The sequence below is a fragment of the Elgaria multicarinata genome, chromosome 2 (genome assembly GCF_023053635.1).
Source record: "Elgaria multicarinata webbii isolate HBS135686 ecotype San Diego chromosome 2, rElgMul1.1.pri, whole genome shotgun sequence".
Taxonomy (NCBI): Eukaryota; Metazoa; Chordata; class Lepidosauria; order Squamata; family Anguidae; genus Elgaria; species Elgaria multicarinata.
The window spans coordinates 176648135-176792313 of record NC_086172.1 but is presented as its reverse complement, the minus strand read 5'-3'; the positions used below and the strand labels follow the sequence as shown (position 1 = coordinate 176792313).

General features: G+C 46.1%; 2 protein-coding genes across 3 annotated transcripts; one reads left to right on the top strand and one right to left on the bottom strand.

Annotated features, from left to right (window-relative positions):
- Window positions 1-61862: 61862 nt before the first annotated feature.
- On the bottom strand, window positions 61863-78269 carry AP5M1 (adaptor related protein complex 5 subunit mu 1). Its single transcript, XM_063118165.1, has 8 exons — window positions 77895-78269; window positions 71321-71963; window positions 68284-68511; window positions 66229-66368; window positions 64743-64828; window positions 64202-64317; window positions 62304-62400; window positions 61863-61995 (listed from the first exon to the last, which is right to left on the bottom strand). Exons 1-8 carry the CDS (start codon window positions 77960-77962, stop codon window positions 61913-61915), a joined length of 1461 nt encoding a protein of 486 aa, XP_062974235.1. The 5' UTR covers window positions 77963-78269; the 3' UTR covers window positions 61863-61912.
- An 809-nt stretch (window positions 78270-79078) lies between these two features.
- Window positions 79079-122394, top strand: EXOC5 (exocyst complex component 5). Of its 2 annotated transcripts, XM_063118192.1 has the most exons (18): window positions 79079-79297; window positions 86290-86384; window positions 87671-87818; window positions 90025-90219; window positions 96841-96905; window positions 100145-100173; window positions 100279-100388; window positions 102423-102467; window positions 103222-103362; window positions 105760-105842; window positions 107743-107952; window positions 110592-110739; window positions 112707-112815; window positions 113327-113447; window positions 116517-116603; window positions 116927-117035; window positions 120379-120594; window positions 121982-122394. In XM_063118192.1, exons 1-18 carry the CDS (start codon window positions 79175-79177, stop codon window positions 122168-122170), a joined length of 2223 nt encoding a protein of 740 aa, XP_062974262.1. In that variant the 5' UTR covers window positions 79079-79174; the 3' UTR covers window positions 122171-122394. The 2 variants fall into 2 exon arrangements, with proteins under 2 accessions (XP_062974262.1, XP_062974263.1); XM_063118193.1 differs by lacking the exon at window positions 107743-107952.
- The last annotated feature ends 21785 nt before the right edge of the window (window positions 122395-144179 follow it).

Below are 144179 nucleotides of genomic sequence, written 5' to 3'. Positions count from 1 at the left end.
CCTTAGCTAATATTTGTAGAATCTTTTGTGTGTGTGGGGGGGGGTACGTAAGAAAATGGGGTTTGTGGATTTCATAATGGTCCCCCCCCTAGCTTTTGCCCCATAATTCAGTTATAGTTCCAGTTATAACCATGGTCATGTGTTCACCATTAAATAATGAGCTAGGAAACAGGTCACTGATATCAGTGACCATATCATAGAATCATAGAATCATAGAATAGCAGAGTTGGAAGGAGCCTACAAGGCCATCGAGTCCAACCCCCTGCTCAATGCAGGAATCCACCCTAAAGCATCCCTGACAGATGGTTGTCCAGCTGCCTCTTGAAGGCCTCTAGTGTGGGAGAGGCCACATCGGGTCCACATCAGACCCAGGCTTTGGAATGGTCGGTGCATATATTCTTTTCTTTTTGAAACACACTTGTTCTCACACTGTGTTTTTTTTTTTAGCCCCCAGAAGTCTCCCCTGCACTTCAGCCCCCCTCCCCTGGCCCGGCAAAATCACAATTGGCGAAAGTCACATAACTTTGCCCTCCCAACGACAACTGTAATGGCAAGTCCAAAAATCTTAGCACACCAGGCAAGAAAGGTTCTAGGACTGTAGAGGTTCTCTGATTTTTGTTTGTTTGTGTTTTAGTATTTCTGCTTCAAGGGAAGTTTTGGTTTAATGTTCTTCAATGTGGGGGGAAATGGACTGTGCCATGCTGCATTCTGAAATACTACATTTCATTTTATGATCTCAGGACTCTACCATCTCCTTCTCACCTTATTCTCCTGCATATGATAGAGCAGCCCTTATTTTCTACTATGTGAGTTCAGGTTGGAGGTATAAAGAAATATTATTCATTAAAGGTTAGTTATTGCATGGATGGTCGTGACAACCAAGAGCTGCATTCACACCTTACATGTTCTCTGTGCAGCTAAGATATTTCATAGAATCATACAATAGTTGAACTGGAAGGGGCCTACAAGGCCATCGAGTCCAACCCCCTGCTCAATGCAGGAATCCACCCTAAAGCATCCCTGACAGATGGTTGTCCAGCTGCCTCTTGAAGGCCTCTAGTGTGGGAGAGCCCACAACCTCCCTAGGTCATTGGTTCCATTGTCATACTGCTCTAACAGTCAGGATGTTTTTCCTGATGCCCAGCCAGAATCTGGCTCCCTGTAACTTGAGCCCATTAGTCCACGTCCTGCACTCTGGGATGATTGAGAAGAGATCGTGGCCCTTCTCTGTGTGACAACCCTTTAAGTCCTTGAAGAGTGCTATCATGTCTCCCCTCAGTCTTCTCTTCTCAAGGCTAAACATGTCCAGTTCTTTCAGTCTCTCCTCATAGGGCTTTGTTTTAAAGTGTTCATCTTCAAATGCAACATGGGATTAGAACAAACACATATTCCATGCATGTGTATCATACAAGTGTACCCACTGTGGGATTGCCTAAAGTTCTCTGTCAAACATATAAAGTGTCAAACCTTTAATGCATGTAATGTGTGAAACCTTAAGAGAAGCTAAACGAGTGTTGTAAAGCTAGTGGAGAATGCAGGTTTTGTCTGATTAATTAAGAATTTTGATATTCTGGAGGTGACAGACTTGACCTTGGGGAAGCTGGGGGTGGCGACAGCCGACAGAAAGCTCTGGCGTGGGCTGGTCCATGAAGTCACGAAGAGTCGGAAGCGACTGAACGAATAAACAACAACAAAATAATGTGGATGCCTGTGTATTATACTGACAAACACGTAAAAAAGAACATCCTTTAAATCTCTCTTACCTTACCTTACATCTCTGAGTTTCCTTTCAGCCACTTAAATTACATTGTATTACAATTACATTGTAGAAATGAATCAAGAATACAGAAAGGACCTGTTAGGTTTTTTTACTCCTGTATTGTTTCTATGGCAATGCAGTGCAAGAATACAGAATCTGCTGCTACTTAAAGAAAAACACCAACCCCCCGCCCACAAAACTATTTATTTACTTTTGAATGAGATCCAGACTTATTCCAGCTGTGCATAAACGGTTACGCTTTTGGTGAGCAAGAGAAACAGTGAGTCTACATTCCCATTCTGTGCTGGAACGGCAGGCTCATGTACCAATGCCAGTCTGTGTTCTAATGCATTTTTATTTTGATATAATACACCTCCTGGCCGACTGGAGCACTCCAAGAGCAAAGTCAAAAAGCACCATCCAACCGGGGCAAATCGCTGGTGTCGAATGAGCTACATATATTGCGCAAATCTGCCCTTAGTTGTAAAGTGTAGCAGAATTTCAGCTCCTCTAAACTGGGTTCAGGGGAGAAATTTGTTCAGTTCACATTTTAATGCAGACTTACTTACCTTCACGGTTTTCAACCAATACACATTTTAATGCAAAACTCAGTTACTATCCAAAACTCAGTTTCCCTTTGAAATTTGCACTTTTCTGAATTTTGCAGAGGAGTTCTCCATTTATTAAGGAAAAGCGCACACAAAAATGTGTATTTTAGTGAAAATACCATTCAAAGATGCCTTCTGTTAGGAGTTTTCTTTTGCAAAAAGTGTGTATATTAGGCAAAATTGCATACAATAAAAGGGGGAATTAGGAAAAATGCATACAAAAGCATGTACACATTTTTATGCAAACTTAAAGTAAAAATGATTCTCAAAGTTCAGGATGAACTGAACCTAAGATTGGAAAATCTGCCAGTTTCACTTTCTTTCACATTTGAATTTTTTAAAACTTCAAGTTCTTTTCATCCCATTTATGAAGAAATCTGCAAATTTTTGTAAGTTCCTATAAGAAAACTGAACTGCCCCAAATGCTCACCCATCCTGTATGGAAGAATATTCAGTCATGTGGAGCCCTTTGCCCAAAATCCCTAACATGAGTTTACCTTCTCGGTGAGGCAGGAGTTCTGTGATTAAAATCTCTGGGATCTGGAAGGTGGGATCTGGATCACAACATTGTGGAAGGATGGTTGGACTTTTTTTTTTTCTCATGCATTTTCCTGATTAAATTTAGCTCCATCTGTCACCAAAAAAAGGAAGAAAGAAAGTAAAGTAAATTCAGTTTGTAATAATTGAATACACTGTACTTTTAATATACCAAATGTAATAATGTTATGCCATACCAACTTGGACATAATTACATTTTATGTTCCTAAATTAACAAAGTGACTTTCAATCTGTAAAAAGTGCTAATATTGCATTATTTATTTTTTTCTGGAAAAAATGTCAAAGTTCATTGAGGCAACCAAAATAAGGTTTTAGCCAAAATTTATAATTACATCTTACAATACAAACTATACATAATAGAGCAGAACAGAAGACATATACATAACGAGAGTAATTTATGGGGTACCGGATTATAAACCCCCTTTCTAAGGTACCGTCCGAACCCTCTGAAAAAAATTGGGGGGAAAAGTTTTTTTCCACGGCTTCAAAATTTCTGGAAATTTTACATCTCTAATCTGGATAGGGAGAATTTCAAAAGCATCTCTAACTATTACCCACAGTTGAAGGTGTTTCTCTTTCTGACGGATTCTGTTTTTGTTGGCTCTGCAACAGTTTGTCATGTGCTTGGAGCTAAGGGTGCTCCAAGCTCCGTCTGTGTTTCACAGCTTGTCAGGCAGTTTTCATTCTGTTGTCGGCTCATTGATGGAAATTGGATTTTGTATGAGAATTCCGCTCCTGTTTGCTATTGCGCAGCTGCGCAGATGTGCACTTCTGCAAAGGCACATTTGGATACATGGACACCTGAGCAAATGCGCAATTGCACAAATCTCCCCCCCCCAAGTTTATTTTTTTAAAAAAACACCAGTCTACAAGTCCGTGGAATCTGCAATTAAGAACAAGAGGATCACCTGCAGAATCCACAAGTCAGATTCATAGAAATACTACAGACGAGAAGGATCTTGGAATTATTGTAGATCACAAGCTGAATATGAGCCAACGGTGTGATATGGCTACAAGAAAGACAAATGCTATTTTGGGCTATATTAATAGAAGTATAGCTTCCAAATCACGTGAGGTACTGGTTCGCCTCTATTCGGCCCTGGTTAGGCCTCATCTAGAGTCCACAGTTCAAGAAGGATGCAGACAAGCTGGAGCGTGTTCAGAGGAGGGCAACCAGGATGATCAGGGGTCTGGGGTCTGGAAACAAAGCCCTATGAAGAGAGACTGAAAGAACTGGGCATGTTTAGCCTGGAGAAGAGAAGATTGAGGGGAGACGTGATAGCACTCTTCAAATACTTAAAAGGTTGTCACACAGAGGAGGGCCAGGATCTCTTCTTGATCCTCCCAGAGTGCAGGACACGGAATAATGGGCTCAAGTTAAAGGAAGGCAGATTCCGGCTGGACAGCAGAAAAACTTCCTGACTGTTAGAGCAGTACGACAATGGAACCAGCTACCTAGGGAGGTTGTGGGCTCTCCCACACTAGAGGCATTGAGCAGGGGGTTGGACTTGATGGCCTTATAGGGCCCTTGTGATCTACAACAATTCCAAGATCCTTCTTGCTTGTAGCATTGCTGAGCCAAGCGTCCCCCATCTTGTAACTGTGCCTTTGGTTTCTATTTCCTAATGTCGAACTTGGCATTTATCCCTATTAAATTTTGTTCTTTTGTTTTCAGCCCAGGGCTCCAGCCTATCAAGATCACTTTGAAGTTTGTTTCTGTGGCTGCACTGAATGGGGTATTTTGCCTCCCCTCCTAGGTGATGACATGGAACTAGCTTCAGCAGAGTTACAAAAGCACAACACAAGTGTTAGAAAACATTTTCTTTCTCCTGTGGGCGAAGCCAATTGAAGCCCCAAGAAATCAGCGAGCATGAAAAAGAGGAAGTCAAAACAAATCGATTTATTGATTAACTGCTTGCAAGTCAGGGTACGGAAGCATATAGCAGACCGGACAAAAGGTGTAGGGTGCGGACATGTTCAACTTGAGGTGCAGGTGGGCCCACCTGTGACCCTGATTTGGCCACACCCATTTTCCCCAGTCCCCCTCCCCCCCATTCTAAAATATTGAAATGTCTCTCCTAAGGTTTAGTTTCCAGCCCACCACTGGAATATGGCTCCCGAGACCTCCTCTGAAACAGAATTCAGCCCCGAATTAGGATGCTACCAGGACGTTGTTCGAAGAGACGCAGAGCAGCAAATGGTAAAAGTCTCTCCTGGGACGGTGTCCATAGCGTGGTCTTATGAGAAGAGGAGATTGTGAAGCAGCCCAGGGTGGTATAGTCTGGAGGAGCCGCGCTCCGATTTCAACAAGGCTCGCATAGAAAAATGTCCCGGTGGATTGTGTCCCACGAAACTGCAAGCTTAAATCTTCACCCGACAGCAAGGACAGCTTTGCAAAACAGCTGTATTTAAGCTTTACCATTCTACACATCCCAGCAGCTCACAAAAGAGACACCACAGCAAAGAAAAACACAAGGCCTTCTGCATCTCCTGCTGCATATTATCATTTTATTTTCCTGCGAGTGGGAAACATGCCATATTTGCATTTTTGAGCCTGAATAGTTCTAATTTCCCGTTTTTTAATTGCAGAAGCTCAAGAGGAACATTTACTTTGTTTTCACTGAGCAGTTATACAATTATTCCTTTTCAGATACTATGTGAACCATGAACCCTAATAAGCTAGGCTTTGTTAATGCAATTTGGCAGAGGTATTTACATGAAAACAGAAATCTAATGAATTTTTCAAACGAGTACATTGGTAACATAAAGTAATTACTTTTGGGGTGTGTGCGTGTGTGTATGTGTGTGAAGAGACCCAAAATTCATTAAACTTTTTCACAATTAGTAAAGTGACTTGCTAAATAAGCTGGAGAAGAAAAGAGAACAGTTTTGTTATAAACATGTTGTATTATTATTTTTTGCAATTCCCCCCCCCCCACTTCAGCAGCAAATTTGGTTAGAGAGCAGGGTTGGTCTAAGAGAATTCGGAGCCAACAAACCACCCCAGTCCCAATTAAGATACATAGCATCCAAAGCCGGTCAAGTTATTTTGGCTCCTGAGAAAGAAAAGCCTCTCCCTGACATCAAAAATACAATAAGAATAATTAATTCGATATCTAACAATTTGCTGTGCTTTTGGGACACCCCAAATCGGCTGCTTTAGGCAGCTGTCTCACTCTACCTAACGTAGGGGTGACCCTATGGAAAGGAGAACAGGGCTCCTGTATCTTTAACAGTTGCATAGAAAAGGGAATTTCAGCAGGTGACATTGGTATGCATGCAGCACTTGGTGGAATTCCCTCTTCATCCCAAGAGTTAAAGCTGCAGGAGCCCTGCCCTCTTGACCAGATACAAAAGAGGGCAGGGCTCCTGCAGCTTTAACTCTTGGGATGAAGAGGGAATTTCACCAGGTGTATGCATACAAATGACACCTGCTGAAATTCCCTTTTCTATGCAACTTGAAGATACAGGAGCCCTTTCCTCCTTTTCAGATGGTCCCCCTACCTAACGGCAGGCCCGGTGCTGCCATAGAGGCAACTCAGGCGGTGGCCTAGAGTGCCAAGCAAACGAGAGCGCCGAACAGCGCACCCGGAAGCTGCTCTCCTAGAGTGGCTTCCGGGTGCGCTGTTCAAAAGCCGCCGCCTTGGCTGCTGCCCAACCCCAGCGTCCTGGCTCCTTCGAAGACAGGATGCTGGGGTTGGAGGCGGAGGCTTTAGTACAGCATGCCAGGAAGCCACTTCCGGGCGCGTTGCTTCAAAGCCTCCGCCCTGCTCCCCAACCCCAGCATCCTGGTTTCAAAGCTGGGAGCGGGAGGGAGCGGGCGAGCAAGCAGGCGGTGAGTGGGTGAGCGAGGGGGGAGCGGTGAGTGAGCGAACGGGCGAGTGAGGGGGGTGGTGAGCGGGGGAGCAGGCGAGTGGGCGAGCAGGCGAGCGAGGGGGGCGGTGCGGAGGCTTCAGAACACGCCTGCCTAGGGCGCAATATAGTCTGTAGCCGGCCCTGCCTAATGGTAGGGCCTGTCCTCAGTCTGAAGGAAGGCTTGCTGCGGAGTTTCAAGGCCAGGTGTAGTTGAGGCTTTGGAAGCATTCTCATCGATCTGGGAGTGGGGTTGTGATAGCTCAGTGGTAGAGCCCTGTTTTACATGCAGAAGGTCCCAGGTTCAATACCTTTCTCTAGGAAGGGATAGAAAAGTATCCATCTTGAAATCCCAGAGAGCCATGGCTTCCTGGCATTATGCAGGCAATACGGAATTTGATGGGCCAATGGCCTGACGCAGTAGAAGGCGGCTTCCTATGGGCAGAGCCCAATGGTAGTCCTACGTAAATTAGGCCCATTTACTTCAATGGGTCTACTTTAAGTAAGCGTACCACTGGATACTGCGCTATGTTCCCTAACATGTGTTATGGATTTGGGGACATGAACCAGCAACCGGACACGACAACAATGAGCATCTCTACGCCAGAGAGATATGGCACACTTGTGACTGGCCACTCATGGAAGTTTGTGGGTCTTTTAGATAACATCATCAACCTCCTGCATGTCTCATGTGCCTTCCCCTGGTTATCCTGTTCTAAAAAAACCCAACACCTTGGATATCCCAATTCTTCTGAAACATTGTGGGATTTCCTAATGTCTGCAGCCGAAGTTGTGCTACAAATCACCTGCTGGAGGGCATTGTCCCATTCAAGGCTATGAGCACCGAGAGGAGGGGAAGTTTTCAGTTACAGACCAAGTGGTCACCCCTCTCTGCCCATGTAATACAGCACATTACAACAGCACAAAAGAAGCAGGAAGGCAATACAATTTGCCTTTAATATAGATGCCCAATTCTCTCTCTCTTTCTCTCTCTCTCTCTCTGTCTCACACACACACACACACACACACACACACACACACACACACACACACATATATAATAAAGAATTCTAGATTTGGAAGGGCTCCTTGAGGCCATTGAGTACAACTCAGTGCAGGAAACCAGTTTAAAGCATTCCTTACAGATGGCTGTCCTGTCTCTGCCTTGCCCTCTTAATCTCTGATACCTCTGTGATACCTCTCTACTGAATCTTTTAAATCTTTGGGTCTGATTTTAAATAGGGAATGGCTCCCCAAGCCTCCTAAGGCAGTGGGCAGATTTGGAATTTTGAGAGAATGTCAGGTCTGTTCTCGCAAAATGGCTGCCCCAGAGGGAGGGTGGTGGACTTGCTATTCATAAAATGCCTTCCATGGTGGCTGTGGTCGGTCACAAAACGCTCATTTCCCAGAAGGCAAATGGTGAGACGAAGGCCGTTGCTAGACGAGGTTTTAGCCCGGTGCGAAGCCCGGGCTCCCTGCTGTGCGTGCAGATGACGCACAGGGGATCCCGGGGTCAGGCCGGGCTAAACCCTCCCTTGACCTGGGATAACTAGATCCACTTTTGGGCCGGTTTTCCCCGCGGTCCCGGCCTTAGGTCGGGCTGAGGCCAGAACCACGGGCGTGTAGACCGTTCCGCCTCTTTTCCTGGCTACTGCATTTACATGCGAGTAGCCGGGAAAAGCGGCGGATGGGCCACAGCGCTCTTGCCCCCCCGTCCCCCAATTCCCCCCACCTCCCCTGGCCTTCGGAAGCCAGGGGAGGTGGGGGGCTTTTTAAAAAAATACTTACCTGGCTGTTGGTGCGCTCCTGCGCACGGGGCAGCTTTAAGGTGGGGGAAATGGAGGACGCGGCAGGGCTTCCCTCGGCCCCGTCACGCCTCAGGTGTAGATGGGGCCAACAGGCTGCACTACTTCTAGCGCGGCCTGGCCCCTCCTCACCTCCAGATTCGGCGGTAGGTCTAGCAAGGCCCTAAAAGAAAAGGAACTTGCTCGAAACCAAATGAAGATCATGCCGGAGGACAGGACTTTGCTTTGCGGCAAGCCAACTTTCCAGTCAGAAAATAATTACTATTCTTGGCGAGCATCAAGAGAAGTAGCGGTGAACACAACGATGCCTGCTGGCACCGTGTTGGAGATCCCAAAACAAAATATATTTGTGTTAACGTAAAAATATAGGTTTTGCAAGAGATTCCGAAGAGAAAGAAAGAATGACCACTTCCCCTAGTTCAGCTTTAAAATTATTATTATCATTATTTATTTATTTATTTATTTACATTTATATACTGCCCCATAGCCAAAGCTCTCTGGGTGGTTTACAAAGATTAAAAACAGTGAACATTAAAAACAAATATACAAAATTTAAAACCATAAAAAGCTTAAAAACAGACTATCCATTTAAAAAATTCTATTCTGTGGTCAGTTAAGAAAAAAAACTCAGCATATGCTGTTAAATGCCTGGTGCTGAAAAGATAACAATGTTGGTGCCAGGTGAACCTCGTTGGGAAGATCGTTCCATAATTTGGGGGCCACCACTGAAAAGGCCCTCTCCCTTGTTTCCATCCTCCGAGCTTCCCTCGGGGTAAGCACCCGGAGGAGGACCTTAGATGTTACATCATGGGCTGTGCCCGTGGATTGTCCCGGGATCATCCCTGTATGTTCACATGATGCACAGGGAATTCTGGGAGCAGGGAGGGATAATCCCTCCATTTCCCCGGGATAGTGCCTTACTCTTTTTTGGGGCGGTTTTTCCCGCGGTCCCAGGATGATCTCAAGGACCACGGGTGGTGTGGCCACCCACCACGGCTTATTCTCTTCTCCCCACGAGTAGCAGGGGTCATCAGAGGCAACGAGCCAGGCTGGGGGGAATATAGGGCCATCAGGGCAGGGTGGGGAGTGGGGTTGGGGCTTTTTTAAAAAAACTTTTTCACTGGAGTGCAGGTACGCTCCAGTTCCTATCTTCTTTTTTTAAAAAAGGTGAGTGCAGCAACGTCTTCTTTCCTCCCTGGCCGTCATGCGTCATGTGTGAACCCAGAGGGAGGATCTCGTGATCAGCATATCATGAGATCCTCCCCCTTGCCCTCCCTGGTGTAGACATTGAATCATCGAATCATAGAATAGCAGAGTTGGAAGAGGCCTACAAGGCCATCGAGTCCAACCCCCTGCTCAACGCAGGAATCCACCCTAAAGCATCCCTGACAGGTGGTTGTCCAGCTGCCTCTTGAAGGCCTCTAGTGTGGGAGAGCCCACAACCTCCCTAGGTCACTGATTCCATTGTCGTACTGCTCTAACAGTCAGGAAGTTTTTCCTGATGTACAGCTGGAATCTGGCTTCCTGTAACTTGAGCCCATTATTCCTTGTCCTTCAGTCTGGGAGGATGGAGAAGAGATCCAGGCCCTCCTCTGTGTGACAACCTTTTAAGTAAAGAGTGCTATCATGTCTCCCCTCCATCTTCTCTTCTCCAGGCTAAACATGCCCAGTTGTTTTAGTCTCTCTCTCTCTCTCTCTCTCTCTCTCTGTGTTCATTCCAAAATACACAAAGCCTGTACGATGACCCTTGATGCACAGTGTTAAATATATAGGCTTCTGGGTGTCCCCTCGCTCTCTTCTGCCCCTGACCCCATTATTCCATATATCAGCAAATCATGTGCAAATGCATCTGGGACTTTTTCTTTCTTTCTCACTCTAATTCTCACGTTAGGTCGGAGGGGTGCACATCAGAAGGTCTAATTGCCAGAATCATTAATTGTTACCCTATGACCCCCGGCTTCCCTTGTGTGTGAGTGGTGCACCATCGGTGGCTAATGGTGAGAAAATTTGACTGTCGCTCTGGCTAATGGAACACTTTCCTCCCATTTTCTCCTTAGGGTGGCTGTAGGAGTACAACCTTATAATTGTTGCTCTTACGGTAATTGGAAGTAGTAGGTGTACGAATAATTCCATTGTCTTTCCTATAAGGGGGTAGGTTTATTTATGACCGATTTGATGACTCCTAGCCGGCGGCAGAAACACGGTGAGTGTTGCATTAGCTTTGCTTTCTGGCTGAGTGAGGGCGACCCAAAAGCTATGATTAATTCAGAGGGGAAACCACCCTGCTAAAGATGTAAGTCGGGAACAACTATTAACAATATTGGACCAACAGTATTTGGGGGCTGTGAAAAAATTGCTGGCAAGGCGTGCACCAAATGTCTTCCCATTTTGATTTCGGGGGCATTTTGAGGGCAGAAATATTTTATTCCTGTTTGCAGGCATTCTTTCACCTGTCTGCTGCTTCTTCAGCGCTATTTTTCTTTCTTTTCTTTTCATCCTGTGAGCAGGAGAGTGAGGCCACATGGGTTCATCTCAGCCAATCGAGGGTGATGTCGCAATGTTATGTAGCCAATCAGATTTGGTTACGTGATGACGCTACTACAGGCAAGCAAAGCCAATTAAGAGTGAAGGCAATGCCTCCTGAACCAATGAACGCCTTTGAGTCCTTTTGCAGCAGTCACCAAGCAATTGCTGAAAAGGGGGTGTTTTTTTCAATGTGATTGAAAATATTCCAAAAAAAAAACCCACCTCCCTTTTGGCTTAAACCTATGGTTTGACAGGCGGCTTTCTGTCTTTGATAAGCAAGGTGTCATGGCTGATCTCCTTGAGGGCTAAACAAAATGTGTAGCATGTAACTTTTTTAAAAAAAAACACCTTTGATGTAGGTGTACGAGGCCCTAATCTAGACCAGAATCACCATGTGTGGCTGTGGGCAGGGGTTAAAACTTGGGTGACCATATAAAAAGGAAGACAGGGCTCCTGCGTCTTTAACAGTGGTATTGAAAGGGGAATTTCAGCAGGTGTCATTGGTATGCAGGCAGCACCTGGTGAAATTCCCTCTTCATCACAACCATTAAAGCTGCAGGAGCCCTGCCCTCTTTTGTATGAGGCCCAGTATTGGGCAAAAGGTGGGATACACATAAATAATAGATTAGGGCATGGGGGGCACGGGTGGGGGGGCAGCGGGTGTTTGCAGGAGCAGTGGGGAATAGATCCATGTTTGCAAAATGTATTTTGCTAGTCGACTTCTATAAACCTCTGTCATGTTCCCTCTATGGCTTCCATCACAAATGTCTTCCTTCCTATCAGACTCGTGTTTGAGCCCCTGCGCTGGTTGAGCTAATCCAGACACTAAGGGGATTAAAACGGAAAACACGGACAATAACATAATGCGATGTGCTGATGACGCCCTTCTTATTGTGCCGTGTTTATTTATATAGTGTGTTTCCTAAGTGCTCCAAAAGTGCTTATTGTGGCTGGTTCAGCCAGAAATGAGAGGCACAAAATCTGCCCAGGGTGCGTTAGAATAACGTTTGACATTTCAAGCCAGCGGTGGAGGTTTCCTTCTAAGAGCTGAACTCGATTTTGGGAAGCGGCGGCCACAATTCCACTGGTGGGCAGGGCAGAAAGTAAAACGGGCGCAGTGAAAGTAAAAACGGCTGGGCCCAAAATACAAAATAGACCAACATATTGTTGCTCAAAGATCTTACTGCCAGGAACTACGGTTCCAGGCCTTATTTATTTATTTATTTATTTATTTATTTATTTATTACATTTCTATACCACCCAATAGCTGGAGCTCTCTGGGCGGTTCACAAAAATTAAAACCATTCAAAGTATAAAACAACAGTATAAAACTATACTATAAAATACAATAGAAAAGCTCAACCAGATAAAAACAGCAGCAATGCAAAATTACAAATTTAAAACACCGAGTTCAAATTTATTTATAGACTGTTAAAATGCTGGGAAAATAAAAGGTCTTCACCTGGCGTCTAAAAGCATATAATGTAGGTGCCAAGCGAACCTCCTTAGGGAGCTCATTCCACAGCCGGGGTGCCACAGCAGAGAAGGTCCTGCTCCTGGTAGCCACCTGCCTCACTTCCTTTGGCCCAGTAATCCAACTCACTATGGCCATGTCTAGACCTCCTGGCTTTCCAGGAGGGAGAGGGGAGGATCTCGCGATATGCTCAGTCCACACGCGGTGCGCAACGTCCCGGGAGGAAAGAGGACGTTGCGCCCGCCATTTTGTTTTTTGCTGTGTTTTTTTTAACTGAAAACGAGTGCACAAGCGCTCCATTGAAAAGTGAGTGTTTTTTTAATAATAATAATAATTCCCCTCCCGCCACCCCACCCCGATGGGCACAGAGCTCCTGAAGAGCTTCATGAACCGTGCCCGGTTCCTGGCTCCTCGTGTTTACTTGCGAGGAGCTGGGACACACCGGGATGGCCACCCACACGTCCAGTGGTCTCAAGATCATCCTTGGGGCTGCGGGAAAAACCGGGAAAAAGGTGAAGGGCAATATCCCAGGAAAATGCATGGACCTTCCCTCCCTGCTCCCGGGATCCTCTGAGCGTCATGTGAACGATCCTTGGACGATCCCCGGGATACAGCCCCGTGTAGACGTGCCTGTGGCGTGACACCCCACAAGTCATTTCCCAAATGTATGTCTGCAGTTTGTAAGTCTGTGGTGAGTTTAGAAAGTTGGCCTGAGTGGGAGGAGTTAGAATGTCTTGGGAGGGGGAGGAGTGATATATAAGGGAAGGACGGAGGGGATTGAGGGGGACTTTTTAGGTCCTCTTAGAGCAGCCTTCCTCAACCTGGGGCACTCCAGATGTGTTGGACTGCATCTCCCAGAATGCCCCAGCCACCTGGCTGGGGCATTCTGGGAGTTGTAGTCCAACACATCTGGAGCGCCCCAGGTTGAGGAAGGCTGTCTTAGAATCTTTAGTGCTCTCTGTGTTTAGAGTACTCAAGTTCTGGGGAATTTGAGGTTCAGAGAAGAGAGTGGTGTCTTTGGGGTGTGGTGTGCACCTAGTTGATGTATATTAATCAATACAGATAATAAAGAAAACTCAAGAGTGATTGTGTGAGAGAAAGGAAAGCGCGTATGTGAATGAGTGGAAGGATTGGATGAAAGGTTTCAAAAAGGTTTTGAAATGTTTTAATTTGAAACAAAGCTTGTGAACTTTTAAAAATAAATTTTAATTATTTTGTTTTTAACTACCACAAAAATCCAACGTGTCTGTTTGGCATTTATCATCGGAAGTTTACACATTTAGCACCCACTCTGACAATCATTCACCTCAGCACATATAACGCACAGTGTTTTATTTTATATCTTGAAATCCTTCTCCATTTAAACCCCTTTCTCCACATAGTTTGGAGGAAGGTGGTTTTTATACCTTGCCTCAGGTGTATCAAGCGGTGGTGTTTGGCTTGAGTAGGGAGTAGCCGCGGCCGGGTCTGGTGTTCAGAGCCTGTGTCGTGGCAACGTGCCCTATGTGACAGATGATCATTTTTGAGAGTGAAGAAGGCACAGCTGACATTTTTAGTAGGGTTGTGCTTTGCTGCAGTCCCAAAACCTGAATCTGAGTTGAAACGGGCCAGTTTGGACTGCCTCAGCCCAACTCTGCATCGTAGAATCATAGGCCAGGTCAGTGTTTAAGAACTGTACAATATGTGTTATGCATATAGTTTACTATACTATTGCCAGCCCAGGACATTTAAAACTGTAAAAATTTAAAACTGTAAAAAGTTTTGGAATTCAAAGGTTTTACAACGCAGGCTTTGCAAGAATTTTAGTGTGATAATGACTGTGGTTCATGTTTAATGCTCTAGTGAAAATTATTTGCTGCACTTTGTGAGAATGTTTTAAAAATGTTTTCATTTTTTTTAAAAAAATTCTTATAAAACTATGAATCAAATTACATACATACTGTATTTCTTCTATTGTAAGACGCCATCGATTGTAAGACGCACACTAATTTCAGTACCACCAACAGAAAAACCCCCAAAACCCTAAGACACACACGCGATTCTAAGGAGCACCCCATTTTTAGAGATGTTTATATGGGGAAAAAAAATGCATCTTAGAATTGAAGAAATAGGGTATATAACCTCTAAATTTGATTGTTTAGGCAATAAACTGCTATTGAAATGTTAAGAATACCATAGGTGTTGTATCCCATGTGAGTTTGGTTTTGTAAATAAGTTTTAAAACTGTGTTAATCTGATTGATTGTAGCTCCTGAAGAAGGATTACTTTTAATCTGAAACGTCGCGCATTCTGGACACAGACAAGAATTATTAAAGATTTTAATCACTTTTATTGGCACCAGAGCTAGTCTCTCAATCTGCGCCGTTTCTACACCTGCCGTTTTTCCTGGGATTGTCCTGGGATCATCCCTGTGCATCCAAATGACACACAGGGGATCCCGGGAGCAGGCAGGGATGACCCCTCCATTTGCCTGGGATAATTTTTAGGTGTAGAAAGGGCCATAGAATCATAGAATAGTAGAGTTGGAAGGGGCCTACAAGGCCATCGAGTCCAACCCCCTGTTCAATGCAGGAATCCACCTGAAAGCATCCCTGACAGATGGCTGTTGAGGTGCCTCTTGAAGGCCTCTAGTGTGGGAGAGCCCACGATACAGCGTTACCATGATGATGGGATCGTAATGATTTGAGACAAGGTGAAGCTTGTGAAGTACATTTGCAATGCAAATCCCTCTCCCTGTCCGCTGGCAGAAGAGACCGTTTTGGAACGACGTCTTCCTGGCTCACTGTCCGTCTTTTTGAAAATCCCAGCCTCCCCACACCCTACATCTCCTTCTCAAGGTGAAGCGAAAGCAAGACAATCCCGGCGCTTCCAAAATAGAAAGCATAAAATGGAGTAACGTAGAGAGGGAGGCAACCCTTCCCCCGCCCTCCTCTCTCCAAGGATTTAGAAGCAAACAAGAAAATGAAGAGAAGACGACAATGAGGGAGGGAGGGGGGAAAAGACAAGCTGACCCAGATTCTCCAGCTTGTGAAAAGAGTTAGATGAAAGCTGAAGGAAGACGGGAGGTTTGCATTTCACGTACATTCAAGCGATGCAGCAAAATTGGACAAGTTGTGCCTTCCGAGTTGAAGCTTGTGGCTTGACAGCCGCCCAGCCCTCTTTTGGGACCAGCCGATGCTGAGTTGATGAGCCAACACATTTGGCGAAGGTTACATTTTAGTAGGGGGTGTGCGTGCAAAGTTACCGTGACACTACGCAACGTGGCCTGCAATATTGCAACGACAGTTTTGGCTCAATCCATTAGCAGTAGGTCTGCGCACCGCTTCGGCTCCGGATCCGAATCTTGAGCCGAAGCAGGCCGATTCGGACCGACACTGAAGTGGGTCGGACCTGTCTGGACCCCGCTGCTCCTTACCTGGACCCGCTGTGAGCGCCGCTTTTAAAATGGTGACTTGCTTGAAGTGGCCCGCACAGCTGAGCATGCTCATGACGGGTCCAAGTAGGAGGCAGGGGTCTTGCATGGTTCAGTGCTGGCTGAGCAGCTGCCCCTGCTCCCGTGCCCCTGACGCGTGGGGTGGGGCTTGCACAGCAGGGGTGGAACACACAGTGGGTACCCAGGAAAGCGGGGTGCCATCTATCCACCTGGCCTGTCAGAAGTCCAAATAATTCAGACATCTGAAACTCGATCCAGAGTGGGTCGGATCTGGGCCGAGGTGAATCAGGGTCGATTTGGAAGCTCCGAAGTGAGTGGGGGGCTGTGCACAGCCCAGTCCTGTGTCAAAAGAGAGACTCCGTTTGATCAGAGGACGCAAGTTATGATTGCTGGAGGAAACCCTGGTGTTCCAGCCGTTAGTTTGTAAACACCCATGTGGCCCCTGACCAATCAGGTTTCCAGCAGTTTGACAACAGATATCTAAAGATAAACATAGGCAAGTGTTTTACTTCTACTCTTTACACAATGGCTACAGCCGTGCCGCATCATGTGGCCTTTAATGAATCAAAGAATCATAGAATAGCAGAGTTGGAAGGGGTCTACAAGGCCATCGAGTCCAACCCCCTGCTAAATGCAGAAATCCACCTTAAAGCATCCCTGACGGATGGTTGTCCAGCTGCCTCTTGAAGGCCTCTAGTGTGGGAGAGCCCACAACCTCCCTAAGTAACTGATTCCATTGTCGTACTGCTCTAACAGTCAGGAAGTTTTTCCTGATGTCCAGCCGGAATCTGGCTTCCTGTAACTTGAGCCCATTATTCCGTGTCCTGCACTCTGGGATGATTGAGAAGAGATCCTGGCCCTCCTCTGTGTGACAACCTTTCAAGTCCTTGAAGAGTGCTATCATGTCTCCCCTCAATCTTCTCTTCTGCAGGCTAAACATGCCCAGTTCTTTCAGTCTCTCTTCATAGGGCTTTGTTTCCTAACCCCCAATGACCTTGTCCTGGTGCAAAACTGCTTGTCTCCCCCCTGCACTGCTGCAGCCAGAGGTCCTGCCTGTCGCCCCAGAGGACACAGCAGCTCTCATGCCCTGGTGGGTGTGGAGAGGCCCAAAGTGACCGGCCCATGAAGCCGAGGGCGGGCATATTTTCTACCCCAACGGCCGGATTGTGCCCCTCAGACCAAACTGTAAGATGTCAAGGGTGGAGCTCCACCCTGAAGCTCCACCCCCTCCACTGACATCATTTCCCCCTCCCCATTTTACCTTTCTCCATGTGGAGAAAAGAATGGAGCTCCGTGCCTCTTCTCAGCATGGAGGAAGCTGCCATAGCCTGAGTCAGACCCTGGGTCCATCTAGCCCAGTATTGTCCACACTGACTGGCAGCAGTGTCTCTCTGGACTATCAGGCAGGATTCTTCCCCAGCCCTACTTGGAGATGCTGCCAGGGATCGAACCGGGGACCTCCTGCATGGGAAGCAGGGACTCTACTATTGCGCCACAGCTGTTCCCTGGGAAAGGTACTTAGTCAGTGCCTGGAGTAGGCGGCTCCTCCAGGCACCAGCTGGACTGGTCACCTCCTTCACTCACTGTCCTGATTGGGTGGACAAATTGTCACTTGGGTGGCGCCAGCTGAGTCATACTGAGTCCAAGACGGAGGTGGGACCTCTGAGAATGGGAGGGGCCTTTGAGAGGGGTGGAGCCTGTAGGCTCAAAGGGGAGCCCCTGTAAGTAGTTGGGCAGGTTCGCCAACCCCGTATGGCTAGACAGGGATTTGAATTGGGCTCTCCCTCGTCCACTACTCAGTCACTACACAATGCTAGTTTCCATAGGCCTCGTTCCAACTGAGTGGGTCAGGACTATACCACTTTAGACTTAGATCATAGAATCATAGAATTGTAGTGTTGGAAGGGGCCTCCAAGGCCACTGAGTCCAACTCCTTGCTCAATGCAGGAATCCACCCTAAAGCATCACTGACAGATGGCTGTCCAGCTGCCTCCTGAAGGCCTCTAGTGTGGGAGAGCCCACCACCTCCCTAGGTAACTGGTTCCATTGCCGTACCGCTCTAACAGTCAGGAAGTTTTTCCGGCTGTCCAGCCTGAATCTGGCTTCTTGTAACTTGAGCCCGTTATTCCGTGTCCTGCATTCTGGGAGGATCAAGAAGAGATCCCGGCCCTCCTCTGTGCGACAACCTTTCAAGTATTTGAAGAGTGGAAGCTCGCATGATCCTCCTGATCAAATCAATGCCCCCACATGTAGAAAACTAGCATGCCAAGGAGAAGGCTAGTTTCGTTCGTCCTGATGTGTCCAATTTCTAGCAGGCAGAGAATTTGGCAGCAGGGGAAGGAAGAGCATGCCTTTGTGTGAGCGGTCCATCCTCAAGTCTGAACTTGCACAGCCCAGACACGGGTTTACCACCACAGTGAGAAAATGAGTTCCAACTAATTCTAGGTTGGGCACCTGGAAACACAGAGGAGACACACACACACACACAGGGCTGCTGCCAGACTATTTTGCACCCTAGGCAGGCTCGCCATACTGAACCCCCCCCCCCCGCGCCCGCTCCTGGCTTGGAAGCTAGGACTCTGGGGTTGGGGGGTGGGAGCGGCGGCTTCAGAATGGCACGCCTGGGCGTGCTGTTCTGAAGCTGCAGCCCCGCCCCCCAACCCCAGCATCCTGGCTTCCAAGCCAGGAGCGGCTTCCGGCCGGGCACGGGCTTCGAAACCAGGATGCTGGGGTTGGGGGGGGGGGGCGGCGGCTTTGGAACAGCGCGCCCGGAAGCCGCTCTAGGAGAGCAACTTCTGGATGCGCCGTTTCGGCGCCCTCCTTTGCTTGGCGCTCTAGTCCGCCGCCTGAGCTGCCTCTATGGCAGCGCCTGCCCTGCACACACACACCGCTGTGACTTTCTTGATGGAGCGACATTGAGGAGGGTGGGTGGGTCTTGCTTAATGGCTTGGACCACGCTGCAAAAATACATGGATGGGTTTATTTTGGGAGTGTCATGCCTGGGTGGTTTGCCGTGATGCTCAGGAGGAGAGAACTAAAAATGAAGAGAGCTGATGGAAACTGGGCGGGGGCGGGGAGGAGGAACTAGCCAGACCTCACCTGGGCACCTGCCATGGCATTTTACATTTGCAAGCAGCAGCAGAGTTTTGGAGCTGGTTTCTTCTACTGACTCGTGAAATAATTTCTGTACTGGTGAGCACTACAGGCTAAATCTGCCATCTACTTTTAACCCCGTTAAGAGATAAGAAATGATTATTCTCCTAATTGCCGTGCCGTTACTTTATTGGTTAAATTAACATTCAATTGCAGGGGTTTTTACTGTGCAATATACAATATTATTTCACCTACTGTGTGCTCAGAGTCTCCTTGTCACAGCACCAGCAGGAGAAATCCTTTTAACAAATAGGTAAATATAAGCCTTTGGGGGGGAAAAATAAGGGGGAACAGAGAGGTAATTATTTCAGCTATGTTAGTGGGTGAAGGAGGGGAAAAAGGGGGCTAAAAGTAAGTCCCAAACGCTGAAAATTATTAAGCCATCTGTAGGGGGAAGTGGCAGTGATTCAAGAAGCGACACAGACGTTCGAACGTAAGAACGTGCAAAGAGACCTGCTGGTTCAAATGCAAAGCCCATCTCAACCAGTGTACTGTTTCCGAGAGTGGACAGCCTTAGGAAATCCACATGTAGGGTAAGGAAGGCAATAACCTATCCCTCAATGTTTGTTCCAACCCCATAAGTCAGTTATTCCATGAGTCAATTATGCATCGTCTGAAGCAGTACATTCTTTTATCTCTCCTGAATGCAGAGCTGATGGATTCTATTGGTTCTAGTATTATGGGAGAGAGGACCTCTTCTTGTTCAAGTGAGAAGGATTTTGGAATTGTTGAAGATCACAAGCTGAATATGAGCCAACAGTGTGATGTGGCTGCAAAAAAAGCAAAGGCTATTTTGGGCTGCATTAATAGAAGTATAGCTTCCAAATCGTGTGAGGTACTGGTTCCCTCTATTCAGCCCTGGTTAGGCCTCAAATTGAGTATTGCATCCAGTTATAGAATCATAGAATCATAGAATAGCAGAGTTGGAAGGGGCCTACAAGACCATCGAGTCCAACCCCCTGCTCAATGCAGGAATCCACCCTAAAGTTCTGTGCACCACACTTCAAGAAGGACACAGACAAGCTGGAACGTGTTCAGAGGAGGGAAACCAGGATGATCCGGGGTCTGGAAACAAAGCCTGTGAGGAGAGACTGAAAGAACTGGATATGTTTAGCCTGGAGAAGAGATGGCTGAGGGGAAACATGATAGCACTCTTCAAGGACCTGAAAGGTTGTCACATAGAGGAGGGCCAGGATCTCTTCTCGATCCTCCCAGAGTGCAGGACACGGAATAATGGGCTGAAGTTACAGGAAGCCAGATTCTGGCTGGACATCAGGAAAAACTTCCTGACTGTTAGAGCAGTATGACAACAGAACCAATGACCTAGGGAGGTTGTGGGCTCTCCCACACTAGAGGCCTTCAAGAGGCAGCTGGACAAGCATCTGTCAGGGATGCTTTAGGGTGGATTCCTGCATTGAGCAGGGGGTTGGACTCGATGGCCTTGTGGGCCCCTTCCAACTCTACTAATCTATGATTCTAAGCAAGAGGAAACACAATCACTTAGATTGGCTCTCTCTAGACTAGGCTTCCTGAAACTGCCCCCCCCCCAGAAGTGTTGGACTGCAACTCCCATCCACCCCAGCCAGCATGGCCGTTGAGTCATTAAGCTTAATGTAGTAGTAGTAGTAGTAAGGCTATAGTTGGACTATACCACTTCAGACTGTGGCTGGGTGTCCTGCTTTGGCTGTAGCAGGCTCAAGATGCAGTGGAGTTCAGCCTATAGGAAAGGAAAGGAACCTCTCGTGCAAGCACTGAGTCATAACTGACTCTTGGAGGGACGCCAGCTTTCGCAGACGTTTTCTTGGCAGGCCTTATAGCGGGGTGGTTTGCCATTGCCTTCCCCGGCCGTTATTACCTTTTCCCCAGCTAACTGGGTACTCATTTTACCGACCTCGGGAGGATGGAAGGCTGAGTCGACCCGAGCCAAGCTGCCTGAAACCAGCTTCTGCTGGGATCAAACTCAGGCTGTGGGGAGAGTTTCAGCTGCAGAAACTGCTGTTTTACTGCTCTGCGCACACAAGGCTCTTCAGGCTATAACAGAAGTGATTTAAGTCCAGGCAGAGGTCAGAGCACAGGCAGACAAGACAACCAAGCAACAACCATCTGTCAGGGATGCTTTAGGGTGGATTCCTGCATTGAGCAGGGGGTTGGACTAGATGGCCTTGTAGGCCCCTTCCAACTCTGCTATTCTATGATTCTATGATTCTAAGAATGGTCACAATAATAGACAAGAGGTCAAACATGGTAAACCAGTCAGGTATGGTGCATAGTCTAGAAGCAGAACAGATTGCGCTGGAGGGGATGTAAGGAATTTATTTATTTATTTATTTATTTATTTATTTATTGCATTTCTATACCGCCCAATAGCTGGAGCTCTCTGGGCAGTTCACAAAAATTAAAACCATTCAAAGTATAAAACAACAGTATAAAACCACACTATAAAATATAATATAAAAGCTCAACCAGATAAAAACAGCAGCAATGCAAAATTATTACAAATTTAAAACACCGAGTTAAAATATATTTATAGACTGTTTAAATGCTGGGAGAATAAAAAAGTCTTCACCTGGCGTCTAAAGGCATCTAATGTAGGTGCCAAGCGAACCTCCTTAGGGAGCTCATTCCACAGCTGGGGTGCCACAGCAGAGAAGGCCCTCCTCCTGGTAGCCACCTGCCTCACTTCCTTTGGCAGGGTACTACCAGGTATCACCCAGCATATGTGGTGGCCCTGTGTAAAAGTGGCAAAGTTTTGGTCTGTAATCTTTGGTGAAATGGATAAGATACCTAGGTAGCAGTTGGAGAGAACACCAGAGTTGGCACTTTTAGGACTATTTCTGGGAAACAACAAAAACTGCTCCTTTAAGCCATTGGCTGGATTTTTGTTGGCGGCATCCGGACTGGTCATTGCTCAATTTTGGAAGGACCTAAAAGGAGTTTCATTGGAAGCCTGGTGGACTTGGGTCTGGAAGATTGCCTTATCTGAACAATTAACAGACAAGTTACAATTGGCAAAAGGAAATAGGGAACATGATACATTCGCTACGGATTGGTATCAATTTATTATGTATGTTGGTAGCACTCAATTTCATAACACTTCGCCTGCAGCGTATCGGTCCCTCTGGTTCAAGTGAATAATGTATTTTGTATTTTTCTGCCTTAATTTATTATTATAATTACTGAATGCTTGAACTATTGCATGTAGGGAGGAAATAGAGTGTTAATTTTCAAAAATTTCAAAAAAAATAAATAAAATTTGTATAAAGAAAAAAAGAAAGAAGTAGAACCGTTAGGCAGTCCAAAAGGTCAGGAAACAGGGCTTCAGGTACGGTTCAGGAGACAAGGTACAAGACAGTACGGACCAAGATGTTTCAACACTGGCTGGTTTCTAGTGAAGGCTTTTAAGGCCAAAGCCTGCTGGGCCCCACCCAGAGCTCAGCTGCAGTAATCAGAGCTCTCTTTTCAGAACCTGAGGAGTCATTCTTTCCTGAGACCTTTCCTGCAGGTGAGCCCTCATTGCACAGAAGACCTACTGGCTTGAGGTGATGGCGCTCCCGGGGGTCAGGGGATTGCTCAGCCTCTGCCTCAGAGTTCCTTTCTCCTGACAGGGATGGACCTGCCTCCACCTCCCCCAAGGGCCCAGGCTTGGGGCTGAGGGCCAAGGGCTCCCCCAAGGGCTCAGTACCACATGACATTCTGATTAACAAACTAGCTAAAAGTGGGCTAGATGGAACAACTATTAGGTGGATTCACAGTTGGCTACAGAATCGGACTCAAAGAGTACTTATCAATGGAACCTTCTCAAACTGGGGAGAGGCAACGAGTGGGGTGCCGCAGGGCTCAGTCCTGGGCCCGGTGTTCGTCAACATTTTTATTAATGATTTGGATGAGGAGGTGCAGGGAACGCTGACCACATTTGCAGATGACACAAAATTGGGTGGGATAGTTAATACCCTGGAAGACAGAAACAAACTTCAAAGTGATCTTGATAGGCTGGAGTGCTGGGCTGAAAAACAACAGAATGAAATTGAATAGGGATAAATGCCAAGTTCTACATTTGGGAAATAGAAACCAAATGCACAGTTACAAGATGGGGGATACTTGGCTCAGCAATACTACAAACGAGAAGGATCTTGGAATTGTTGTAGATCGCAAGTTGAATATGAGCCAACAGTGCGATATGGCTACAAGAAAGGCCAATGCTATTTTGGGCTGCATTAATAGAAGTATAGCTTCCAAATCACGTGAGGTACTGGATCCTCTCTATTCGGTTGTCACACAGAGGAGGGCCAGGATCTCTTCTCGATCCTCCCAGAGCGCAGGACACGGAATAACGGGCTCAAGTTGAAGGAAGCCAGATTCCATCTGGACATCAGGAAAAACTTCCTGACTGTTAGAGCAGTACGACAATGGAATCAGTTACCTAGGGAGGTTGTGGGCTCTCCCACACTAGAGGCCTTCAAGAGGCAGCTGAACAACCATCTGTCAGGGATGTTTTAGGGTGGATTCCTGCATTGAGCAGGGGGTTGGACTCGATGGCCTTGTAGGCCCCTTCCAACTCTGCTATTCTATGATTCTATGGTCTGGGGTGCCCTGGGCTTCCGGTGCCTCTAGGTCCTCCTTTGAGAAGGACTGCTCAAATAGGGGCATGACATCAGGATGGAATGCGTTTGGGATGCAAAAGCTAGCTTGTCAGGGTGAAGGGTTCGAATCTACTCTTGTAGTTCTGTGTGTGCGTGGAATAGCTTCGGCTATTGGGCGGTATAGCAATGCAATAAATAAAATAAAATAAATAAATTTCATATTTTTTTTGGGGGGGGAATGGAGGAACTTTCCATCCCGCAAATCCCCACTTGCAACCTGAAGTTGTTCAGTCCGCACACAGGTGCACCTCCCTGGTGAGGACAGTGGCCCACATCCCATTGGGCTGCTATTCTTCTCGTTCGCTTCCTTAGAATTTGGTTTGATCACGTATCCATTTTTGGTAGCCGGCTGGTTGCCTGTTCTCCATCGACAAACACACTTTGAAAAACCGAAGTACCATTTTATTCTCCAAATCAGTGCCTGTTGCTATTAGCGGTTTAGCCCGAGAACGTAAAGATGCATTTCACGGGCGTCCGAGACACAGAATGGATGCATTTTCTCTCCAAGAATGCTCCCTTTGTTATGGCTGAGCTCTGCCGTTTCTCCTCTTCCAACCTCTGACTCTTGGCCATGACTTGTTTTGGGTGGGTGGTGAAAGGATTTTTCAACATCCCTCAGCTTGTTCCAATTTGCTTTTCAAAGCTGGCAATCAGGATTGCGAAGGGAGCAGGTAAAAGGATCTAGTTCTATTAATTTGGATGGGTCATTTCTCTTGTTTGAGCCATATTCAGTTTCGCTGGCAGTTCCGCTTCCATGAGCTAAGAGAATCCAGTGCTCCACCGCCCGGTCCCGCGTGTGGGTCTACGGTTTCACATCCAGACCCAGGTTCAGCTCTGGTGCGGCAACAGATATGCTACACCTGTTGAAAAGGTGAAGAAATGTGGCAAGGGCTATTTTTTTTTAGGGGGGGGGGCTTTTCCGTTTTGCTTCACAGCTGCAGGTTTTAAAAATCCCCCCTGAGAAGAATGGCATTGTACTTCCTTCTATAACAGGCATGGAACAACATCTGTCCTGAAAAATCTTTCATTCAAAATAAACTTGGGAAAAACCGTCACTTCCAAATTTATTACTGGATAGATACCACAGCCCACCTGGGCTAGCACTGCTCAGTGCAGGAACCCTATTTTCTTCTTATTTTAAAAAGCACCTTATAGTCAAAGGGCAGCTGGCTGTGCTACAGATGTTCATTCTTTTTAATTTTTCCTTTAAAAATATTTCCCCCTACAATAAAATGGTGCTCATTCTCAATTCAATGCATTAAGAATCAGGGCAGGAGAATCAAACGCCAGGCTATTTCTGCACTATGATGCTACTAGTTCAGCAAGGTTAAAACGTGAAACTGCACGCGCTCGGAATATCTCGTCATTTTTCAACCAAGGTTGGCAAACAGTTGTTGTAATTGTTGTTTGCTGGATGGGACATGTTGGGAGTCATAGGACTTTATTCTGTCTAAACATCTGTAGTCTTGGGCCCTTAGGGTTTAGAATTATCTAGCTTGACCAATGACTCCTTTGGCTGATTCCCAAGTGCGGTTGCATGTCGGTGGGCGAGGTCAGTTGGAAGGGGCCTACAAGGCCATCGAGTCCAACCCCCTGCTCAATGCAGGAATCCACCCTAAAGCATCCCTGACAGATGGTTGTCCAGCTGCCTCTTGAAGGCCCCTACTGTGGGAGAGCCCACAACCTCCCTAGGGAACTGGTTCCATTGTCGTACTGCTCTGTCAGGAAGTTTTTCCTGATGTCCAGCTGGATTCTGGCTTCCTTTAACTTGAGCCCGCTATTCCACTTTGGGAGGATCAAGAAGAGATCCTGGCCATCCTCTGTGTGACAACCTTTCAAGTATTTGAAGAGTGCTATCATGTCTCCCCTCAATCTTCTCTTCTCCAGGCTAAACATGCCCAGTTCTTTCAGTCTCTCTTCCTAGGGCTTTGTTTCCAGACCCCTGATCATCCTGGTTGCCCTCCTCTGAACACGCTTCAGCTTGTCTGTGTCCTTCTTGAATTGTGGAGCCCAGAACTGGACGCAATACTCTAGATGAGGCCTAACCAGGGCCGAGTAGAGAGGAACCAGTACCTCACGTGATTTGGAAGCTATATTTCTATTAATGCAGCCCAAAATAGCATTTGCCTTTCTTGCAGCCATATCGCACTGTTGGCTCATATTCAGTTTGTGATTTGATCACTATCAAATCATCTTTGATTCCAGAGCAAAAACAATCAGTTCATTGTGACCCAGTTCATTCTGATCCCAGTTATCAATTAAGATATGAGGGTTCCTTCCCAACAAGGCTTTTATCAAGGCAATGACCTGCATCATTCATGAAACTTTACGGAGTGGGTGGAAGGACAGCTGATGTTGTCTTCCAATATTTCCCCTTACTGAAGAAAATCCGTTGGTAGCACAAGGAACCCTCCAATATTAAGCCTCCAAGATTTCTTGACTTTTGAGTTTGGAGGAAAATCCTGCTGTGTCTGAAAGTCTTTGCATTTGAATCTCTGAATCCAAGTTTGGTTTGATTAAGGCCTGTTTCAGATGTGCAGAAAGATGAGGTGGTAGGGTCCTGAGGCGCTAGAATGGGCTGTGCCACTTCAGACTGCAGGCAAGGGATCCCATTTTGGGGAGGAAAAAGCGTGGGGAGATTTCAATTTAGGGATGGATGGATGAGTGTATTTCTCATCTGTATCAGTTCCCCATGTGATCATTGATAAGTGTGTTCTGCCTTGTTTCTGCATCAATCTACAATCACACACACACACACACACACACACACACACACACACACCGCATGCAAATTCATGTTATTTTTGAACGGATTCCCACCCACCCTTCCCACAAAATGCACATTTTTACACACATTTAATGCTAACATGACTTCACGGTTTAACCTAAAATACCCATTTTAATCTGCATTTCAGCGAGCTAAGAACTGCATCTCAACATCTGGAAAAGTGCAAAAACTGAAGTATATTCTGATCCATGTATTAGTCCAGGGAGTGGAAATCGAGTCAGTTTGCTCAAAAAGGTGGACTGAATGAGCATCCTTATTTCAAAGTGGGCAGAAAACAGAGTGGGTTGGTTTGGCCAGACCCTCTTACATGAGCCTGAAAAGAAATGGGGCTGGCAACACACCACCTTCTGCCCCACTGTGAGCATTCGGTATAGCCCCAGCCCTATGCTGAGGAACCTCACAGCACTCCTGCACCAAGGAATCAAGATCTAGGTCAAGATCTCAGGAAGCTCTAAGATTTAAGAACATAAATGCTGGATCAGACCAAGGGTCCATCTAGTCCAGCACTCTGTTCTCACAGTGGCCAACCAGCTGTTGACCAAGGACCAACAAAGCAGGACATGGTGCAACAGCACCCTCCCACCCATGTTCCCCAGCAACTGGGGCACACAGGCTTCCTGCCTCTAATACTGGAGATAGCACACAACCATCAGGCTAGTAGCTTGGAGCTGCAAGCTCTAAGTATCTGATTCAGCCCCCCCCCCAACTCTTTTGGATCAGTATTTAGAAATCTGAGAGTTTTATGGGGGCTGTAAGAAAATAACTACCATGGGGGTGTGTGTGCCCATTTGCAAAACGGCTTCCATGGTGGGAATGGCTTGTCCCCAAACACCCATTTCCTATGACGCAAACTGGTGAGACTAAATAGATAGTAAATTGTCCAAGAACCTAATTACAAGGCAAAGGTGAGGGTCTGAGCTCTGAAACGCAAAATGTCTTTTTTGAATCCAAATAAGGTTGCCCTCGAGGGCAGCACTTTGCTTTGCAGCATGCCACCCTCCCAGTTTAAAATAAAAACCAGGAGGGGAAAGAACCCTGCTGTGCACTAAGAGGGGTGTCTGTGGAACCCAGATCTGTGTCCTCAGTCAACAAGGACCAATCATGAACAGGTCCAGGCTAAGATATTTTGCTACCTGAGGTGGACAAGGTAGCACTCCCCTCCATTTCAACATACAAAAGCTAATGGGACTGGCAGATGGGTCTTATTCAGCACCAGTGATTGGGGAGCATCCACCCAAGGGTGGTAGGGTGTCATGCTCTCTGGCCTTGACCCTCCCTCTGGCTCAGAAGAGGACTCCAAGGTGGAGGAGACATCCTTCACTGAGCCTTCCAGGCCAGAGAACAAGGCTTTACCGACTCCTTGAGCTCATTTTACATTTCTATTCTGTCCTACAGCCGAAGCTCTTTGGGTGGTTCACAAAAAACCTCATCCCCCAATGCAATCCTCACTACCCCCATGCCGAAGGAACAAGTGGGAGCGGACAGGTCCTGGGTTCACAGTAGGCCCAGAGCAGCCAGCCTTCACAAAGCGTTAGAAGATCCCTGCATTTTGCTGAGACAACAGATGTTCCTGAGTCAGTTCCAGCCAGCATGGAGCTGTCCAGGGTCCTGACTCTTGACTTGCCTCTGCCTCCTGATTTGGACCAGCTTTCCTGGGAATCTTGAATTGAGCTAGATGGCACTCAGGCTAGCTCAGGGGCTGCAGGGCAGTCTCTCTCTCTCTCTCTCTCTCTCTCTCTCTCTCTCTCTCTCTCTCTCTCACACACACACACACACACACACACACACACACACACACACACACACACACAGAGAGAGCTGGGCTCTCCAACACCTCCCCAGGGCTCTCCACTCCCCAGCCTCTGCTGCCTGGGGTGGCCACCTCACTCTGCCTAATGGTAGAGCTAGTCCTGATTGTGACCATTGACCAAGATCTCTCCCCCTGCCCACAACCCTAATGCAAGCAAGGAGTCACATGGGAAGCTGCCCTATGCCAGGTCAGATTATTTGTCTGCCTGAATTAATTGGGGCTTTCTGCTAAAGATGGGACTTGGGACCTTCTGTGTGCAACACATGTGCCTTCACACAGAATTATGGTGGAAATGAGGTGGTAGGGTCCTGAGGTGTCAGGGCAGACAGTATCACTTCAGCATGCACATGGGGAGATGCCCCCTACATACAAAACAAGCTCTTTGGAAGTAGAAAACTAGCCTCCTGGGAGTGGGCCGGGCTAGGAGCTTTCTCCCTTGTCTGCTAGCTTTTTACTTGCAAGGAGGATTTGTTTGTTTTGGTTTGGTTTTGAAACAAAACAGCCTGAATTGGGCAAAGCGTGGAGAACGAGGAGGCACATCATGAGCCTTTGATTCGGTCCACTCGCAAAAGCCACGGTTTGTGCTCACCCTGACCTTGCAAGCTACCAGTCCACCTGACCCTGGAGCACTCAGGTATTTATTTATTTATTTATTTATTACATTTCTATGCCGCCCAATAGCCGGAGCTCTCTGGGCGGTTCACAAAAATTAAAATCATTCAAAGTATAAAACAACAGTATAAAACCATACTATAAAATATAGGGATGTGCTCCGCTTCTCCTCGAACCGGAGAAGCAGGAACGGAGCGGGGAGCTTCGCCTACCCTTAAGGCGGAGGCGAAGAGAGTCAGGGGGGCTGCGGATCGAGGCGAAGAGGATCGCCTCAATCCGGAGCTTCACCTGAAGGTAAGTGGGGGGGAGGGGGACTAATCTGGCCGAGGCCTCTTTCGGCTTCAACCGGGGCCTCAATTGAAGCCCGCGATGGAGGAAGGTAAAGGAGGAAGGTAAGGGGGCTGGGGCTGGGGCTGGGGCCGGGGCAGGGGCCTGGCCTACCTGGCGTCGCCGGCACTGCCATCCATTCAGCAGCGCCGCCGCCAGGTAAGGGAGCAGGGAGGAGGGACGCTTACCTTCCTCTGTCGCCGGCTTCAATTGAGGCCCCGGTTGAAGCTGGAAGTGAAGACCGAGGCCTCTTCCAGCTTCAACCGGGGCCTCAATTGAATCCCGTGACGGAGGAAGGTAAGAGGTGGGTGGGTGGGTGGTTTCTCTTGCGCCGCTGCCACCGCCGTCCATATAGTGACGGCAGCGAAGCCGGATCTCGCTCTGCGGAGTGGAGCAGGAGACAGGCGGAGCGGCGCGAAGAGGATCGGGCCCGATCCGGATTTTCCGGATTGGGCCACGAAGCGGATTGGGGGGTCCGTGCACACCCCTAATAAAATACAATATAAAAGCTCAACCAGACAAAAACAGCAGCACTGCAAAATTACAGATATAAAACACCGAGTTAAAATTTATTTATAGACTGCTAAAATGCTGGGAGAATAAACAGGTCTTCACCTGGTGTCTAAAAGCATATAATGTAGGGGCCAAGCGAACCTCCTTAGGGAGCTCATTCCACAGCCGGGGTGCCACAGCAGAGAAGGCCCTGCTCCTCCTGGTAGCCACCTGCCTCACTTCCTTTGGCAGGGGCTCGCGGAGAAGGACCCCTGAGGATGACCTTAGGGTCCGGGCAGGCACATATGGGAGGAGGCGTTCCTTCAGATAAACTGGCCCCAAGCCGTTTAGGGCTTTAAATGTCAATACCAGCACTAATGTACCTTGGGGCAAGAAGGAGGAGGTAGCACAGGAGGAAGCAACAGCTTAGGGCTCTTCTAGGCCTTAGAAGGCCTTGTTACCCCACCAGAGGCCTGAACCGGGACTACAAATCCCAGGATCCCTTGCAAGAAAATGTTGTTCTGTGTGCAAATCCTACTCAAGAGAAGGCCCTCCAAGTTACTCCTTCACAGGCTCATCTGTCTAGCAGTTTTCTGTAGACAACTTCACAAATGCTATAAAGCCCTGAGGAAGAACGCAACTGCGTTCGAAACGCGTAGGCACCCTGGCACTTTAATAAAACTTTTGCTAATATTTATGTTTGAAGATTACTTGGTTCCGCCCTTGCCTTTGGCTATTTTTTACTGAAAGCCTGGAGAGCAGCTGCTGCCAGTCAGTGTCGACAATACTGGGTAGGTGGACTGATGCACTGACTAGTGGAGGCTGGTGCCTCCGACGACAGTGGGGTGGTGAATCCGCTCCAGGTTTTGGTCAGAGCTAGTCAGAACTCTAAAGAAGCTCTCAAGGTGCTAAGAGTTCTGGCTGGTACCTTTGCCTAAGAGCAACTCAAAGAACACCGCCACCCGCACCCGAGAATGTGCAAGCTTTCCAGATCTCCACATCTCTTCAGGATACAGACATCCTTAATGCAACATCAACTCATTCTCCTCTTCAGTTCCTGCCTCTTCCCCTGTCCAGAACCTGTCAGTATCAGGCCCGTTCACCCTAGTCTCGGGTTTTGGAACCTGAATCGGACTCAGAAGCTGAAGGGGAAGAAGCAGACCTTCACCAGGGGGAGGAAATTCCCCAAGACTCTTCAGGGGTCAACAAGGAATCTTCCCGGGAGCTTTTTGGACAGGAGGCCCAGGCTTAGAGATCACCCTTCCCCAGCCCCCTTGGGGATTCAGTCACTGTTAGAGGGGGATGTAGTATCAGAGCTGACAGACCCCAGAGTCTGCTGCAGGGTCAAACAAGTGGAATTGAGAGGAGGTGGGCTAGCCACTCACCGGAGGAACTTGGAGACCCTCCTTGAAAGAGGGGTCTGGTAAAAGCCTTTTGGGAATGGAGGGAAACTGTCCATTTTGTCGACAGGCAAATGCCTTCCCTTGTTAGCAGGGCCGGCGCTGCCATAGAGGCAACTCAGGCGGTGACCTAGAGCACCAACTAAGCGAGGGCGCCGAACGGCACACCCAGAAGCCGCTCTCCTTGAGCAGCTTCCGGGCGTGCTGTTCCAAAGCTGCTGCCCAGGCTGCCCCCCCCAACCCCAGTGTCCTGGCTTCAAAACTGGGAGCGCGTTGGCGCGCGTGCACACACGGGAGAACGGGGACGGGGCAGAGGCTTCAGAACGGGCCTGCCTGGAGCGCAATATAGTCTGGCGCCAGCCCAGCTTGTTAAACTGATTAAGTTCAGAGGATGGCTCTTTGTATTAACACTCCCCAAAGGTGTGAAGAAACATCTATTTACTGAATCAAGCTTTTTTGTGGGTTGCACAACAGACTTCTTTATCGTCTCACATCTCAGTGGGAGGACTTGGGAACACGACACAACCTGCTTTTTGTAACCTCTTGCCCGATACAGAGATCTGGAGATCCCAAAAACGTATGCATTTGGGGGTGATTTTTTGGCTGGCTGAATAAAGGCATTACTACACTAAGATGGATTTTTCCTTATTAAAATATTACACTGATGATTGACCACTGACAAAATCAATTTGCGAAAGGGGCAGGGAAGCGTAGAAGTAGGGCCTGCAAGAAAGTGTGGCAGGGTGGGGTGCGCTTGCCTGGTGTTCCAGCCAGCCCTATTCCCGAATACTCCATTCCATTTTCCCTCCCAGTTTTTTGTTATTACCTGTCAGCATCCTATGGCCAGGGAGCTTGCTCAGTTGTCATTAGGGTATTTTTAGGGTCCCCCTTAGGCTTTCTTTCATTCTTTCTCTTTGCATTTTGGCAATGCTTGGAGTTCCCCACTGATCTCTGGAAATAGAGGAAAGGGTAAAAAGCTATTCTTTGACCACCAGGGGGCAGACACGGCCTTTGGACAAAATGCTCATTCATTATTTTTCCCCTATTCTTTTTTTAAAAACTGGTGACCTTATGATAGATTCCCGCTTCCCTAATACTGCCTTTTCTTCCAAATCATTAGGTGAACCTATTATGGTCTGTAAAGCAGGCTATGCAAAGGAATGGGGGTCTGCCAAGGCTTTAGAGCCAGGCTACATATGACATTTGCCACACTGCTGAAAACAGCCTCCTGTCGCTGTGGCAAACTGCCTGCTCCCGTGCAATGTGCAGTAGGTGCAAACTTGGTGGATCGGGGCCCATGGTGTAGTTAGGGAAGAGGGGTGGAGCGGCTCAGACAGGGGAATGGAATAAGCATCAATCGTCATATTCCTGTCTTTCCTAACCTGGTGGCCCTCCGGATGTGTTGGATTACAACTCCCATCATCCCCAGACAGCATGGGGGCATTGCTACTAGTTGGTTACTTGGCAGGCAAAACGCCAGTGGGCAAGTAGGCCGTGGTAGTTCAGGAGGCAGAAAACCTTTTAAACCCTTCCTGAAGACACACTTGTTCAACCAGGATTTCCCTGAGCTATAAGTACCTAGGACCACCTCCATTTTACTGTGCCTTTATGGTAGTTGGAAGTGTTTTAATGTTGAATTTTAATATTGTATTTTGATGTTGTGAACCTCTGAACGGTTCTATTATATCCAGTGGTATATAACCAGATACAAAAAAGGGCAGGGCTCCTGCAGCTTTAACTGTAGTGATGGGGGATACTTGACTCAGCAATACTACAAATGAGAAGGATCTTGGAATTGTTGTAGATTGCAAGCTGAATATGAGCCAACAGTGCGATATGGCTGCAAGAAAGGCCAATGCTATTTTGGGCTGCATTAATAGAAGTATAGCTTCCAAATCACGGGAGGTACTGGTTCCTCTCTATTCGGCCCTGGTTAGGCCTCATCTAGAGTATTGTGTCCAGTTCTGGGCTCCACAATTCAAGAAGGACGCAGACAAGCTGGAGCGGGTTCAGAGGAGGGCAACCAGGATGATCAGGGGACTGGAAACAAAGCCCTATGAAGAGAGACTGAAAGAACTGGGCATGTTTAGCCTGGAGAAGAGAAGATTGAGGGGAGACAGGATAGCACTCTTCAAATACTTAAAAGGTTATCACACAGAGGAGGGCCAGGATCTCTTCTTGATCCTCCCAGAGTGCAGGACATGGAATAACGGGCTCTAGTTACAGGAAGCCAGATTCCAGCTGGACATCAGGAAAAACTTCCTGACTGTTAGAGCACTACGACAATGGAACCAGTTACCTAGGGAGGTTGTGGGCTCTCCCACACTAGAGGCCTTCAAGAGGCAGCTGGACAACCATCTGTCAGGGATGCTTTAGGGTGGATTCCTGCATTGAGCAGGGGGTTGGACTCGATGGCCTTGTAGGCCCCTTCCAACTCTGCTATTCTATGATTCTATGAAGAGGGGATTTCACCAGGGCTCCTGCATGCGTACAAAGGACAGCTGCTGAAATTCCCTTTGCAATAGAACTGTTAAAGAGACAGGAGCCCTGTCCTTCTTTCCATAGGGTCACCCTAGGATGGAGGGGGTAGAGGTTTGTGGTGTCTGGATGAGCTGAGGGTAACACCTGGAGAGTCACTGGATGGACTCTGGTGAGGCCTGTAGGCTAATAGGTGGAGCCTAATGGGCACAGCAACAAAGCAGAGAGCCAACGCTCTCACAGGCCTCCTGGGGAGTCTTGTCAGTGGGCATCTGGTGGGCAGTGGACCATTGCCAGGTGCCCAGCTTACCTACCTGTGACACCAACCTTGCTAACAGCTGTTGATAGACAAATCCTCCCTGGTTTGTTGCGTTGCTTTTTAATGGACCCCAGAACTGTTGTTGTTCAAATGGATACTGTTGTTTTATACTGTTGGGTTTGATGGTTTAAAATTTTGTATACTTTTTAATGTTCACTGTTTTTAACTTTTGTAAACTGCCCAGAGAGCTTCGGCTATCGGGCGGCACGTCAATTTAATCAATCAATCAATCAATCAATCAATCAATCAATCAGACTGCAGTGGGTCACCACAAGTTCTGGTAGAGAATTTTATAAGGTCAGTCTTGAATGTGCTGCCTTTCAACTTCATCAGATGACATCAAGTTCCAGTATTACGAGAGAAAGGGAAGTGTATATCCAATCTGTCGTCACCCTTTCGTTTGGGGAATCTTTCAGCGCCTTGGAGAGCTCCTTTAGGGGTCTGGCTGGTTCTGGCTGAAACCTGAGGCGCACCACCCCTCGGACATCGGAGCCGCCAGCCTCCACTGGGCGAGGGTTGCCTTATTATTAGGGGTGTGCACGGACCCCCCCGCTCCGCCCCACGGGCCGATCCGAAAATTTCGGATCGGCCCGCTCCGCTCCGCATCGCTCCGCCCATACTCCGCTCCTCTTCGCCGCGGAGCTCCGGCTCCGAATCGGAGGTCCGCAGTGGAGGGAAGTGGTGCCAGGTAAGGCTGGGAGAGGAGGGCGGGGGGGGGTTACCGGGCCCTGCCGCCGTCGCCGCCCATGCAGCGACGGCGGCAGAGCCCGGTAAGGGACCAAGGGGGAGGGGGGCCTTACCTGCGTCCGTCCGCGGTCCCTTAGCTTCTTCAGTTGAGCCCGCGGTTCAGTCAGGAAGTCTGGGCCGCAAGTGCGGCCTAGACTTCCTGGTTGAACCGCAGGCTCAATTGAAGAAGCCGAGGGACCGCGGACGGACGCAGGTAAGGGAGAGGAGGGGGGGTTACCGGGCCCTGCCGCTGTCGCCGCATGGGCGACAGCGACAGCGGCAGGGCCCGGTAAACCCCACTTACCTTTCCAGCGGAGCTCCGGATCGAGGCGAAGGATCCGCCTTCACCTCGATCCTCTTCGCCACGCTCCGCTGGCCCCCCAATCCTCTTCGCCTCCGCCTTAAGGGGAGGCGAAGCACTCCGCTCTGCTTCTAATTCGCCGATTTGATTAGAAGCGGAGCACATCCTTACTTATTATTGATATTTGCAAGCCATGTTAGGCTGAAGAATCAAATCTTCCCTGAAAGAAAGCTCTTTCTGCATTTCCAGCTGCATCGTGAAGCTTCAAGGGATCATTAAGGATATGTTCAGTTCATGTTGGGTGGCGGTGAGACTGAGGCCCCACAGGTCTGTCCGCTCCCTCCCTCTGGAACTGAGCATGCTGAAACACCCCCTAAACCCACACAAAAGTCTTGTGGCACCTTGAGGACTAGAGCATTGACTGAGGCATGCATACGCTGCCCTAGGTCAGAGGGTACAGCATTTGTGGGTCTGATGCAGGATGTGGCCACCTCCGTCAGTGGGTCCCCCTAATGGGAGTGGGACCTCTGGAAATTATGGCTGTGCATGGATCCCCGATCCACTTTGGACCCCGATTCGGACCTTCTGAACCGGGCCCGATCCGCCTTAGATCGATTCAGACCTCCCCCGATCCGCCTCGGATCTGTTTTAGAGAATCCGAATCAACCCGATCCGCTTCGGATTCAGGATTTGCATCCGAAGCGGTGCACAGCCCTACTGGAAACTGCTGCTCCAAACGTCTCTCTCCATTGCCCTGCATAGGCTGCCTCTGCAAACTGTCACACAAACTCCCGATTTGGGCATTCCTTAAAAGGGGATTTGTTTGCAAAGCCCACTACACCATAATAGGTCTTAAGCTGTTTCTGCCTAGGCTTTAAATCCGTCTTAGTTTATGTATTATTGACCCAATATAGACAGCAAGAGGCCCCGTGGACCTTCCTCCAACCCGCCACATCAATCCGGACGCTATCCCGCTGCTAGGCAGGCTGAAATCCTGCGGAGGTTTCTGTTGTAGCATGACATGACGGGCTGCGTGGGGGGTCTGAAGAAAGGGGGGCACGCGTATGCCTTATACTGAATTAGACCATTGGTCCATCTAGCCCAGGATAGTCAACACTGACCGGCAAGGACCTGATGCTTTGAACTGGACATGGCAAGGTTTGAACCTGGGGACCTTCTGCGTACCGATCCTGCGCTCTGCTCCCCCCCTCCAGCTCAGTTGTGAAGCTGGGTCATGTGCACCAAATGACCAGGGCTATTTCTTTGATTTGATTTATTACATTTATGTACCTCCCCATAGCCGAAGCTCTCTGGGTGGTTTACAAAAGTTAAAAACAGTGGGCATTAAGAAGTATACAAAATTTAAAACCATCAAAAACATAAACAGTATAAAAACAACGGTATCCATTCAAAAACAACAGTTCTGAGGTCCGTTAAAAAACAAACTTAGCGTTGTTAAATGCTGTTAAATGCCTGGGAAAAGAGAAAAGTCTTGACCTGGCGCTGAAAAGATAACAGTGTTGACGCCAGGCGAGCCTCGTCGGGGAGATCATTCCATAATTGGGGGGCCACCACTGAAAAGGCCCTCTCCCTTGTTGCCATCCTCCGAGCTTCCCTTGGAGTAGGCACCCAGAGGAGGACCTTAGATGTTGAACGCAGTATATGGGTAGGTTCATGTCAGGAGAGACGTTCCTCTCTATGTCTGTGAACCAGGAGAGTTCTCTGAGGACCGCAACTCATTTTTTGATAGTAACTACATTGTGCGAAAATGTGTGTGTGTGTGTGTTTGTGTGTGTGTGCGTTGGGGTGTTGAACGGATGACTCTGTCAATTTCCATTTCTCTGTTTATTTCTCCAGTCGTAAATTCAAGTTCGTTCCATTTCTGCATCAGTTTGAGATTATGAAAATTTGTCCCTGTATTTCCATTGCGGAGACCTAATGGTTTGTTAGTCCTACTTAGAGTAGACCTATTGAAATGAATGGAACCCTGAAACTGCAATGCAATCCCCAGTCCTGAGACCTGGCATCTTTTTCTGGAAACAGTATTTGGAATACTGTTGGACTATGCAAGTGGAGTAACGTATTTCTTCGATTGTAAGACACCATTGATTGTAAGACGCACACTAATTTCCGTACCACCAACAGGAAAAAAAAAACTTAAGACACACCCGTGATTCTAAGACGCACCCCATTTTTAGAGATGTTTATATGGGGAAAAAAGTGCATCTTAGAATCGAAGAAATACGGTAAGTCAAGCGAAACTAGGCTGATGCAGAGAACACTAGGGATGATAGGAGTTGAAAGCGCTAGGTTGAGGAACGGTCTTCCTTCTAGATAGAGCCTGGAATGAGTTTTCAATGGCCAGTGGGAGGGACCTTTTCACTCTGGACTGCTCTTTCCTTTGCCATGGCCCATGGCTTGAATTCCTTAGCTGCTGCCTCCAACTCACCATTGCCTCCACGAGAGCTACCGCATTGCGATGTACTTCTGCCCCCCACCTAGGGGTGACCACATTACACCAGTTTTTTAAATCTCTTCACTGGTTGCCATTTAGTTTCCGGCCAAAGTATAAAGTGTTGGTTATCATCTTTAAAGCCCATGGTTTGGGTCCAGGTTACCTGCGGGATCGCCTTCTCCCATATAAACCACCCCGCACACTCAGGTCCTCTGGGAAGAATTTCCTTCCGCCAGCCAAAACTAGGCTGACAGGTATTACCCAGAGGACCTTCTCTTCTGCTGCTCCCAGACTGTGGAATGGCCTGCCGGAGGAGATTCGTCAACTTAACAGTCTACTAGCATTCAAGAAAGCTATAAAGACTATTTCGGCACGCCTATCCAGTGGAATTTTAGGATGTTAGGATGTTGTAATCATGTATACTATGTTTTTAAATCAGTTTTATGTATTTTGTATTTGTGGTTGTTGCCCGCCTTGATCCAGATGGAGAGGCGGGTAAGAAATATTATTATTATTATTATTATTATTATTATTATTATTATTATTATTATTAATCTCGGTGGCCTTCCAGAAGCCACACTCTCCCAGAACCTCCCCTTCCCCATCTGAAATATTGGGGATAAGCCTTGTGGCCTGCCTTAGAGGGCTATGATAAAGATGACTGATTATTCTTTTAATGCTCAAAAAGTGCACATCAGTGCAAAGGATGATGATGATGACGATGACCATCTGCCTTTTTGTTTCCTTTCCCTTTCTGCTACTGTGCTATTTTGCAATTAGGACAAAGTCCGTCCGTCCCCATTTGCTTCCAGGAACACTAAAAAGTGCTGCTCTTGACCTCTGAAGTCCAGGTCTTTCTGAAAAAAACAGTCAAAACTCACCTTTTGTGTGGGGTGTTCTCCCTTACATTATTTATTTATTTATTTATTTATTTATTTATTACATTTTTACACCGCCCAATAGCCGAAGCTCTCTGGGCGGTTCACAAAAATTAAAACCATAATAAAACAACCAACAGGTTAAAAGCGCAAATAGAAAATACAGTATAAAAAGCACAACCAGGATAAAAACCACGCAGCAAAATTAATATAAAATTAAAATACATAGTTAAAACAGTAAAATTTAAATTTAAGTTAAAATTAAGTGTTAAAATACTGAGAGAATAAAAAGGTCTTCAGTTGGCGACGAAAGGAGTACAGTGTAGGCGCCAGGCGGACCTCTCTGGGGAGCTCATTCCACAACCGGGGTGCCACAGCGGAGAAAGCCCTCTTCCTAGTAGCCACCTGCCTCACTTCCTTTGGCAGGGGCTCACGGAGAAGGGCCCCTGTAGATGATCTTAAGGTCCGGGCACGTACATATGGGAGGAGGCGTTCCTTCGAATAACCTGGCCCCAAACCGTTTAGGGCTTTAAATGTCAATACGAGCACTTTGAATCGGGTCCAGACCTGGACTGGCAGCCAATGAAGTTGTAAAAGGACTGGCGTAATGTGATCTCTTTTTTGCATAAAATCTTTTTTACATAAAAGTCATGGGTGCAGGAAAACATGCCCCCCTAGTTTTGTGACTTTTTTAGTGGGGTTTTATTATGTATTTTGGAATTTCTTTTAAAAATTCAAAGTTGATTTTTATGTATTTTTATGTGATGATTTTTATGTTTTTTTTTTAATTGCACTTTAAGCTGCTTTGACGGCATGGCTGGGAAATGTAATTAATAGTAATAACACCTAGCCTAGCATGGTGGGGGGGGGGGTGAGAGGAAAAAGGAGACCCACATTGTCTTGCTTCAGCTGCTAACTAGCAATGCAGAAGGGTGTTGGTGCCTATTCAGGAACAGCTGTTTGACATCAAATAAGATCCACGCCCTATCTGTGTTCTAATCACTCTGGCTTCAGACAGATTCGGAGAACCAGTTTCAGGGTGTAGTTAGTTAGCATTTGGTTTTTCGGCTGTTAGATGAAGAAGAGCCGAGACCCAGAGACGTTGCATAAAAGAAAGCCACAAGGAGGGAGATACGTCATCTGCCTCATGCCTGAGAGCCAAACTTCATTTGCTATTCAATTGACTTTCTAACTCAGAAGCCATCTTCAAATACTGCAAACCGACAGTATTCTGGGCCCCTTTTCTTGTGGCGGCAGGGTGGTGGGAGTGGGTGGGTGGGAGAAGGTTTGGGAGAATGAAAAACACACCCTGGTCGCATCCTGGTCTTCCCCCTAATCTCAGTTGCACTTTGTCAGAACGTGGTAACTGCTAGTTAAGTGAAATACCCTAGATCAAAGGGGGATTAATCACCAACTGAATCCTTGCTGAATAAACCTGTCATTCAAGAAAATTATTTCCAGCGAACTTAGCAAAGGATTGGAGGTATTTGCATAACAGGGGCCCAACACGCTTCAGCCAGGTTAAAAGGTTCAGAATCCATCCGACGTTCCCGAGTTCTTTGCCTCCTTTCAGAGGCCGCGTACAATAGGGCTGCGTTAATCTGATAATACAGCTCACTATCTAAATGATGTCAGGACATCCAAGTATTGCAAAGTTTGGATGAGGGATGGATCAATTTCAGTTTCAGTAACTCCTAAATCTGATTTGTTGGAATTTAAGATGTAATCCTTAAAATAAGATGAAGAAGAAAGCGCTTTAAACTCAAAGGCTGTTTATTAACACTTCCCCCACTCCTTTCTTTCAATTTTTTTTTATTTGACCTTTGTCTTAGAAACTCTTCTTCTGGCTTTGCTACCCTCCTGACTTCCACGGTCACATTCAAAACTACATTTTTAGTGATATCCATGAAGCAAGGAAGTTAGGTAAGTATATTTTTGGAGGTAGTGGGGAAAGCCAGCTTTGCAGTGAGGCAGGGCACAGCACAGCAGTCTAACTCCGGTGGCAATTTTGGGGGTGCACCATTAAAAAGCAGCAATATTTCAAATATTCATGATTATATTTTCAGCGATGTGTGTGTGTGTGAAGGAGGAGGTGCAATGGGACCATTTGTATTTTCTGATTTGGTTTCCAAAATATTTTTGCTTGGATAAATGAACACATTCCTTCTGGCCTTTCAGACAATGTCACTAGCGCTACCACAGGCATAGGCATGTATGCAAAATTTGTTTTCGTTGGTTTTTGAGCAGAATTAACTCATTTCGCACTAAATATGGACCCAAGCACAATCTGTAGATGAAGTCCGTGGGTTTCTCAGCTTGCAAGGCGATTCATGGAGCAAAGCGAAATAAATGGACCAAAAAGAAATGCTTTCAAAGAACATGTACGCTTCAAAACATTTACATGAAAAAAATGTAATTTTGAAAGAAATACACTTTAAACCATGGGAGAAAAATGTGTGAATTGAACATGCATAAAATTGATGTGTAATTTTGAAAAATGCTCAAGAAAACACTCACTGAACGGGGGGACGGCTTGCAATTTGATTACGGATGTGAGTCAGAACTGGTTTCGAGGTGGAATTCAAAAAAGTCCGTGTGCTTGAGTGATGCTGGTTTGCATATCCCTACATAAAGATCTCCAAACTGCCCCTTCAAGTCCCTTTCCATTTTGGAAATAAGTTTGGAAACAATGCCTTTTAAAGGGGGATTTAAAAAAAATCAATAATAATAATAATAATAATAATAATAATAATAATAATAATTTATAGAGCACTTTATTACAAAGCACTGTACATCAAATAAAGTAGGTCAACAATTTACAAATAATAAATACAATAATCTTAATAGAATACCTTAACTCAGTGGTTCCCAAACTTTTTCAGGTCACCGCCCCCTTGGTTCCACAAACTCATGCCCAGTGCCCCCTACCCTACACTATAAAAATCATTATTCAGAATAGCGGTTTTCAACGACCCACTAAGGAAGATAATAACAATAAAATTCAAAACAGTAACAATTAATTGAATATTTATTCAAAATCCAATTACATTTTTTAATTTATTCAATTAAACATAATTGATGAACTTGATCCAGTGATATCATCTTTTCAAAGTCTCATAGTCATTTAGCAAGAATATTAGATATTCTTATCCTATTTAGTAACTAGGGTAGAGGACCTCAATATTCTGTAAATTCTTAATGTAATGGATGGGCTTGATGAAGTGACACCAGTTTCCCAATGTCTGGTCTAAAGTCACTTAACATGAGTCTTAAATCACCACATTTAGTAATCTGGAGTTGATTTCTTTGCTTGGAGAGAAGTAGGCAGACCACACTAAAACCACATTCCACCAAATATGATGTTGGAAATGCAACCAGGAGCTTCTGAAGCGCTCTCCATAGTGCAGGAGAGCGATCAGAAATTTCCTTCTGTAACCAAAACTCCTGGTACAGAAAAGACCACCTCGAGCGCCCCCCTGCCGCCCCCTTGCCTCTTAACGCCCCCTATGCAATCCCACTCCCCCCAAGGGGGCAATACCGCCCACTTTGGGAACCACTGCCTTAGTTGAATCAAAGAATATAACATTAACAATATGCAACAATATACTAGATACGGATTTACAGCAGAGCAGAGAAGGAAAAAATATGGAATAGCATCTCTCCCCCTAAAACAACAGTGCCTCCCAAACTGCAGCTCCTGCCTTGCTTTTAAAGTCTCCAGGTGTGTGTGTGTGTGTGTGTGTGTGGAGCAGGTGGAATAACTTACCCTTGATGGTACAGCCCCTCTCCAGCGTCTCTCCACTACATTTTATACGAGCCTTCCTCCAAGAAGCTTAAAGTGGTGTAAAGGGTCTTTCTCCTCCCTGTCTTTTTTCATGGCAACAATCCTATGAAACAGGTTAGGCCAAGAAATAACGACCGACGGAAGGTGAACTTGGTGGTTGAATGGAGATTCGCACCCGGGTCTCCCAGCTCCCTACTCTGACACGCCAGCCACTGCACCACCTCCGGAGTAACCGTTCCCCAATAACGTTTCCCCGTGTCGATAGAATTGGATTCACAATGGATTGCTGCTGCTTCATTTCATTTCATTTATTTATTGCACTTATATACCACTCCCACAGCCAGGGCTCTCTGGGCGGCTTACAGAAGTAACGTACAGCACCTACAACACTGTGGAAGCCGGCTGGCTGGCTTTGGCCCAGCTGTACTGGACGTGGTGCTGACGCCTGATCAGCTCCTGTTTATTTCCTTTCGAAGGCCAGAGACGTTTCTTTACGCTTTGCTTTGGCAGAAAACACTGCCATCTTTGTGTGTGTGTGTGTGTGTGTGTGTGTGTGTGTGTGTTTAAAGCGGCTTGACCATATTGACCTGAAGTGGGATGCAGGCATTATGCCCACCTGCAACCTTTGCCATGGGGGTGGGGGCAGCTTTGGTGGTGGTCCCTTCCTTCTCTTTGGGCATGTCTACACCAGGGGAGGGGGAGGATCTCATAGAATCATAGAATAGCAGAGTTGGAAGGGGCCTATGAGGCCATCGAGTCCAACCCTCTGATCAATGCAGGAATCCACCCTAAAGCATCCCTGACAGATGGCTGTCCAGCTGCCTCTTGAAGGCCTCTAGTGTGGGAATCATAGAATCATAGAACAGCAGAGCTGGAAGGGGCCTACGAGGCCATCGAGTCCAACCCCCTGCTCAATGCAGGAATCCACCCTAAAGCATCCCTGACAGGTGGTTGTCCAGCTGCCTCTTGAAGGCCTCCAGTGTGGGAATCATAGAATCATAGAATAGCAGAGCTGGAAGGGGCCTACGAGGCCATCGAGTCCAACCCCCTGCTCAATGCAGGAATCCACCCTAAAGCATCCCTGACAGATGCTTGTCCAGCTGCCTCTTGAAGGCCTCTAGTGTGGGAGAGCCCACCACCTCCCTAGGTAACTGATTCCATTGCCGTACTGCTCTAACAGTCAGGAAGTATGATATGCTGGTCTCGAGATCCTCCCCCTGGGTTCACACGCGGCACGCAGGGCCGATGCCAGACTATTTTGCGCCCTAGGCAAGGTGAGCTACTTTCACACACACACCCCACCAAAAAAAATGCCAACTTTGATTTTTAAGAACATATGTTGCCTGGAAAAAATAAGAAACCCAAAACATGAAACTGTTACATTTATTTTAAAGCGCAAGAAATATGTCATGCCAATTATAGCAAACAAATTGGAAAGGAACGTCTATGGGTCTAAAATGCATTATTTAATAGGAATATCGCCTCCAAATCATCCCCCCAACTCACACACGCGCGCGCACGCACACTCTCAGCATCACTCACTCCAAACAAACACACGCATGAACACATGCATTCACTCAGAGACCCCCTGCACCCCATTCACCCATACATTCTCTCTCTCTCTTCCGGGCGCGTCCCGGAAGTCTGAACGTGGAGCCACTCCACCCCAGCGTCCCTGGCTTCGCTTCGGCTGGGCGGGCGCGGGGCGCCTTCTTGCCCGCCCAGGCCCAGCTGAATCCTCGGGCCGGGCCGGATCACAGCCAACGTGTGTGAGTCCTGTGCTGCGCCCGGCGCCCCTCTTAGCTTGGCGCTGTAGGCGTCTGCCTGAGTGGCCTCTATGGCAGCACCAGCCCTGGCGGCACGCGACGTCCAGGGAGGAAGCAGGACGTTGCGCCCGCCATTTTTTTTTTAAAGACAGGAGTTGGAGAGCTCCAGCAATAAAGTAAGTTAAAAAAAGCCCCGCCCCCACTCCCCACCCACCCCCAATGGCCCTGGATTCCCTCCAGCCCGGCTCCTTCCCTCTGACGACCCCCCACTACTCACAGGGAAGAGGGAAGAAGCCGGGACGGGCGGCCACACCACCCGGGACCACGGAAAAGACTGCGAAAAGTTTATGGCAATACCCCGGGGAAAGGATCGTCCTTCCCTGCTCCCGGGATCTCCTGTGCATCATGTGGACATACAGGGATGATCCCAGGGTATCTCCTGGTGTAGACATGCCCTTTGAGTTTGTCCCTTCATCTAATTCTGAAGAACATTCTGCTTAGGGGGCAGTGGAACCGAGGCCTTTCATTGGGGAAGTATGGGCTTGCTTCTTCTTCTCTAGACGGGGATCTCGCCTTTTTGGATTGAGGCATCGGTCCAGATTCACGTAGTCCGAAATACGCCATTTAATCCCCATCTGCTAAAAGTAATTTTAGCCCCACGTCTATAGGGGCTAAGCAAGCATCAGAAGGGAGGGGCGTTCTACTGTGCGTTCACCTAGTGGGGCTAAAGCATCAGCGCCCTGACCCCTCCGCCATGCCGGAAGGCCTAGTTCAGGGCCAGGGACTGACCAGCAGCGCCAAATTTGGCTTGGCTTGGCTGCAGAAGAAAGACCAACGTACCTTAAGCAAGTCACTCTGGGGAAAAGATGTCAAGATATTTGGCAGGGTTACCTTGACCTATTTCAAGATTCAGAACTCCTTGAGATTCCAAAGGAAATTTCCAGGGACGGTTCTCATGTTTGTAGGATTAATGGCATGTTCTCTCCCACCTTCCGCAATCTCTGTCAATTTTTCATTCTTCCTTTTCATTCTTTTTTTCTGTGTTCATTTCTGTTGCTTCACTGATTTTTATCGTCCGTCATTTCCCTAAATGTGATGTTCCCCTTGTTAGGGAGTAGATGGTGGTGGGGCTTTCGGGGTGAGACAAGGGTATGCACGATGTGGACAGGGAGACATTTTTCTCCCTCTGTCAAAATAACAGAACCCAGTGGGGTCCAACCCCCTGCTCAATGCAGGAATCCACCCTAGAGCATCCCTGACAGATGGCTGTCCAGCTGCCTCTTGAAGGCCTCTAGGGTGGGAGAGCCCACCACCTCCCTAGGTAACTGGTTACATTGTCATACTGCTCTAACAGTCAGGAAGTTTTTCCTGATGTCCAGCTGGAATCTGGCTTCCTGTAACTTGAGCCCGTTATTCCGTGTCCTGCACTCTGGGAGGATCGAGAGGAGATCCTGGCCCTCCTCTGTGGGACAACCTTTCAAGTATTTGAAGAGTGCTCTCATGTCTCCCCTCCATCTTCTCTTCTCCAGGCTAAACATGCCCAGTTCTTTCAGTCTCTCCTCATAGGGCTTTGTTTCCAGACCCCTGATCATCCTGGTTGCCCTCCTCTGAACACGCTCCAGCTTGTCTGCATCCTTCTTGAATTGTGGAGCCCAGAACTGGATGCAATACTCTAGATGAGGCCTAACCAGGGCCGAATAGAGAGGAACCAGTACCTTGTTCATCCCTGGCCGACACCTGGTTGTCACTGTGGGAACAGAGTGCTGGATTAGATGGACCTTCGGTCTGATCCAGCACGGGACTTCTTATGTTCTTAAGAAGGGTTGGGGTGGGTGGGCTGTGAGTGAAAGAAGGAATTGTGGTTATTGGGGGATGTTTAGAAACTTTGGTGCTAATTGAGTCTCTGTGTGTGTTCAAATTACCAAAATAAAAGTGTTTAATAAATTGATATTATCGATGATACTGATAACAACAACAATAATAAATTATTCTCCAATAGAAAGTGATTGCACTGAATCCCTAAATTTGGAATAGAGCACTTTAGCGGTTTCAGGTGGAGTACCTGCTGGAAGACGAACCTCAATCGCATGCCTCCCCAAAGATCTCGGTCACCTGTGAACATTTTAAGAGCTGAAACAAAACGTTGCACCAATTCAAAAGAAGCCAGCCAAGTTTCGGACTTTGGCTTTCAGAATTCAAACTGGGAGGAATACTTGAAAAGGAGAAACAGAAATCTTAACTGGTCTGGATGAATTTTATGGAAGCAATGTTCATTATCTATTTCTGAAATGCCTACTTTCTATACCTTTGTTTTCCTTTCTTTTCCTTTTTAAAAAATCCCTAAATCCAGCAGTATCTATAACTAAGAACGCTGAGAGGAAATTAAACGAATCTCTGCAAGTCGATTTGAAGTTGGAAAAATCTGAATATCAATTCCTCCTCCATACCATCCCACAAATTAGTTTTAGCTCTGTAGAACGTCTCTTACACACTATAGAATGCACACGGACCCATCAGAGCAGGAATATAGGGAAAAATGCATTCAATGAAGGCTAAGGGCTCAGATTTTTTCGGGCTGCGAATCGATTCTGGGCTTCAGCCAGAACCCTAAAGGAGTGATCGCTGCATCATTATTATTTTTAATTGGCTTACTTTGGTTAAGAGTGGGAGGTCTACACTGCAAGGCCTGCTGGGAGGTGTGATTCCAGCAAGGTCCTGCCTATCGCTATACCTCACCCATCTTTTGATCATGCATCAGTGTGACCAAGACTCACAAGGCTATTATACTGATACGGTCATTTTTGACAAGTATGGGCTGGGAGATTGTGCCTGAGGCCATCCGGAGTGCCTCATATCTGAGTAGAAATCTAAACCCATGTCTCCCACCCAACTATTTATTTATTGTATTTAATTGAAAATTGGGGGAGGGGCCAGAAGGCGAGATCCTGCCCCCCCCCCACAAAAAATACATGTTCGGTAGCCACACTTGTAGCACAGGCACAATTGTTCTGTGATTGTCGGAGGCAAAGCAGTTTAGAGGATTTGTTGCTCTGAGAAGCTAAGCTTTGATTTCCGTTAAAGCCAAGTTTCTAGTCCTTATGAGAGGGATGGGGAACCTCCCCCTCCCTGAAGCTCCACCCCCTCAGAAGGGAAAGTGGGGTGGGAGAGCAACTGAGTGGTGGTTTTGAGGCTGTAGGTCATTCGCTTCGCTCCCGCCTCGCCCTCCTCCTGCAAAGAGAGGGAGGAAGGTAACCGAGGAAAAAAGTCGGCTGTGCTTCCTGTCTGCTTCTCTCCTTTTTCACCTTCCTCACACAGGAAAGGCAACTCAGCCGGTGCTGTGCTCTTCCCCTGCGTTCTCCTAGTGGGGAATGAAAAGGATGAGTGAGCCCGGTGTCTTTTTGGGCTTCAATCGAGCCAGGGAAAGCCTGGGCAGAGCAAAGTCAACTCCCCAGTTGGGGCATCAGCTGGAGGAACACTCTTCCAGCCGCCTTCTTGGTTGGGAAGCTGACTTCACTCCGCCTGGGCTTTGCCCAGCTGGGAAAAGCCAGTACAGAGTGAAGCCAACATCCCAACCAAGGTGACAGCTGCGGGAGCTCCAGCCTGTGCTTTGGCTGGGGACCCAAATATTTAGGGGGGCTCCCCTGATGTCACAGGTGGGGCCCCACCTCTGGAGTTATCCAGCCCATTTGGGGGACCAGAGGGAGGAATCTGCCCCCTGGACCCTAAAGGGTTCCTCGCCCCTGCCTTATGACAGCAAAGATAGACCTTAAAGAGTGTGGGGCATTTGCAGGCTTTGACGAAATCTCTAAAAGACCATAAAGGGTTGTAGAATCATAGAACAATAGAGTTGGAAGGGGCCTCTAAGGCCATCGAGTTCAACCTTCTGCTCAATGCAGGAATCCATCTTAAAGCATCCCTGACAGATGGTTGTCCAGCGGCTTCTTGAAGGCCTCTAGTGTGGGAATAGAGCCCACAACCTCCCTAGGTCATTGGTTCCATTGTCATACTGCTCTAACAGTCAGGAAGTTTTACCTGATGTCCAGCCGGAATCTGGCTTCCTTTAACTTGAGCCCGTTGTTCCATGTCCTGCACTCTGGGAGGATCGAGAAGAGATCCTGGCCCTCCTCTATGTGAGGACCTTTCAAGTATTTGAAGAGTGCTATCATGAGGGATTCCACACGTCGTACTCAGGGTGCTTCCATCCACCCCCAGTGCACCCCGAAAACGATCGTGTAGCTTGCCTGTAAAAGAGACGAGGAACCTTGCTGCCGGCGCCACCCACCTCCCTCCTCGTCGGCTGGCTCGGAGAGCTCGGCAGAAGAAGGCGGGGTCCGCTCTCCACCCCGCCTTCTTCCGCCGAGCTCTCCGTCCCGGCCGGCGAGGAGGGAGGTTTCAGCTGGACATCAGGAAAAACTTCCTGACTGTTAGAGCAGCACGACAATGGAATCAGTTACCTAGGGAATTTGTGGGCTCTCCCACACTAGAGGCCTTCAAGAGGCAGCTGGACAACCATCTGTCAGGGATGCTTTAGGGTGGATTCCTGCACTGAGCAGGGGGTTGGACTCAATGGCCTTGTAGGCCCCTTCCAACTCTGCTGTTCTATGATTCAATGATTCTCCAGGCTAAACCTGCCCAGTTCTTTCAGTCTCGCCTCACAGGGCTTTGTTTCCAGACCCCTGATCATCCATATTGCCCTCCTCTAAAGGCAGTTTCTGTGCTAGGAATGTGGGGCTTGAGTAAGCTGCTAAGCAGCTTTCTATTGGTGCAGCAGAACAAGGCTGCAATACAGTTTCCTGGGAGTAAGCCCCATTGAACAAAACGGTACTTACATCTGCGTAAACATGCATGGAACTGTGCTATAAATGCTGCACAATGCACTTAACTTGCGTGGTGCCGTCAACCTCTCTTGGCACAGAATTTCGCTTTTATTTTATTGCACCGTGAAGCAATGAAAGAGCAGTTTTTTCTTGACGATGGCCAGATCTACACCAAGCAGAATATAACACATTGAAAAGAGCATACGGAATGTGTCCTGGGCCCCAACAGTTGTTCAATTCTGCTGCGTGGTTTTTATCCTGGTTGTGCTTTTGATACTGTATTTTGTATTTGTGCTTTTAACTAGGGATGTGCTCCGCTTCTAATCGGACCGGCGAATTAGAAGCGGAGCGGGGGGCTTCGCCTGCCCTTAAGGCGGAGGCGAAGAGGATTGGGGGGCCGGCGGAGCGTGGCGAAGAGGATCGAGGTGAAGGCGGATCCTTCGCCTCGATCCGGAGCTCTGCCGGAAAGGTAAGTGGGGTTTACCGGGCCCTGCCGCTGTTGCTGTCGCCCATGCGGTGACAGCGGCAGGGCCCGGTAACCCCCCCCCCGCCCTCCTCTCCCTTACCTGCCTCCGTCCGCGGTCCGTCGGCATCTTCAATTGAGCCCGCGGTTCAACCAGGAAGCCGCTGCCCAGACTTCCTGGTTGAACCGCGGGCTCAATTGAAGACGCCGACGGACCGCGGACGGAGGCAGGTAAGGCCCCCCTCCCCCTTGGTCCCTTACTGGGCTCTGCCGCCGTCGCCGCATGGGCGGCGATGGTGGCAGGGCCCGGTAAACCTCCCGCCCTCCTCTCCCGGCCTTACCTGGTGCCACTCCCCTTCACTGCGGAGCTCCGATTCGGAGCCTGAGCTCCGCCGCAAAGAGGAGTGGAGTATGGGCAGAGCGGCGCGGAGCAGAGCGGGCCGATCTGAAATTTTCGGATCGGCTCGCAGGGCGGAGCGTGGGGTCCGTGCACACCCCTACTTTTAACCTGTTGGTTGTTTTATGATGGTTTTAAATTTTGTGAACCGCCCAGAGAGCTTCGGCTATTGGGCGGTATAAAAATATAATAAAAAAATAAAATAAAAAATAAATAAACCATTATAAAGCAATCGTGTAGATCCTGTCTAGGTAACACCCATCTTAAACACATTATGAACATCCTCAGTTTCATAGTCATGACTACTAGAAACTTGCTTTTTACTTAAAAACAACAAATCCAAACTGGAAATTCTCAGAATATTTATATAGCACCTTTCGGTATACAAAGTACTTTACAACCCTTGTCCTGTATCATGCAGTGACCCCATAAGCCTTTGACACCTTCACAAGGGATGGCCCTGACTTAAACCTAAATTTATTTATTTATTTATTTATTACATTTTTATACCGCCCAATAGCCGAAGCTCTCTGGGCAGTTCATAAAAATTAAAACCATAATCAAACAACCAAGAGGTTAAAAGCACAAATACAAAATACAGTATAAAAAGCACAACCAGGATAAAAACCACGCAGCAAAATTGATATAAAATTAAAATACAGAGTTAAAACTGTAAAATTTAAATTAAAATTAAAATTAAGTGTTAAAATACTGCGAGAATAAAAAGGTCTTCAGCTGGCAACGAAAGGAGTACAGTGTAGGCGCCAGGCGGACCTCTCTGGGGAGCTCATTCCACAACCGGGGTGCCACAGCGGAGAAAGCCCTCCTCCTAGTAGCCACCTGCCTCACTTCCTTTGGCAGGGGCTCAACGAGAAGGTCCCCTGTAGATGATCTTAAGGTCCGGGCAGGTACATTTAAGCTTTAAAAACAACAACAACCCACAAGCTCAAAACAGTTTATATTAAATTTAAATTATTAAAAGAAACAAAACAAAAGCCATTATAAACCTGAATAAAAACATATATGAGAGCAGCCTCAGAAAATTTAAATTTTCACTTGGCTTGATGAAATAGGAAGGTTTTACAACCTCGGCTTCCTCCATTATTATTATTATTATTATTATTATTATTATTATTATTATTATTATTGGGATAGATATGGAATACTACAAGCAAAGCCTCCCCAGCCAAACTTCAATCCTGGATTTGTTCGTATTGGAGGTGACAGTCCTTCAAGTTATCAGGGTCGTGGGCCATTTACACCTTTGAACACTAATTCCAACACCTTGAACTGGGTGCCTGCTATGACAAGACCCCTATCCATCCCACACCCCAGAGGTTTCAAAACCAGTTTGATATGCCCACAGCTCACTGTCTCTGTCAACATACAGGCTGCAGCATTCTGTACCAGCTGCAGCTTCTGGACTATCTTCAAGGGAAGACCCACGTAGTGAGCATTGCAGTAGTCCAATCGGAAAGTCATCACAGCATGGACGTTGCCAGGTTACCCCAGCCCAAGAACCAATCGTCGAGGGCCATGCACATCCCCTCGCCACTGAGGCCTCCTGGGCCTACAGTGACAGCTTTGTGAATCAACCTACCTGCTCCGTTGTTGGGAGCGTTACCCTGTCCAGGACATGGCCATTGAATTAACCCCCGACCCGGGATAAGACAGCCACGTTGGAGCCTTCTGAACCTCTTCGGGGTGAAGTTTCCAAAGTTTGGGGGCTACTGCTGAAAAAGCCTGACCTACTGACATCCGAACCTGCTGAAGGGAAGGAACAGACAGCAAGGTCAGCTGAGGGTTTGACAACCTATTACACATCATTCGCTGCTTGAAGTGATGTTGAGGTTTTAAAAATTAATACTAAGAGTGCTCCCCGCAACACACACACCATTTTACTTGGACTGCAGTGCACTGGGGGAGAGATGGGCTAGGCCTTCCTTCGCCCCACTGGCACCTGACAAAAAGTGCCCCCACCCCGTGGCTGCAGTACTTGATTGGGTGTGTGGACCCAATTGTATTTAAGATACGACGTTTATTGCTGGTCAACATTGGATAAATTGGCTGCAGAAGTATCTCAGGAAAATTATCTTATTTACATTTCTATAATGCTCTCTGTGCGGTTCACAAAACATGGTGGTGAGATCATGCAGGTGAAAGTGTAATTAAAGGTTAATTCATGGATCCCTTCGATCACTTTGGCAAGCTGTTCTTGCAAACTTAATGCAATTTGAAAGCAGTTCAACATTATCTATGCATTCCCCTACAACGAATCCCAAATATGCATACGCGTTGTCCCCAAACAAATGTGGAAATGAATGATTTTCAGATTCCTAAAAGGTTTCATTTAACAGGAACGTAGTTGTTTCCACAATTGAGTGCGGTCCTTACTCTGAAGCCCAATTTGGGCACCTGTGCTATACATTTTCTGTGCCTGATTCCAGAAGCAGTTGCCTGAATTGTCTTAACCTTGTCTTAAAAATCGCTTCCCCAGCCTTACAGATTTTGCTAATCATTTTAAAGCGGGCATCCTCTGATTTGGAAAAAAAATAAAAAATAGAACCGCTGCTGTTTTGCAGAACCACTGCTGTTTGGGTTAGAGAACCGAAAGTTATGCTAAACTGGAATAAAAGATTATGCGTTCCTTGATTTCTAAAAAAAAAAAAAAAGAATTGAATTGCTATTGCTGCCTTTTATCCTCAGGTTCATGACAAGCCTTCCCTGCTGGTGGCCAACTTCAAGAATGTCCTCCTTCCTTCATCTTTTGGATATCCCAAAGCATGCTAGGCTATATGGCAGGTGTCCGATTTCCTAATAATATTTTTTGACACTAAACGGCATTTACCCACTTCTGTTTCTAGAAGATGTCTGACACTCTTGAATCTTCCCTTCTGCTAGCAGTTCATATTCGCCGCCGAGGCAAAGCATCTTTCAAGATATATATATATATATATATATATATATATATATGGGGAAAAAGGCAAAGAATGGCTATCAAAGAAAATGAATAAAATCCATATTGAGATAATTTTTTAGAAAATGATTGAAGTTTTAACCCAAGAAAGGACTCTTAGAGTTTCTTATAGCTTAGAATAAGAACATGTCAATCACGATTAAGCTTGTGGAATTGGAATCCCTTTGAAATGCAGCTGCTTCTTCTTTAATTGTGGCAGCGGACTTGGAAGAAAAGAAAGGTCCACCCTTCGAGATGAGTCAGGAATACAAAATAGCTCCGGATTAGTTGGTGAGTTCAAAGGTCGGTAATTACACTAAGGAGTTCCCAGACACAGAGAAAACATTAAACAGGTCACCTACCAAACGGGAAACAGACTTTTGTCTTCCCCGGCTCCCTTTCTTTTTGTTTTGTGAAAGAAATTATCTCGAAAAGATAGGTTTCCTAGACAGAATCAAAAGCAGCGTCAGGATGACCAGCTGATCTCCAGGGGATGCAAACGGGGGTGACTTTGCCCCACGCCGTGAGAGGAGTTGGCTACCGAGGGCACTGGACTTTTTCATTTCCCCCAGCAAAAATGCCGGCCTTTCACTCTGGTCGGTGTCTTCTGGTGTGCATCCTTGATTCTCTTCCCCTGGAGATCGGTTGACCATCCCAACTACACCACTTTCGATTCCGTGCTTTTTGCCTCCAGCCAATATCTTTCAAAGCAGGTGTGGCAAAATTAAGGAAGGTTCCGGAAACGAGAAACCATGTGGCAATATCTGATGGAACGCCTCTCCTGACGTGAATATACCCAGTCACTACGTTCAACATCTAAGGTCCTCCTCCGGGTGCCTACTCCAAGAGAGGCTCGGAGTGTGGCAACGAGGGACAGGGCCTTTTCGGTGGTGGCCCCCAGACTATGGAATGATCTCCCTGACGAGGCTCGCCTGGCACCAACGCTGCTATCTTTCTGGCGCCAGGTTAAGACTTTCCTCTTTGCCCAGGCATATGGCGGCACATCTTAATCACCCACATGTTTAGTTTTTTTAAAATTGTTTTTAATGCTTTATGTGTGTATGTTCTGTGTTTTAGAATTTTAAATTTTGTATACTCGTTTTTATCTTAATTTTAGAATTTCTGTAAACTGCCCAGAGAGCCCTGGCTATGGGAGCGGTATATAAGTGCAATAAATAAATAAATAAATAAATAAATAAATAAATAAAATAAACGATAAAACACGTCAAGTCGATTCCATGCGAGAAGGTCCAAATGCTTCACAGTAGTTAACTTATTTTCAAGGATCAGTTCTCTCATGCGACAGAAGATTGCGGGTTGTTGCTCACGACTGGGTGCCATGACTCCACTCTTTGAAGGGAGAGCTGTGTCATAATTGTGGAAGAGGAAAATAATGGCTAAGCTCTTTATTTTGATCCCAATATTCCTTCACATAAACTCCTTCAGATATAATAATAATAATAATAATAATAATAATAATAATAATAATAATAATAATTCTTACCCGCCGCTCCATTTGGATCGAGGCGGGGAACAACAGTGAATATAAAACACATTCAAAACTGATTAAAAACATAGCATGCATGATTAAAACATCCTTAAAACATCCTAAAAACATTCTAAAATTTCACTGGGTAGACTTGCTGGAATAGATCAGTCTTTATTGCTTTTTTAAGTTCCAGAAGACTGTCAAGTTGCTGAATCTCCTCCGGTCCGGCCGGCCATTCCACAGTCTGGGAGCAGCGGAAGAGAAGGTCCTCTGGGTAATACCTGTCAGCCTAGTTTGGGTTGACTGAAGTCGATTCTTCCAAGAGGACCTGAGTGTGCGGGGCGGATTGTACGGGGGAAGGCGATCCCACAGGTAGCCTGGACCCAAACCATGTAGGGCTTTAAAGGTAGTAACCAACACTTTGTACTTTGCCCGGAAACTAATTGGCAGCCAGTGAAGAGATTTTAAAACTAGTGTAATGTAGTCACCCCTAGGTGTACCAGTGACCAGCCTGGCTGCCATATTTTGGACTAATTGAAGTTTCCGGACTAGGCACAAACATAGCCCCATGTAGAGTGCATTGCAGAAGATGAGCCTCGAAGTTACCAGCGCGTGCACGACCGTCTTTAGGTCTTCCAATTCTAGAAAGGGGCGTAGCTGGCGTATCAGCCGAAGCTGATAGAAGGCACTCCTGGCCGTCACATCTATCTGGGCCGTCATTTGGAGTGACGGATCCAGGAGGATCCCCCAAGCTGCGAACGCAGTTTTTCAGTGGGAGTGTAACCCCATCCAGAACCAGTTGACACACCTCCAAACCCAGGTTCACTTCAACCACTTTCCTGTATGGCTTCAGTGCTGAACTAGTGCCTGCTGAAGTGACACCCCACAAGCAGGCATTGCTGGGAGTAGTACTGCTGTGAGGGAAAGCATTATTCTTTGGGGCAGTGGGAAGAGATGTTTTCTTAGGGGGGTGGGTGTAAATTGGAGGAGACATGCTTGAATACTGCAGAGAGTGAGTGGACTGTTTGTGAAGGTAAAGAAAGAAAAAAGAACTGAGATGGGACACTTCTCCTGGTGGTTCCACATGGACCTATGGTCCGATTGGAGTCCACCAAGAGAAGAGCCTTCAGTGTGGTGGCCCCCTTCTTCTGGAACTCCCTGCTGTTGGAGGTCAGGCAGGCACCAATGTTGTATTGTTTTCAGCGCCTTCTGAAAACATTATTGTTTCAAGAAGCCTTCCTGGAATGATCGGCCATGCTTCAATCTGTACCTATTCTTTTAAAATATAATTCGAATGATGTTTTTATTCTCCTCCCCGCCCATTTATTCACCGCTTCAAAATCCTCAGATAGGGAGCGGCATGGAAACAAAGCCCTATGAAGAGAGACTGAAAGAACTGGGCATGTTTAGCCTGGAGAAGAGAAGATTGAGGGGAGACATGAGAGCACTCCTCAAATACTTAAAAGGGTGTCACACAGAGGAGGGCCAGGATCTCTTCTCAAACCTCCCAGAGTGCAGGACATGGAATAACGGGCTCAAGTTAAACGAAGCCAGATTCCAGCTGGACATCAGGTAAAACTTCCTGACTGTTAGAGCAGTACGACAATGGAATCAGTTGCCTGGTGAGGTTGTGGGCTCTCCCACACTAGAGGCCTTCAAGAGGCAGCTGGACAACCCTCTGTCAGGGATGCTTTAGGGTGGATTCCTGCACTGAGCAGGGGGTTGGACTCAATGGCCTTGTAGGCCCCTTCCAACTCTGCTATTCTATGATTCTATGATATAAATATTGTAAATAAATAAATAAACGATGGGCCACTCAGAATGGCACAGTCTGGAACTTGAGATGCTCTGGCAATGATGGCATGGACATTGTCCAGTAGGCACCCTAATAATAAGCAAAACCTTTCTTTCGCTCACATCTAAAAGATGTTGCGATGATCAATGCTGACTGCGCCACAGATAACAGTTCCCGAAGAACTGCAGTTATTGCTGGGAGTTCTGGGGTGGTACAGCGATTCACCAGTAAATTATTTTATGACATTTATTTATTATATTTATATACCACCCCATAGCCGAAGCTCTCTGGGCGGTTTACAAAAGTGTTAATAGAAGTGTTTTGCAAACACTGTCTCAAACACTCTGTGGCAATAGTGTTGGCTTTTGAACCCTGGCCACTGTTCAATACGTCCACTGAGTATTTTGAGAAAAGCCAGCCTTTCTGGGCATCCCAGATGAATGCTGGGAATTGCAGGACTCCCCCACCCACCCACCATCTAAACATCTGTAGGATTGTGTCTGAAGTGAATCATGTTTTAAGGGTCAAGACAGATGGGACTTGGTTTCCCCATATATGGAAGCAATTGTGGGGAGAGTGCATTGGACTGAAATTGTGGTACTTGGAGAGAGTGTGTCTGAAACTGCCCCCTTCCCAAGACTGCTATTATTTTCTTAGGGGAGGGAAATACAGAAACTTGCCCCACTCTCAGGCTTCGGGGAAGTGGTTCAATTGGAAAATCAAAGGGCTATGACCCCCCTCCCCACATTTCAGGCCCTTTCCCTCTTAGCTGCTTTTTTAAAAAATCAAAAGAAAATGAACCCCAGGGAGATCTGTTCACACACTTCCTTTGTGAAATCTGTTTTGACCCTCAGCTTACCCATCTATAGAATGGGTATATTATTTACCGGCCATGCTTTTCAGAGCTAGTACCCATTCACACCTGATATAGTACAGGCTGCAGGGAGGGGAATCTCCTCCTGTTTGAGTACACTCTCACCAAATCCTCCCCATAGCTCGAAAACTAGCCTAGAACGTTTATCTCCAGCATGGTCGTTTTCTGTGTGCGGGGATAGCATATCATAGAGAAGGCAAGGCTAGAATTCAGTTTTCTACGTGCAAGATGGTGAGGAGATGCTTATCATAGGGTGGCCAGGCATCCTACATTACAGAGGACAGTCCTCTATTTGAAGGTCAGTCATAGGGCAGTCCTCTGTTTGAAGGTGTCCTGAATTTGAAGTTGATGTCCAGTCCAAGTCAGGTTTAAAGCAACTAGAAGGACGAAATAAGCCTTGAAGAAGCTCACTCATAGCACCTGGACGGCAGACTGAGCAGGTACACAGAACACCTGGTCATAACCTCCCCCACTATGGAGAAATGTATTGCATTTTGACTTAAATTTATTTCTAAATTTTCATCTACACATATACATTAGCACAGGCAATATTTGTGCAGCCCTGTGTCCTCTTTTTTCGCAATGTGTGATTGACCACTCTATGCATGTGTGATCTCTTGTGGTCTGGTCCAGAAGCAAATTTAGCACCCTGTCTGCTGTTTGTGTGAACCAGGTACGTCTATGCACAACAAAGGGTTAGTTCAGATGTGTCTGTGCGTGCACACACACCCACCCCTCTCCAGAAGCAACTAATGTCTCACATGGGGTGTCTCCTAGATGATATCTTTGAGAAACAGGGGATTTTAATTTCAGCACACCTTAGCTGTCTTTTTAGAAGTTTTGCCAGACAGTTTCAACAGAGCGGTATGGCTTGCGTTAATCAAGCTACTCTTTAAGATGTTTAACCAGCTATGAGATTACTATCTCAACCTGGGCCGTTTTTCAAATTATACTTTTAAAACTTCTCCACCATACACAGTCACTGATCTTATTTATCACAAAGCGTACTGTTAAACAAAAGTTACGCCATTGTGCCTGGTTATGAAAGGTGCTGTTTGCCTCTCCTTTTGTGCTACTCTCCAGGTTCCCAAGGTTTTTTCCCCTCCACCCACCTTTCACAAATCTGCTCATTTTCTGATAACTTGCTGAATTCCATTTCCTGTGTTCCTAAAGAAACCGGTAAAAACAAACAAAACCCAGAGAGAACTGCCTTCCTTGCTCCTTAAAATTCAGAAAAGTTTATTTTTTGTTCTGTTTGCTGACTTTCAAAAGAGGAGAAACCTGGTGATGATCTTAATACTGGTCAGTATCTTTTGCTGGTATTGCTTCCCCCCCCGCCCCCCTTTAAGAAATTTTAGATTTTAAGAATTGTTCTCAGTCTTCAAAGGGAACTTTGTGAATAGGCTTTATAAACAAATCTGAAAAGAGCAAAATTGCACTGAAAGAATTGGGTTTGTATCCAGGGTGTGCCTTGTGTGCCAGGGAAGGACCTTCTCACGGAAGGTCCCTACAGCCAATTTTGGGGATGCCTCCTCCCTCCACATGATAGCACCCCCCATTCAGCAAATTCTCCTGACTCTCTGTGTAGCATTTCCAGGGGGCTGGAGCTGGGAGGCAAATGTAAGAAGGAGTGGGGGGCGATGGCGAAGTCCACTTCTGCCAGCACAGTTGATCCGACTTAAATCTGGGTCCAGCCCCTGAATTCACGAAATCTAAAAACACCGATGTCATTTTAATTCCCCACTCCCCCTGAAAGTCTTATTTTCTTATTCATGAAATGCCCACTAAGAATATATTTCAAAATGGTGCCATAAATATGGGAAGTTAGCCGTGAGAGAGTGCTGAGTGTTGTTCACTTCTGGATGCTTACATTCATTTTAGACCAGTGGTTCCCAATTAACGAAGTACTGCAGACCCCTTGTTTTTCAAATGCCAAGCCATGGACTCCCTACTTTTGAAAAAATTGTTATCTCTATAGTAGTTACATGCGTGAAGCAATTTTTTGGAGAAAATAAGGGGTATTTTCCCCTAATAAACAAAGGATTTTAGGTATACTAAAAAACAGACCATAAAATTTGTGATATTTGTGATATTACCACGCAAAAATGACAATGATTTAGTTAGGAATATAAAGGCAAATTTAATTTTACTAACGTCTAGTTTACAATTGAACAAATTATGACATGTCTAGGAGCTACTAAACCTAAAAGTGATGGGAGAAATCATGCCTCTTTTTGTCCCGAACAGTCCCTCCCACATCCGGTTCAATATTTCCTATCTTTAATCTCAAATCTGGATCAACATGAAGCCGATTTCTATGCTTGTTCTTCATATAACAAAATGTCGAAAATGTTTGTTCACAAAGATATGTGGAACAAAAGGGAACTAGATGTTTCAAAGCTTTTTCACCTAGCTTCTTATAATCAGGAAAAACCTTCACCCAGAATTGGTCCAGTCTATATTCTTTGAAAAATGATTTCAATGAACCATCACAAGTCACGTCAGCAAGTGCATTTTGCTCTTCCGCAGATAGAGTCGTTAGTTGTACATCACCACATTCAAAAGGATTCCTTCTCCGTGAGTTTTCAGGATTAGGTGCAGGGAAGTAATCTCTGAAGCTAGTTGCTAAATCACGCAGGTGCTCAGTGATGTTATATTTTACTTCTGGTAGGAATTCGTCGTCAGTGGACTCCAGAAATGAATGGTGAATGTGTGAATGGTGCCACAGACCTCCTGGGTGGGTTACGTGGACCCCCTGGGGTCCACGGACCACCAATTGGGAACCACTGTTTTAGACGTTTTCACTACAAGGCATGGCTGCAGCCCTAGTTCGCACATAGTGGGCCTGTTCAGACCACACGCTAATCCATGGTTAGGCTGCTAACCCTTTTGCAGCAAATGGTTAGTGAACGTGTTTAAAACTGTGGTTATGTAGCCAGCATGGTTATATAGCCATCATGGTTATGAATGTTTCACACGACATGCTGTCATGATTCACACGACATGCCAAGACATCATGTTTAGCTCAAAATGCTTAACCACCATGGCTTAGCATGTTCTCTGAATGGTGTCAAATGACAACAGAGCATGGGTTGTTGAATCCTCAGTTGCCGTTACATGCCAGCATGGTCAAGCATTTGTGCCTTGAAGAAAATGTTCTTCCTCTTTGTCCTTGCTCGTAGTTAGGTAGTGGAAGATCTATTTTATGTGCAGAAGAACTGGAATACATTTCTATGTTTTTCAAAAGATTCATCCAGTTGAGTCCTGAATCAAAGAGCTTGCTTTATCCACCTGGCAGGCAAAGAACAGGGACTTCAGAAATCATAGCTAGCTAGCTCCAACTGGAAACTAGACTCCTCAACCAACAGACAAGGTTCTTTCTCTGCTTACAGGAACTTGCCTGGCACAATGGCAAACCCTACCTAAGCAGGAGCGAAACAACAGCTAAGATGTATTATCGCTCCCTTGAAAAAGAACACTGGAGCCTGGGTATAACAGAAGACCAAACCTATACATGCATCAGCGTTTTCCACAATTTAACCTCCTTCATCCCAACGCCGTGACAGCTTTCTTTCTCCAAACACCCAAAACCAGTGGTGGAAGGAAGTATGATGTACTGGCATACGGTTAAGGAAAATAAGGGAACACCACCATTAGCTATAGTTTTTATGTCTGGGCTGTGTTCGCAGGGCACGCTTAAGGTCCTGTCATCTGCCTGGGAAGAAAACCCAGCTCCATAATGCTAAGGGTGCGGGCAGAAGCTACAGTTGCTCAGTGGTGAGGGAAAGGCACTTTGCCCATGCTCAGGAATGCTTTAAAAATCATATTACTTTATACATGTTTCTCTTTTTTTAAAAAATGGCTTGGCCAAAGGTGGGAGAGTGTGGTGATTAATGGGAATGATTAAAGAAGCAGAAATAGGGCTATAAAAGCAGCAGCACCTGAAACAGGGTTTCTCCCTCAACTTAAATTCATGGCCAAGACATTCCAATATCTAGCATCCTAGAAAAGTAGCAGGGCTATTTAAACAGAATTGATGATATGGTGGTGGTGAAGGTACACACATACAGTGTGTTTGGCTACAGGTAACTTTGGCTATTCAAGGACTGGAAAATGGAAGCTATACACCGCGCATTGTCTGAAATAGGGTACGAATGGGTGCGATGGGCGGCATTCTGGAAAATAAAGGTCTTTAGGGTGCAATATCTCTGCAGAGGCCACCATTGAGGGAGGAAGCAGCAGCCAGGCACCTCTCCACCGTGCCTGGGTCCAGCTCCAGCTGAGAGCCCCCTCCCTCCTGCTACCAACTGTCTCTGGAGAGGCCACCAGTGAGGGAGGAAGCAGCAGCCAGGCACCTCTCCACCGTGCCTGAGTCCAGCTCCAGCTGAGAGCCCCCTCCCTCCTGCTACCAACTGTCTCTGGAGAGGCCACCAGTGAGGGAGGAAGCAGCAGCCAGGCACCTCTCCACCGTGCCTGGGTCCAGCTCCAGCTGAGAGCCCCCTCCCTCCTGCTACCAACTGTCTCTGGAGAGGCCACCAGTGAGGGAGGAAGCAGCAGCCAGGCACCTCTCCACCGTGCCTGGGTCCAGCTCCAGCTGAGAGCCCCCTCCCTCCTGCTACCAACTGTCTCTGGAGAGGCCACCAGTGAGGGAGGAAGCAGCAGCCAGGCACCTCTCCACCGTGCCTGGGTCCAGCTCCAGCTGAGAGCCCCCTCCCTCCTGCTGTCAACTGTCACTGCTGAACTTTACAACTTAGATTGTAGTGCCTGAATTTGCTTTCCTTTTCCCCCTCCTCCTCCTCCCTCCCAATCCCCTTTCCTTTTGTGTCATGTCTTTTAGATTGTAAGCCTGTGGGCAGGGACTGTCAAGAAATACTTTTGTAAGCGCCGTGAGAGCCTTTTTTGGCTGAATGGTGGCATAAAAATCCTTAAATAAATAAATAAATAAATAAATAAAATAAAAATTCTAGGAATGGTGAAACAGAAAAAAGTCCTATAGCTCCTAGCATTCCCCAGCCAGCATGGGAGCTGTGGGAGTTTTTTTTGCCTAAACACGCACAGGACTGCGTGTTTATTTATTTTATTGTTTTCCAAAAGTGCGAGTTTTAAATAACAAACACACAGGTTAAAATATTTCAGTAAATTTACTTTTCATTTATAGTACAAAACTGAAGGGGAAATTAGAAAAGTAAGGTTCTGTACACAACAGGTGCTGGGGCTTTGGAATTCCAGATGTAGTAATCAGAAGAAAGCACTTCTCGAGCTAAAATTAAAAGAAAGGGAGAGAGAAAATGAGCTCTTAGTGGCAAGTTAAAATACAGAAATAACACAAATTAATTAAATAAATATGTTTAGGATTTTTTTTAAAAAACACAACACCTGAGATACTTATATAAGACATAATAAAGGTCCATAATACGTTCACTTAGAAATCTATATTGTTAAAAGCTAAATTCTGCAGACAATAATTCTGAAATAGCCAATCCACAGCAAGTTCACCTGGGTATACCTTCACGCTTCCGTAAATGCGTTCTGATTCAATTGAAATTGCCAAAGATGTAACCTGCTCACCTGTACTGATCTTTGGTTTTCCTGATGAAAAGACCTGGATGGAATGCTGCTCGGTGTAACAGCCAGTAAGCGTGAAATCCAGGATTCTAAAATAAAGCTAAAGACAACGAAGCAGAAAACACTGAGAGAGATGCACGGACTCATTTCTGCTGGGGAGGAAAAATGCTGGCAACTTACATGGAATCTTTGCAACCAAAACAGTGGCAGCAAAAAATGCTGCTGCTAGTGTGGAGTAGTGGCTAAAGTGTTGGACTGGGAGTCGGGAGATCCGGGTTCTAGTCCCCCACTCGGTCATGGAAACCCACTGGGTGACTTTGGGCCAGTCACAGACTCTCAGCCCAGCCTACCTTCGGCTGATACGCCAGCTGCGCCCCTTCTTAGAGTCAGAAGACCTAAAGACGGTTGTGCACGCGCTGGTAACCTCAAAGCTTGACTTCTGCAATGCACTCTACATAGGGCTACCATTGTACCTAGTCCGGAAACTTCAATTACTTCAAAATACGGCAGCCAGGTTGGTCACCGGTACATCTAGGGGTGAGCATATTACCCCAACATTAAAATCACTCCACTGGCTGCCAAATAGTTTCCGGGCAAAGTACAAAGTGTTGGTCATTACCTTTAAAGCCCTAAATGATTTGGGTCCAGGTTACCTGCGGGATCGTCTTCTCCCATACAGTCCGCTGCGCACACTCCGGTCCTCTGGGGTGAACTTACTTCAGTCAGCTAAAACTAGGCTGACATCAGTTTCCCAGAGGACCTTTTCTTCTGTCGCCCCCAGATTGTGGAATGGCCTGCCGGAGATTTGTAAAATTAACTCTCTGTGTGATTTTAAGGCAGCTTTAGTCTTTTCTGGCAGGCCTATCCAGATCAATGTAAAATCAAGAATTTTTAAGATGTATTGATTCCTGTTCTAATGTTGTTCCCCGCCTCGATCCAAAGGGAGAGGCGGGTAAGAAATAAATAAATATTATTATTATTATTATTATTATTATTATTATTATTATTATTATTATTACCTCACAGGGTTGTTGTTGTGAGGATGAAATGGAGAGGAGGATTATGTTTGCCGCCTTGGGTTCCTTGGAGTAAAAAAGGCGGGATATAAATGCAATAAATAAATAAAATGAAAAATAAATTGATGATATCCATATCGTTCAGTCGAAGTACTGTGGCTTTTTGATTAGCAGGGCTGCCGCCGCCCTCTGCCACCCTCCTCAGATTTCCCTGTTCCCTCTGAGTTTAGCTGCAATTCTCACAGTAGCCTGTGGGGGGGAATCACAGAATCATAGAATAGCAGAGTTGGAAGGGGCCTACAAGGCCATGGAGTCCAACCCCCTGCTTAATGCAGAAATCCACCCTAAAGCATCCCTGACAGATGGTTGTCCAGCTGCCTCTTGAAGGCCTCCAGTGTGGGAGAGCCCACAACTTCACCAGGCAACTGATTCCATTGTCGTACTGCTCTAACAGTCAGGAAGTTTTTCCTGATGTCCAGCTGTTTCCCCATACTGTTGTGAGCTAACCCTGGCGACTGTCAACTGGGCTGAGAGTCTGTGACTGGCCCAGAGTCGCACAGTGAGCATCTATGGCCAAGCAGGGGCTAGAACCTGAACCCGGATCTCCCGACTCCCAGCCCAACACTCCAACCACTGCACCGCACGGGCTGTCCGCTGCATGATAGTATTGTTGTTTTTAAGGCAGTTTTTAGTTGGGATTAAATATAAGAACCTTTTCCCTGGGGTGGGGGGGGAAGATACCTCAAAACATGCTGGGAATAAAGACCAATCTACATGGCTAGTTCCTGAAGTGGTTACTTCTTACAGCCAGTTGGAAGGGGCCTACAAGGCCATCGAGTCCAACCCCCTGCTCAATGCAGGAATCCACCCTACAGCATCCCTTACTTTGACATAGGCAGTGCTGCCGCTACACACAGGTTCAACTGGCTGCTCTGGGTTCACGGGACCAAAAGCGACCGTCCCGGTCAGGGAAATGTCCAACGATTTGGGAAATTTTTGTCCTGTAGAGGAGGGGAAAAAGATTTCAGAGCAACTCATAATGTTTTTAATGACGATAATAATGGTTTCAGAGCAACTCATAATAATGGCACTTCTAAGAGCCCAACAAGCATCATCATTTGAGGAAGGACAGTATTATATGTCCCACGTTACAAAGGGGAAACTGAGGGCACCCTAAGGCCACATGTAGTAAATTTACAGCTGAGGTGAGAACCAGCACGTTCCTGGCTCACAGCCCACACGCTCGACCATCAACTCATGGCTAGAGGAGTAAAAGAAGTCCTTGCCGGTTAATCCCACTGGGGAAGGGAACGAGGGCTTGGCCCATCTTTTTGGCCCAACGGTAAACAGAGTCGTCAGCAAGGTCTTTCCAAACAAGCTGTCCTCCCTTCGCCTACAAAGAGGAAAATAAAGAGTTCTGTCTTACCTATGACCCAAACCAGCAGGCTTTTCTCTTTCAGTATCTCAAGTTGGCCATAGCTGACTTTGTATTCCAAGTGTGTAATGGGCCCCCTGTCACCAAAAGGAGAGCAAAGCACCATTGAAAGTTACAATAACCAAGGAGTTACTCAAGAGCTGCTTCGTTAAGTAATGGTCAAGTGAGACGATGACTGGGTTCAGACAACACGATAACCAATGGCGGTTTAAATAGTCAATGGTTGGTTATTTAACCCCCCCCCATGGGTTATCAGGGCCCCGTCTACACACAGTCTTCGGGGCGCCTTGAAGGCGCTTCAAGGCGCGCCGAAACTCCTAGTGTAGCTACCTGGTCAGAAGAGACGGAGGAAGAGGCGGCGGCGGTGAAAAGTTCCCAGGGCTCGACGGCTTCTCTGGTGAATCCTTGCCGCCGAGCCCAACTCCCCGCCGGCCTCCTGCTGCCGGCGAAAGAGCTACCTAGGTTGGAGAGCTCGGCTCTTTCGCCGGCAGCAGGAGGAGGCCGGCGGAGAGTTGGGCTCGGCGGCAAGGACTCACCAGAGAAGCCGTCGAGCCCTGGGAACTTTTCGCCGCCGTCGCCTCTTCCTCCATCTCTTCTGACCAGGTAGCTACACTAGGAGTTTCGAGGCGCCCTGAAGTGCTTTCAGGGCGCCCCGAAGACTGTGTGTACACGGGGCCCAGGTTGCAGGAAGGGAGGTTTTTTTTAGCCAACGTTGGTTATTTGGCCAAAATAACCAAAGCAAATAACCAATGCTGTGCAGAGTGACGTACAAAATTATGCATGGTGTGAAGAATGTAGATAGGGAGACATTTTTCTCCCTCTCTCATAATATTAGAATTTAGTGGGGTCCTCCCATGAAGCTGAATGGTGGGAGATTCAGGACAAATAAAAGGAAGGACTTCTTCACACAGCGCAGAGTTAAATTGTGGAACATGGGTGGGAGGGTGCTGTTGCACCATGTCCTGCTTTGTTGGTCCCTCCTGGGGGCAGTGTGTGTGCTCTGCAGAAGTTCAACCAGGCGTTAGCAGCTTCATTACGCCTAATGGGTTTCCTCATGAGAAAGCTAGATGATAGGTAAGAAAAGAGACTAGATGCGATCTCTCCTCCTCCTTTCTCTGTTAGCTTGAGGTTCCTGCTGCTGAAAACTGGTTTTTACAGAGGGAGATTTTTCAAGACCTGTCCCCAACGTTGTTCACTTACAGCCAGGGAAGGAAACAACACCTTTGATATGTTGATTTTTAAAATTTCCACTTGAAACAGGGGAATATTGGGGAATTGATCAAGTCCAGGATTTCGTTGTAATTGTTTTTTTAGCTATTTTAAGCTGTCTGAAAATGTTTGTATGATAAAAGATTTTATTTTATATTTCTGTCCATCTTGGAATGTAACTGTTGTGAACGGCACAGAGCGCTTTCGCTATTGGGTGGTATGGAAATGAAATGAATGAATGAATGAATGGAAATTGCATTATTCTCACCTGTTGAAAAAGGGAATACGGGCTTCGCAGTATTCAAAAGAATTTTTTACACTCTCATGAAGCTTAAGGTGAATGGTAAACTTCCATTGTGAATCTTCTTCTTTCAGCTGGTAAAATCCCAAAATAGGAGGAACAGGCACCTGGGCAGGGTAGGAGAAAGAGCTGAATTCTTTATATTCCTATTTTAAGATCATTTTCATGTGTTTTATCAATTGGTGTTTTCTGTTTTTGGTATGTTGTAAAGCTACCCTGAGGCTTCCTTGGAGGCGTGTGATAAGAGTGCAAATTCTAAAATAAAATAAAATGAATTAAAATGGGATGACAGTTTCCAGATGTCAAATATAAACTCTCTGATTGCTAAACAGTAAGATAATTAGGCAGAAAGTGCTTAATTCTGATGGAAAACAGGAATTAACAACTCATTTGCAAGCTAGATTCTCTAAACCACCGATCAGCGGGGTGTTGGAAATATTTCTAGGATGAAGGCCAAAAACTCGTCCAACGGCACACTCAGAGCATGTAATGAGCAGGAGGGACGTTGCTAACTCGCAGATTCCTTTCAGAATCAGAGCTGAGAAGCGTTCATCCATTGTTATAAGAACCCAAGTTCTTATACGGGAAGGTATGGCATCTACTTTGCCTTCCTTACATGAAAATTCTGCAAAGATGATCCCACGTGTGAAAGTCTGTATCCATTAAATACTTCTTTTGAGATAAATATCTTTATGTAGGTCAGATAGATGTTCCTTCAGTTCTGCATCTTTCACAAATCTGTTAAGTCTGCCAGCCCAAATTATCTCCTCTTTGTCTACCCTACCAACAGACCCCGCCCCACCCAAAAATCGGGTCTTGCCACCCAAAATGTGTGGAATATTTGCACCTTGGCCTTCCTTGTGACTTTCTTTTATGACCCACACCACTTCTTATAACTACACAATGGGCATGGAAAACGCACCCCCTACAATGGGGAAGCAGAGAGGGGGCAAGGGACTTCCCCCCCCACTCTCTGGGCCCCAAACCAGAAGCACCACCATACCTGTACCATTGATCTGGCCAAGATCCCCAATTACCAGTAGCCACACTGAGAAGTCGTTCTGCAGTCTTCCTAAGAAGTTTACTATAGAATTATTTTACATCTCATCTTAATATTGTTTGCATTTGAGGATGGCAGGCTGTCGGTGGTAGAAATGTCTCATGCAGGCAGCCAAGTCTTCCACTTTGAGTGAACAAAATACTGCTCGTTCCAAGTGTTCAAAAATGGGCTTGATTAAAGTGCAGAGTCTGGGTATGGTTGATCCCTGCATTAAGCAGGGGGTTGGACTCGATGGCCTTATAGGCCCCTTCCAACTCTACTATTCCATGATTCTATGAAGATGCTCTCAGTGTGGCCCCCATTCTCCTCACCGCCACTGCTGCCAGCTGTTTCTCATCCTTGCTGCTGTTGGAGGTCAAATCATAGAATCATAGAATAGCAGAGTTGGAAGGGGCCTACAAGGCCATCGAGTCCAACCCCCTGCTCAATGCAGGAATCCACCCTAAAGCATCCTGGACAGATGGTTGTCCAGCTGCCTCTTGAAGGCCTCTAGTGCGGGAGAGCCCACAACCCCCCTAGGCAACTGATTCCATTGTCGTACTGCTCTAACAGTCAGGAATTTTTTCCTGATGTCCAGCCGGAATCTGGCTTCCTGTAACTTGAGCCCGTTATTCCGTGTCCTGCACTCTGGGAGGATCGAGAAGAGATCCTGGCCCTCCTCTGTGTGACACCCTTTTAAGTATTTGAAGAGTGCTCTCATGTCTCCCCTCAATCTTCTCTTCTCCAGGCTAAACATACCCAGTTCTTTCAGTCTCTCTTTATAGGGCTTTGTTTCCAGACCCCTGATCATCCTGGTTGCAATCCAATGTTGACCCCCATAGCGCCAGAGATGAGTACACAGGTGGCAGCAGGGCCAGGAGTGTCTGCCTGTGCACTCCCTGCTGGGGCACTGACTTTGGCAAATGCTTGACCATGCTGGCTCTGCCCGATTCACATTCGCATTACGAATCATGCAGCCTTACCTGGGAAGTATAAAAGCACAGATTGAAAAGGTCTGGAGGAGGTATTAAAGGGAATTTGTAAGGTCCGCTGAAAGCCGAGTCGTCCATTATGCCAACGCTGCTGGAGGTCAGGATGGCAGAATCGAGGGAAGAGACGCAAGGGTGGACCAAAATATCCTGGAGGGGAGAGCCGTTGGCAGGGAGGTTCAGGCCGAACGTCACGTTGGGAGCAGCTCCTTCTATGTCACACTTCAAAGACAAAAACAAAGGTCTTCAAAGCAAACTCAGAACTATATGAGAATGGGAACAGGCCTCACTGATGAATAGTCTATTCACAACCTTTTGTTTATTTTAAATATATATTTTTAACCTGCCTTTCAGGGCACACGATCCTCACTCAAAGGTTACAAAACAAATGAAAATACAATTACAATTCTAAATGCCACCGCCACCCACGGAAGTCAAAGCTTTTTTTAAAGTACCAACGGCAGACCGGAATAAATGCTTCTTCAGAGTTGTTTCCCCCCCTCTCAAAACGCCTCAGGCATGAGGCCCATATGCATCGCCTTGGAGAGGGAGTTCCACTGAGAAAGCCCTGCTGCTGCTGCTGGGCCAGAGAGCAGGGCCACCAACACTGATCTGAAAGCTTGGGCTGGCTCATATAGGTGGAGGCAGTCCTTCAGATAACAGAGTTCCAAATCATTTAGGGCTTTCAGGACTCAAACCAGTACCTTGAATTGGGCCTGGAAACAAACATCTGAGTCACCTTGTCCACACAAGTGTTCTAACTCCCACAGTCTGTACCAGTTGCTGTTTCATAGAATCACAGAATAGTACAGTTGGAAGGGGCCTCTAAGGCCATCGAATCCAACCCTTGGCTCATTGCAGGAATCCACCCTAAAGCATCCCTGACAGATGGTTGTCCAGCTGCCTCTTGAAGGCCTCTACTGTGGGAGAGCCCACAACCTCCCTAGGTAACTGATTCCACTGTCGCACTGCTCTAACAGTCAGGAAGTTTTTCCTGATGTCCAGTCAGAATCTGGCTTCCTTTAACTTGAGCCCGTTATTCCGTGTCCTGCACTCTGGGAGGATGGAGAAGAGATCCTGGCCCTCCTCTGTGTGACAACCTTTTAAGTATTTGAAAGGTATTCCACTGTCGCACTGCTCTAACAGTCAGAAAGTTTTTCCTGATGTCCAGCCAGAATCGGGCTTCCTGTGACTAGAGCCCATTATTCTGTGTCCTTCACATTGGGAGGATGGAGAAGAGATCCTGGCCCTCCTCTGTGTGACAACCGTTCAAGTATTTGAAGAGTGCTCTCATGGCTCCCCTCCATCTTCTCTTCTCCAGGCTAAACATGCCTGGTTCTTTCAGTCTCTTCAAAGGCAGCCCCCTGCACAGTACATTGGAGCCATCTAACCTGGATGTGACCAAGGTCTATGTCACTCTGGCTCTGACAGCTTTCTCTAGGTGAGGCCGCAGCTGCCAAACTAGCCCTAAGCTGGTAAAAGGCGGTCCTGGCAACCAATGCCATACAGAATGGCATCTGTTGGAACAGCTGTATTGGCAAATCCAGAGGTCCGTTTTCGACTTGCCACAGTGAGCGTTTCAGGTGAAAATGAGCCGTTTCAGCTTTCTTTTCTAGCTTAGAATTGGGGAGGGGGCAAAGAACGCCCCTACCGGGGTGCTGAGGGGCTAAGGGTGATGACGGGAGCATTCCCTGCTACCCACTTGAGTTCCTAGCTAGAGGGGAAGGTTGTGGCTGGGTGGGGTTTGTTTTTCTTTACTTACAAGGAAGTAAGCCCACTGAATGTAGTACGTCTTCTTTTTTTTCTGAATAAGCAAGCTCGGGATCAGGATGTTAAAATACTGAAATTGTGGCACGGAACACTTTCATTTGCGCATTTAGAGCTTAGCAGGACTACAAAACCAGCTACACAATCGATGTAGCTTTACTTTCCGTATTTCTTTCACTTACATAATTGGCTAGTTTGGGCATAACAGCACCGTTTCAACGGTTTATATTCCCACTGCTTTTTTGCTTGGGAGCTTGTTTCTTTTCCAAAGCTTTGTGTGGAATGTTCTAGCTGCAGTAACCATACATGTTCATAATCTTTATATTTTAAATGTTTCGTATTTGTAATCAGATAGAGTAAAGGATCCAAACCTGTAATTTCATTAATGTCCCCTAAAATGTAAAACATAAAGATCCCCCTGGTTTTTTTCGTACCTGGAAGACGAGAGGTCAAACCACTACTTAGCTGTGAAACTTACTTAGGCCGCTATCCTAAACACACTTACTAAGGAGTAGGCCTCACTGGATGCAGTGGCACTCACTTTTAAGTAAACACACAAGGATGGCATTACCAGTGGCTCCATTCAGACATCACACTGAAACATGTTTTGCACTCATCACTATTTAGAACCCAAACCAGGGTTTGAGCTTCCAAATGAATAGCCAAACCCTGGTTTAGAGCACCTTATTGCTTTGGCTTTTCATCCGTTCAACTCCTCCGCTTGCATTTTGTAGAGATCTCTGGAGATAGAGCAATGAACCACAGTTTGCCATCCCATTTCAAACCGTAATTTTTGATTCCGGTTTGCTGATTGTTCACAACCCATGGTGTGTCAATTCAGATATCATGCCAAGCTATAGTTAAGGTTTGGTGCGATGCCTGAATAAACCAATGTCTCTCACCTTAACCTCTCTCATGGGGCTATTATGAGGATGAATAACATAAGGATTGCATGCGGAGAACTGTATACTGAAAAGTGATATAAAAATGATAAAATATTAGTAGCAGCATTTTTAAACTCTTGTTTAAGCCAGCAAAACTAGGAGCAAGGTTTGCAAGAGCGTAACCGTAAAGTGAGATTTTCATTTTCGTTTAATTCACAAATCTAAAAAAAGCAGTATCTTCTCTGCAGCATGCTGAAGCATTAAAAATATTAAGTTCAGCTTCCCCATACGCCAAGATAAAAATGAGCTGAATTTTTACTTTTCCAGGTGCATTCATGTGTCAAATAGGTTAGAGAGATTTGCACAGGAAATCGTCTCACCTTGCAAGTTACAGTTCCATAAACCTGCCACATGTCCACCACATCCCTTTTGTCATACTGGACAGACTTGACTTTTTCAGTGATACAGACATTAACTTGGGGCTTTCCCTTGTATGTGCTGGTTCTCCAAGCTGGCGGCTTCGGAGGGTGGCTACTTGGGGCGACGTGATTATTTTCCCAGCCGTTCAGGTTTGTATCTAGCGGGGTGCCGAGCGGACAGGCCTGCATGAGCAAGCTTGGGAGGTGGCTGATTTTGGTGTTCCTCTCCCCTTCGCTCTTCTGACCGGAGCTCATGAAAGCCAGCAGCCTGGACAGGAGGTCAAAGGTCTGAGAGATCCCACTGATACTGAAGAGGGGTGGGGGTGGCGTTACAGATTGCTCAACCAAAGGCAGGCCAACGTAGACCAACCCGCTCTTCTGGAAAGCCACCACAGGCCAGAGGTCTCCCCTCTCGGCCTGCAGCGCATAGACAGAAGTCTTGTTGATTCGGGAACAGCCATCCCGACGCTCTACAAAGCTTTGGTCTCCGTCAGTCAGCCTCAGTTCAAAAAGTAACGCTTTCAGGAAAGGGCCGTCTTCTGGCACGGGCACGTAACTTGATCCATTGAAGGATTTCGCTCGCTTTTCCACTGTAGGGTAACGCCTGCAACACGGAAACAGAAGCAGAGCAGCAACATTAACATTCCGTTGCTTGGCTAATGGTTCAGCACATCTGTAACAGTATTTATGGCGTGCTTCAAACTGGCCTCACATCTGTACCCTCAAAGAGCGGACGTTCACTCCACACCTGTCTGCCATTATTCTACGTGATTAGATACATGGCATGGAGCCCAACCCTACGCTGGGCCAACACAGAAGCCTACTTCACCAAATTACTGTTCCAATTCACACGCTGATGCCCAGGCAGACCATTTCGTGAGAGGCAGGGGCGCCAGGCAGAGGCTTGCAAGCACGATGACCCCTTCAGCACCCTCTTTCTCCCTCCTGCTCTGATGGGAAACTACAGCATGAATCGGGCTACTGTACATGCAGGCCTCCACATGAAGCACACGTGAGGCTATGTATACTGAGGGGAATGGGGCATTACAAGCGCTCAAAGGCTCGTGAGCTGGCTTGCTTCTTTTACAGTCATTCATAGAATCATAGAATAGCAGAGTTGGAAGGGGCCTACAAGGCCATCGAGTCCAACCCCCTGCTCAGTGCAGGAATCCACCCTAAAGCATCCCTGACAGATGGTTGTCCAGCTGCCTCTTGAAGGCCTCTAGTGTGGGAGAGCCCACAACCTCCCTAGGTAACTGGTTCCATTGTCGTGCTGCTCTAACAGTCAGGAAGTTTTTCCTGACGTCCAGCTGGAATCTGGCTTCCTTTAACTTGAGCCCGTTATTCCGTGTCCTGCACTCTGGGAGTATCGAGAAGAGATCCTGGCCCTCCTCTGTGTGACAACCTTTTAAGTATTTGAAGAGTGCTATCATGTCTCCCCTCAATCTTCTCTTCTCCAGGCTAAACAGGCTAAACTCCTAAGAGGTCGTGACTTCATACTCTGGGGAAACCGACATCCTTGACTATTACTAGGTCTGTTACAGATCAAAACAGGCAAATCAGTTAGGCCCTATGCTTTTTGTCCTTTGCCTCTGCCATAAACCTGAGAAACAATGACTTAAGTTTGTCTTCTCCAATTGGCCGACTGATCCTTAGTTTCTTCCATATCTCGCCTTATTAAGTAGAGTCCTATGGTTAATTCTCTCCTTATTCAGAGGAGTAAAAGAAATATCAAACCCTCATAGTATCAACAGGAGAGCAGAAAAACCGTAATTTTTTTTACAAATGGATTTAACTACTATGTTGTACAGTAATTATTTTTTAAAAGACTTCCCCGTCAGAAGCTCGATTTTTTTTCCAAAATTAATTTAATTCCAAAATGTCAAGTTGACAGTGTCACTTTAAAGTACAGTAGGAATGAACAAAAGGGGATAATTGGCATTATGTGGAATTGGTGTTTGAACCTGGCATGGTGGAAGGCTTTTATTTGTTGTCTCTAATTCCCTTTTTGGCTGAAGGATGGCTGAAGTGTTCCTGAGTCTACAATGCAGACTACAATTACTGCTGTACCTCAATAATCACAATCACAGTTTGTGTACAGATTTCACAGAATCAGTATATGCTCTTTACGTTCCTTTTTGTTTAATCCTCCCAATATTCATGTGAAAGCGATGCTGTGGTCTTGTTCACACATTCACCAGCTCTTTTGGACTGGAGTGGTGCAAGCCCTTTCGCTGCATGCAAATTCTTCCCACCTTTTTTTGAGGGGCTAAACTGCGCATTTGTGTGATTTTGCATCTGGGGCACATCAACACGGGACGTGATTCTCTTCACTCCACCACATGGAGAGGACTTTTGTAAACCGCCCAGAGAGCTTCGGCTATGGGGCGGTATATAAAATAAATAAATAAATACATAAATATAGTGGATGCAAGAACCAGGGCAGTGGCTCAACCAAATTTACCAAGGATTCTGACCCCATGGCAGGACAGAAGAACAGTGTGATTTCAGGACCAGACAACACATTCTATTTAGCACAGGCTTCTCAAGAACAGCTTCAAAATTACGTCTTGTGTCACCATCTCCGTAATATGTAAAAGGGGGTCACCATGCTATTTTCTGTGTGGAGGGTCTCCACACTAGTGACAGCCACCCTAGGAAAAAGGGGGTCAGGGTCTACAACTCCACCTATTGGGGGCGGGAAAGGGGAAGAATCTTGGCTTCCACAAATTTCTGATTGGCTACAAAGGCTAGCCAAAATTTATGGGCCCCTGAATGGAGTGCTAGTATGGAGCATCTTATGGATACAGAACTGGGCATGTTTAGCCTGTAGAAGAGAAGGTTGAGGGGAGACATGATAGCACTCTTCAAATACTTAAAGGGTTGTCACACGGAGGAGGGCCAGCATCTCTTCTCACTCCTCCCAGTGTGCAGGACACGGAATAACGGGCTCAAGTTAAAGGAAGCCAGATTCCAGCTGGACATCAGGAAAAGCTTCCTGACTGTTAGAGCAGCATGACAATGGAATCAGTTACCTAGGGAGGTTGTGGGCTTTCCCATCCTAGAGGCCTTTAAGAGGCAGCTGGACAACCATCTGTCAGGGATGCTTTAGGGTGGATTCCTGCATTGAGCAGGGGGTTGGACTCGATGGCCTTAGAGGCCCCTTCCAGCTCTGCTATTCTATGATTCTAAGAAGCAGTGTGTGGTGACTGGCTGTATATGCTGCTGTGGTGGCAGCAATTAAGCCACCACGCTCAGGGTTGATTGCAAGCAGCCTCTGCAGCAGACGCGTAACATGCCGACCAGAGTGTCTGCAAAGGGTTGCTGGGTGCAACCTCAGCAACATCCTATTTCCAGCTGCAGTTCTGCCATCTGTTTAGACCAGTACTTTCCAAACTGTGTTCATGCTGCAAGAAATACATTCGGGGCCTCTCCCACAAACCCAGAATTTCTATCCGCTATCAGGAGAGGGTAACCTGTGGCTCCACAGATGTTTTCACTTCAACTCCCATGATCCCACACCATTAGCTATGGCTGATGGGATTGGTAGGCCAACAAATTGCCCACCCCTGTGCTACATGATTAATTGCCTTTGCCTTGCCCCTTCTGGGGGTTGGAGAGAAGATTGAGGGGAGACATGATAGCACCCTTCAAATACTTGAACGGTTGTCACACAGAGGAGGGCCAGGATCTCTTCTCGATCCTCCCAGAGTGCAGGACAAGGAATAATGGGCTCAAGTTACAGGAAGCCAGATTCCGTCTGGACATCAGGAAAAACTTCCTGACTGTTAGAGCAGTCAGACAATGGAATCGGTTACCTAGGGAGGTTGTGGGCTCTCCCACGCTAGAGGCATTCAAGGGGCAGCTGGACAACCATCTGTCAGGGATGCTTTAGGGTGGATTCCTGCATTGAGCAGGGGGTTGGACTCGATGGCCTTGTAGGTCCCTTCCAACTCTGCTATTCTATGATTCTATGATTCTATGAACAGCTGGGTGCTAGTTCTGCCACCTCAGGTGTGTGAATAGATCTTTCAATCAGTTCTGAGAAGCAGAACAATTACTAGCCTAGGGAGGTTGTGGGCTCTCCCACACTAGAGGCCTTCAAGAGGCAGCACTGGATAATGGATGAATGATCCAACTGACATGCCTGTACCCCAGATAGCTGCACCTCTTGACTTTGCACTTGCTTGTCTAGTATAGTACTGTATACTCTGACATATGGTTTTATATCATTTTAATTGTCAAGCCTTCCCCCAAAGAATTCTGGGAATCCTCGTAGTTCAGGGAGTTACAGAGACTTAATCATAGAATCATAGAATAGCAGAGTTGGAAGGGGCCTACAAGGCCATTGAGTCCAACCCCCTGCTCAATGCAGGAATTCACCCTAAAGCATCCCTGACAGATGGTTGTCCAGCTGCCTCTTGAAGGCCTCTAGTGTGGGAGAGCCCACAACCTTTCCACTCCCAACTACAATTGCAAAGAGATCCTTGGAGCGAGGGAAAAGGGCCTTTAAAGAAGAAACAGCCTGCAGTGTATATAGACCGCCCTATGTTAGGATTAGAAATCGCAATAACAAGTCACAGTGTCATTGCTGGGATGATTCATCCAACAGACAATGTTGCAAACGACTTAGGTCATGTTCAGATTCTTTATTTCTTGTAGAGAAGTGACAGCCTAAAAAATAATAATGGAAAAAATAGTGGGGGGATGTGGGGAGGGAAATACATGCCCCGTGGATTTTTTTTGGGAAAATCTGGAAACAAAAACACATTTTCCCTGAATCTTCCCATCCCCAGCAAGCGTTCACATCTCTGGCAATCCCAGCGGGAAAAGATTTTGCAAAGGTTACACAGGAACTGAGGAAGCTGCCTTATACCAGACCATCTAACCCAGTATGATCTGTTGTGACTGGGAGCGGTTAAGACAGCAGATTGTCAGGCAGAGTGATCCTTTCCCCATTACCTGCTCCTTGACCCATTTTAACTAAAGATTATTACTGTTATTATTATTGTTATTAACAATATTTATATACCGCTTATATATATATATACCCCATTGAAAATTTCGGAGCAGTGTCCAAGATAAAATAAAATAAAAACAGAATAAAACACTTTAAAATAAATTGTAAAAGAAGCAAAATGTACAGCGAACCGTGGCTGGTCACGGTTCCTGGAATAATGGTGTTTTTAGGAGGCACCGAAAGGAATACAAAGTTTGCGCCTGCCTGACCTCCAGGGGCAGGGAGTTCCACAGGAGGGGGGCCACCACGCTGAAGGCTCTTCCCCTGGTGGACTCCAATCGGAGGACGGGTCTATGTGGAACCACCGGGAGCATGCCCTCGGATGACCTCAGTGACCGGGCAGGTTGGTAAGGGAGAAGGCGCTCTCTCAGGTATCCTGGTCCCAAGTTGTTTAGGGCTTTGTACACAAGTACAAGAACCTTCAACCTGGCCTGGTAGCGAACAGGCAGCCAGTGCAGCTCCCTCAGCAGAGGAGTTACATGCTGGAAAGGGGCAGCTCCAGACAACAGCTGAGCTGCTAGATGCCAGAGATTGAACCACAAACCTTCCACTTGTAAAGCATGTGTGTACCACTAAGCTACGGTCCTTCCCCTAAATGGTGGTTAATGTGGGAAGGGTGGTTGCGCAGTGGTACAGCCCCTGCCTTGCATGCAGAAGGTTGTAAGATCGATTCCCAGCATCTCCAGGCAGGTCTGGAAAAACTTGGGAGCTGGAAACCCTGGAGAGCCGCTGCCAATCAAGTGTCGACAGTACTGGGCTAGATGGACCAAGGGTCTGGCGCAGTATAAGGCAGCTTCTGACGTCCCTATGTGGTGGTTCAACTCCTGCAAGGAATTCTGCTTCACAACATAGCCAGGAATGATCAGGGGTCTGGAAACAAAGCCCTATGAGAGACTGAAAGAACCGGGCATGTTTAGCCTGGAGAAGAGAAGCATGACTTCTGTTACAGGACTTGAAATGTTGTCACATAGAGGAGGGCCAGGATCTCTTCTCCATCATCCCAGAGTGCAGGACACGGAATAACAGGCTCAATTTACAGGAAGCCAGATTCCGGCTGGACATCAGGAAAAACTTCCTGACTGTTAGAGTAGTATGACAATGGAACCAATGACCTAGGGAGGTGGTGGGCTCTATTCCCACACTAGAGGCCTTCAAGAGGCAGCTGGACAAGCATCTGTCAGGGCTGCTTTAGGGTGGATTCCTGCATTGAGCAGGGGGTTGGACTTGATGGCCTTTTAGGCCCCTTCCAACTCTACTATTCTATGGGAAAAGGAAAGGAACCTCTCGTGCAAGCACTTGAGTCATTGCTGACTCCTAGAGGGATGCCTGCTTTCGCTTGGCAGACTTTGTAGTGGGGTGGTTTGCCATTGCCTTCCCCAGTCGCAGTTACCTTTCCCCCAGCTATTCTATGACTCTATAATAAAAGAACAACCCCTAGAGTGACAATCTTTATGGTGGACAATCTTTATGACCAGCTCTTCTACAGGCTCGGATCAAGCAGTACAGTGGTATTACCTGGAAAACAGCACGGTGCCCTGTGCCCCTTGTTCATGGCTGATGATCCACAGTCCCCTTAAAGCCATCGCAGGCAGCTAACAGGTCTCGGGATCACCATGTCTGTGATGGCTTCACAGCTGAGGATCTTCCTGTGGCTGCAATCATCTTTCGGGTGCTAAGGGAATTCCTGCTCAGAAATCACTTCTCCTCCTCCTTGATACTAGTGCAAGTACTATCTCCTCGAATGGGGGAAGAGGATCCCAGATTTCAGAATTTGTCCCACTGGGGGCAAGGAAAACCTTCTCTCCTCGGCTACACCCTCCAACCCGAAATCTAGCAGAGAATCCCGCTGCAGTTTAGGGCAACCTTCGTTCACTGCCCCCCCTTGAAATGCCAGACACCCCTCGACCCAAACTATAAAGACCCCCCTGCCTGCCCACCGCTACAAAAGCCCCCTGCTTTGCAAACCAGCAGCCCCCTTGTCCCCCCCCCCAAAGCAAAGATGCCTAGATCAGAGAACCCAACTCGAGACTGGGGAGGGGGGGACCCCCACCCCCTAACTCCTTGCAACTGGAAAGCCACTCGCTCCCTTGAGGGTTGAAGCTACACTTCTACGAGCGAGGCGTCTCCCCACTCTTGCACACTAGACTCTCTTGCACACTGGACTCCCCCTCCCCTATATTTCGAGCCCCCCCTCACACCTACAGCAGGCACCCCTGTAAATCAAGGAGCCCCCTTTTCAGCACAGAGCACCCCAACTTCTACGACAGTCTCCCCAGACAGAGACCCCCCTCACTCTCCCTGTCTAAAAGGGATGTCGCCGCCCCCACCCCCTATTTAGATCCCCTCAGAGACGACCCCCCCACTCTACTACTCCAAGCAGAGCTCCATTTTATCATGGAAAAAATACATCTCATCCATTACAGCTTCCTCCTTCTCTCCCTTCCCGATCTATCAGGGCCTCTTTCCCTCAAAAATATAAGCCACTGCTCGCCCCGCTGCCTCGCCGCCCCTCAGAGCGGCTGACTGGGGAGGCCCCGTCCCTTCCAGCGAGGAGAGGAGCTGGCGCGGGCCCGGTTTTCCGGCCTAGGAACCGGAGGAGGAGGCGGAGGCAGCTGACTGGGGCGCTTGGGCGGAGCCGCCTGGCAGGCCTAGCTGAGGCTGGGAGCCCGAGTAGCCGCCGCCGCCGCCGCCAGGGAGGCCTGTTGGTTGGGCGGCAGAGGAGGAGGAGCTGGAAGTCGCTGCCGCCTCCGCCTGGGTGAGGGCCCGTCAGGTCGAGCTGCCGCTGAGGCGAGACAATGGAGGAGGCCTGGCCGGGGCGCCGGGCGGGCGGCCTGAGGGGGCGGCTGCGGGACAAAGAGAACGAGGGCGGCGGCGGCGGCGGCGGCACCATGGCGGCGGTCACGCCCGAGCTCTTCGAGGTAAGGGGGCGGTGGGTGAGTGGGGGGCGCCCCCCTGCCCCGTCTTCTCTTTCTGGGGAGGGGGAGGCAGGTCTCCCTCGGAGGGGAGAGGGAGCTGTCACGGTCTGGGTATGTGTGGGGCAGGCCTGGGGTGTGTGTTTGGTGGTGGTGGTGGGGGCAGCCTGACTGGGGCGGGGGTGCCTTCTGAAGAGGCGGAGATGTGGGGTGGGGGTGGGTTAAGAATTGAGGGTGTGGGGAGAGAAACATTGGGGGGGGGGTGTCAAGGCCCAGTGTAAATAGGAATAGGGAGCTCGCCCTGCCCCTATTACTGTCCTTTTTAATTCCCACTGAGTAGGGTGACCATATGGAAAGGAGGACAGGACTCCTGTATCTTTAACAGTTGCATAGAAAAAGGAATTTATGGAGAACCTGGTGAAATTCCCTCTTCATCACCACAGTTAAAGCTGCAGGAGCTATACTAGAGAGATCAGATACGAAAGAGGGCAGGGCACCTGCAGCTTTAACTGTGGTGATGAGGAGGGAATTTCACCAGGTTCTCCATATATTCAAATGACACCTGCTGAAATTCCCTTTTCTATGCAACTGTTAAAAGATACAGGAGCCCAGTCCTCCTTTTCATAGGGTCACCCTGCCACTGAGGCAGGAGGGGGGGGAAGAGAGGTTGTTGACGAGTGTGTAAAATTGAGAAAATGGGGATCTCCAGGGGTAGAAGTTGAAGGCAAGCTAGGCAATGGGGTAGGAAGCTGTCAATGGGGCAATAGAATATTAGCCCCCCCACCCCCGAAATGGGGATGGAGAATGTATAATAATAATAATAATGATGTGTGTTGTGAGGGGTTTGCTGGAACATAGAATCATAGAATAGCAGAGTTGGAAGGGGTGTAATAGGAAAGTATGGTTTCTGTGGGGTCAAGAATGGGGGAGATGGGGGAGTCTAGGGGGGAGAGGTTGGGGAGACAATTGGCATTTTTCTGTTCCCCCCAACCTTTAGTAGCCACATGAAAAGGAGAAATTCAGAAGGCAAGGTTCTTCCTGCAGGGATCGGGAAAATATTTGCCTGCTGCTGGATGATTTGCTTGTCCTGCAACTGCTGAAGGCATGGGAGGGGTTGTTAAAAGAGCAATAATCAATCATCATCATAATATCGGGAGACCTCATGTAGGTTGACACAACACAGAGAATGGGAGCGATGGGTGGTGGTAGGTATGGGCAGAAAAAAATGATGGTGCATCTCCAAGATGCATCCTTAGGTTGTACCCTGAACGATATTGGTGTTTGGAGAGATGGAGGAATTTAGTAGCAATAACCCAGTTTTGTTGGCAAGTTTTCCCGAACCACCGCTGCTGCGTCAGAAAACTGATTTTTGTATGTTGCTTATGGCTATTTTTCCTAGGGAAAAGGGTTTCTAAGGTTTTATTGATGAATAAATGGCCAGTTAGCCCAACGAGCTCATGTAATTTCCCCCAAGGTTCAGTTCAATGAGAGATGAGGCCTTGAGAGTTCTGGTCTTGAGAGCCACGTTCAGTACAATCCTGAACTGGTGAAGAAGTAATGTAATGATATGCATTGAGAGATTCAGCTCCATCAGACAAGCATTTATTGCACACTCATTCTGGGCACTCATGGATTTTCACAGGTCCCTCTCACATCGTCGTCTGTCTCCTGCCCCTTCTAGCCTTTTTCACACCACAAAAGCACACCCCAGTAAGTCTGACTTATTTTTTGAGGTAAAACTTGCCGCTATTTCCTGCTGTGTGCAGGAGAAGCAGCGCAATCAAAACAGCCCACTGAACGAGCCACATGCACTGTTTTACGCCTTTCAAAAGAGGAAGTAATGAGGGACAAATGCGCGGGCAGAGAAGCGCCGGTAAGGAAAGACGATTCCCCCCCCCCCCCCCCGGTGTGATGATGCTCATTGCAGCCTTCCTCAACCTGGGGCGCTCCAGATGTGTTGGACTGCATCTCCCAGAATACCGGCTGGGGCATTTTGGGAGTTGTAGTCCAACACATCTGGAGCGCCCCAGGTTGAGGAAGGCTGGTCTAAGGTGACCACCTTTTTTTTCTTCGCAGGGCTCCTGTGTTTTTAACAGCTACCTTTTGGACAGTAGTTCAGCTGTCATGGAGATGGGAATTCATTTTCTGCATTTCTTCCTGTCTTGTAGCTCTTCAAGGCACAGGAGCCCTGCTAGGCATGTGCGTGTCAATCCACACTAACCTGTGCAGGCGGCAGAAAGAAAGATGAGATTCAGACTTGCTCTAGGAACTAGTTCACATATCATTCTTTGTTTCTCTGCATTCATGGAGAAATGGAAAGTGTAAAATCGTGGATCGCTGAGAAAGTGTATTCGTGTAGGATGATGGAAATGCATGTGTGAGGTGGTACCGGGGGTTGGAAAATGGAGTTTCAGTTGTGGGAGGTAGGATCTTCCACATGCAGGGATCTCTGAGGAGTTTCCTACGACAGATTGGATCTCCTGCCCGTCTCTCAGCAATGACCCTTGACCTTTCTTTGATGGTGGCCATTTATTGATTGATTGATTTGATTTGTACCCTGGCTTTACCAAGAAAAATGGCACACATGGCAGCTTACCATCATAAATAAAAATTGATTAAAACAATAATAAAATAATGCTTTAAAACACAATTAAAAACATGGTAACAGAACAAAAACAATAGCCATTGTCATCTTAATCCAGTCTACCATGTTTCATTCTAATACCATATTTCTCTTATGTAGCTTGGAGAAAATATTCCGTTCCCTTCCTGACATTTTTAGATGAGAAGGATATTTTCATTGGGGCAAAAATATTAATGTCTAAAAGGGCAAAACCTAATGAACACTGCAAACTTTGCTGGTGTTTGCCATGTCAAAATTTACATTTAATAAATTTATAGTCATCCCGTCAGTAAAACTCTGCAATCCTATACACACACTTACCTGGGAGTAAGCCTTATTGAACATTTTGAGGCTTACTGCTGTGTAGACGTACATAGAATTGTCTTGTAGGCCTTCCAGGGTGACATACAATAAGAATAATAAGACAAAATGCCATATGTAATCATCACAAACACATGCCTGAACTGTAAGCAGATAATTGTATAAATGTACGTACCGTGATCCCATTCTTCACTGTGATCCCATTCTTCAGGGCAATATTATATACTGCATTTTTATACACCTTTTGAAAGCAGTTGTAGAAGTTAGGATGGGATTTTGAACTTGGGATGTAGAATTTTGTGCTGCTTTTGTGTACTGAGTTATATTTTGACTCGATGGCCTTATAGCCCCCTTCCAACTCTACTATTCTATGATTCTATGAAGTGTCCCATGGAGTAATTTCATTGTACAGAAACAAATTTAACAGTGGAAAGCTAAATAGGTGAGCGAAGCCAAAGACAAGTATTGCTTGGCCAGTGAACAGAACAAACTTGATTTGCCACTTTGGTTCAATGTAGGTGTGAAGGAATTCATATAACTAGTTGGGTACTATATTTCATGATGTTACATCTGTGACCGATGTTCAAATGCCCAGAACTGAACACCGTTTGAGGCGTCTAAGCTCTTTGGATTGGGAAAAGTCACTTTACAACTAGTGTTCTCGCTGAGAGATTTCATTATATTTGGCAGTATATAGATGTCACAAATAAATAAAGTGCCTTTTAAAAAAGCCTCGTATCCCCTTCTTGTAAATTAATTTTTTTATATACTTTGAAGTAATTCCTAAGTTTATAAAAATATAACATTTCTGCAATGGCTGTGTTTGTTTTTTTCCGTAATTTGTCCTCTCAATGAGTAAAACATTACATTTTTAAATTTTAAAAACTCTTTCACTGGATTCACACAACATGCTAACCCACCCACTGTGGGTTGTTGTTGTTGTTGTTGAACCATGGGTTATTGTGTTGTCTGAACGCAGCGTGTTTTCCATGTGCCCCAGGCAAGGTGAGCTACTTTCACACACACCCCCCCCCCCAAAAAAATTGCCAGCTTCGATTTTTAAGAACAGGTGTTTTGTAGAAAAAATAAAAAAGCACAAAACTTGAACTTGTTATTTTTTTTTATTAAAACAGGTAATTTGTATAAAACCGTGACCCTTAAAAGTTAGTACTGCACCCCTCTGAGGTCTGCGCTCTAGGCGGCTGCCTACTTGGCTTGATGGTAGCACCGGCCCTGCCTGAACAACCCAGGAACAAGCCATGGGTTCTTAAGGTGGCTTGTTATCAAGACACCTTGCAGAAAATGCACTGCGTTCAGACAACACTGGTTAATTTACTTAATTGTGTTTTATAAATGCAAAAACAATTACAATCCAAAAATAAAGTGTTTTTATATAGTACCAGCGGCGTACCTGGTGCTATACAGATTGAATACAGTCTTTCCACAGAGCCTATAATCCACATGAGCCATATAAGACATGGATATGCGCTGGGTTTGGGCTTTATAAATGACTAATGACTAGGAGATGAGAGTGGTAGGGTGGGGGTCACAGTGGAGAAATAGTTAAGATTTGCAGATGACACAAAATTGGGCGGGATAGCTAATACCCTGGAAGACAGAAACAAACTTCAAAGTGATCTTGATAGGCTGGAGTGCTGGGCTGAAAACAACAGAATGAAATTGAATAGGGATAAATGCCAAGTTCTACATTTAGGAAATAGAAACCAAATGCACAGTTACAAGATGGGGAATACTTGGCTCAGCAATACTGCAAACGAGAAGGATCTTGGAATTGTTGTAGATCGCAAGCTGAATAGGAGCCAACAGTGCGATATGGCTGCAAGAAAGGCCAATGCTATTTTGGGCTGCATTAATAGAAGTATAGCTTCCAAATCACGTGAGGTGCTGGTTCCTCTCTATTCGGCCCTGGTTAGGCCTCATCTAGAGTATTGCGTCCAGTTCTGGGCTCCACAATTCAAGAAGGACGCAGACAAGCGGGAGCGTGTTCAGAGGAGGGCAACCAGGATGATCAGGAAACAAAGCCCTAGGAAGAGAGACTGAAAGAACTGGGCATGTTTAGCCTGGAGAAGAGGAGATTGAGGGGAGACATGAGAGCACTCTTCAAATACTTGAAAGGTTGTCACACAGAGGAGGGCCAGGATCTCTTCTCGATCCTCCCAGAGTGCAGGACGGAATAACGGGCTCAAGTTAAAGGAAGCCAGATTCCGGCTGGACATCAGGAAAAGCTTCCTGACTGTTAGAGCAGCACGACAATGGAACCAGTTACCTAGGGAGGTTGTGGGCTCTCCCGCACTAGAGTCCTTCAAGAGGCAGCTGGACAACCATCTGTCAAGTATGCTGTAGGGTGGATTCCTGCATTGAGCAGGGGGTTGGACTCAATGGCCTTGTATGCCCCTTCCAACTCTGCTATTCTATGATTCTAAGATGTGTTTAAAGAAAGTGCTTAAAAATGGCTCTTGGAGTTAGTGAGTTGTGGGCTTCCCGGAAAGGTTTGGCTAGTCACTGTTGGAAACAGGAGGTGCTGGACAACCCTTGGTCTGCTCCAGCAAGTTTGTTCTTGTGATCGTAGAAGGAAATCACTTGATGGGTAGAAAGGAAGAGGTTGTGGAACATGTGAAACCGCCTTCTATGGAGGCAAACCATCCGTCTAGCCCTGAACTGTCTGCTATGATTAGCAGCAGCTGTCTTGAGGCTTCAGGCGGAGGGTCTCTCAGCCCTGCTACTTGCCGTCCTTATAATTGGAGTTGCTGAAGATTGAACCTGGGCCTTCATGCTTGACTGAGCTATGGTCCCTCCACCCATAAAGAGCGCTGCGGCAAAAAGGAACAAGGCGAGAGTGTGGGAAAGGGATAACGGAGGCTGATGAGCTAAAGCAGTGGTTCCCAAAGTGGGCGGTACTGCCCCCTTGGGGGTGGTGGGATTGTATAAGGGGGCGTTAGGAGGCAAGGGGGCGGCAGGGGGGCGTTAAGAGGCAAAGGGGCGACAGGGGGGCGCTTGAAGTGGTCTTTTCTGAGAAGCGCCTCTCCAGAAGGTCTTAAAACCCAGGGACATTTTTATGGGAGAGGGTAGTTTGGTCCCAAGCCATATAGGGGAAGAATCCACACATGTATTAATGCTGTTTAAGAAGCCCATCCATCACATTAAGAATTTACAGAATAGTGAGGTCCTCTACCCTAGTTAATAAATGTGATATCTTGCTAAATGACTATCAGACTTTGAAAAGATGATATCACTGGATCAAGTCCATCAATTATGTTTAATTGAATAAACTAAAAAAATGCAATTGGATTTTGAATAAATGTTCAATTAATTGTTACTGTTTTTAATTTTATTGTTGTTTTTTATAATTTTTATTGTTATTTATAATTTTTATTGTTATTATTTTTATAATTTTGTAAACCGCCCAGAGAGCTTTGGCTATTGGGCAGTATAGAAATGAAATAAATAAATAAATAAATAAATAAATAAATCTTCCTTCGTGGGTCTTTGAAAACCACTATTCTGAATAATGATTTTTATAGTGTAAGGTAGGGGGCACTGGGCATGCGTTTGTGGAACCAAGGGGGCGGTGACCTGAAGAAGTTTGGGAACCACTGGTCTAAAGGAACAACGTGCGCCTTTCCTTGCCTGATCTAGCGCTCTCCTTGAACTATTGGATGGCAAGGAGCCTTTGTCCAAAATGTTAGCATCACTGTTGAGCGAGAACGCTGTTGAATGCGTTGGGCCTAGGCCCTGACAGAGCTTTGCAGTGAATGACAGGTCTTGGAGCGTAAAAAGGTTGGGGAACACTGCTTAGGCAGGCCAGTTTTGCAAACCTTGAACGAGATGTTCACCATTCTCAGAATGCCTAATTTTTAGATTAGGTGCACAAATGTGAAACGTACCCTTGGCCCCATTATCTATGCTTTATGAAGCATTCACTGCAGGGGGGAAAAAAGCTTTTAACTACTTTCTCGGTAAGATATAAACAATATGTATCCTTGCACTTCCCGCTGCGGCTTGCTGTAAAAGGGTCTCTTTCTTGTGTGGTTAGGAGCCCTTTGCGGCGGATGAGTACATTGAACGCCTGGCATGGAGGACTCCTGGCGGAGGTTCCCGAGGTGGCATGGAAGCTTTTGATCCCAAAAGGTAAAATGCAGCGGCGTAATCCCGCAGTACAATAAATACTTTAAAGCCATCTCTAACAAAGAGCAAGCAGTGTGCAAATCAAATACGTACTCCGTGAGCATTCCAGCTGTGAAAGCTGCTGGATCTCTATGACCCCCCCCCCCCATGAAAGCTCCTTAGCAGGTTTTCAGAATAGCCTGTTAGGGTGGGGGAGAGGGTGGGGGGAAGTAGAAAGCAATAAGAAAACAGAGTGTAGAAGGGGATAGGTTTTCTTCCGAAAGCCCCGATTGGAGAAGGAACAGGTCAAAATGTGGCTTAATGACTAGGCCATTTTGGCTTCCACAAGTGACATCAACCGCTTCGTGAGCTAACTTTGGGGGTCAGTCCCCAAACTGACAGATTCTTGCAAGTTGCTAGTTCAGGATAGAATTCAAGACGACCTATGCAGTAAGAGCAAATTGTGGTATTTTGGTAGATGAAGTGCCATTTCACAAATTTCTTTTAATCCATTTTAATAAGCATATCAATTTTCTCCTGGCTGTCTCATTTGCCCATTGCCTCTGGGGTTGGCAGTGCAATTTATTCAGGTGAACTGGCAAGGAATTATATGCAAGAGGCGGTTAGCCGTTCATGACTTTGGGTCTGGAATCTAGTTCTTTCCCTTTCTGGGCAGAGGTCTTTCCCAGTCCTTCTAGGATCCTGTAACTGGTGCTGAAGCTCAGGGGCCCTTGTGTGGATTTATATGTCTCTCTGCCCAGCTTGAGAGTCCTCTGGTGTTCAACTGTACACATACAGTAGTCAGGTCAAGAAAGATGTCCTAAGGTTGGTTTCCTGGTCTGTGTATTTGCTTGACTTATAGTAAGAGGTTGCCTAGATATTTCCTAAACCTGCCTTTTATGGGGCAAATTTACTTACTCTTTCTGGTTTGGTACAGAAATTCAGCTGACCCTCACTAGACTAATTCTGGGCCAAATGCATGCTGAAAAAGTATCATATGATGTGACAAATCAAGATCTTGTAAGGCTTACATTAGACTAAGGACTGAAGTTCTTGGGCAGGAGGAGAAGAGAGTGGGATGGAAAAACATTTAGCAAAATGATGATATGCTATATATTTGTTTTTAAAACACATCTATCTTGTATATTTTCACTAGTGTACCTCTCCTCAGTTTCTTTTTAAACATTTCCACGATCCTCACATAATATTATATTCTGTTACATAATATTATGATTTTACTGTCAAGGAATAAGCTTTTGTATACTAACATCTGCTTTATCAAATCTTATCTTCCCCCCAAAACTCATCAGATTACAAGAAGAGTTTGTGAATCATATCAATGAGCTGAAGTTGCTGGATGAGCGAATCCAGAGAAGGGTGGAAAAGTTAGAGCAGCAAGTCCAGAGAGAAGCCAAAGAATTCGCCAAGAAAGTTCAAGAGCTTCAAAAAAGCAACCAGGTAGGCAATAGGACTCATTCCATGCTTTTGCCTAGGAGAACTTCCTGCTGGACCGTGTCCTAAGCTTGTGTCCCAGTTTTAAGTAACAAGTTATTGATGTCATTTTTGTCTCCTGAATTTTAATTCTGGAGCAGTAGAGGCACACTCTGGCCATCACTTGGCAACTGGGACTTGCTTCCCATATACCTAGCAGAAAACTTAATTTGAGAGAAGGCTAACCCTGATGGTTGTGTGCTATTATTATTATTATTGCATTTCTATCCCGCCTTTCTTCCTCCAAGGAACCCAAGGTGATGTACATAATCCTCCTCCTTCTCTCCATTTTATCCTCACAACAACAATCCTGTGAGGTGGGTTGGGCTGAGAGTCTGTGACTGGCCCAAAGTCACCCAGTGGGTTTCCGTGGCTGAGTGGGGGACTAGAACCCGGATCTCCCGACTCCCAGTCCAACACTTTAGCCATTACACCTCACTGCTATCTCCAGTATTCGGGGCAGTAAGCCTGTGTGCACCAGTTGCTGGGGAACATGGGTGGGAAGGTGCTATTGCACCATGTCCTGCTTTGTTGATCCCTGGCTGACAGCTGGTTGGCCCCTGTGTGAACAGAGTGCTGGACTAGATGGACCCTTGGTCTGATCCAGCATGACTCTTCTTATGTTATTTAGTGTATGTGTGTTGCTTCAGTAAGAGGGCATTACTGTTCTTAGTAGCGAGGATGGGTTGTTACAAAGACAATGGAATCAATCTTTTGCCTCTCATCAGCCACTAACAAGGTGAAATGAGATACAGTAAATCAGTTTTCCTTAAAGTCTATACAAATACCCTTTACATATGAAAATGTATCTCCAGTTGCTTTGATTACATCATACTCTAAATCTGCAACCATTAGCTAGTCCTGCTGGCCGTGCATGAGTCTACAACTGTAGATCGCAAGCTGAATATGAGCCAACAGTGCGATATGGCTGCAAGAAAGGCAAATGCTATTTTGGGCTGCATTAATAGAAGTCTAGCTTCCAAATCACGTGAGGTACTGGTTCCTCTCTATTCAGCCCTGGTTAGGCCTCATCTAGAGTATTGCGTCCAGTTCTGGGCTCCACACTTCAAGAAGGATGCAGACAAGCTGGAGCGTGTTCAGAGGAGGGCAACCAGGATGATCAGGGGTCTGGAAACAAAGCCCTATGAAGAGAGACTGAAAGAACTGGGCATGTTTAGCCTGGAGAAGAGAAGGTTGAGGGGAGACATGATAGCACTCTTCATAGAATCATAGAATCATAGAATAGCAGAGTTGGAAGGGGCCTACAAGGCCATCGAGTCCAACCCCCTGCTCAATGCAGGAATCCACCCTAAATACCTTTCAAATACTTAAAAGGTTGTCACACAGAGGAGGGCCAGAATCTCTTCTCGATCCTCCCAGAGTGCAGGACACGGAATAACGGGCTCAAGTTAAAGGAAGCCAGATTCCGGCTGGACATCAGGAAAAACTTCCTGACTGTTAGAGCAGTGCGACAGTGGAATCAGTTACCTAGGGAGGTTGTGGGCTCTCCCACAGTAGAGGCCTTCAAGAGGCAGCTGGACAACCATCTGTCAGGGCTGCTTTAGGGTGGATTCCTGCATTGAGCAGGGGGTTGGACTAGATGGCCTTGTAGGCCCCTTCCAACTCTGCTATTCTATGATTCTATGGTTCTATGATTTAATAGGAATATCACCTCCAAATCATCCCCAACTCACACACGTGCACACGCACACACTCAGCATCACTCACTCCAAACAAACACACGCATGAACACATGCATTCACTCAAAGACCCCATGCACCCCATTCACCCATACATTCCATTAAGATGGAAAGAACTATGTGTGCATAGTCTGTATATTTTGCTTAAACGATTAGAACCAATCTGACTGAGCGTTTAGGCCGCTACATATTTTAGGTACTACCCCGATCAAATCTGTGTTTAGATCCACGCCATGCAGTTCATACCACTACAATTAGTTTGCTTCGTGCCACTTCAGGCTCTGTTATTTCATCAGCTTGCTTTTGATTTCTGTGGATGTTTGCACATTTTACTGGAGAACGGCTGGGTGCTAAATCTTCCCCTCTCTTGGCTTCTGAGCCCTTTGTTCTTTTGAATATTATTGAATAGCTTGACTTTCCTTAATTACAGTAAACACAAACATTATTGCTTTGTCTGGCTGCTTCTCTCCCAGGTTGCCTTCCAACACTTCCAAGAACTAGATGAGCATGTCAGCTACGTAGCAACTAAAGTCTGTCACCTTGGCGACCTGCTGGAGGGGGTCAACACGCCCCGGCAACGGCTAGTAGAGGCTCACAAACTGATGAAGTACTTTAATGAGTTTCTAGATGGAGAGCTGAAGTCTGATGTTTTCACCAACCCTGAAAAGGTAAGACCCGTCAGCGGGATTGAAAGAGGATGCTCACCATAAGCTGAGTTGCCCTAATTACAATTCTTGCCATAACTTTTCCACGGTCTGATTCCCCAGTGAGCGTCTTGTCCAGGCTTCATTGTTCTGGGGTGGAGATTAACTTCCTTTACCTGCAGATTCAGCCATTCTCAATGTGGCAATGCTGTCACCTTTTTTCCCCCTCTCCATTTTGCAAAATCATAAGCGACTTGGAAGAATGTTGAGAGAGAAACTCTTTAGAATACTTTGGAAATCTCTTGTGTTTTTCTTCTTCTTCTGAACTTCCTGCTTTAATTCATCTGACTTGTGAATGAACACTTCTCCCTAAACGACTCTTGAGAGAGATCTCTTTATAGAGATAACAGTATCAGGATGTGTTTTTAGGCTCTAAGAAACTCCATTTCTTCCTAAGAGCGTACAATGAAAACTCAGCAGGTGTGGGAATAGTTCTCTCCTTGAGAATCTGGATTCACAATTTAAAACCAAGACATAAGATATAAAGCCCCACTGTGGCCTTGTTCAGATGTAACCGTTTTGGTTTAATAAACCATTTTTGTTGGACAAGGAATAGGCCTTGTTCCCTCCTCTCCTCATGCGTTTGGCATTGAAGCAAATATTGTGGTTTGTTTAACCATAGTTTCCCAAGACGTCCAATCTGATCCTAGTTTGCAAGCAGTGCTTAAACCACATTTTTTTTCAGTTTAAACACCAAATACCGTTTATTTATTTACAATATTTATATACCTCTCCCCATTCAAAATTTCGGAGCGGTGTACAAGATAAAATAAAATAAAAACAGAATAAAACACTTTTAAATAGATTTTAAAAGAAGCAAAATGTACAGTGAACCTTGGCTGGTCATTAAGGAAAGGCTTCCTGGAATAATGATGTTTTTCAGGAGGCGCCGAAAGGAATACAAAGTTGGCGCCTGCCTGACCTCCAGAGGCAGGGAGTTCCATAGGAGGGGGGCTACCGTGACATCAGCCTGTTCTAGCAATTTTCTCTTAGATGCTGAAGATAGTCGTACTTTCTTCCACACATATTTCCAATTCTTTTCTCCAGCAACGTCCCCAAATTCTCCCCCCCCCACCCTTAATACGTACATCACTTTTCTTTGTCCATTTACATCTCATTTTTCTCATTTTTCTACTTTAAGTTAAGATGCTTCTGTTCTGAAATTACTAAAATAAAGTTCTATATTCTCCCGTAGCTTCCTTAATCGGATAGATGTTTCCATACAGTTTGTACATTTTCAGTCAGGCCCATGTACTTATTCATTCCAAAAGATCTCCACATTTTAAAGCATCCGGTACTCCACATATCACTGAAATTTGAACTGAATGTCAAGGGAGAGTTATTTGAAGATAATCCTCATCTAAATTTATCCTAGACACCAAGTAAGATAACTAGAACTGCATTTTTCTTTATTTCTGATACTTTGTCTTTAGGTTTTCACCACCATAGGGTTGGCAATTGCATGCTAATAAACATTTGCTCTAATGTCTTGAAAGTTGTATCTTCTGTTTTCCTATATAATTTGCTTTTCTGTATCATTCCAAAATCAGTTCAAACTATTTGCGTAGTAATATAGATAAATGTTAGGACCGGGGATGGGTGAATATGTGACATGCAAACTCGTTTGAGGTTCTCTGAATTCTTCCTCTTTTCATCTCGTTTGCAGTTCTGAATGCGAGCAAAGCCTCCCCCCCTTTCAGTTGGGGAAAATACACATTTTTAAAAGTGGGCATTTTACCCCGTTTTCAAAATGTGATTTTTTGTGATAAAAAATGTGCATTTTCCTCCATAGGCTAAAGTGTGAAAATACGGATTTGAGGGAGATTTGAGCAAGTGCACAGATGTGCATTTTCACAAGTGCCCACTTTCACAAGCACACACTTTCAAATGGGGTTGTTTGGTAGCCCCACAGCCAAGACATCTAGAGAGTCTTGGGCACATGGTGGCCAAAGTGGCACTTCGTTCTCCCACCGGCTCTGGAGGATGTTTGATGCTGCTTCCTGAAAGCATTTGGGATGTATTCAACCAGCTGTGCCCTACCACATTTGACCCCTCACTCAATAATAATAATAATAATAATAATAATAATAATAATAATAATAATAATTTCTAACCTGCCTCTCCATTCTGATCGAGGCAGGGAACAACAGCAAGGATAAAATACATAAAATATTAATCAAAACACAGTATACATTGTTAAAACTTCCTAAAATCATAAAACATCCTAAAAGCATCCTACAATTCCACTGGATAGGCCTGCCGGAAGAGATCAGTCTTTATAGCTTTCTTAAATGCTAAAAGACTGTTAAGTTGATGAATCTCCTCCAGCAGGCCATTCCACAGTCTGGGAGCAGCAGAGGAAAAGGTCCTCTGGGTAATACCTGTCAGCCTACTTTTGGCTGGCTGAAGGAAGTTCTTCCCAGAGGACCTGAGTGTGCGGGGCGGATTGTACGGGAGAAGGTGATCCCGCAGGTAGCCTGGACCCAAACCATGTAGGGCTTTAAAGGTAATAACCAACACTTTATACTTCTCCCGGAAACTAATCAGCAGCCAGTGAAGAGATTTTAAAACTGGTGTAATGTGGTGTACTGGTGACCAACCTGGCTGCCGTATTTTGAACTAGTTGAAGTTTCCGGATTAGGCACACAGGTAAACCTATATAGAGCGCATTGCAGAAGTTGAGCCTCCAAGTTACCAGCACGTGCACTACCGTCTTTCGGTCTTCCGACTCTAGGAAGGGGTGCAGCTGGCGTATCACTCCTCATATTGAGGCAGTAGCTAAGTCCTGTCATTTTTTCTTATATAATATTGCCAGGATCATCATCTTCTTCTTCTTCTTCTTCTTCTTCTTCTTCTTCTTCTTCTTCTTTATTTATTTATTTATATAGCACCATCAATGTACATGGTGCTGCACAGAGTAAAACAGTAAATAGCAAGGCCCTGCCGCATAGGCTTACAATCTAATAAAATCATAGTAAAACAATAAGGAGGGGAAGAGAATGCCAACAGGCACAGGGTAGGGTAAGCAGGCACAGGGTAGGGTAAAACTAACAGTATAAAGTCCGCACAACATCAAGTTTTAAAAGCTTTAGGAAAAAGAAAAGTTTTTAGTTGAGCTTTAAAAGCTGCGATTGAACTTGTAGTTCTCAAATGTTCTGGAAGAGCGTTCCAGGCGTAAGGGGCAGCAGAAGAAAATGGACGAAGCCGAGCAAGGGAAGTAGAGGCCCTTGGGCAGGCGAGAAACATGGCATCAGAGGAGCGAAGAGCACGAGCGGGGCAATAGTGTGAGATGAGAGAGGAGAGATAGGAAGGAGCTAGACAGTGAAAAGCTTTGTAGGTCAACAGGAGTGTCTGACTCTTCTGCCAAGACTCTTGTTCATGCTTTGGTTATTTCTCAGCTGGACTATTGTAACCTTCTTCTCACTGGCCTTCCTTCTTCTCACATCAGTCCGTTGGTTTCTGTTCACCACTCTGCTGCTAAGATCATCTTCTTGGCTCACCGCTCTGATCATGTTACTCCACTTCTGAAATCCTATCATTGGCTTCCAATTCACCTCAGAATCCAGTATAAGCTTCTCCTGTTGACTTTCAAAGCTTGTCACAGTCTAGCTCCTTCCTATCTTTCTTCTCTCATCTCACACTATTGCCCCGCTCGTCCCCTTCGCTCATTGAATGCCATGTTTCTTACCCACCCGAGGGCTTCTACTTCTCTTGCTAGGTTTCGTCCATTTTCTCTCGCTGCCCCTTATGCCTGGAATTTCCTTCCAGAGCATTTGCGCACCACGAGTTCAATGACGGTTTTTAAAGCTCAATTGACAACTTTTCTTTCTTCTACAGCTTTTATAACTTGACTCTGTTCTTACTTCCACACTGTTAGTTTTATTGTCCCCTGTGCCTATTTGGTGCATTGTCTTCCCTTTCTTATTGTTTTATTATGATATTATTAAGAATGTAAGCCTATGTGGCAGGGTGTTGGTTTTATTCTTTTACTATGTACAGCACCATGTACATAGATGGTGCTATATTAATAATAATAATAATAATAATAATAATAATAATAATAATAATACCACCAGCCACACCTTGCCTGCCCTTCCCTTGGGAAGGTGTAAGCAGGTGTGTGTATGAGTGTTAGATGTCCCTGATGAAAGGTTCTCAGGGTGCCTTCAAACAGGGACACCCGACCGGCTATTCCTAGGAGATATAGGTTAGAAAGTGTCTTCGATTATATCGTCCAGAAATCTTTTTCCTACCTCAGTATTGTGAATTGCTATTGCTCTGCATTTATAACACATCAGTAGGCGTGAACCGCTTGTAGTGCGGTCCCAGTGACCATGTGCAAAGAATCCCAGCCTGCTGCACCAGACCATTTGTGTTCACATGGCCACTGTATACTTCAAAGGGTTTTGATTGCCTTAATAATCTTAGCAGTTTTCAAAACCCTATTTTTTGCCTATTTTTAACCCAGCTTTGCAAATCTCACTGAAGTTCACTTGCATGGATGATAAAACCTGCTCAGCTACCTTAGCTTGTCATGACAAGCAGTCATGAAAAGACAAAAAAATTATTTCACCATGTCAGGCTAGGCTGTCTCACTCAGACTAGAATTTTGCACAACCTCTTTATGCACTTTGTGTGTTTTGCCACTAAAATTCTGGTTGCGTGTTAGTTGAAGGTTTCCTTCGTACAGGCCCAAAGCCAACTGTTAACCTTTAAAGAATTGTCTTTGCTGTTGAAAGATTATTCATAATTTATTTTGGCGATTTCTCCTTCCCAAAGAACTTAATGATATTCTCTGTGTTAAGCTACTAGGCATTTGTTTATTTATATATCACATTTTTATCCTGCCTTTCCTCCAATGATGGCTTGTATATTGTTCCCCCTCCAGTTTATCTTCATAACAACCCTTTGAGGTAGGTCAGGCCAAGAGAGATGACTCATGCAGGGCCACCTAGACTGGAACATAGGAAGCTGCTTTTTGCCAAGTCAGAGTCTTGATCCAGCTAGATCAGTGTTGTCTACACTGACTGGCAGCAGCTCTCCATAGTTTCAGACACGGCTCTTTCCCAGATCTGCACATAGATCACAGAATCATAGAATAGTAGAGTTGGAAGGGGCCTACAAGGCCATCGAGTCCAACCCCCTGCTCAATGCAGGGATCCACCCTAAAGCATCCCTGACGGATTGTCCAGCTGCTTCTTGAATGCCTCTAGTGTGGGAGAGCCCACAACCTCCCTAGGTAACTGGTTCCATTGGCGTACTGCTCTAACAGTCAGGAAGTTTTTCCTGATGTCCTGCTGAAATCTGGCTTCCTGTAACTTGAGCCCGTTATTCCGTGTCCTGCACTCTGGGAGGATCGAGAAGAGATCCTGGCCCTCTTCTGTGGGACAACCTTTCAAATATTTGAAGAGTGCTCTCATGTCTCCCCTCCATCTTCTCTTCTGCAGGCTAAACATGCCCCCAGTTCTTTCAGTCTCTCCTCATAGGGCTTTGTTTCCAGAGCCCTGATCATCCTGGTTGCCCTCCTCTGAACACGCTCCAGTTTGTCTGCGTCCTTCTTGAATTGTGGAGCCCAGAACTGGACGCCGGGGATTGAACTTGAGCCCTCCTCTGCATCCCACCAACGCAAGACATATGCTATGGTGGGACATGGGAGAGGGCTTTCTCTGTTGTGGCACCCCGGCTGTGGAATGCCCTCCCCTTGGAGGCATGACTGGAGCCAACAAACATGGCTTTTTAACAAAGCCTTTAATGGTTAAATTCACCAAGCTCACACATTGTTTTAACTGTTTTATTTGGTTTTACTGCTTTTAAATTCTATACTGCTTTTAGCTTGATTAATGGTTTAATTTGTTTTAGCTGTGTATATTGTTTTATATTGTATAATTTTATCTGTACGCCGGCCTGATAACCTAGTGATATAGAGTGGGATACAACAACAACAACAACAACAACAACAATAATAATAATAATAATAATAATAATAATAATAATTCTGCATGGGAAGCAGGTGTCCTACCACTCCACTGAACTCCTCCATCTTAGTCCAGTACTCTCACCACAATGACACACTTGGTCTGGCAGTAGATTGGGAGAAACCACCTTGAAGGCAAGATAGCTCCTGAGCTGACGGTGAGGGCGATAGTAGACTTTATCTTCTGACTTCTCAGAGGACCATTTCACTGCCCTCTAGCCTGTCACATACAGTGGAGTAAATGAGGCAACAGCTACCTCAAAAGGAGCAGCTCTGTTTCTGGTTTAAGAACTTGGTAGGAACTTCCCCCAAAATTATATTGGTCTTGCGAAGAGTCCGTATGATTGCAGGTTTAGTAGATAAAGATTTAAATAAACTCTTTGCAACTTAATTTTGAGGGAGGATTTGAAATCTGAGGGCAGGTTCCAGGTGACCTATCAGTTATAGATGCATTATGGAAATATTTCCCAGAAATATTTCAGACTGTCTATAAAATAAGTGGCTGATATCATTTCTGTATAATAAGAAGGGCACTGGGAAATGCTTTCAGGAGCAAGTGATCTACTGGCGTAGTTTTCTCTTACAGTAAATTTTATGGCTTTTCCTTCTAGATTGAAGAGGCGGCTGATATTATCCAGAAGCTGCATCTGATAGCACAGGAATTACCTTTTGACAGGTGACGTATGACTGACAATAGTAAAAATGTCTTTGATTTCTGTCTCTTTTTCAACTGACTTGTTTAATAGTGTTTTGAAGGGGGGAAAATGTCATGACCCGAAATTCTAGAGGCATGACAAATTTCATGCAAGAAACTTCATTAACAAAATACTTTTTTTTGTTTAGAATTAATCCCCCCTTCTGCTTAAAGACATTTTCCCCTTCTGTGGCATGTGACCGTATGATAGATGATTTACAATGCAATCTTAAGCTGATTTACTTAGATGTAAGTTCTACTATGTTCCATGGAACTTACTCCCAGATAAACGTGCATAGGATTGCAGGCTTAATCGTTCAGTCAGTAGGAGGCACATCTTACCCAAGAACCCTGAAATGTAAACATTTTAATGCTAATTTATATTTATTTATTTAGTGCATATTTTAGCCATTAGCCAAAGCTCTCTGGGTGGTTCACGAAATAAGGTAAAACAATAAAGCACACAAATATAATAAAACATAATCTGAAAACTAAAAAGAATTAAAGGTAATACAAACAGCAGAGGACAACAGCAGCACAAGCATTTAAAACACATTTTTAAATCTGAAAGGTTGAGGGGACAATCCTATGTAGGTTTAGACAGAGAAAAGTCTTAACTGCTGGGGAATGCTGGGAGTTGTAGGCCTTTTTTCTGTTTAAACACGCATAAGATTGTGCCCTAAAAAGCATGGGAGAATGACAGGGTCTTCACCTGGTGCCAAAAGGACACAGCAGGTGCTCCTCTCTTGGATGGACATTCCATAACCAGGGCACCACCACTGAAAAAGCCCTCTCCCTAGTAGTCAGCCATCTCACCTCATTTGGTGGCGGCAGCCAAGAAGGGCCTCAGTAGGTGATTTTAGGATTTGGGTAGGTGCGTACGGGAGGAGACACTCCTTCAGGTAACCTGGCCCCAAGCCATTTAGGGCTTTCAAGGTTAATACCAACACTTTGACTTGGGGCTGGAAACTGAGTGGAAGCCAGTGCAGATGACAAAGTGCTGACATAATACGCCACCCTGTTTTGAACTAGTTGAAGTTTCTAGACCATTGTCAAAGGCAATCGGTACAACACATTGCAGTAACTCAAGCAAAAGCTTATCACTGCGTGGATAACTGTAGCGAAGCAGTGGGAATTGGGACTACAGTTATCCATGCTCTGATAACCTCTCGCTTGGATTACTGCAATGCGTTATACGTGGGGCTGCCTTTGAAAACGGTCCGGACACTTCAACTGGTACAAAACAGGGCAGCCTGTTTACTAACAGGGACTGGCCGGCGAGACCACATCACGCCAGTCCTTTTCCAGCTTCATTGGCTGCCAGTCCAGGTCCGGGCCCGATTCAAAGTGCTGGTATTGACATTTAAAGCCCTAAACGGTTTGGGGCCAGGTTATTTGAAGGAATGCCTCCTCCCATATGTACCTGCCCGGACCTTAAGATCATCTACAGGGGCCCTTCTCCGTGAGCCCCTGCCAAAGGAAGTGAGGCAGGTGGCTACTAGGAGCAGGGCTTTCTCTGCTGTGGCACCCCGGTTGTGGAATGAGCTCCCCAGAGAGGTCCGCCTGGCGCCTACACTGTACTCCTTTCGTCGCCAGCTGAAGACCTTTTCATTCACTCATTATTTTAACACTTAATTTTAACTTAAATTTAAATTTTACTGTTTTAACTCTGTATTTTAATCTTATATCAATTTTGCTGCGTGGTTTTATCCTGGTTGCGCTTTTTATACTGTATTTCGTAATTGTGCTTTTAACCTGTTTGTTGTTTTATTATGGTTTAATTTTTGTGAACCGCCCAGAGAGCTTCGGCTATTAGGCGGTATAAAAATGTAATAAATGAATAAAAAATAAAAATAATATCAGATTAGCTGAACAAAAGTGCTCAGCCATAGAGGCCCCAGTGACAATGCTGGATCCATGAGCACTCCCAGACTGTGAACCTGACCCTTTAGGGGGAGTCCAGGCAGGCAAACCACCCACTGTATCTAGCCAGGCCGGCGAACCAACCACTAACAGTATCATCTTTTTGTCTGGACTGAGTCTCAGTTTATTGGCCCTCATCCATTCCATTACCGCATCTAACTGCTGATTCAGAACACTGCTGCATCACTTGAATTAGAAGAAAAGGAGCGATAGAATTGGGTGTCATCAGTCCACATTTCTAGGTGATTTCTTGCAGCAGATTCATATAGATGTTAAACAGCATGCGGGATAAAATAGAGCCCTGTGGTACTCCATAGCAGAAGTGCTGGAGGACACAGCAGTACGCCCATAGCAATGCCTTCTGGCATTGACCATTCAAGTAGGAGCAGAACCTCTGCAGTGCCGTAACTTCCAAGCCTGAACACAGGCAGCCTAACTGCAAGCATACCATGGTTGACAATATTGAAAGCTGGGAGAGGACCAAGAGAATCAAGAGGGTCACACTCAGTCTGTCCTCTTATCAAAGGTAATCTCTCAGGGCCTCTCAGCCACTCTCAGTTCCAAAACCAGGTCTGAGGCTCAATTGAATTGGAACTAGAAGACTGGTTTTGAACATTGAAATTCTCCTTTGGGGGAAATCTCAGTGAAGACAAGACAGAAATGTTCTAGTCGCTTGCTCTCTAGAAGGTCAAGTTCAGATCTTGATTGGGATTACTGCTGAGAAAGAACTTGCATGTTTGAAATGCACCGGGCATCAGCTTGGCTATAAATTGTTTTGTGCAGCTAGTGGGATTTTGCCTTGTGCATCTTCTAGCCTGCACTGACACACGCTTCCCTTAGCAAAGGGCAGGTAGAGAGGTTAGCCATTATTGTAAAAATTGTACAGATGGAAAATTGAAGTTCAGCACTAGTTACTTACCCAACGTTCTCCTTGTGAGTCTCTCTTTTGAGGTGTTAATTGAAAGCTCATTTCCCAAGTCCAATCCCTTGTCCTTTGGGTTATACTGGTCCACTTCCTGATAACTCTGTATTTCATACACTAGGTTACAACAAACCTATATTTGCCATCGAGGATAACTAGACAGGGAGTGGTCCCCAGTCTCATCTTCTGAAAAGTATACTTGTATGTTCATCTTGGTATGCTTGTGGTTTATTCTTTATGGGGGAGTTTAATGGACACTTCAGATAATCATCTTAGGTATTGCAACTAATATGTGTGATAAGTGAAGTGGTTCTTGGCTGGAGAGTTGAAGTGCTAAGGAGTGGGTTTTAATTAAACATATTTTTTTTTCCAACAGGTTTTCTGAAGTAAAATCCAAAATAGCAAGTAAGATTCTCTCCTTAACCTGTTTAATCTATTAAAAAATTACCCTGTTGCTCCTGCTTCATCAACTCTGATGTTTTATTTTATTCCCACCCCCCTTGCTCTCAGGTAAATACCATGATTTAGAGTGCCAACTAATCCAAGAGTTCACCAGTGCGCAAAGAAGGGGACAGATCTACAGGATGAGAGAAGTAGCAGCCGTCTTGCTTCACTTTAAGGTTAGAAGTCAGTTTCTACAGCTACAATCCTTTGCGCACTGCCCTGGGAGTAGCCCCCGCTGAACACACTGGGATTCACTTTGAGTGAACAGGCATAGGATTTCAGCCTAAACCAAGTTGGGTACAATTTAAGGCAAGGGTTTTGACCTTTAAATACCTGAATGACTTCAGCTAAACATAGTGCCTTCCAGAAACTCTGGCTTTTCCCATTGGTGGTGTGGGGAGGGGAGGGGGACTGTGCAGCCTTTGTTCATCTGCCCAGATAATTTGGCTCCTGTCAGCTGTTCCCCAGCATGTAAATCAATACATTTTGCTGCTGGTTAAAGTAGTTCCTTCTGTCCTTGGAAGTTTGACTGTTGTGCTGTTCACTCCATGAATTGCAATTGCACTCATTTTACCATTTGAAAAGGAGGGCAGGGCTCCTGTGTCTTCAACAGTTGCGTAGGAAAAGGAATTTCAGCCGGTGTCATTTGTATGCCTGCAGCACCTGGTGAAATTCCCTCTTCACCACAACAGTTAAAGCTGCAGGAGCCCTGCCCTCTTTTGTATTTGGTCACGCTAGGCAGGGCTCCTGCAGCTTTAACTGTTGTGATGAAGAGGGAATTTCACCAGGTGCTGCATGCATTCAAATCAAGATAATTGGAGGCAATGGTTGGATATAGTAATTACAAAGCTAAGGTAACCACAATTAAGAACAATAATTAATCACAATACTATTTTAACCCTTTATGTGACCTCTGCAATCACAATTCTATATCATAATAACAATTCTATATCAACATTCCAATAACTGCAGCATTGCATGTATACATAAACTCAGTCTTTGCACCAATTTTACAGTATACGCTAATCACCATTCAAACACACTAATTTGGTGTCATATATACATAGACATAATCTTTGGCACCAATTTTACAATATAGACTAATCACAATGCATTTCACCATTCCAATAATTACAATTTTACATACATGTAAACATAAGATTTTTAATTAGAATTTTAACCATTTCCATATCTGTATGCACCCATTTTTTAGTGTAGAAGTTTCATTACACCTTTAGCGTGGTAGTTTTATTGCACCAACAGGAGTCCGGTACATTAACCTGTTTCGCGAGATACTGCTTCTTCAGGAACATGCTAAGACATAAACATATATATATATATATATATATATAAAATAAAGAAAAACCATTACTCACTGTATATTTTAAAGTCAGCACCTATCCTTAATGTACTTATTTAGAATAAACAAACCATCCCCAATGTTTAACTTAGTTTCCTACCTCCTGCTTACAGTCTGAGAGAAGGTAGGAAACTTAAGTTAAACATTGGGGATGGTTTTTTTATTCTAAATAAGTATATTAAGGATAGGTGCTGACTTTAAAATATACAGTGAGTAATGGTTTTTCTTTATTTTTATATATATATATATATATATATATATATATATATATATATATATGTTTATGTCTTAGCATGTTCCTGAAGAAGCAGTATCTTGCGAAACAGGTTAATGTACCGGACTCCTGTTGGTGCAATAAAACTACCACGCTAAAGGTGTAATGAAACTTCTACACTAAAAAATGGGTGCATACAGATATGGAAATGGTTAAAATTCTAATTAAAAATCTTATGTTTACATGTATGTAAAACTGTAATTATTGGAATGGTGAAATGCATTGTGATTAGTCTATATTGTAAAATTGGTGCCAAAGATTATGTCTATGTATATATGACATCAAATTTGTGTGTTTGATTGGTGATTAGTATATACTGTAAAATTGGTGCAAAGACTGAGTTTATGCATACATGCAATGTTGCATGCACTCAAATGACACCTGCTGAAATCCAGCTAATTGTCTATTTTGCCGTCCTGGTGCTATCTTTGGTGGCCAGGGGGCTGAGGAAGGAAGGAAAGAGACAGAAGGAAGGATGGTTGGTGCCCAGTGAACTTCCCAAAATGAAACTTGAAAAATTCATTAATGATAGTAATAATATGTCTGAATTGCGACGTCTTTTTCTTCCTCCCATAGGGCTATTCCCACTGCGTTGATGTGTATATAAAACAGTGCCAAGAGGTAAGGGGCTTGGTTTAAAGTAGGTTTGTGTTTGTCAGATTTGCAAAGGTTTCTGTATAAGAACACTGTAGTGTAACGCTTATTACTTGAGAGCTATCAGACCGATTTTGTTCATTTCTGTTTTAAACTGAAGCTTGAGCAGGGTAGACGTGCAGGAAATGTTGGAAGTTTGAAAGAGTTTGAAGCTCAAGCTTTAATAGCAATGAATTTCCTCTGCAGAAGACCGGCAGGGCAGCCCTTTTGCCAGCAGGATGACAGACAGCCCTGCTCAGCCAATCAGTCTGGCGCAAAGGCGGGTGCCGGGTGGGCTGCTTTAGGCTGGTTTCCTGCGTTGAGCAGGGGGTTGGACTCGATGGCCTTATAGGCCCCTTCCATCTCTACTGTTCTATGATTCTATGATTTGGCTGCCATTACCAGTGGGGAGGGGAAGGGGACAGAGGCAGCTAATTGGGAAGCGTGAGGGAGGGGGCAGGGCCGTACCGCATGGAAATTTCGGAGGGGGGGATTCTGTACTCATGAGCCATATCTGCATTATTCTGTGGTGAGGGGACTGAGGGGCAAAAAGCAGGAAAGGAGCAGGACTACCGACGTCCATGGCAACATAGCCTTTACACCAGAACATACATCTACGGTGTTGTTTTACAGATACAGATATTTTCTCCCTGGGATTTAGCTTCATCTATGGGGCGGTATAGAAATGTAATAATAATTATTATTATGGTGCAAACTCTCTTTTGACTTCTCTAACATTCAGGGTGCCTACTTGAGGAGTGATATCTTTGAAGATACTGCTATTCTCTGCCAGAATGTGAACAAACAAGTTGGAGATATATTTAGCAGTCCAGAGACCGTAATGGCCAAACTTATCCAGAATATCTTTGAAATCAGACTTCAGGTGACTTACAAGAACTCCAAGCTGTTTGCTCCTGCTTAAGGATTTTAAAAATAATAATAATACAGGAATGTACGCGGGTTTCATTGCTTTCTTCTTTGTGCCTTTGCACCACAGCTGTCTGTTCCAACATTTCAAACCTTAATTGCTATAAACTCAAGCTTTTTCCATGTGAGAATAAATTGTGTTTGATTGGGGTGTTCCTCAGTCTCTCTGCCTGCCGGAGTAGTCATGTATGGAGAATGTCACTGGGACACCTGGGTCCAAACTCTAGTTTAGTCCCAGCTATATTGAGCAGTCTCGGGCAGTTCACACTAGGGGTGTGCCTGGACCCCCCGATCCGCCCCGCGGGCCGATGCAAAAATTTCGGATCGGCCCACTCCGCGCCGCTCCGCCCATAGTCTGCTCCTCTTCGCCGCGGAGCTCTGGCTCCGAATCGGAGCTCCGCAGTGGAGGAGAGTGGCGCCAGGTAAGGCTGCAGAGACCAAGGGGGAGGGGGGGCCTTACCTGCGTCCGTCCGCAGTCCCTCGGCTTCTTCAATTGAGCCCGTGGCTCAACCAGGAAGTCTGGGCCCGGCCTAGACTTCCTGGTTGAGCCGCGGGCTCAATTGAAGAAGCCGAGGGACCGCAGACGGACGCAGGTAAGGGAGAGGAGGGAGGGGGGTTCACCGGGCCCTGCCGCTGTCACCGCATGCGCGACAGCGACAGCGGCAGGGCCTGGTAAACACCACTTACCTTTCTTGCGGAGCTCTGGATCGAGGCGGAGGATCCACCTTCACCTCGATCCTCTTCACAACGCTCCGCCGGCCCCCCAATCCTCTTCGCCTCCGCCTTAAGGGTAGGCGAAGCCCCCCGCTCCGCTCCTGCTTCTCAGTTTCGAGGGGAAGCAGAGCACATCCCTAGTTCACACAAACAAAGCATGAGGTACCCCTGTGTGTACACTGAACACAGTAGTAACCTACTTCACAAAACCTTTATGGGAAGGGGTAAAAAAGGCATCGTGGAATGTTCTCGTGTTAAAAATGTAACATCACCACAAGCCTAGTGTGAGCTTTGTATTTTCTAGAGCAGCTACTTCTCTGCACCAGTTAAGAGTGGTTACTGCTTGCTCCCCTTCCTGCTCCGCATTGTTTTACCTCTCAGACCTGGGGTTTCCCGTTTGACTGCATCCCTGAGCGTGGTGAAGGGGCAGACGAGCAATGGACCAGTTTGGACAACATATTTCTCAACAGTGGTTTTAGAACTCCACGGTGGAGCTTTTATACCACCGTTGAGAAATGTGTTGTCTGGCAGGAAAAATTCACCCCGCAGTGGAGGTTTTTTTTTGTGTGGAAAACACTCCACGCAGAATATCCACGCTGTGCGGAGGAGAGTTCCTGCACAACCGTTGTTCTGCATGGTGTGTGGCAGGCTCCATGGAGTTTTCCGTTGCATTGACTTTTCCCGCTGGCTACAGAGTTCTCTGGCAAGAGAGGCGATGCCACAGTTTCTGCCTCCCGAACTGCCTGAGGGAGGGTTTTCCAAAGGGTAGGTGCCACCACCAAGAAGGCTCACCGCCGGGGTATTGCATGGAGACATTCTGTTAGTTTCGGAATGACCAGCAAGGCCTACTCTGATGATTTTTCCAGCTGGACATCAGGAAAAACTTCCTGACTGTTAGAGCAGTACGACAATGGAATCCATTACCTAGGGAGGTTGTGGGCTCTCCCACACTAGAGGCCTTGAAGAGGCAGCTGGACAACCATCTGTCAGGGATGCTTTAGGGTGGATTCCTGCACTGAGCAGGGGGTTGGACTCGATGGCCTTGTAGGCCCCTTCCGACTCTGCTATTCTATGATTTTAAAGATTGCCCGGGTATGTATAAGGGAAGGCGGTCTGCTAGGAATCCTGGTCCCAAGTTGTTTAGGGCTTTGTATGACAAGAACATAACCTTATACCTGGCTCAGTAGCTATTGGTATTTCATTTGTAATGGAGAAATACATTGTTCAGTGGGGTACACAATACAGCACGTCTGGTGGAATCGTTGCAAAGGAGATCAGGATTAGCGACAGTTCCTTTTCCTCCACCACCGCCTACAGTGTGTAGAACAAAGATGAGAATAGTAGTAGTTAGGTTACAATGAAAGGATGAAATTTGAACAGTGTAGGAATGAAGCAGTGTGATTTTTGAAATGGCAGGGGTCAATAGGGGCAGGGTGACATTGGCATGGATTACGAGGGAGACATTAATTTTGGGGACTTCAGTTGCCTTGGATAAGAAGTTCCCCCAACTGATTTAAATGTGTATATTTAATACAAACATCTTGGATAAGAAGTTTGGGGAACTTCTTATCCAAGACAACAAGACGCCTTCGTTCCTGAGGGAGATATATAACTAGAAATATTTGCCTTGGTTTCACAGAGTTATATAAAGGACCAGTTGGAAGAACATAAGAAATCAGATGCAGAACAGTATCTCCAGAGCCTCTATGAACTATATACAAGGTTGGTGCTGCTTTATAATGCTTCAGAAAGTCAAATTACAAAGGCCTGTGGCTGCTTGCTTAATTTGATTTGTCCCTCTGCAGATGCTGTGTGTGTAGGTGCTACTTCCTTTTGGGATGGTGGGCTCTTCTTTGAGCTGTGTGATCTTTTTTGGAAATAGTGTTTGTTCATGCACACAGCTGTCCACTGGCACATGCACACACACACACACACACACACACACACACACACACACACACACACGTCTAACTTTGCTAGGTTATGAAAGTGGAAGGTTAGTCTAGAAAGGCATTCAAAAAGAATTTAGTGTCAAAAAATGCTGCTAACAAAAGTGCCTTTTGGTGGTGGCCCCAGGTGACTATGGCTTAATCTGTACCAAGCAGGATATTGCACTATGAAAGCAATATCTAAAAGGCAGGAGCCACACTAAGCAGGATATTGCACTATGAAAGCAATATATAAAAGGCAGGAGCCACACTAAGCAGGATATTGCACTATGAAAGCAATATATAAAAGGCAGGAGCCACACTAAGCAGGATATTGCACTATGAAAGCGGTCTATGGTCTGTGTCAATGGGCCCCAACAGTTGTCAGTGCACTTCAATGCTGCTATAAAGCAGTCGTGTGGCTCCTGCCTTTTATATACCGCTTTCATAGTGCAATATCCTGCTTGGTGTTGATGAGGCCAATGTGGACATGTCCAGTATTCTTTTACGACCTCCTGCTCAGAAGAATGGTTGTTGATGATAATGATGGTGAAAGAGGAGTGGCAGAGAGATGATTGCACGGTTTCTGTCTGTGGCACTTGAAGTTTGGTGCCCTAAATACGTTAACCTCCATGCTAAAGAAACTTGGAGCTGAACACTAATTGTAATTTATTTATTATTTATTTATTTAAAATATTTATATCCCGCCCTATATCACTAAGATCTCAGGGAGGCATACAGATAAAAACATACAGTATAAAACAATAAATACGCACAGTTAAAAACAAATTAAACCATGATCCAAGTTAAAACAATATATAATTTAAAAGCAATAGATACAGTTAAAACAGTTAAAACAATGTGCCAGTGAGTTTAACCATCAAAGACTTTGTTAAAAAGCCAAAAGCCGTGTTTTTACTTGGCGTCGAAATGCAATCAATGTTGGTGCCAATCGGGCCTCCAAGGGGAGGGCATTCCACAGTCGGGGTGCCACCACAGAGAAGGCCCTCTCCCTTGTCCCATCATAGCGTATATGTTGCATTGGTGGGATGCGGAGAAGGGCTCCTCCAACAGATCTAAGGTCTCGGGCAGGCATATATAAGGAGAGGCGCTCTCTCAAGTATCGAGGTCCCAAGCCGTTTAGGGCTTTAAACATCATTACCAGCACCTTGAATTCTGACCAGAAGCAAGTTATTCTTCTTGCAGCCAAATACAAATAAGCTGGGAGTTGTTGGCACTCCCTAAGTTAACTTTAAACATGATTTTGGGCGCAATCCTATGCATGCTTAGGCAGGACTAAGTCTGTCTGAGCATGCGTCAGCGTCTGACAGTTGTGGGACTTATTTCTGTCTAAACATGTATAGGATTGCACACTTACTAAATAGCTTGTGTTCTTCCATGAGGCTTTTGCAATGTTCTCCAATCTAGGGGATCAAGCAGGTCCATGTTTGCTAGGCACATCCAGACCCTTCACTGCGTCCTGTTAGACATGAACATTGTAAATGTTCATCTGTCAGGGATGCTTTAGGGTGGATTCCTGCATTGAGCAGGGGGTTGGACTAGATGGCCTTGTAGGCCCCTTCCAACTCTGCTATTCTATGATTCTATGAAATGCTATGCCTGTATTTTAACTCTTACAAATACGTTGCTTCTTTCTCTTGCTCCCCTCCTCCCCCCACACCTTTAACATAAAGGACTACTAATCTTTCAAGCAAATTGATGGAGTTTAACTTGGGCACTGATAAGCAGACTTTCTTGTCTAAGCTTATCAAATCCATCTTCGTTTCCTACTTGGAGAATTACATTGAGGTGGAAATTGGTTATTTGAGAAGCAGGAGTTCCATGATTTTACAGCGCTATTATGAGTCAAAAAATCATCAAAAGAGAGCCATTGGGAGTGGAGGGTAAGTTCTGGCTTTCAATCTTATTCCAGTCTGCTTACCCGTTTTAAATTTGCGGCATTCTCGGATCTACTTTACGGGCACATCTGTTTAAGATGCTAGCAAATAAATTTATAAATCCAGACCTACTGTAACGTTTGCTTGAGTGTGAAAATTCTGCAGAGACGTTCTGTGAAATAACTTAGCACGAGCAAAGATATCTTACAGTTGTAACATCTTATTTAGTCTGCTTCTGACTTTCTAGTTAATTACCCTTTTGAATATCTGGGGGAAGAGGAATAACGGTTCCTTCATACATTCCGAAATTATATATATCACATGCATGCCATCTGCCCCAGAGTTTTTTTCCATACGTGCATTGCACATACATGCTACAAGGATTTTGCTCAGGCTCTGGCAATACTCCGGCAGAAAGGCGTTTCCACGTTCGTGGTGCAGCCATGAAGACTGCCTCTCTCTTTCCTGGCCATGCTAATTAGGTGCATATATAGGGTGTTGGATGTAAGGCTGGAGACAAGCAGTAAGTTTAAGAGACTGGTGAATGCCTGCAGTGTGCACACAGCATCTTTTGTCCCACTATTATCTCTCGTAATAGTGGGACAAGTGCTAATGGCCCAGTGCTCTTCAACATTTTTATTAATGATTTGGATGAGGAGGTGCAGGGAACGCTGATCACATTTGCAGATGACGCAAAATTGGGTGGGATAGCTAATACCCTGGAAGACAGAAACAAACTTCAAAGTGATCTTGATAGGCTGGAGTGCTGGGCTGAAAACAACAGGATGAAATTGAATAGGGATAAATGCCAAGTTCTACATCTAGGAAATAGAAACCAAATGCACAGTTATAAGATGGGGGAAACCTGGCTCAGCAATACTACAAACGAGAAGGATCTTGGAATTGTTGTAGATAGCAAGCTGAATATGAGCGAACAGTGCGATAGGGCTGCAAGAAAGGCAAATGCTATTTTGGGCTGCATTAATAGAAGTATAGATTCCAGATCACGTGAGGTACTGGTTCCTCTCTATTCGGCCCTGGTTAGGCCTCATCTAGAGTATTGCGTCCAGTTCTGGGCTCCACAATTCAAGAAGGACGCAGACAAGCTGGAGCGTGTTCAGAGGAGGGCAACCAGGATGATCAGGGGTCTGGAAACAAAGCCCTATGAAGAGAGACTGAAAGAACTGGGCATGTTTAGCCTGGAGAAGAGAAGATTGAGGGGAGACATGATAGCACTCTTCAAATACTTAAAAGGTTGTCCCACGGAGGAGGGCCAGGATCTCTTCTCGATCCTCCCAAAATGCAGGACACGGAATAATGGGCTCAAGTTAAAGGAAGTCAGATTCCAGCTGGACATCAGGAAAAACTTCCTGACTGTTAGAGCAGTACGACAATGGAATCAGTTGCCTGGTGGGGTTGTGGGCTCTCCCACACTAGAGGCCTTCAAGAGGCAGCTGGACAACCATCTGTCAGGGATGCTTTAGGGTGGATTCCTGCATTGAGCAAGGGGTTGGACTCGATGGCCTCGTAGGCCCCTTCCAACTCTGCTATTCTATGATTCTATGATTCATCTAACAAGTTTGGCTGGTTTTTGAATCACAACGAAAGCATGTAAAACCTGTTGGACCAAATATGGTAGCAGGACAAAAAAAATATGGGTGTGTAACCCACTGACAGCTTTGCCGATTCTATGCAACCTTCACCTTCTTTAAAAACGATGGCCCGTCTCCAGCCAAAGAGGATATTCTTTGTCAGTAATATATGATTTTTTAAAAAATTTATTTTATTACATTTATATATCACCCCATAGCTGAAGCTCTCTGGGCGGTTTACAAAAGTTAAAAACAAATAACCTTAAAAACAGATATGCAAAAATTTTAAACCATCAAAAGCATAAAAACAGTATCTATTTAAAAACAATATTGATTTAAAACAACTATTCTGGGGTCAATTAAAAATTCAGCACATGTTGTTAACTGCCTGGGAGAAGAGAAAAGTCTTAAGCTGGAGTCGAAAAGATAACAGTGTTGGTGCCAGGCGAGCCTCATCAGGGAGATCATTCCATAATTGGGGGGGCCACCACTGAGAAGGCCCTCTCCCTTGTTGCCATTCTCCGAGCTTCCCTCGGGGTAGGCACTCGGAGGAGGACCTTAGATGTTGAGCGCAGTGTACAGGTAAGTTCATGTCGGGAGAGACGTGTCGGGAGAGACATGTCGGGAGAGACGTTCCCTCAGATATTGTGGTCCCAAGCCATATAAGGCTTTATAGCAGCCTTTCTCAACCTGGGGCGCTCCAGATGTGTTGGACTGCATCTCCCAGAATGCCCCAGCCAGCAGAGCTGGCTGGGGCATTCTGGGAGTTGTAGTCCAACACATCTGGAGCGCCTCAGGTTGAGAAAGGCTGCTTTATAGGAACACAGGGGGCAGTGGCTGGTTTTAAGGGCTGATAGATGTGGGTCATCATCCCCATTATTTAAGGAAGCCTTTTTTGTTTCCGTGCTGTGTTTGCTGTTGTTTTTCTCAAGAATTCATGGCATTTGGCTGCTGTGTGCATTATGTAAGATTGCTATCTTTGTGTGGCTGAGAAACTAACCAAAGTAATACTTGACTTGAGTAAATGTTCCTGTTTGGTGCATCTCTTTCTAGCATTCAAGACCTCAAGGAGAGAATACGGCAACGGACAAATTTGCCCCTGGGCCCAAGTATTGATACTCATGGCGAAACTTTCCTGTCCCAGGATGTAGTAGTTAATCTCTTACAAGAAACAAAACAAGCATTTGAAAGGTGTCACAGGGTGCGTATATGCACACACACACACACACACACACACACACACACACATACACACACGTGCACACAGGCACACAATTTTAGTGCCTGCTTTCTTTTGCTGATTTGTTGTTGTTTTTTAAAAAATTCTTAATACTATTCATCATCTGCTTTATGCATTTTTCGTGAGCCACTTTGTACACGAATATTTTGGTAGAAAGATAGCAGATGAAGAGATGGAGTAAGTATTCCAAATTTTGTTGTCAGGACCAGGCTTATGGGAACTGTGAAATAGTAATTTGTTTTTGGAGGCCCTCTGTGGTATGCCTATGTTTCCCCTCCCCAGCATTATAGACATGCATTTAACCCCATATCCTCCAAAAGTCAGGGTTTAGGTACTCCAGCCTTTTACCGTATTTCTTCGATTGTAAGACGCCATCGATTGTAAGGCACACTAATTTCAGTACCACCAACAGAGAAAGAACCCTAAGACACACCCGTGATTCTAAGACGCACCCCATTTTTAGAGATGTTTATATGGGAAAAAAAGTGCGTCTTAGAATTGAAGAAATAGGGTAATTGGAATTTTCTGAAATCATTGAAGGAAAGAATGGCAGTCCTGATTCCAGAAAGAGGAAGGTGGGCACAGTAGGGATGTATGAGAAATTCATTTCGATTCATTTTTCATCAAGATTGACCTAATTCACACCTTCTGCACAGAACACTGACACGGATGAAATTTGCAGTCAAAGTCCATAGATTTTCGAGCTTGCAGAACTCCCCTCCTCAAAATGCATTTGGCAGCAAGCCTACATTTGAAAAACGAATGCGTACTTCTGGAAAAAAATGTGCGCAAACACGCTTTAGTCAATGGGGGAAGAATAAGTACATTTCAAAGATGTGCACAATTGATGTGAACATTTGGGAAAATACACATAAAAATACACGTGGATTTTCATGCAAAAGGGGGGGGGGAACCCAGTCACGCAATCTGATACTGACTCGGGATGCAATTTGAAGAACTTCAGGGAACTTGGGTTTTGCTGATTTGAATATCCTTAATGTAGAGAGGGAGAGAGAGAGAGAGGGAGAGAGAGAGAGAGGGACAAAGGGAAGAGTAGGAAATGTTATTTTTTTAATAGATGCAAGGAGCAACATAGGGTACTGGTTCCCCTTTATTCGGCCCTGGTTAGGCCTCATCTAGAGTATTGCGTCCAGTTCTGGGCTCCACAATTCAAGAAGGACGCAGACGAGCTGGAGCGTGTTCAGAGGAGGGCAACCAGGATGATCAGGGGTCTGGAAACAAAGCCCTATGAAGAGAGACTGAGAGAACTGGGCCTGTTTAGCCTGGAGAAGAGAAGATGGAGGGGAGACATGATAGCACTCTTCAAATACTTAAAAGGTTGTCCCACAGAGGAGGGCCAGGATCTCTTCTCGATCCTCCCAGAGTGCAGGACATGGAATAATGGGCTCAAATTACAGGAAGTCAGATTCCGGCTGGACCTCAGGATAAATTCCTGATTGTTAGAGCAGTACGACAATGGAACCAGTGACCTAGGGAGGTGGTGGGCTCTCCCACACTAGAGGCCTTCAAGAGGCAGCTGGACAACCATCTGTCAGGTATGCTTTAGGGTGGATTCCTGCATTGAACTGGAGGTTGGACTCTGGCCTTATATGCCCCTTCCAACTCTGCTATTCTATGATTCTATGATTCTAGGGCTTTGAGGGGAGAGAGAACTTTTGAGACATTAGCAAATGCATCCCAAATGGGTTCAAGCTTTGCTACAAGGGTTAGAAATGTTGTTTTCATAAAATTAAGGCCAGGGATCTGGGAGTCTAACAAGAACTTGCCACTTGCATGGTGCTTTACCTCTCCGCGGTTATATCGGCCTCAATGAAACCATGCAAAGCAGTCTGCTTGAAATAACTTGCACAGAATTCCTCGCATCTCAATGCCAGAAAAGTGCTAACACGTCCTTTCCGTTTTTAAAGCTTTCTGATCCTTCAGATTTGCCGAAGAATGCCTTCAGGATTTTCTCTTTGCTCGTAGATTTCTTGTGTATCGAGCACATTGATTATGCTCTAGAAACTGGGCTGGCTGGTAAGTGTAGTACCACCTTTATTTCCATTTGATAGCAAAGCACAAAGTAGCTGACCTGTGTCCATTTCTTGAATTAATTTCTAATAGCAACAGCATAAACACAGCACAACACATCTTGGAAAAGACTTAAAAGATCATTTAATTTTGGGTATATTTTCGTTGTATATTTTCCTTATAACCTGCCTTGTTTATTAGACTCCAAACAGTGTAATTTACAGCAATGTAAATCCCACCAAATCCTCCACCAAATTGCCAAATAAACACCATTCTTAAAACTGCTGATATGTATCCAGCTTAAAAGATTCATGGTGATGGAATAAGCTACACTACTCCCATGCTTAACTTATAAAAAGCATTAGTCAGAAACGTATCTTCATACAGCTTAATTTCCGTTTTCTTGTTTCCTCTGGCAATGTAAGTAATCGGCCAGGATCACTGATACGTGTTAGGTGAATTATTTTCTTAGCCCCATTCAAATATTTTTTTAACTTTGTTATTTATTTACCTCTAGGCATTCCTTCACCAGATGCCAAAACTGCAAATCTTTATTTCCTGGACGTTGTGAACCAGGCAAATACTATTTTCCATCTCTTTGACAAACAGTTCAATGACCATCTGATGCCATTGGTTAGGTAGGTTGGTTGTTGTGTCTATGAGCCAAGAAGCCGTACTCATAAATATTCGTTCATAGAGGGGAAAAACGTTATCGTCCCATGACTGAAGTCATATAAAAGGTGCAGAACAAGCAGCTCTCGTATAGTAAAGATACATTAGGGGCCTCCCATGCATCTTGTTGGTTTGGCCTCATTGCCTGAAGCCTGTGGGTCCTGCAATGCACACTGGACTCTGGATTTTCTGTTAATAATCTCCAGGCTTTTGCCACTAGAAGATTTTGACTCGGTTATAGTGGTTATGAGCCTCGTGTGGCGCAGAGTGGTAAAGCAGCAGTTTCTGCAGCTGAAACTCTCCCCACGGCCTGAGTTTGATCCCAGCGGAAGCTGGTTCTCAGGCAGCCGGCTCGGGTCGACTCAGCCTTCCATCCTCCTGAAGTCGGTAAAATGAGTACCCAGCTAGCTGGGGGAAAGATAATAACGGCCGGGGAAGGCAACGGCAAACCACCCCGCTAGAAGGCCTGCCAAGAAAACGTCAGCGAAAGCTGGCGTCCCTCCAAGAGTCAGTAATGACTCAGTGCTCGCACGAGAGGTTCCTTTCCTTTCCTATAGTGGTTATGCCCATTTACATACGAACCTTGAGTTACTGCACAAATTTAAAGAGCAGGGGACTGACGTAATGGCAGAAAATAAACAAGGATTCTGTGGCGACTTTGGGAGGATGACATGGATGGGGTTACACTCCCCCTGAAAGACTGTGTTCGCAGCTTGGATCTGTCGCTCCAAATGACAGCTCATATAGATGCGACGGCCAGGAGTGCCTACCATCAGCTTCTGCTGATACGCCAGCTGTGCCCCTTCCTGGAGTCGGAAGACCTAAAGCTGGTAGTGCACATGCGGGTAACTTCGAGGCTTCTGCAATGCACTCTACACAGGGCTACCTTTGTGCCTAGTCCAGAAACTTCAACTCGTTCAAAATATGGCAGCCAGGTTGGTCACCGGTTCACCTAGGGGTGCCCACATTACACCAGTTTTAAAATCTCTTCACTGGCTGCCAATTAGTTTCCAGGCGAAGTATAAAGTGTTGGTTATTACCTTTAAAGCCCTACATGGTTTGGGTCCAGGCTACTTGCGGGATCTCCTTCTCCTGTACAATCCGCCCCACACACTCAGGTCCTCTGGGAAGAATCGACTTCAGTCAGCCAAAACTAGGCTGACAGGTATTACCCAGAGGACCTTCTCTTCTGCTGCTCCCAGACTGGAACGGCCTGCCGGAGGAGATTCGTCAACTTAATAGTCTTTTCGAATTCATGAAGACTATAAAGACTGATCTCTTCCGGCAGGCCTACCCAGTGGAATTTTAGGAAATGTGTACTTTGTTTTTAATCAACTTTGTGTATTTATACTTATTTTTGTTCCCTACCTCGATCCAAACGGAGAGGCGGGTAAGAAATGATGATGCCGCCGCCGCCGCCATGCCGTGTAGTGTTTCTTTCACCCTGATCTACCAGTAGCTCCATATCGACTTCTGAGATCACGCACTTTCAAGTATCCCTCTTGAAGGCTGGAAATTTGCTCTTGTTTTTAAAATTCAACATTTAAACTGAGATTTTCTGCTGCTTCAGAGCGGGACTGGGCACATTCATGGAGAGTAATGGCTATCAGTGTCTGCATGTTACCTCCAGGGTCAGAGGCAGCAGGCTAGGAAGCACAGCGGGAGACAGCTGTGGCCCTCATGTCTTCCTTGCAGGCTTCCCAGAGGCCTCTGGTTGGTCCATTGGGTCCACTCGCTGCCCCCAATAACACCCCCCGGTTCCCGCTTTTCACATCAGTTGGGTTGCTCCAAGCATCATTGCAACATGGAGGCCTCTTTTATGAGAGTTGAGAACAATAGGGAAGACGAGTATGTTGCCATCAGCACTACTAGAAGGACGATTTAGTAAAATCCCGGTTAATGAACAGATACGTCCCTGTGGCTCTGGAGCAATTGAACATGTCGTTTTGCATTGTCACATATATGAGGAATGCAGAAAGAAGCTACCGTATTTCTTCAATTCTAAGACACAGTTTTCCCCCCATATAAACATCTCTAAAAATGGGGTGCGTCTTAGAATCGCGGGTGTGTCTTAGGGTGTTTTTTTTTTTTCTGTTGATGGTACTGAAATTAGTGTGCGTCTTACAATCGATGGCGTCTTACAATCGAAGAAATACGGTAACCTTTCTATTATTAACAGCCTTTTTCTGGATGTAACCCCACAACTTTGGTATTAATTTGTTTAAGGGATGTGTCCTCCCATATTACTGAAAGGGTCTCTAAGGCCTTAGCTAGACCGGGCGAAATCCCGGGGTGATACCCGGGATCGTCCCTGTGCGTCCGCATGACGCACGGGATCAGGGAGGGATGATTCCTCCCTTGCCCCAGGATCTCGCCCTCCCGTTTGGCCCCGGTTTTTCCGCGGTCCCGGGTGGCGCGGGTTGACCCGGCTTCACACGATTCCTCACGAGGAGCCGGAAGTCGCGCACGGGGCACAGCACTCCTCAGGAGCGCTGCACCCATCGGGGACAGGGTGGGGGGGAGCGGGGAAAATAATTTAAATTTAGAAAAACAACTTGCCTTTTGCGTGCGAGCGTTCGTGCGCTGCTTCCCCTTTAAGAAATAAACAAAAAATGGCGGGTGCGACACCTCTCCTTCTGAGGCCATCGCGCCTCGCATGTAAACAAAGGAGGGATCTCGTGTTAAACACATCGCGAGATCTCCCCTCCTCCATCGCAGGCTATCAAGTAGGTCTAGCTAAGGCCTAAGTTTCTTATGACCTCAATGCAAATTAGAAAAATAACGTTGCAGTCCTCCTGAGAGAAGGAACTTCACAAAGCTGCATTTTGCTTTTATGCCACTTTTTTATTTATCCTTCGTATGTTTTATATTGGTTTTGCTGGTGTGCGACTGTAAAACATAATGGATGGATTGAATAGGGAAGATGAGCTGGAAAACCCTGACAGATTCAAGTGCTTGGAATCCAGGGAGTCCTGTTGATGGTTGCATTATGCTAAACAGTAGACAACGACCTCCCCTCCCTTAATTTATCACAGCTCTTCTCCAAAGCTCTCTGAATGCCTTCAGAAGAAAAAGGATATCACAGAACAGATGGAGGTGAAACTGGACATGGGCATAGATAGGCAAGTGAAGCTTTCATACTTTTAAGTTCATCTCTCTGTGTTTACATCAACTGTTCATGGTTCTGGCAGAATAATAATAATAAAAAAAACGGTGCAGGGGTGATTTGGGCATGTGCGTATAATATAGAGCGTATAGTGAATGCTAAAGTTATATTTGGTCCTGTCTAGAGGTCCACCATTTCTGGAAGCCTAGGGGGACAGGTCTTCAACTGCACTTCAACACAAGCAAGCAGTTGCTTTGATAAGGGATCGTGTTGGCTGGGGTTTTGTAGGGCTCAAAAATGCTCTCTTTAAAACAGCCACCTGGTATTTTAACTCTGAAGGACGCTGAATTGCATGGTTGGACAGATGAAGCACATCTTGGCGGCTGAACAAAAGAAGACCGATTTCAAACCAGAAGATGAGAACAATGTTCTGATTCAGTACACTAATGTGAGTAACTATATATAGATTAGTCAATGACAAGTGGCACAGCACGTAATTGGACTGCTGCTGGCATTCTTCCCTGCGGGTGCTGGCTCCGCTCAGTGTATACATTTTATCACACGTGCGCCTGACTTAATAGTCAAGTTTTCCTTCGCTCTTGTAGGAATTCTGACGCATTTCCATTGTGCAGTTTCAGCCGGGGAGAACAAGAGTAGTTCTAAAATGCTCAGCAGTTTTAGTAGTTGTGGTCCTGTTGTGCTATATAAAAATGGATCATAGATCAGGGCCAGACGTGCAGATACTTTTGCCCCTCTGAAATAATGCTGTGTCCCCTCTTATGCACAAAGCCTTATTATGTACTACTGTGATTTAGCATTTATAGAGCCCCAACAGCCAAACTACCTCTCACTCTGTGGAGTCATTTGCATCTCAACGATTGTGTGCCACCTACAAAGAGCAGGAATAGAAATTCTCTCTTCCTCCAAAGGTCAGGGAATCTAGAGTATTGCGTCCAGTTCTGGGCTCCACAATTCAAGAAGGACGCAGACAAGCTGGAGCATGTTCAGAGGAGGGCAACCAGGATGATCAGGGGTCTGGAAACAAAGCCCTATGAAGAGAGACTGAAAGAACTGGGCATGTTTAGCCTGGAAAAGAGAAGATGGAGGGGAGACATGATAGCACTCTTCAAATACTTGAAAGGTTGTCCCACAGAGGAGGGCCAGGATCTCTTCTCGATCCTCCCAGAGTGCAAGACACGGAATAAAGGGCTCAAGTTACAGGAAGCCGGATTCTGGCTGGGCATCAGGAAAAACTTCCTGACTGTTAGAGCAGCATGACAATGGAACCAGTTACCTAGGGAGGTTGTGGGCTCTCCCACACTAGAGGCCTTCAAGAGGCAGCTGGACAACCATCTGTCAGGGATGCTTTAGGGTGGATTCCTGCATTGAGCAAGGGGTTGGACTCGATGGCCTTGTAGGCCCCTTCCAACTCTACTATTCTATGAATCTATGAATAAATGCCTGGATCTCCTCTCTATATTCCTAGATGAGGGGTGCACAGCCTGTGGGCCCACAAAGGCCTGTACTCTGGCCCTCCCATAGGTGCCCTGATACCCCTCCTGCTGAATTCCTCACCATGGCCAATTTCCCCCAGACATCCTCATACAGGTAGCTCTTTCCTTGCCGCTGCTAGCAGCAAGGAAAGAGCGTCCTGTATCACGATCACTCAGGACCAGCGTCCCCTCCAGACCTCCGAAAGTTTGGAAAGGTTGCGCCCCCCTGTCCCAGACGTTTGTGGCTGCCATCGACAGAACCTCAAATGTATTAAGACAGTCAAACTTTGTATAAGCTCAAATATTAGGCATAGGATACAATATTTAATAAGGGTGTGCACGGACCCCCGATCCGCTCCGTGGGCCGATCCGAAAATTTCGATCCGACCCCCTAGTCCGCTCCTCTTCGCCGCGGAGCTCCGGCTCTGAATCGGAGCTCCGCAGTGGAGGGGAGTGGCGCCAGGTAAGGCCCCCCTCCCTCCTCTCCCTTACCTGCAGGGCCCGGGAAGGCACCAAGGGGGAGGGGGGGCCTTACCTGCGTCCGTCCGCGGTCCCTCGGCTTCTTCAATTGAGCTTAAAGCTCTGCCAGGAAGTCTGGGCCGCAAGTGCGGCCTAGACTTCCTGGTTGAGCCGCGGGCTCAATTGAAGAAGCCGAGGGACCGCGGACGGACGCAGGTAAGGGAGAGGAGGGGGGGGGTTACCGGGCCCTGCCACTGTCGCCGCATGGGCGACAGCGGCAGGGCCCGGTAAACCCCACTTACCTTTCTTGCGGAGCTCCGGATCGAGGCGAAGGATCCGCCTTCACCTCGATCCTCTTCGCCACACTCCGCCAGCCCCCCAATCCTCTTCGCCTCCGCTTTAAGGGGAGGCGAAGCACCCCACTCCGCTTGTAATTCGCCGGTCCGATTAGAAGCGGAGCACATCCGTAATATTTAAGATGAATAATGCCTAAATTGCCAAGAAGTGAATTTTAATAGCAATTTTTTTCACATTTGCATTCAAAGGGCTTCCTGTGTGTTTCACAGAATGACTCCAAGGTTCAAAATGGCCAACATTTTTGGAAAATTATAGTACATGCAATTATTTGAAGTGTGTATGTTGCTGCTGCTGCTGCTGGTGGCGGGCACATTAAAAACCATTGCTGTGGCTCCCAATCAAAGGCTGCAGTCTTAAGCAGAGATATTTGGGGTTAAAATTCCATTGACATCAGTGGGATTTCCATGCAGGTGAACTGTGCTTTGGGGATGCCAGAGTGCTTTTTACATTCTAGGAGGGGTGAAGTGGGTACGGTGAACTTTTTGCTGCGCCTGTGACGCGCGGCACACTGAGTATGCAAGCTTTGGGGCCATACAGAACTTTTTGGGAGACAGGCTTGGGTTCGCACGTTCGCAGAGGGAAAATAAGCCACCGCCCTGCGTGTGATGTCCGTGAGCGGTGTGATTAGTGTAATTACCCTAACAGTTTGTGGCTGCTGTCAACAGAACCTTGTATAAGCTCAAATAGTAGGCATAAGATAAAAACAGGTCTTCCTGACGTCTGAACCTTGGGGTGGTCTACAAACCACCCTGAAACCACCCACCCACATCATCAGGTTCGGATGTCATGACAACCCACGCCCGGTGAGGGTAATTATGCTAGTTAGGTAGGGAAAACAAGGCACCGTGGCTTATTTTCTCTCAGCGATCATGCAAACCTGCCCAGACCGGCTGGAAAATCAATTAAGAGAGCAATCCTATGGGTGTCTCGGTCAAATGACAGAGGACCCTGTAAATCCAGATATGTGTCTTGTGCAAGTTAGGTTGCACAGTATACGTTTCATATAGCTGCTAGATCACCAATATTTTTCCACTTCATACAGGCGTTAATATAGTGATAGACAGGGGTTGCAGTCCTTTGTGAAGGATTAAGTGCTGACATTGTCTTTCGTATTCAATAAGGAAATGTCTTTTGAACGCAACAAGTTATTCACCAAGGTCTCTGTGTTGAAATAGGTTATTTTTTAGAATGAGGATCGAGCGATTGGAGTAGAATTCATAGAATCATAGAATAGCAGAGTTGGAAGGGGCCTACACGGCCATCGAGTCCAACCCCCTGCTCAATGCAGGAATCCACCCTAAAGCATCCCTGACAGAGGGTTGGAGACTGGTGGGTGATTTGGGGTTTGTATGTAACTCAGACCTTTAGCCCAGTGGGAAAACGAGGCCTTTCCTCTTGCACCCTCCCATTGTCCAGGACGTCCTCACTTTTTATTTCCAGCTTGAGAGCGCCTTATTCTGAATTTCCCCGCTTACCTTTCAGGCCTGTGCCAAAGTCTGTGCGTATGTCAGGAAGCAAGTGGAAAAGATCAGGAATTCTATGGATGGTAAGAATGTAGACAGCGTTCTGATGGAGTTTGGCGTTCGTTTCCACCGGCTGATTTATGAACACCTGCAGCAATATTCCTACAGCTGCATGGGCGGCATGCTGGCAATCTGTGATGTGGCTGAATACCGGAAGTGCGCCAAAGAGTTCAAGGTAAGCCACGGTTATACTTGCCAGGTGCAATACGGGGCATCGCCCCCTTGGCTGTATATGTAAGTAGACATATACTTATGTCAGCTGCAGCCTTGCATTTGCAAAATGGGGATATTTAAGTGACTTAAGAACATCAGAAGTGCCCTGATGTTGGATCAGGCCAAGGGTCCATCTAGTCCAGCACTCTGTTCACACAGGGGCCAACCAGCCATTGGCCTGGGATGAACAAGCAAGACATGGTGCAACAGCATCCTCCATGTTCCCCAGCAACTGGTGTTCCCCAGCAACTGGTTCCCCAGCAACTGGTTCCCCAGCAACCCTCCCACCCATGTTCCCCAGCAACTGGTGCACACAGGCTTACTGCCTCGAATACTGGAGATAGCACACAACCACCAGGGCTAGTAGCCATTGGTAGCCTCTGCCTCCAGGAATTTATCCAACCCCCTTTTAAAGCCATCCAGCTTGGTGGCCATCACTACATCTTCATAGAATCATAGAATCGCAGAGTTGGAAGGGGCCTAGAAGGCCATCGAGTCCAACCCCCTGCTCAGTGCAGGAATCCACCCTAAAGCATCTCTGACAGAGGGTTGTCCAGCTGCCTCTTGAAGGCCTCTAGTGTGGGAGAGCCCACCACCTCCCTAGGGTGGTAGCGAGTTCTATCATTTAACTATGTGCTGTGTTGTTATTACTATTTATAAAGCGCCATCAATGTTCATGGCGCTGTACAGAATAAAACGAAACAAGACCATCTGCCATATGGCTTAGAATCTAAAATCACCGTAACAGACAGGGGAGGGAGGGGAAAAACCAATAGGGGTAGGGGACATTAAAACTAAATATAGACTAGCATGACCAGGCTACGGTTCAAAAGCTTTCAAGAAAAGAAATGTTTTCAAGCGAGAGTTAAAAACAGAAATTGTGTGAAGAAGTCCTTCCTTTTATTTGTCCTGGATCTCCCACCAATCAGTTTCATGGGATGACCCCATTGGGCTCTAGTATTGTGAGAGAGGGAGAAAAATGACTCCCTATCCCCATTCTCCACACCAGGCATAATTTTGTACACCTCTATCATGTCTCCCCTCAGTCTCCTTTTTTCCAAGCTGAACAATCCCAGTTGTTGTAACCTTCCCTCCTAGGGGAGATGCTCCAGCCTTTTGATCATTTCAGTTGCCCTTTTCTGCACTTTTTCCAGCTCCATAATATCCTTTTTTAGGTGTGGCGACCAGAACGGTCCACGGTATTCTTGCCTTCCAGGTTTGTGAAGAAGGAAGGGGGTGGGGGTGGGGTCTGTGCATTAAGAGGGGCTGCTCATAATCTCCAGGCTGATCTCAGGAGCGTCGTTTGAGATTTGCGCTGACTTCCCTTTGCTTTTCCCCCGTTACCGCAGATTGCGTTGGTACTGCAGCTTTTTGACACGCTCCACTCCCTTTGCAACCTCCTCGTCGTCGCTCCGGACAACTTGAAGCAGGTCTGCTCCGGGGAGCAGCTGGCTATTCTGGAGAAGAACATCCTCCACTCCTTCGTCCAGCTCCGCCTTGACTACAGATCAGCCCGTCTCGGCCGCCACTTCAGCTGAGAGTGCGGAAGCAGCGAAACCAAGCAGAGGCTGGGACTTGGCTCACTAGACAGCACAGTGGTGGCAGCTTTTGAGAAGGGGACGGGACGGGAGGTGGTCCAGGGTGGGGGTCCGGGGTCCTCAGAACAAAAACTTCAGCCATAACTTAAACTGGGCCTTTCCGTTGCGCTCTTTCCATCTTCCTTGTGAAATAAACAGTCGCCCGAGCTCACGGTTCTGCAAGATCTCTCCCTGTCGTCTGTGACAACACCACGTGGCCGCAGGAAAGCGAGCCATGCATGTGAGCCTTTCTGGCTTCCAAATGAGAAAAACAATCATCAGTTTTTCAGGATTTCTCCAAACGGAACGGCTTGGTTTTCAGTATTTCTCCATGTAAACACGGATTCGCACGACCCTATTTTTTTTTCCTTCTTACCCCACACCACAAGCTCACACCTTACAGTCACTCTGTGGTAGAAAGCAGAGGCTTTCTGCTTTTGCAAAACAGCGTTCGCCACACGTAAACATTGACTCCGATGAAACTTGGGATCTGCGGTGGTTGAAAAGTGCCAGGGATGGTGTCCCCAGGAGAAGTTAAACGCTGCTCTTCTGGGTTTAATGCTCGTGCTCTGCAACAGGGCAGACCAGTGCTTTCCTCTGCCCTCCACTTCACATTCCCTTGGTCCTCAGCGCCTTCTTCTCTTGCCCCCAAAGGCCTCCTTTTCCTTGCAGTTCTGTGCTTGTACGTGTTTTCGCAGACTCCTGACAAACCATGGTGATGGGGCTTAGTGTACTGGGAGCCGCAGGGATCTCGGGCACGGGAACCGTAGATAGGGTTGCCCCTTTTTCTGGCAGAACTCCTAGGGATACCTGCACAACGGACAGAAATTCAACAGCCGGCTGATTTGTAATGATGGGTGGTGCAGGGACTGCGAAAAGCTGCCCATGCCCAATTTCTGCCTGTTACGTCGCTGTTAAAAGAGAAGGGACATAAATGACTTAGCAGCATAAAGATTAGAAGGTGCGCCTAAATCTCCTGAAGGCAGTAACATTGCCTTTAAAATTCTCTCTCCTCTGCATGGAAATCTTGCCAGTCCATTATCTCTGGGTTTATAGCGAACTCGGTTCCATCCAACGTGGGTGGTGGGTGGGTTGTCCCTTTTTAATCGGTCTGAAGCTGGGTAAAGCTCCCATGTTTTCAGTCAGCCGTTCCCAGCTTGGTGCCTTCTAGATGTAGACATGGCTAGGGTGACCCTATGAAAAGGAGGACTGGGCTCCTGTATCTTCAACAGTTGCGTAGAAAGAAGAAATTCAGCAGGTGTCATTTGTATGCCTGCAGCACCTGGTGAAATTCCCTCTTCGCCACAACTGCAGGAACCCTGCCCTCTTTTGTATCTGGTCAAGGGGGCAGGGCTCCTGCAGCTTTAACTGTTGTGATGAAGAGGGAATTTCACCAGGTGCTGCATGCGTACAAATGACACCTGCTGAAATTCCTTTTTCTCTGCAACTGTTAAGAAATACAGGAGCCCTGTCCTTTCCATAGGGTCACCCTAGATGTGGCTGCAGCAGCACTGGGTAAAATCAAACCACATGAGCCATTTGGCTTGAAGAATACATGAGGACAGAGAATGTTCCCCATGGCAAAGAGATAAGTTGTGCTCTGTTGGGGTGCACTGCTTAACTAGGGTGACCCTATGAAAAGGAGGACAGGGTTCCTGTATCTTTAACGTCTTGAAAAGGAAATTTCAGCAGGTGTCGTTTGTATATATGGGGAACCTGGTGAAATTCCCTCTTCATCACAACAGTTAAAGCTGCAGGAGCTCTGCCCCCTTGACCAGATACAAAAGAGGGCAGGGCTCCTGCAGTTGTGGCGAAGAGGGAATTTCACCAGGTGCTGCAGGCATACAAATGACACCTGCTGAATTTCTTCTTTCTATGCAACTGTTGAAGATACAGGAGCCCTGCCCTCTTTTAAATCTGGTCACTCTAGTATAGCTCCTGCAGCTTTAACTGCTTTGATAAAGAGGGAATTTCACCAGGTTCTCCATATATACAAATGACACCTGCTGAAATTCCCTTTTCTATGCAGCAGTTAAAGATACAGTAGCCCTGTCCTCCTTTTCATAGGGTCACCCTAGCTTAACCCTGCTTGCATTCTCCCCAAGGAGATCATTGGCCTGTGTTTTAAGGCCAATGCTTCCCCTGCACCACTGTAAACACAGCCCTGCTCTTAACATTTCAACGTACAAGAATCTTCCCGCAAGCTTTTCAGTGTCTACAGCCCCAGTAAGTACTGCCTGATTTATAATGCTGTAGATGCTCTTTTCTTTTTTTCCTTTCTTCTAAATTGAGCATGGTATTATAGCGATAAACCGGAGAGGAGAGAATCATGCCAAGCTCTCTCAAGCATTCTGGGAAAACGCCTGCTTTGTTCTGTCGCGTTGCTCTCTTCGTTGGCCATGGGCAAAGGCATAAAGGGTTCTGTGGACACTGGAGGAGGCGCTGGCTGTACGGCTGCCACTTTCCGAAGCTGTGATGTGGGTTCCAAACCTACCTCTGATACCTCTACATCTTCGAGCCAGCATTTTAAAGCAGCGGTTTTGCTCACCGGTATAAATCTTTGTGTGTGTTTAAAAAAAAAAATAGGAAGGAGGGTGGGAGTTAGTCAATTTGTAATGATTTCAAAATGGCAAGCAAGAAACATCTGGCATTGTTGCAAGTCGGCAAATTTCATCAGAAGAATACTTAATGTTGCACACACACACACACACACACACACACACACACACACACACACACACACACACACCCTTTAAAAGAAAAAAGTTTTAAACTTGTATAGATATTCCTTTATTCTTGTTCGTTAGGATTGTTCTGCAACCACATTTGCTGTGGTCCTCCCTGTTAAGCCCATTAAAATTAATGTTGACAAGAGTTGGGTGTGGATGGTTCCTTTAAACCAGTTATATGCCCAGCAACGTGCAATCTACTCCATGCAGTGTCTGAGGCAGTAAGCTTGTGTGTACCAGTTGCTGGGGAACATGGGTGGGAGGGTGCTCTTGCACCATGTCCTGCTTTGTGGGTCCCTGGTTGACAGCTGGTCAGCCACTGTGGGAACAGAGTGCTGGACTAGATGGACCCTCGGTCTGATCCAGCAGGGCTCTTCTGATGTTCTTATGATGAGGTTCTATTTTGTTCCCTTGATATGGCTTGAAAGAACCTCAATGCTCAATCAATCCCGCCTACAAAGAAAGAAATGTTTTCAGTGATCGAGATGTAGAGTCGCCAGAAGTTCCTGCCAACGAACTATCCTTTCAAAGCTTGTGTAGTGCGACTTGTGGTGTTCTTGGGAGCAGATACAGCTTGGCTTCTATTGCTCCAACTTGGAGGTGCATGGCATGTCCAACAAACCATTTGTTTTCCACTTGTGCCACCTAACCTTTTTAGCAATAGGGATATTTAGGGGCTGCAGCTCAGAGAGAGCATGTGTTGTATGCAGTGATCTACAAAACTTTATTCAAGCAATAAACATCTCTTCCCACCTGAAGAGAGTTTAATCTCTAGGAACTTTTTCCTAGGGAAAACTATGCAAACTAAGTGAGACAACTGCCCTTTCAAGAAGAATGGAAAGCCCTTTCCCAAGACGCGTTAACTTCAGAGAGACTAGTTCCGAGGCAGCTTCTGATGGGACGACAGCCAGGCTGACTTTCTCTCGCCTTCCTTTAGCTCCGCCCGTTTTAGACTGCGGCATACTCTAGGATCGGCTAACCTCTCCGTGCTCTCCCCTTCGGAAGAATGTTGGCTTCTCACTGACTGTGTATTGTTTGTCCTTGAGGAGATAAGCTCTTGAGAGGGTTCACTCCCAGCTGGTGAAGAGCCTGTGAACGCTTTCTCCCCGAATGGTATAGGCTGGCCTGTTTCTGGCGCCAACTCTACTTCAGAGTCTGATTCTGATTGATCACCTGAAACACCTTCTTCCAACCCAGGGGGAGCAGGGCCAGACATGACACCAGGTAGCAGAGTTGACAAAGATGTTGGAGAACCCTTGCCATTCAAAGCAGGGCTAGATGCACCAGAAATCTAGCTCAGTCTAAAGCAGCTGCATATGTTCAAGGCAGAACATTGCACTCCAGAAACATCAAGCACAAACCTGTGACATTTGTCTCCTAGGCAATATTCATATTAAATTAATTTTGCTTAAAGTTAAACTTGCAATCTTAGTGTGAAATCTTCGTAACCAAAACTGAAGATCTTATTGTTATATTGGGCATCTTTGGCTAGCAGATGAGCTCTTAGCCTCATGGATCCTCCTGAAAAGTTCACAGGTGGAGACATTGTGATCTGCCCAGGGTCACCCAATGTGTTTTGTAGATGAGCAAGGATCTGAAGCTGGCATTTCCCTAGTCCGAAACGCACGTGCTATTCACCGCATTGTTTCAACAAGCAGCCTGCATCTTGTGAAACAGTGCCAGGAACATACAAGCCATAGTGTCGTGTTTCTAAGTCCTCCCACTGCCATGCGAGAGAATAAAAAGGTCTGCCAAGTAATCTACAAAACTTTATTCAGCAAACAAGCATCCCTTCGCAACTGAAGAGAGTTTAAACATTAGGAACGTTCTTCTAGGCGAAAACTTGGCTAACTAAGCAAGACTATTGTCCTTTCAACAAAAGGGAAGGTCTTTTCCCTGAGTCCTTCAGGGAGGATTCCTCTGAAGAAGCCTTTGGTGAGAAGCTAGCTGAGCTGGTCACCTCTTGCCTTCTTTTAGTTCCGCCTGTTTGAATCTGTGGCGGACTCGGATCAATCAACTCTGAAGTCCCATCCCCCATCTGAGGATTGCTGAGTTCCCACAGGCTCTGAGTTGTTAATGTTTTCACAGATAAGGTCCGGTGAAGATTCATCCCTGGCTGGTGACGAGCCTGGGAGAACCTCCTGCCCTGCTTTCTGTGTAGGCTGGTTCTGAATATGATTCCGATTGATAGCCTGAAACTCCTTCCCCCACACTAAGGGTTGCTTTTGAACCTTTCCTTCCAAAGTCTTGGGTGTGTGTGTGTTTTTTTTCTTTTTACATGCAAGGCTGGGAAAGACTTTAAAATTATGCTTTCCTCTTTCTGAAGTCTATTCTCATTAAGCAAACCCTTTCTGGTTATTGTGCTGGGAGGCAAGTGGCATGTTTTGTGCAAATGTGTCACCCCTCCAGCATGCAGAAAGTCCCAGGTACAATCCATGGCATCTCCAGGGAGGGCTGGAAAAACTCCTGCCTGAAGCCTAAGGATGTTGGAGGAAACCTTTTGGGGGCGGAGCTTAGTGGGTTTTCACCAGCTTGGCCCCCCCTGGACTCCAGCTTGAACTTCTGTGGATTGGCCCAATTCGGTGCATGACAAGTTGGGCCAAATCATGGATTTTTCAGGGGGAAGTGTTGCACAGATCATGAGCTGTACAAACTGGTGGCCACCCTTTGCGCAAATAGTGCTATTTATGGCTCCCATTTTGCGCAAATCACGCTATTTGTGGCTCCTGTTTTGCACAAATTGGCTTGCGCAAACTCACTCATAAAACTCCCTGCGTTTCTGGAACCATCGTGTGCTTCAGCTTGCAAATGTAAGCTGAGCTGAGTCCATCTTGGGGATTCACTGGGCCCCAAAAGGGCCAGATTTCCTCATGATGGACGACCCTGCTGAAGCCCTGGAGAGCCACTGCTTCCAGTCAGTGTTGACATTACTGGGCTAGATGGACCGTGGGTCTAACTCAGTATAAAGCAGCTTCCGATGACATCATCAGGTGTTTCCCTGCTCTCGCTCAGAAACGATGCTGTTTAATTATAGCAAAGTAGAAGAGAAGGACTGGGGTGGGTGGGGAAGGAAATAAAAATTAAATTAAAAGAAACAATTAAATATTTAGGAATTAAGATTACAAAAAATTGGGAAGATATGGAAGAGAATGGTTTGGGAGAATAGCGTTGATAAAAATGAGGATTTTACTGATTGGCTGTTGCTGGCAATGGTTAAGTGATCATAGGTGTGTGCAGCACATTTCATTAGGGTGTGCACGCAGGGAATTTTTATTTTTTAAAAAAGGCGAACATTTACTGATTACTCGGTCATAAAAGACATTATTTTTATTCATTTATTTATTAGACACTGATGCCCTACTCTGTGCTCAGCTTGCAGCTGAGGGGGTGGTGGTGGAATGAGGAGGCACTCTTCAAGCCCAGCATTGGTGGGGTTTTGTGGGGATATTAGCCTTCGAGGGGCCTCCTCCTGGCCTCTTTAAAGTGTGGCTCCCAGTACAGTGATTCTTTTTTGCTCCTGCTGCCGGAGCAACGGCGCACTGTCGGGACTGCGACAGCAAAGCAGTCAGAGGGGATCTAGAGGAAGGGGCCTATAAGGCCAGTCTGGATCCATACTCAATGCCCCCCCCCCCAATTTGGCACTTCTTGGTTGAGACGTTAGGGTGTGCCTGGGCACACCTGGCACACCCCTTCTGCATGCCTATGTAAGTGATACTGCGATCGCGCTACTGGGGAGAATTCAATGTAGGTTTTTTTCCCCATCAGCACCCTCTTACAGCCTGTGATCAGTCCCAAGAAGGGGTCCAAACTCCACCCGCCCTGAGACTAGGCAACCGTTGGCTTATGCGATAGGCCAGTTTTAGTTTTTCTGCTTTAGTGCTTTCACAGCAACGGAACATGAACCACCCTTCCCCACTCAAACAAACAAATTGTTTGGAAAATAAAATTTGGTTTTCCAGGTGGTGGGTAGTTTAAACCGCTGTGCTTTTCCAAGTATTATAGCTATTATGGCCTGCAATTTAGGAAAATATTTCCAGTAGCACCTCAATATAATTTAAGTACTATCGACAACTAAAATTTTAAAATGGCCTTTTTATTTTCAGGTAATGAGTTAAAAGTGCTGCTTTTCTCAGGTTCCTTCTTCTAACGGTGGCATTTAATGAGTAGCAATCAAGAAAATGCTTGAGAGGAGGGCGTGTGTAATTATATGCCTTCCAATTGGTTAAAATAGGAGATTGCCAATAGGGTAGAAAATAACTGGATGTGTTCCCTCCCCCATTTACAAGTCCTATAATTTTTTTTAAAAAACACAACTTGGTATTTGTATTCGGTTTGCCTTGCGGCAGAAGGACTCATATTAATCAAAGGGGTAGAAGGGACACAGATTATTTGCTACTCCATCATGCAACTTGGGGGGAAAAGACCATTGTGAAGGGAACTGGAGGAGGACCGAAAAAAAGAAAGATATATTTAAATGCTTAGAAAGAGGCTGATGGGGAATCATAAACAGTGAAGGCAGCCGAAACATTTTAAGAGCACTTTGATTGCTCTATTGCTTCCCGCAAGACACATACATTTCTACAGCCCTGGGGTGAGCCCTGGGGGAAAATGTTTTGCAGGCTTCAGCATCATTTCAGCTTGATAGCACTCTTCAAATACTTGAAAGGTTGTCACACAGAGGAGGGCCAGGATCTCTTCTTGATCCTCCCAGAGTGCAGGACACAGAATTATGGGCTCGAAGGGACAGGAAGCCAGATTCGGGCTGGACATCAGGAAAAACTTCTGAGCTGTTAGAGCAGTATGACAATGGAACCAATGACATAGGGAGGCAGTGGGCTCTCCCACACTAGAGGCCTTCAAGAAGCAGCTGGACAACCATTTGTCAGGGATGCTTTAGGGTGGATTCCTGCATTGAGCAGGGGGTTGGACTCCATGGCCTTGTAGGCCCCTTCTAACTCTATTAGTCTATGATTCTATGATTCTAGATGTCATTTGTATCTGGTCAAGAGGGCAGAGCTCCTGCAGCTTTAACTGTTGTGATGAAGAGGGAATTTCACCAGGTGCTGCATGCCTACAAATGAAACCCTTTTCTGTTCAACTGTTACAGGTCGAGGAGCCCTGTCCTCCTTTTCATATGGTCACCCTACTTTAGTGCATATATTGTAAAGAGAAGCCGACATATATCTACAATATGAGGAGGCTAGTGGTGGTCATATTAGGGTGCAATCCTAGGCATGTTTAGATAGAAAAAGAAGTCCTTCAACTCCCAGTTTGTGGGACTTCCCCCCTCCCCTATCTAAACATGCATAGGGGTGTGCCCCAACTCACTCATACTATCTGTGGCAGTAGCATCAGCTTTTGAACCCTGGCCACTGTTCAATACATCCATTGGATATTTTGAGACACCTGGGCATTCCATATAAAAGGTGATGGTCTTTTTGTGTATGTGTGTGTGTGTGTGGGGGGGTAACATTCATTTGACTGTAAACAATTCATTAAAATAACTTGCTAAGTCTCATACAAGTGGATTTTTAAAGGTTGCTCAATCTACTTACTTATCCATCCAAAGTCAATTTGAGTATGAATGTGGTGCATTGTGCCCGTAATGGCAAACAGCTTCTCCGAAGAGACATTTATTCCGCCGGCATGGATTCCCAACTAGACAGCAATGATGCATTACAAATATATAATTATTTGCACTAATATTTGAGCAGGTGGAATGGATTAGTACACAGTCAACAGTACGGTGCTGATAACATGTATTTTTCTACATTAATATGTACTGTGCAACATGTATTAAAATTGTCAATAATTCATTTCCACAGAGTTAGCAGTATTTATATTGCTGTGTTCTGCCGGTGGGTGGGTGGGCGGGCAGGTGGAATGGAGCAAACGGGGAAAATGTGCAACTAGGCTGAACTTTTAAAAACATTTAAAGATTGGAAGTTTTCCTTTGAGGAGCGAGCAGGGGGCTAATATTATGCTTGGAACAACTGTTCCCCAAGTATGCCTTCTAAGGGATGCTATTGCTTGAAAGAAAAGAAAGTGGGGGGGAGGTGCCGTTTAAAGCATTTTCCTGACTCACCCAAAGTACTTGTGGCATTACCCACATTTCTTTTCCCTTAGGTATGTCTGAAGGGTGAGTATGTCTAGAGAGTGCGGAATGTTGGACTGAGTGGGTGTGGCTGGGGATGCTGTGGAAAGGGGGAGGAGTCTATATATAAGGGGGAGCAGAGTGGTTTGAGGGGTTTGGTTGGTGATTGGGGTTTGGAGGGTAGATGTGTTTACCTGAGTGATTTCTTGTCAGGAGTTGTGTGAGGAGTGAGTGAAAATAAGGTCATAGGGACTAAGGATTCATAGAATCATAGAATAGCAGAGTTGGAAGGGGCCTACAAGGCCATCGAGTCCAACCCCCTGCTCAATGCAGGAATCCACCCTAAAGCATCCCTGACAAATGGTTGTCCAGCTGCCTCTTGAAGGCCTCTAGTGTGGGAGACCCCACAACCTCCCTAGGTAACTGATTCCATTGTCGTACTGCTCAGTCAGGAAGTTTTTCCTGATGTCCAGCTGGAATCTGGCTTCCTTTAACTTGAGCCCATTATTCCGTGTCCTGCACTCTGGGAGGATTGAGAAGAGTCTTTCAAGTATTTGAAGAGTGCTATCACATCTCCCTTCAATCTTCTCTTCTCCAGGCTAAACATGCCCAGTTCTTTCAGCCTCTCTTCATAGGGCTTTGTTTCCAGACCCCTGATCATCCTGGTTGCCCTCCTCTGAACATGCTCCAGCTTGTCTGCGTCCTTCTTGAATTGTGGAGCCCAGAACTGGAGGCAATACTCTAGATGAGGCCTAACCAGGGCCGAATAGAGAGGAACCAGTACCTCACGCGATTTGGAAGCTATACTTCTATTAATGCAGCCCAAAATAGCATTTGCCTTTCTTGCAGCCATATCGCACCGTTGGCTCCTATTCAGCTTGCGATCTACAACAATTCCAAGATCCTTCTCGTTTGTAGTATTGCTGAGCCAAGTATCCCCCATCTTGTAACTGTGCATTTGGTTTCTGGTTCCTAGATGTAGAACTTGGCATTTATCTCTATTAAATTATTATTATTATGAGATTTGTTTCCACCAGTATTCTTAAGAATAGGCAGGATTTGAATAGAATTCGAAGAAACTAAGAACTGTAAAGTACAATAAACATTTTCTTTATTTTGCTACCATAAAACCACATGTCAGTTTGGCTGTGTCCCCTGCTCTATTGGTTCATAAATAAACACATTACATTAAACCTTCAGCCTGCTATATTCACAGAAAAGCCTTTTCCAAATCTCCTTGCCTTTTCCCTCTGCTATAAGGGAAAGGTTATCCTTTTCTTTTTACCCCTTCCTCAGGTATTTAAGTGGTGGTGCTTAGCCTGAGGGAGGGGTGCGTGCCAAAGCCTTGTGTGGGAGGTGGCGTTGTCGCAGTGCTCTTGGCTGGGTCGCCATCAACCAATACATGGTTCCAAGTTAGGGCAGGGGTGAGCAGCCTGAGCCCCTAAAGCTGCACGTTGCCTTTTGGCCCAGTTACAAAAGCCCTCTGCAAGCGATCCGTTCAGACCTCTGGAAAGAATGAGCTGTTTCCCATCTGGCAGACTGGTGGGGAGGTTGGGGTGGGGTGGAGGAGAGAAGGGGGTGTCAGAAAGAGAAAGGGAGGGGGTTCAAAGAGAGTGAGAGGGGGGGCATGTCTACAACTGCCAGATATCTGGGGGTTGTCTCTAGGTCATCCTTGTGCATCCATATGATCCACAAGGGTTCCCGGGGATAACCTGGGATGACCAGGGATTTTCCCCAGGGTATCTGGGACCATGACTTACCCTGAACATGTGCAAAAGACTTTTATACTGGTAACTGGTTTAGATTTTTTGTTCACAACACTACTAACCTGATAAGGGTGTGATCCTAGGCATATTTATTATTATTATTTTATTATTATTTATTTATATAGCACCATCAATGTACATGGTGCTGTACAGAGTAAAACAGTAAATAGCAAGACCCTGCCGCATAGGCTTACATTCTAATAAAATCATAGTAAAACAATAAGGAGGGGAAGAGAGTGCAAACAGGCACAGGGTAGGGTAAACAGGCACTGGGTAGGGTAAAACTAACAGTATAAAGTCAGAACAAAATCAAGTTTTAAAAGCTTTAGGAAAAAGAAAAGTTTTTAGCTGAGCTTTAAAAGCTGTGGTTGAACTTGTAGTTCTCGAATGTTCTGGAAGAGCGTTCCAGGCATAAGGGGCAGCAGAAGAAAATGGACGAAGCCGAGCAAGGGAAGTAGAGACCCTTGGGCAGGCGAGAAACATGGCATCAGAGGAGCGAAGAGCACGAGCGGGGCAATAGTGTGAGATGAGAGAGGAGAGATAGGAAGGAGCTAGACCGTGAAAAGCTTTGTAGGTCAACAGGAGAAGTTTATATTGGATTCTGAAGTGAATTGGAAGCCAATGAAGAGATTTCAGAAGCGGAGTTACATGGTCAGAGCGGCGAGCCAAGAAGATGATCTTTGCGGCAGAGTGGTGAACAGAAACCAACAGACTGATGTGAGAAGAAGGAAGGCCAGTGAGAAGAAGGTTGCACTAGTCCAACCGAGAAATAACCAATGCATGAGCAAGAGTCTTGGCAGAAGAGACAGACAAAAATGATCGAATCCTGGCAATATTATACAGGAAAAAACGACAGGATTTAGCTACTGCCTCAATATGAGGAATAAAGGAGAGCGAGGAATCAAATATAAAGCCAAGACTACGAGCTTCCTTGACTGGAGTAAGCGTAACATCATTGACAGTAAGAGAGAATGAGAGATGAGGAGAAGGTTTAGGAGGAAAAACAAGCAATTCAGTCTTTGCCATATTAAGTTTCAAACGACGATGAAGCAGCCAAGCTGAGATATCTGAAAGACATGCCGAGATACGATCGTGAACATCAGGAGAAAGATCCGGAGATGAAAGATATAATTGTGTATCATCGGCATACAGATGATATTGGAGGCCATGAGATTGAATAAGATTACCCAAGGGCAACATGTATAAAGTAAACAACAACGGACCAAGCACCGAGCCTTGCGGAACCCCTACTGAAAGGGGAAAAGAAGAAGACGAGCTGCCATTAGCCAACACGCTGAAAGAGCGACCCGCTAGATAGGAGGCAAACCAGTTATAGACAGAGCCACAAAATCCAAGGTCATGAAGGGAATCTAAAAGAAGATCATTATCAACCGTGTCAAAGGCTGCAGTTAGATCAAGGAGAATAAGAACGGAATAATGGCCTTTAGACATGGCAGTAAGAAGATCATTGGTAATCTTAGTAAGGGCTGTTTCAGTGGAATGCAAAGGACGGAATCCAGATTGAAAAGGATCCAGAGAGATCCTTAGAGAGGAAAGGCCTACAACTGCCAGCATCCAACTCCTCCCAAGTGTTGTAGGACTTCCCCCCCCCTGCTTAAATGTGCATAGGATTGCATCCTAAAATGCCTTAATGTATAGTGACCATATGAAAAGGAGGACAGGGCTCCTGTATCTTTAACAGTTGGATAGAAAAAGGGAATTTCAGCAGGGGTCATTTGTACACATGCAGCACCTGGTGAAACTTCCTCTTCATCACAACAGTTAAAGCTGCAGGAGCTGTACTAGAGTGACCAGATACAAAAGAGGGCAGGGCTCCTGCAGCTTTAACGGCTGTGATAGAGGGAACTTCACCAGGTTCTGCATGTATACAAATGGCACCTGCTGAAATTCCCTTTTCTAGGCAACGGTTAAAGATACAGGAGCCCAGTCCTCCTTTTCATGTGGTCACCCTACTCTTTGGTGGCATAGAAATGAAATAAATAAATAAATAAATAAATAAATAAATAAATAATAAAAATATCACAGGCCCAACGTAGGCTGAGCAGCGGAAGGCCAACAGGAGGACTTCAGATCCAGGATGTGCTTCAACCTTCGTCCCTCTGGCCTGGAATTGTGTTCTGCTTGCCAGAAATAGCAACCCACTTGCCGTGGCTTCTTTGAGCTGAAACGGCCTGGTCCACGTCTCAAAAATCAGATCCAACGATTTTGCCCCAGCGCTCTGCTGCGACCTGTTTTGCTGAGACGTCTCTGCGGCAAGAGCTGCTTCTTTCCTGTTCTTGGGAATTTTATTATGCAAAATACAGTACAATGGGCATGAAAGGCTCCTGCGTAGACAAGGAAAAGAAAAGAGAAGGTAAAAGTAGCCCTGATATTGCTACCAAACTATCATCTGTATGAAATAAGAACCCTGTTGAGACCAAAATTAAAGACTTAGCTCAGCTGCGGCGAATTATCTTTCTGAACCTGCATTCTTCTTTCTCCTAGAGAAGCAAAAGAATAAATAATAATGTCGGAAGTGGCCCGCCCGGCTGAATTTAAGGAATTGAACAGTAGATTTAGATTCTGAGCTGGACTTGCTGGTTGGACAGGACGGAAGGGGATCAGGGTACTGGGCTTGTGGTGGTGCTATGCAGCCAACCATTAGAGCGGTCAGGTGTTCTACTTTACCTTTTCGAACATTCGAAAGTGTTCTTGATTTGATGGGCTGGCCAGTTAAAGTCTGGATTGAAGTTACAGAACCATAAGGAGAGAGAGCTGTAGGGGACTTACAGAATCATAGAATAGCAGCGTTGGCCTATAAGGCCATCGAGTCCAACCCCCTGCTCAATGCAGGAATCCACCCTAAAGCATTCCTGGCAGTTGGCTGTCCAGCTGCCTCTTGAAGGCCTCTAGTGTGGGAGAGCCCACCACCTCCCTAGGTACCCTATTTCTTCGATTCTAAGACACACTTTCCCCCCTATATAAACATCTCTAAAAATGGGGTGCGTCTTAGAATCGCAGGTGTGTCTTAGGTTTTTTTTTTCTGTTGGTGGTACTGAAATTAGTGTGCGTCTTACAATCGATGGTGCCTTACAATTGAAGAAATACGGTAACTGGTTCCATTGTTGTACTGCTCTAACAGTCAGGAAGTTTTTCCTGATGTCCAGCCGGAATCTGGCTTCCTTTAACTTGAGCCCGTTATTCCGTGTCTTGCACTCTGGGAGGATCGAGAAGAGATCCTGGCCCTCCTCTGTGTGACAACCTTTTAAGTATTTGAAGAGTGCTATCATGTCTCCCCTCCATCTTCTCTTCTCCAGGCTAAACACGCCCAGTTCTTTCAGTCTCTCCTCATAGGGCTTTGTTTCCAGATCCCTGATCATCCTGGTTGCCCACCTCTGAACATGCTCCAGCTTGTCTGCGTCCTTCTTGAATTGTGGAGCCCAGAACTGGACGCAATACTCTAGATGAGGCCTTGAAATTGCTCACCTAAAGTGACCACCTGGGGCTTGTCTATACCCTCTATATACTCCGTCTTGGCTGCGCAGTTGCGCCCTGTGCTCTATATGATGCAGCCGCCAACTTGCAGGCACACCACACTATTCCCCTTGAAGCTGCACTTTTTCAATGTGTCATTTTACCGCAACTTTTTACATTGCTCCGATGTCAAAAAGGTTGTTTGGGCATCTCAGTTCGGATTAGGAGAGTGGGCACAGTTAGGGGGGGCAGATTCCAGTGCAAGGTAGGTGTGGGAATACAGGGCAGGGTGTTGCCTCGACAAGGCTCAGGTGAGTGTTTAGTAATGGCCGCCATGGCGATATTAAGGTCAGGGGAATGAAAGTAAGGGCAGTTACGATGTATGATGTATAAATTCAATGAACTGTAGCAGCACAGCTGTGCAGCTGCGGGCTTTCGAAGCTACAATGTTGCGCAGAGTTGCCAGAAAATGAAAACTAGGGACTGAAAACCGTGAAAACCAGAAGAAGGGCATACCAATTTGCATACAACATACCGATGTTCATTTATTTGTGAAGGTGGAAATTTAGAAACCATTGCTATAATTTAAATAGGAAGACAATATAGCTCACTGTAGTGGGGACGTCTGTAACTGTGGCCAGTTTTATGCCTGCTCTCCCCTTCAGGGCCGGCCATTGGAATCTGGGGACCTGGGCCAATGGGATTTTCGAGGTGGGATGTCACCCCCCCCAAAATGCTTGTCAGGGGGCCCTGCTGTGCATTGGCCCAGGACAAATGGCTCCTTTGCCCCTCGTCTTTGAGCAGACTCCTTTCCCTTTCATGGTTCTTTATCTTTAAACAGGTGTTGGATTGAACAGCCCTTCAAACAGAGGATCCCTTCAAAGAGAGGGCTGTCCTCTATAAAGTAGGACCCACACCCATCCTAACAAGCAGGGCCTGCCGCCGATATCTGCTCCGGGCCCCTGTTCACACCGGGTGGTTGGGTCTGGGGAACCGTCATCTTAATTTCCCACAATGCTACAAGAAATGTTACATCAGAGGCATTGTGGGAAATCGAAATGGCAGCAGCAAGCGGCCTGCTGCCACCAGGGAAGCCAGAGGGGGTTGACCTCAAAGCCCTCTTAGCACTCAGGGTTTCTTTGGCATCGGAGGTCATTTCTACACCAGCCCAAATATCCGGGCTGGTCACGGCCGAGTCCCTGTGAGTCCAAATGACGACAGGGACTCCCTGGGGCAAGGATAAATAATCCCTGGGAAAACCCAATTCGTCCCGTGGTCTCAGGATTGTTCTGAGACCGTGGGAGGTGTGGGCACCCATCCTGGCTTCTTCCTGCCTCCCCGCAAGAAGTGGGGGTCAGCAGAGGGAAGGAGCCTGGCTGGGGGCAGTTGAGGGACATCGGGGGTGGAGTGGGGAGCAGGGTTGGGGCTTTTTTTTTTAAACTTGCCTTTCGCTGGAGCGCAGGTGTGCTCCGGCTCCTGTTCTTTTTAAAAAAAGAAAGCCGTCTGCAACAGTCACAACGTCCCTCTCCACTTCCGGGATGTTGCGCGGCCTTGTGGACACAGGGCGACGGTCCCGGAAGCAGGTAAGTCCAGGATCGCCCCCTGTCGCTCCCTCTCTACCCGTAAGTGTAGAAAGGGCCCTAGTCTATGTGCCAGGAGTTTCTCGTCCGTACAAAGTCCTAACTTCCCCGCTTTAACATACTGCAGCAAAGGTGAAGCAATTATCCTTTCTGGAAATAAAAAATGGAAGCCACGTTGCCGCTCGCTGTCCAGGCCTGCAGTACGAAGCAGACGACCACAGGGAAGTGGGCAGCTGTGAGAATCGTTCCTGACAAATACCGTAAGATAACACAAAAGGCCTCAATTAAAAGCAAGAAGGCGAGAAACATTCCACAGAGAAAATGCCAGCGGTGAAGAAACGTATACAAGCAGCAGCAACATCAGGAAAAAACATGGAGCATCCTGACTTCTTCTTCTTCTTCTTCTTCTTCTTCTTCTTCTTCTTCTTCTTCTTCTTCTTCTTCTTCTTCTTCTTCTTCTTTCTTCTTCTTGAGAATATTGAATCAAATCACACAGCTAAAGCCACTGCAGAACTGCTTTGAAGAGGAGGTTAGCAATTTCTGATGGCCCGAGCCAGACCCCGCTACAGTAGGCCTGCCCCCAGCACTGGTAGCAATAATGGTTCAGCACATTGGTGCGCACCGCCCCATCTTGGGGCTCTGGCCTACTTGTTCAGGGCCTGGGGTGGCTGGGCAGTATGAACTGGTCCTTCTGCAATCCTTGCACACATGGGTGAGGCCTATTTCCACGTAGGTGCAGGATTTGACCGGATGTTTCAGCCTCTGCCTCGGTCGGGCTTTGCAGGGGAAGGAGTCAAATCTCAGGGAACGGGGCCACTCCCAAGGAAGCCCCGCTTGACAAGGTAAGAACTTTCGCTAGGCCCCCATGACCACCAGGCTCCGCCCCTGAGGCTTCAAGCACAGGGGAGACATGATAGCACTCTTCAAATACTTCAAAGGTTGTCACACAGAGGAGGGCCAGGATCTCTTCTCGATCCTCTCAGAGTGCAGGACATGGAATAATGGGCTCAAATTACAGGAAGTCAGATTCCGGCTGGACCTCAGGATAAATTCCTGATTGTTAGAGCAGTACAACAATGGAACCAGTTACCTAGGGAGGTGGTGGGCTCTCCCACACTAGAGGCCTTCAAGAGGCAGCTGGACAACCATCTGTCAGGGATGCTTTAGGATGCTTTATTCCTGCATTGAGCAAGGACTCAATGGCCTTGTAGGCCCCTTCCAACAATGCTATTCTATGATTCTATGATTCTTCTCTTGATTGGTTAGATGCTGTCTTTGGTCTCTGTCCAGGGACCACTGATATATACACCCCATCCCAGGGTTCTACAACGCAGTCATGATTTGCCTGGAAAGCACCGCCCCTCAGTTTCCAGACTCTGCCCCCTCGTCTTAAGGTCTGAGACCCTCATTTCAACTGTTGCATAGCCTTATTCATGGCATAAGTTGGGTACAGCAAGGCTGTGCTTGCTAGCCCCGTCTCCTCCATTACCTCATCCCTAGTTGGACGTCTGAAGCAGGGAGCCTGCTCTTCACACCGGGACTCCCCAGATGTTTTAGAGCTCCATGTGATCCAGGTTCTAATCCAGGTGTCCTACTTTACAGAGGACAGTCCTCTGTTCAAAGGTGTCTTCTATCTGAACGTCTGTCCAGTCCAGGTTTGTTTTAAAATCAAAGAATCCTAAGAAGGGAGAGCCCAGGGGAGGCCTTGAAGATGCCCATCCACAGTGGGCAGACTGGGCAGGCACACAGAACACCTGGCTACAGTCTTCTCCGCTATGGTGAGACGTCTTGTATTGCAATTTAAATTATTGCTTCAAAATTTTTACCTATGCATATAAATTGGTGAATGCAAAGTGGTGTACTCTTTTTTGCTGATGCGTAAGTGGCCACCCTAACGTGCAGAGTAGGCTCTTTGTTTCAGACCTCCTCCCCACCCACCCCAGCTTCATATGGAGGGTGGTGGGACTGGAGGCGGTGCTGCCACAGAGAGGGCGGAGCAGCAAGAGTGGCCCCGCCAAGCTTATGTGGTGATGGCAGCAGCACTACCCTGAATTAGTGCTGGGTGGCTGAGAGCTACCATTTAATTTCCCCACAATGCTCTGGAGTGATGCTACAGGATCTCTTCTCGATCATCCCAGAGCACAGGACATGGAATCATGGGCTCAAGTTACAGGAAGCCAGATTCCGGCTGGACATCAGGAAAAGCGTCCTGACTGTTAGAGCAGTATGACGGTGGAATCAGTGACCCAGGGAGGTTGTGGGCTCTCCCACCCTAGAGGCCTTCAAGAGGCAGCTGGACAGCCATCTCTCAGGGATGCTTTAGGGTGGATTCCTGCACTGAGCAGGGGGCTGGACTCGATGGCCTTAGAGGCCCCTTCCAACTCTACTCTTCTATGGTGCTATATAAATAAATAATAATAATAATAATAATAATAATAATAATAATAATAATAATAATAATAATTCTATACATTAGGGCATTCTGGGAAATGCAAACGGCAGTTCCCAGCCCCACTTTTAAAAATGGGGGCCATTTTTCAGCAGAGAGACCGGTGGTATGCTGGAGTTGACTGAGGACACAGCATGCTGACACCATGCTTGAGCATTCATAGCGTTACTCTTTAATAATAATAATAATAATAATAATAATAATAATAATAATAATAATGACAAATTCTTTGCCAGCTCTGAAACCCTAACATATTGCTGAACACAAACCAGGAGAGAGTTAAGTCGGTTAAGCTGGGTCAAGCAAAGAATAAATTAATTAAAGTTTCATATATATATATATATATATATATATATATATATATATCCCCCTTCCACCATTGCTGACATATTTTTTTGTGAGGAAGGGGTGGGGGAGAACAAAAGGTCGAGGGAAGACAGGCTGTTGTAGGTATGCAAAAAATGTTTTCTCTTTCATACATATTGACAGCCAGAGGGGGGTTATTATTGAGAATATGGGCGACATTGCTGCCAAGGTTCGGCTGGGACTCGTGTTTAAAAAGAAACTATGGAAACCAGCGCTAGGAATATTAATTAAGTCCAAATTTGGAATTTCTTTGCCAGGAGTGGTTGCATGCATTCAACGAAGCAACCTGTTGTGCCTCCATTCAAGACGGTTTTTAGCAATTTAATGAAGTGCCAAACTCCCCCCCCATAAATTAACATGTTGTTGCAATAATCAGATTAAAAGGTTAGCTGTCGATAACATTCCTTGTTTTGCGCGTTCGCCCAGCTTCTTGCCCTCTTTCCTTAAAGAACTAGAGTGGATTTACTTCTCTCTTATCTTAGCGTCAACATGAATCAAGAAGCAGAAACATCACAAGTCATGGTGTTCCACTGGTGTAATAAGGCCATGACGTTGGCTGTTCCTTAGCCTACCCCAACCTGGTGCACTCCGGATGTATTGGACTACCACAACTCCCATAATCTGGGCTGGGGGCTGATGGGGTGGGTGTAGTCCTACACATCTGGAGAAGATCACATTAGGGAAAAAGGCTTCTGTCCCGAAACACAGGAGTCAGGACAACATCGCCATACCAAGACAGCGATACTGTGCAAGGGTTTGAACGAGGCAGCGACGCTGCGCAATGCTGCAGCAGAACCCCCCCTCCAGGAAAACCTTCTTCATGCAGCTTGGGAGGCGGAAAATGTAACATCTTTTAAACGCCTCCTGAAAACGTATCTTTTTTAGACAGGCTTTCCCTGGACTATAACTTGTTCTGGTTTTATATGATATTTTTAATTTTTTTTAAAAAAATTTTTTTTTACTTGTATGTTATGGTTTTAATTATAAATTGCCCAGAGAGACTTGTCTATTGGGCAGTATAAAAATGTAATAATAATAATAATAATAATAATAATAATAATAATAATAATAATACAGCTGCAAAAGTAATTCACCAACAACTGGCCATCAAATTCAACCTTCTCAAACAACCTACACCATACTATACATACTCACCCGAAACAATCTTGGAAAATGCAGATCATAAAATATCCTGGGACAGAACAATTCATAGTGACAAAACAATACCTTGCAACCGGAATGAGCTGTGGAATGAGCTCCCTAAGGAGGTTCGCTTGGCACCTACATTATATGCTTTTAGACGCCAGGTGAAGACCTTTTTATTCTCCCAACATTTTAACAATCTATAAATTTTAAATAACATGGTTTTAAATTAGTAATTTTGCATTGCTGCTGTTTTTATCTGGTTGAACTTGTATTTTATATTATGGTTTTATACTGTTGTTTTATACTTTGAATGTTTTTAATTTTTGTGAACCGCCCAGAGAGCTCCGGCTATTGGGCGGTATAGAAATGTAATAAATAAATAAATAAATAAAACCGACCAGATATAATGGTCATAGACAAAAAAGAAAAGCACACATACCTCATCGACATAGCAATACCGAATGACAAAACGTTGTTGAAAAGGAAGAGGAAAATATACACCACTGGCCATGGAAGTCAAAGAACAATGGCAACAGGAAAAGGTCACAATTATTCCGTTAGTCACATCAAAAAACTATACAGAAAAACTTCAGAAACTGGGCCTACCAAAATACATCCACACCACCATCCAAAAAGCAGTCATACTTAAAACCTGCTCAATTGTCAGGAAATTCCTGAATCTGTAAAAGACAGCATGACTTAGCAAAGCCCATCATGTCTGTTTAGAAAAACCCACACGAGCGAGAAAGAGACAACGATAACAATAATAGGTCTGATGTGGCTAGAGAAAGGGGTGAACGAGGAAGAAAGTGAAACAGCCACAGACAGGTTAAGGGTACCTAAAGGATTGCCTTCTTGTGCATGAACCTGTATGGCCATTAAGTTCAGCTTCAGAGGCTATGCTGTGTGACCACTTCCCGCCCTGCCCTGGACTGTCACTCAGTGGTAGAGCGTTTTATTTATTTATTTATTTATCTATCTCATAGAGGCCATATAACACCGGTGTTAAAGGAATTGCACTGGCTGCCAATACGTTTCCGGTCAGAATTCAAGGTGTTGGTAATTACATTTAAAGCCCTGAACGGCTTGGGACCTCGATACTTCAGGGAACGTCTCTCCCTATATCTGCCTGCCTGAGGCCTGAGATCTGTTGGAGGAGCCCTTCTCTGTGCCCCACCAACGCGAGATAGACGCTATGGTGGGACACGGGAGAGGGCTTTCTCTGTGGTGGCACCCAGGCTGTGGAATGCCCTCCCCCTGGAGGCCCGACTGGCACCGGCACTGCCTTCATTTCGGCACCAGGTTAAGACCTGGCTTTTTAACAGAGCCTTTGATGGCTAAATCCACCAGCCTGCACACTGTCTTGTTTTAATTGGCTTTTACTGTTCTAAAATTTCATATTGGTTTTAACATATTAATGGTTTAATTTGTTTTAGAATTGTATATTTATTCTATTTTATCTGTATGATTTTATCTGTATGTCCCCCTGAGATCCTTGTGATATAGGGCGGGATATAAATGCTGTAATAAATAATAATAATTAAAAAAAATCATTTCATTTCATTTCTAATACTGCTCAATAGCCGAAGCTCTCTGGGCGGTTCACAACAATCCATAAAGTAATAAAATACGATATAAAAATACAGCAAAGAAATTTACATATACAAAACTGAGAAGAATTTAGACAGCTAAAAACACTTTCAATGAAACACTAGACCTGTTTAGATGACTGGCAGAAATGCCCCCATCATATGCCACTAAATGCCCTTAAATGCCTGAGGGTAGAGAGCAGTCTTAAACCGGTGGTGAAAAGATGACAGTGTTGGCATCAGGTGGGCCTGAGCGGGGAGCTCATTCCAGAGTTGGGGGGCCACCACTGAGGAGGCCCTCTCCCTTGCTGCCACCCTCCGAGCCTCTGTCGGAGGAGACACTCGGAGGGGCTCCCCTGATGCTGATCATAGTGTCTCGTTATGTTTAGGCCAGGAGAGGCATTCTGTCAGATATTGCGGTCCCAACACATGTAATATACCTTGCATGCAGAATTGCATGATGGCTACCAACTTGGATGGCTTTAAAAGGGGCTTGGATAAATTCCTGGAGGCAAAGGCTATCAATGGCTACTAGCCCTGATGGTTGTGTGCTAACTCCAGTATTCGAGGCAGTAAGCCTGTGTGCACCAGTTGCTGGGGAACATGGGTGGGAGGGTGTTTTTGCTCCATGTCCTGACTTGTCAGTCCCTGGCCAACAGCTGTTTGGACACTGTGTGAACAGAGTGCTGGACTAGATGGTTCCTCTGTCTGATTCAATATGGCTCTCTTCTTATGTCTTACTCAGTATAAGGCAGGTTCCGATGATGATGATATGGC

What these genes read in the sequence shown, in the direction of transcription:
- AP5M1 (XM_063118165.1), bottom strand. Translation starts at nt 77,962, where the DNA reads ATGGCTTTAAGGGGACTGTGGATCATCAGCCATGAACAAGGGGCACAG. An exon ending in ATGGAACTGTAACTTGCAAG is followed by an intron (nt 68,512 to 71,320) that starts GTGAGACGATTT and finishes TTGTCTTTGAAG; the next exon opens with TGTGACATAGAAGGAGCTGC. An exon ending in GCAGCACTGCCTATGTCAAA is followed by an intron (nt 62,401 to 64,201) that starts GTAAGGGATGCT and finishes CGTTGTCTTTAG; the next exon opens with CTTTATTTTAGAATCCTGGA.
- EXOC5 (XM_063118192.1), top strand. Translation starts at nt 79,175, where the DNA reads ATGGAGGAGGCCTGGCCGGGGCGCCGGGCGGGCGGCCTGAGGGGGCGG. An exon ending in CTGGACATGGGCATAGATAG is followed by an intron (nt 116,604 to 116,926) that starts GCAAGTGAAGCT and finishes TTAACTCTGAAG; the next exon opens with GACGCTGAATTGCATGGTTG. An exon ending in TTCTGATTCAGTACACTAAT is followed by an intron (nt 117,036 to 120,378) that starts GTGAGTAACTAT and finishes CTTACCTTTCAG; the next exon opens with GCCTGTGCCAAAGTCTGTGC.